General features: G+C 40.4%; 1 protein-coding gene across 1 annotated transcript; it reads left to right on the top strand.

The window, feature by feature from the left end:
* Positions 1-68,923: 68,923 nt before the first annotated feature.
* Positions 68,924-138,250, top strand: HMG20A (high mobility group 20A; the record flags this gene model as incomplete). The annotated part of the gene is made up of 9 exons (XM_080691839.1): positions 68,924-69,006; positions 112,310-112,398; positions 119,184-119,331; positions 121,173-121,385; positions 125,173-125,305; positions 126,244-126,275; positions 135,746-135,821; positions 136,498-136,713; positions 138,114-138,250. The coding sequence occupies exons 2-9, from the start codon at positions 112,310-112,312 to the stop codon at positions 138,248-138,250; spliced, it is 1,044 nt and encodes a 347-aa protein (XP_080547965.1). The 5' UTR covers positions 68,924-69,006.
* Positions 138,251-144,179: the final 5,929 nt, after the last annotated feature.

Raw genomic sequence — 144,179 nt, 5'->3', positions numbered from 1 at the left:
CTTTTTTGTGGTATTGGGGATTAAACTCAGGTTACTACTAAGCTACACCCCCATCCCTTTTTGTTTTGAAACTGGGTCCCGCAGGGCATGGTGGCGCACATTTGTAATCCCAGCATTCAGGAAGCTGACACAGGAGAATCGCGGTTCACAGACAACCTCAGCTACTACTTACTGAGGCCTTTTGCAACTCAGTGAAACCCTGTTTCAAAATAAAGAATAAAAAATAGGGCTGGGGGTTTAGCGCTAAGGTAGAATTCCCCTGGGTTCTATCACCAGTGCCACAAGAAGAAAGAGAGAAAGAAAGAAGGAAAAGAAAGAAAGAAAGAAAGAAAGAAAGAAAGAAAGAAAGAAAGAAAGAAAGAAAGAAAGAAAATAAGAAAGAAAGAAAGAAAGAAAGAAAGAAAGAAAGAAAGAAAGAAAGAAAGAAAGAACCGACCCACTAGATTGCTGAGTCTTGCTACATTGCTGAGGCTGGCCTAGAACCTGCGATCCTCACACAGGCAGGCGGCACGCACCACCATATGCCGGGCTAAAAGGGCAACTCTTTAAGATGTTAACATGGTTCTGAAACTAACAGTTTCATTTTCCCCCAACAGAGAATCAGCGTCTGCATTTTGAAATTGTTATGTATATCAAGTAGCTTGACATGTAAAATATATTTAAAAGATTACTAGTGACAAATGATGTTTATACTATAGGCAGATACAAGAAAAGCAATTTTGCATACTAAAATATGAAAATCTTTAGAAATTAAGCTTAGTAAAATAAAATAATCCCACTGGGCCCACGATTATTTACCTTAAGTGAACATATTCAACAATAAACAACATCCAAGAATACTTATCAGAATATATTTGGCTACCATTTAAATTAAAGCAAGCCTTAGAATACACAAAGAATATCCAAATATTTCTTATATGGCTCTTTGTTTTCCACAGTAATTAACACTGTCGTTGGACAAACTGTACTATGAAAAAAATAAATAGCCCGGATTTCAAAAAACAATAGCCAATGTTCCCAGACGATTACCATTATGATATATTATAAATAGTATATTGATGTTTTAATAACTACAGAATCAAATACTTGAATGTTAGCCAAACTGGTCCCTGTACTAGTGAGATTATGATTCTAAATTAAGGAAATCACTGTTGGGGCAAGGATATATTTAAACTCAAAGTAGCCAGTTAAGTAAATAACCCAATGAATCTTTATAAATTCCTATGCCAATAAAAAAAAACCCTCAAACTTAGCTCTAATGAATTCTAAACATCTGTCCTTATTTCTTTATCACCCATATTTCATATTAGGGGCAGATAATAAAATAAAAAATTTTATAGCATATATAAATAGATGTGACACTGACCATTAGTGAAAAATGCCAACAATAATAAAGTACACTAAGACCATAACCAAATATTGTGTGTGTGTGTGTGTGTGTGTGTGTGTGTGTGTGTGTGTGTTTGGGAGGGTCTGGGGATGAAACTCAGGGCATTTGAACTTCGAACTATACCCCCTGACCTATTTTTTATTCTTTAGTTTGAAACGGGGTCTCACTGAGTTGCGGAGGGCCTCACTAAGTAGCTGAGGCTGTCAGCGAACCGCAATCCTCCAGTCTCAGCCTCCCGAATGCTGGGATTACAAGTGTGCGCCACAATGCCTGGCTCTAAATATTCTTATCTACAAAAAAGAAAAACTACATATGGACTTTGGTAGAATTCTTTTATGTGAACCCTTAAAAATTAAAACATAAGAGCTGGGTGTGGTGGTGCACACTTGTGATCCCAATAACTTGGGAGGCTGAAACAGGAGGATAGCAGGTTTGAGGACAGCCTCAGCAAGTAGTGAGACTCTTATTAGCCTAAGGAGACCCTGTTTCAAAATAAAAATAAAAAGGACAGGGAGTATAGCTCGGAGGCAAAATGCCCCTGGGTTCAATCCTGAGTACCAAAAGAAAACCAAAAAACCCCACTAAAACACTATAATGAATGCAAAAATAAAATAAAATCCATACAAATGATAGATTTTCCTTTTGATATAATTAGAATTTAAAAGTCTGTTTAGGAAAAGGTGTAGTATTTCAAAAGCCAAAGATAAAATGATTAAAAATGTAGGAAGGGATTAACAGTTGGAAGATTTAAGAATTAACTGATAAGTATATTATGGAAGAAGAAAGAAAAAAGAAGTGTGCCTTGGTCACAGCACCTCAAAAAGCAACAGTTCACACAAGTTTGAAGGATGCTTCCACATCACAAGCAACAGCCGCAACTCCACAGCTCCTTGACAACCGCACTCAGCACTCCCCATGGAGAGGACTCTCATGTGATAATGGAAACTTCACTCTCCAGTAACAGGCCAAAAGATCACTCTACAGTACACCACAGAGTTTAATCCACTACGCTGGCCCATTACTTCATATGCATTTTTAATAGCTTTCATGATGTAATCCTCAATTCCTCTTCAATGGAAAAAAAAAAATATATATATATATACTTTATATACTTTATATACTCTTAGTGAAATTCTTTAGTGAAATTCTTTTCATTCACCATTAAAAGGTTCTTTCAATAAGACAATTTTTTAAAAAACAGTACTGGGGGGTTCAACCCCAGGGACATTCTACCTCCTAGCTACACCCCCAGCCCTATTTTTCTTTATTTTGAAACAAGGTCTCACCAAGTTGCAAAGGGCCTAAGTAGCTGAGGCTGGCCGAGAACAACGATCCTTCTGTGCCACCACTCCCAGCACACAAATTTAAAATACAAAATAAGGCAATAGAAGGAAAAAATATTAATATTCTAGGCATAATACTAAAGGCACATCACAAGATATCTATAATGTAGGTACTTTTCCTGATGAGGAAACCGAGACTCTCACAGCTATTCAGTGGCAGCACTGAAACTCAACTTGGTCTCTCCGGTATCCCCAAGCAATTTTCTTTCCACTGAGCCACACCATTATAGAAAAGTAACTAAGAACTTCAGAAAGCATAATATATGCAGATAATTGTTTATGAAGCAAAGAAGTTATTTTCATGTAAACATCAGGAAGCAACAACAAAAACATCCATTTTGAATCACTGGGAAACTAAACTGAAAACTTACATGCCAATTAAGCAAACAAAGAAAAGTCAAACATAGTAAAACATTCATTTACCACACTAGTTACTTAGTAGGTACAGAAAAATACAGAGGTGTAGAAAGCTTTAGACTACAAAAACAATGCATGCATCAGATTTCTTCAGGGTCTACAATGTAAAATGAGCTATTTCTGTTTTCATAAAAAAGAAACAAATCACATTGTTTTCATTAATGGGCTAAAGTACATCCAACAGGCTATGAAATAATTTTGCTGCTTATAGAAGAAGCGCCACTACTAATTTGTAATTTACTTGTAAAGCATGATCTGAAACCGAAATGCAAAGCACAAACAAATTTAAGCAAAATCTGGATCTGTAACACAAGACACCAATGATTCTGGTCTGGAAGGCAAGACTGAAGTTTAAGTGCTGTGCTTTATATAACCATCTCCCGGAAGCCACATAATGATTCCACAAAACTGGAACTTAAGACTTCTCCCTGGCCACTGTGGGCCCCTCAGGCCTCTGAGTCAAGAGGCTAAGGAGGAGTGTGGTGTTGGTGGGGAGACTGCTTCAGATTAACCAAGGGGAAACTGGACTACCACTCCACAGCGAAGGTGAGGAGAAGCACCCTGAGAAGCAGGAGATCCCTTAGGGCACCTCTTACTATTACCGTGTCCTGCTATTACGGTCAATGGAAAACTACAAGAACTCAATCTAGGCAGATGAAAAATGTCTCAGACCCTCCAGGAATGAAGGTGTGGGTCATTCCTCTAGGTAAAGAACCAAGACCCACTGAAGCGCTTGCTTACGGCAAAAGGAATACAGAGTGGGTGGTAGAAGAAGGCAGTTATTAGTACAGCTATGGCTGCAAGGCTCATCAGAGAAATGAGGATTTTCTTTTTTTTTGGGGGGGGGGGGCAGAACAATTTTTTTTATTTTAATTTTTTATTGGTGCATTGTAGTCATATATCTCAACAGGATACAAGATGATAGAGACATACATGCACACACCACTCAGCCCTTACCCAACTCCTGCCCCGTTCCCTCCCCTTCCCTCCTTCTCATGCTTGGCTTAGTGATTGACTTTGACATGTTTGTTAAAGGACATCATGTGCGTTAGAGAATTAAATGAGGATTTCTATGAGTATTTCTTTCTTATTTTAAGAATATACTTCTATGTATGCATATATGTGTATATATTTACATATATTAAACAGCTGCTGGTTCCTCCAGTTTTCTGTGTGCAAGTGGCTTCTTGGGACTACACTGCTTTGACTATAGCTGATCTGATAAATGCACTTTTACCAGATACATATCCTGTGAGTTCTGTTACTCTAGCGATCCCTGTCTAATACAGGCCACAAGTGCAGAATTTTGCCCCTCTCAACTTAAGGCTTCCTCTCAGAAGGGTTTTCACGAGGGAGCCCCTTTAATTACTTCTTTCAGTCTAGTTCACGAGTCAGTGCTGCCTAGCAAAAATTATTCAGGGCTTTCCGGCATAAACAGCACCGATTCTACCTTTTAACATACAGGAAAGGTTTCCACCTGCTCCTTCATCCATCTATTCACCAACTGGTCTTTTTGGTGGGAATTTAGATGGGTAAAATCTGGAAACTTGCATTTATTCTGCTGGTTTGCTCAATACTATTATCTTTATTCTTCTATGTATCATATTGCTTCTTATTACTTTTAATTAACCCATGCTTCTGGGTAATATTTTCTCATTTCCACTGTGACAAATCAAAGGGACTGACCAATTCTCCTACCTCCAATAATCACACTTTGGGAAACAACAGCATAATAACAGATCCCTTCCAGGAAAATCTTCTACTAGGTTAGGCAGGATGATGGTGGGTTCCAAATGGTCGCAGCTAATAGACCCGTGTTCCCATGTGCCTTAATCTTAGAAACCAAAATAGTAAGAACAGTGGCACAAGTACAGCTGCCATGAAAGACTGCAGAGCAAGCGTCAGCTCCTCAGAAAGAAAGTAAGAAAGTCTCCCCAAAGGGCAGATGAACACAACCACAGAGCTTCAGAGGCTGAGAACCGGCCTCTTTCACCTTTGTATTCCATAAAGCATGGTGGGCACAAGGAATCTAATCATTAACAGTGCGCGGAGTTATTAGGCCGTGAAGGTTGACTCTCATATTCTCTCACCAAAATGCACCCTTTATATGAAGTTTTTCTAGGAACAAAGATGGCTTTTCCACCCATGAGTTCCTTCTGAGTGAACATCTGACTGTAACATAATCTGGTTTTATCTTATTCATAAACAAGCTATTTGACACTTTATTAATCTTGTCTATAAAAGCAACTTTTCAGTCCAATTTTATTGTCCAGTTGCTTGCATGAAAAATAGAGCCTGAATTCTTAAGTACTGCTTGAAAGAATATAAATTAGTCATTCTAAAGAAATATGTGGCGATACTTTATGAACTTTACAATGGACAACCAACAACCCACCAATCACAATCTCGATATATACCTCCATAATATAAATGGAGACTATAACTTGTGGCACTGTTAATGGCATATGGAGTTGAATACACTCAAAAGCCAAAAGTAGTAAAGTGTATAAATAAGATGGATACAGAGTATACATAAATAACAGAATGCACATTGGACTATTTTATAGCAGTTAGAAGTATGTTCCCCGTATTACATATAGCAACAAAGATAAATACAGGGCTGGATGGAAAAATAAAAGAATACAATGACATGTAGAGCTGAATTACTTTTTAAATTTGTATAAAATTTTTATAAAAATTTATAATTTTTATAAAATTACTAAAGTATGTATGCAGGAAACACTATATGTTTTCCAAAGGTACACCAATATTCAGATACACAAATTAACTACATTAGACTAGATCCTTATGGGAGCAAGATAAGTGAAGGTAAGAAAATGAATGAGAAGACATAAAATTAGCCATTGAAGAGGAAAATCTATCTAGTAAGAAGCATGATTAATATTCTGCCTGTGCCTCTAAAGTTTGAGAAGAAGACAGGGAAGTAAAAAAAAAAAAAAGTACAAATAAACTGGGCAACATAATATAATCATAAAAGCTGCACTTGAAAAAAATCTGCTCTGGGTATGCTAAGAAGAATTAGTATAGTTTTGAAGAGAGTTCAGAATGACACATCATTTGAGAAAAATCAGTGGGTATTTATTTTAAAATATAAAAAGAGCCAGGTGTGGTGGCACCTGCTTGTAATCCTAGTACTTGGGAGGCTAAGGCAGGGGGAATGCAAGTTCGTAGACAGCCTCAGCTATTTAGTGAGGCCTTCTGCAACTTGGGGAGACCTTGTATCAAAATAAAGAATAGAAAATAGCTCTGGGGGTGTAGCTCAGAGGTAGAGTGCCCCTGGGCTCAATCCTCAGTACTGCAAAAATTAAAAAAAGATAAAAGAATATACGGTGAAGATCATAATGTAACATAAAGTAACATGGGCAAAGGGAGGATGCGATGACTTGTCTGTGATTAACAGGTCTAGAGAACCATCCTGAGATTAATATGAGTATATTATCCTGACATATAAAGATCCTGAACATAAAACACCAAAAAGAAGAGAAAATATAGTCTTAATGGGGGGGGGGGTGGGAAGGGAGCAAGGGAGGGAGGGAGGGGAGAGGGGGAGAGAGAGCGAGAGAGAGAGAGAGAGAGAGAGAGAGAGAGAGAGTGTGAGTGTGTGTGTGTGTGTGTGTGTGTGTGTGTGTGTGTGTGTGTGTTGAAGTGGACTGAATTCAGGGGTGTTCTACCACTGAGCCACATCCCAGCCCTTTTTATTTTTTATTTTGAAACATGGCTTCACTTACTATGCACTGGCCTAGAAATTGTGTGACTCCTGTCTCAGCCTCCCAAGTACTGAAGTTACAGGTGTAACCAGGCTCAACATGGATGAACAATTCTTGAGAATATAAATGACATCTTTAAAACATCCCATCATGTAAAAAATGAACTCTAGAAAACTTAGTAGGAAAAAGTGCCTTTACCTATAGTCCTTTTATTACAGCACAGTTGTAAACATAGTGTCACCAGAAAAAGGAGTAAAGAGACAAAATCTAGAACACATTTCATCCCTGAAGACATACTGGGAGAAATTACTTCAGCATTTAACGCAAAAGAGCTGAACAGGAAGAGCCAGAGCTTAAGAATCAACTCCCTTGGCACATTAGTCTGTTCTCAAATTACAACTGAATATGTTAATGATAATTTACAATATAATAAAATTTTCAGGGTTTGATAGAAAAATAATCTAAATCAGAAGTGCCATTACACAGCTTTCTGTGACCTATAATAAATGATTTTGATAAAAGAGGGATGTTATTATTTTTAAAGTGGGTAAAGCAGTAGAAATTTAGGGGCTTTTTGTTTTGTTGATGTTTTGCTATTGGACTATATGCCAAAGGATATAAAATGAGCAATCATAATCAAATCAGCAGTGACAAGTTGGCATACACAATTAGCACAGAAGACAATGGAAATAGCCTTCTCTAAAGACTGCAATCCTGAGCGGTACAGATTTAATTTAGGCCACAGAAAATTCTGCAAAGATCTGACAGCTCCTGCTTTTCCCAGATCAACCTTTGTGCATTAATCAGCATAAATAATTAAGTTCAACTCTCCTTATATCAAATAAAATCAAGCCACTTTATTCATGCTAAGGGAGGAAACAACAGCTTTACCCCATCTCCAGTTGTACAGACCATCTGACTTAACCTATAAATGGTACAAATGGTTAAAAAAAAAAAAAAGATGTTATTTTTGTTTGCTGGTTTTTATAGTAATGGGGATTGAACCCAGGGCCATTTTGCCTCTCAGCTAGATACCCAGCCCTATTTTATTTTTTTGTTTTCAAACAAGGTTTTGCTAAGTTCTGGAGAGCCTCATTAAGTTGCTGAGGCTGACTGTGAACATGGAAACTTACTGTTTCAACATCCAAAGTATTGGGATGACAGGTGTGTGCCACTGTGCCCAGTTTAAAACTGATGTTTATGATAAAGAAGATATGTAGGTCTGGGAGTGTAGCCCGGAGGTAGAAGGGCTTCCAGGAACCCCAGTACCACAAAACACACACACACACACACACACACACACACACACACACACATCCCACAATAAAATCTTCAGGACAAAATTAAAAGGAGTAGATTCCAAAAAGCCACAGGATTTCTATCTATGCTTATTTATTTTTTATTCTTTATTTTGAAACAGGGTCTCACTGAGTTGTGTAGGGCCTCACTAAGTAGCTGAGGCTGGCCTTGAACTACGATCCTCCTGTCTCAGTCTCCAACTGCTGGGATTACAAGCATGGACAACCATGCCCAGTTCTATCTATGCTTATTTAAGAAACCTAAATATCTATGCTAATATAAAAATAACACCTATACTAAGTCAGGTGCTGAGGTGCATACCTATAATCACAGTACTTGCTAGGTTGAGAAAGCAGGAAAGGCAGGTTCCAAGGTCAGCACATGGTAACTTAGTGAGACTCCATTTCAAAATAAAAATTAAAAAGGGCTGGAAGCATACCTAAGAGGTAGAATGCCCCTAGTCAATCCCCAATACCATACAAAAAATAAATAAGTAAATAAATAAATGACCAAACTACATGAAAAGCACCTATAGTAAATTAATTCCTTAATATTAAATTGCTTTAAATAAATCTTTATGGTAAAAAAAATCCTCTAAATCTAAAAGTAATGCTGAGTTTTAAATTAAGTTGCAGAAATACATGTAATATAGATAATCACCAATTTATGTTTCAATTGACTAGAAACTGGATTTAGAATTTTGATAATTTCCCAGATTAACAGTATGTGGTATGATACTACCTCGTGATGCTGGGCCGTGACAGTGAACCACAGCTGCCAGCCACCAATCTAACCACAAGGGTAAGCAGCCAACAGTCTACAGTGTACTATGTTACCAACATCTTTGGGTTATTGAATCTTCATATCCCATCATGTGTACAAAATGACTATCTGTGTATGAGATATTCAACACTATTATAAAATAGGCTTTATGTCAGATGATTTTGCTCTACTGTAGGCTAACATGTCTTCTGAACTTATTTAAGGTAGGATTGTTTTGGTTTTGGTTTTCTTTTAAGATACTGGAGATCCAACTCAAAGGTGCTTCACTACTGACCTACATCCTGAGCCATTTTCATTTTTTATTTTGAGACAATGTCTCACTAAGTTGCCCAGGCTGACTCAAACTTGCAATACTCCTGCATTAGCCTCCAGAATTGCTGGGATTACAGGCGTGCGCCACTGTGCCCAGCACGATAATTCTTATATTCTGTGTATAAGTCACATATCAGATAAATGATTTGCAAATATATTCTCACATTTTATTTTTATTTGATTTATTTATTTATTTTGTGGTACTGGGGTTCCTGGAAGCCCTTCTACCTCCAGGCTACACTCCCAGACCTATTTTTACATTTTTATTTGGAAACAGGGTCTCCTAAGCCAGCGCGTGCAGCTGGCTTCAAACCTGCGCAGTACTCCTGTCTCTGCCTCCCAAGCGCGGGGATTATAAGTGTGCGCCACCACGCCCGGCTATATTCTCACATTTTATAAGTTGCCTTCCTTTGATGCACAAAGTTTTAAATTTTGTGTGTATTACTAGAGATTGGACCCAGGGTCATTCTACCTCTGAGTTACACCCCGGCTCTGTTTTATTATTTGGAAACAGAGTCTCAATAAGTTGCTGAGGGCTTCACTAAGTTGCTGAAGCTGTCCTCAAACCTATGATTCTTCTATCTCAGTCATGCATTAGGATTACAGTCATGTGCCAACATGCCCAGCTAGATTTGGCCTCCTTGATTAAATGTGTTCATAAGTATTTTTATTTAAAAATTTTCTTAATTTCCTTTTATACACTGTTAATGTATAAAATATAACTGATTTTTGTGTTGATTTTCACTATCAACTTTGGTGAACTTATTAGTTTTAACTTTTTGTGTTATACTTAGGGTTTTCCACATATAAGATCATGTAATCTACAAACAAATAATTTTACTTTATGCTTTCCATTATGGATCCTTTTCTTTATATTTTCCTTTGCTTTAGATTCCATTTTCTTCAGATTTTTCTAATTGCTCTGGCTAGGACTCCCAATACTGTGTTAAACAGAAGTAGCAAGAATCGGTATCTCTGCTTTCTTCCTGATGTTAGAGGAAAAGCTTACAGTTTCTCACATTAAGGATATGGTTAACTGTGGGCTTTTCATAAATGGCCTTTATTATGTTAAAGTAGTTCCCTGTTATGGTTACATATAGAAGAAGAGCTCATGTATTAATTTTCAGAGTTGATATAATCCATCAGTGGACAGATCCATATGATGGATTTACTGAGTGGTAACCTAGGCAGGTGGGGTAGAGCTGGGAGAAGGTGTGGCCCTAAGGACTGTGTTTCTGTCTCTGAATCCCCTTACTTGTTAACTCTCTTGATTCTGACTTCTGTGATATAAGAGCTGAGACTTACTCTCTCCATCTTTCCCCTTCTCACCACCATGCCCTAAACTTCACCAACCCAGCTAGCCTGACATACACTGAACTCTGGAATCTCCAAGAAATGTAAGCAAATAAATCTTCCTTTTTCTAAAGTGTATGGTCAGCTGTTTTGGATTATATTTGTAAGATGTTGACTGGGACAGAAATTGGTACCAGGAATAGGGTCACCCTTTATCTACATATAACCACATGTTTTGTGAATCTTTAGAGCTGGTTTGTGAGAGGAAGTTGGAAGGGCCAGAATGAGGACAGAAAGGCGAATGGCAAGTGTGCTCATGAGATTTGAGAGGATAAAGAATACTCTATAGGAAAGTGGAATAGACGCCACAAGTATTAATTCTGGCAAGGAACTTATCAGCATTTTGTACATATCCTGAAACTTTGTGTAAGGCTGAATTTGAAGATGGACTGATTAAGCTGGTAGGGAAATCTCAGAATAGCAAAGTATCAAACTGCATTATGGATATTGCTATCTGCATTCCGCCAATTGTACAATGAATTTTGGAAGCAGAAAGAAAAGCAGAGAGATTTTGTAGATTCACAGTTTGGCCAGGAAAGTATGTGGAATGCTGGGGCCCAGAGAGAGAGTGTTGTGAAAGAAAGATGCCTGATGGAAGTCAAATGTTTTGCATAGGAACAAAGAAAGGAACATGGTCAGGGTACTTCACGTCCTAATTCAGAGCCATGGAAACAAGAGCCTAGTCGTAGTGTGGCTATGATTGAAAAGGGCCTGGCAGCTGTCAGGAATAACAGAAGACCAGTGGCTGCCAAGACTGAGACAGACCAAGAGGCTGCCAGAATTAAGACAGGCTCAGCGACTGCCAGGATTGAGACAGGCACAGCAGTGACCATGATTGAAGCAGACCCAGTGGCAACTGTGATTGAAAAGAGCCCATCGGTAGTGACTGAAAAGGGTGAGACTACCTTTCCTGTTTTCCTACTGGTCAATTTGAACACTCATGTAATTCTGGCTTTGTTCAAAAAAAGGGGTCATGGAGGCTTCCCCCAGATTTCAAAGGAAGGCCTTGGAAGCCAGGCAACATGCGGCAAGGTCAGAATCCCTGCAAGCAGGCCCAAATGGGTCAATCTGTAAGCTTTGAGGGTGAAGACAAGGTTGCAAGCAAAACTGCAATTTAGGAATAACAGAAACATGGAATGACTGCAAGGGAAGGCTTCAAACTGTGAGCCATGGAGTCACACTGGGAGAGAAAGTATACCGCCAATTGCAACCAATCAGGCCACCAGAGTAGGGCTGCCAATTCCCCACGGAGATGGCATCTCATCACCATGTGCCCTGGATGCCAGAAATGTAGCCGTAGGGTTAAATGCTTGCCCTATGGGGTTTTGATACTACTTTGGACCCATTCCTTCTTTCTTTGGCCTTGTTCCTCCCTTTTGGAATGCAAATGTTTACTCTATGCCATTGTGCATTGGATGTATGTAACTTGACTTTTGGTTTTACAGGGACTAAAAGCCAAGATTTCAGCCTGAACCTTGAAGGAAACTAGACCTTGGGACTTTTGAGAGGTGCTGCAACTGTTGAGACTATGGGAACGCTTGGAAATGGGCTAAATGAACTTTGTATTTTGAAATGAGCGTGAACTCTTCAGGGCCCAGGGGTGGAATGTTATGGTCAGACATAAAATATCCCCTGAAGAGCTCAGGTATAATGTTCAGAGTTGATATAATTGAGTCATGAAGTTATAATTTCATCAGTGGATAAATCCACTGTGATGAATTTACTAGGTGGTAACTTAGGCAGGTGGGGCATGGCTGGAGGTGGTGGGTCCCTGGGTATGTGGCCGTAGGGACTGTGCTTTTGTTTTTAAATTTCCTTGATAGCTCTCTTGCTTCTGGCCTCCAGGATGTGAGAGCAGAGCCTTGCTATCTCCCCTCTCCCCCTTCCCACTGCTTTCCCCCCAGCTCTACTGACCCAGCGGGCCTGACAAAGATTGAATTCTGGAATCTCTAAGAACTGTGAGCAAATAAACCTTCCTCTAAATTATGTAGTCAATTATTTTAGATTACAGCAATGAAAATGTTGAGTAGGACATTCCCTTCTACTACTAGTTAGCTTTATTTTATCATGAAAGAATATTAAATCTTGTCAAGTGCTTTGTCTGTATCACCTGAGATGACTGTGATTTCTGTTCTTCATCAGACAACTTTCTAAGGAATATTCCATTCATTCAAAAAGTTAATACCCTCATTTTGCATAGAGCTTCTTACATTTTATAACAAAATACTTAAAGCAGAATTTAATGGCACCACCTCTTTGAGTTTCATGAAAGACCAGAGGTTCCAAAGAAATGAAGAAAATATCGATTAGAAAGCAACTTACCATGGGAACACATATCTCAACTGGCTCAGATTGGGAATCATGTCAAGTAAAACTTACCAAAAATGATTAAGCCAGACCAATACCAAAGCTCTGAAGGCCAAAATTATATCTTACACAACTATCACTTTCCTCAATAATACTGATAAGTTATTAAATCTACACTTTTGCCATAATAAAGTCATTTCAATATAACTAAAAATGTCACCATTTCAATGTTATCTCTTCTGAAAGAAACATCGCTGCCTTGATTCAGAATTCTTATTGCAACAGCAGGTCATTATTCTGTTCTATTCTTTTGACACACTCTAATACATTTTATAAACCTAGAATTTGTCCCTGTTCTATGTTCCTGGAGAAAAGTGTTTATGAGGAGGCAATTTCATTTTGCTAGGTTGACAGTGACAGTCCCTTGGGGGAGAGGCCAACCAAGCAGGACTGAAGCAGCTGTTAGGAGCCAATTTTCCTACCTGTTAATTGCATTTGTGACTTGACTATACCAGCTCTGACACCCACCTGGTAAGCAGCAGATACACTGAAATAGTCACATTTCAAAAGTTTGAGAATTGCAAGGTGAATTTCCTTTCATCCAAAAGAATTCTTATTAGGGGATAGAACATGAAAGAAAGAGAAGAATGTCAAAAGTACATAAATATTAATTACAAAAACAGTAATAGTACCTTTCTGGTTTATGAATGATTGGGACAATAAAGTTTTATAATTAGCCAGTAGAAAAAGCATTCATTCATTTGGTTGCTCAGGAAACATTTCTTGGAACACCTATTATGGCAAAAACGGTTCCATGTGCTGTGGATGGAGCAGTAAACAAGCCAGACTGTTCCTTGTTCCCACCACAGGGGATGAATGAGAAATAAATATCAATTAGTGATTAGCTGCAAGGAAGAAAAAAGGCCAGTCATATGTAAGGTGGGTTGGGAGAACACTAACTTATAGTGAGTTGTCAAAGAAATCTCGCTGAAGAGGGGACACTGAGGCTGCAATGTAAATGACAAGAAGTATCCAACAAACCACCCGCCTAGCAGGAGACCACTCCTCACACAGGGACAAGCAGAAGAGCCTAAAGCTGGAATGAACTAGGCATATTTGAAGAGCAGAAAAGGCCAGTGCGGCTGCAGTTTGTAAACTGCAGAGTTTAGGAGCAGCAGAAAATAAGACCTCAAAGTGCCACAGCCATTCCAAAGTCATCACTTGGGAAAATAAAAATAAAGCTATTCCTGAGAAATCAGTTTTATACAACTAATGACTATGAGGAAATTTTCAGAAAAAATAAGAAAGCAGAAACAAGAGTAAGACAGGAGGATTGCAGGTTCTAGGCCAGCCTCAGCTACTTAGTGAGGTCCTCTGCAACTCAGTGAGACCCTGTTTCAAAATAAAGAATGGCCGGGCGTGGTGGCGCACACTTGTAATCCCCGCGCTTGGGAGGCGGAGACAGGAGGATCGTGCAGGTTCGAAGCCAGCTGCACTGGCTTAAGAGACCCTGTTTCCAAATAAAAATATAAAAAATAGGTGTCTGGGAGAGTAGCCCGGAGGTAGAAGGGTATCCAGGAACCCCAGTACCACCAAAAAGAAAAAAGAATAAAAAATAGGAATGGGAGTATAGCTCAAAGATAAAATGCCCGTGTTCAAACCACAGTACTAAAAGAAAGAAAGAAAGAAAGAAAGAAAGAAAGAAAGAAAGAAAGAAAGAAAGAAAGAAAGAATAGATGACACCTGGGAAGAGCTTTCTGAATCAGAAAGAATTAGCATAAGAGTCCTCGATGAATCAGTCCTGCCAATCATCCCAGAAGCAAAATATGTGAAGCAAGTTCAATGTCTAGGGCTGGTATGCCTGAACAGGGGTAGCTGAGGCTTATGAAAGAAAACATTAAAGCAGAGCACTCACAAATGGACTCTAGACAGAAGTGAGTGTTTGGGGATGTCTGTCCTGATCCTTGATTGACCTATGTGTTCCAGATAGTCTAGAGATTTTAAAAACTTAATATGAACAACAGATACCATTTTTAAAAATACCTCCTAAAACAAACTTTTAGAAATTATAGAAAAATTTTTCATGTTTAGCATTTTTCCTAAAATTACAAAATAAACTGAATTCTCTTTTTTTTGTTGGCGGGACTGGGGATGGAACCCAGGGGCATTCTACCTCCGAGTAACACCCCAGCCCTATTTTTTATTCTTTATTTGGAAACAGGGTCTCACTGAGTTGCAAAACGTCTCCCTAAGTAGCTGAGGCTGGCTTCGAACCTGTGCGATCCTCCTGTCTCAGCCTTCCAAATGCTGGGATTACAATCGTGCACCACCATACCCGGCTAAACTGAAGTTTTTAAACAGAAAGCAAATAACTAAACAGATCTTGTTTTATTTCTATAGCAAGCAAAAATAGTATTTAGATTTACAAGTATCTATAGTTACATTAAAGAACAAAGAAAACAAAATATACCTATTAAAAAAGAATTATCTCATATCATTTGAATGATAAATTATATCTTTCAGCATAGAAGGATTCCTAAATAAACTAGACATGTTACAACCACAACACTAATAAGAAAGACATCGTGTAATGGTGTTATAATGTTAAAATTTTCAAATTATGATTGCTGCTATAGAACATATGCATTTTCTACCATAGCATTTTGGTAAGGTACTAGCTTCATTATGAGAAAAATCAAAGGGAAAGCAATGGAAATCGAAACTTATTTTAAAAGCTGAAGTATAGGGCAAGGTATCTTCACATAAGCCATATGCTTTAAAAAAAAACACACACACACACACAAAAAAAAACATTGGAACCAATGACCTAAACTGGACCTACTCTAGCACTAATTAGCTGTGCAGCCTTCCTTAAACTTGCTTTTCTTTATCAGTAAAATTAGACTAATACCACCCGTTGTTATAAGGTAGATAGTAATCACTGAATAAAATGAGTAAAGAATATTGGAATCTGGCCTTATTATCTGATAATCACATCACTGGCAAAGGGAATGGAGGTAAGCAGGTTAAAAAAAAAAAAAAGGAAGTTTACTCATTTTAAGTTGTAAGAGCTGAATACAATGCAAATAATTAGTACTTGCCTATAAACAAAAGCTCAGGGAGCTAAGTCACCAGTCTAGAGTCAAAAAGTTGGTATAAAAGGCCTAAACTCTTAACTCCTAAATGGGTTATGCCATTTATAGAGTCCTTCCAAATATAAGATCCAATGATCTTCAGAGTAAAATACTTAACTTGACTCATGAGAAAACCTACAGCAACGTTAGCCAGCCTGACTAGAACCATAACTAAACTCTGAGACCTGGTACTGCGTCTCTTAAAGCAGAAATGAAGGCCTTTCTTACTCATATCTTGCTGATACAAAGAAGTTTAACAAGCATTCTTTCATTCAGTTAATAATTTAGCCATATATAACGATATAAATGTTTTCATGCTATATTTAAGAGAATCAATCAGCTTCTTAACATAAGAATATTCATGGTAAGAGTATATTCAGTTTCAAAGACAAGTTTTTTGACATAGTTCCTAAACTAAAACCTTAATACTGGCTTAGAGTAAGATAGCAAAAATTATCTTTAGTCTATTTGTTTATGGATTATTTCAACAGAATAGCTGGATTACTGAGTTGCTCATCCCCCAACAGTTTTTGTCATTAATAACCCTAATATTCACATACTTAAAAATTACTTAACCAGTGGGGCACATGCCTGTAGTCCCAGTACTTGGAAGGCTGAGATAGGAGGATCACAGGTTTGAGGCCAGCCTCAGCAACCTAGACCCTCAGCAACTTTGAGAGAGCTTGTTTCAAAACTAGGGCTAGGGGTATAGCTAAGAGAGAGAATGCCCCTGATTTGAATCCTCAGTATTACCGTAAAAAAAAAAACTGCTTCTTTAAATTGTCCTTTATTTCTTTCCAATAGAATTTTAACCTAATTCTGAAATTCATCAATCAGCTCGCTTTCATATAATAATTATGTTACAAATACTGCACTATCATGCAACTGAAGGGACAGGAAGGCTAGGAGACTATTAAAAGTACTCAAGTGAGGAGGATACAAACGACCAATACCACCACCTGTAATGATGCTCATTTTTAAGATGTCCTGCCTCTGAATGCTATTAAGAAGACACACATCTAATTAGTTGTGGACAAAGTTCTGGAGGTAGGGAAAAAAGGTACCTGGGTATGGCAACAACCGAGCTTAAAAAAATAGTTATGAATAAATAAGTAAGCAGTGGTCAGAGCAGGGCATAAAGGACCTTCAAAAGACCATGTGAGCCGGGTGCGGTGGCACACGCTGGTAATCCCTGCACATGGGAGGCGGAGACAGGAGGATCGCGCAGGTTCGAAGCCAGCCTCAGCTACTTAGTGAGGCTCTCAGCAACTTAAGGAGACCCTGTTTCAAATATAAAGTAGGTCTGGGAGTGTAGCCCGGAGGTAGAAGGCCCATGAATTCCATCCCTAGCAACACAAAAAATAAAAATTTAAAAAAGACCGTGTGGTGCCAGGCGGGGTGGCACCTGCTGGTAATCCCAGTACATGGGAGGCTGAGATAGGAGAATTTCAGGTTGGAGGACAGACTCAGCAACTTAGTGAGACTCTCAGCAACCTAGAGACAGTTTCAAAATAAAAACTAGGTCTGAAGTGTAATTAGATGTAGAATGTCAGCATGTCAGTAACAGAGACAAACACACACACACACACAGAGATCATGTAGACCACGTGAGAAAGTTTGGAGTTAATCTACATTAAAATGTGAAGCACTGTCCGGTCGCGGTGGCATATGCTCATAATCCCCGCGCTCGGGAGGTTGGAGACAGGAGGATCGCGCAGGTTCAAAGCAGCCTCGCTGGCTTAAGAGACCCTGTTTCTAAATAAAATATATAAAATAGGTCTGGGAGTGTAGCCTGGAGGTAGAAGGGTTCCATCCCCAGTACCACCGAAAAAAAAAGAGAAGCACGGGAAGGTTTTCAGCAGGGGTTGTTAATAGTCTGTGTTTGAGTAATCTAGGCCCATTTAAAGATTATTAAAATTGCTATTACTCTTAGATCAAAGCAAAGCAATAGGATTTGGTCGTCCTATGGCCACATCTCTCCCCAAGTAGGAAACAGTACAAAGGGCCAACTAATAAGAAGTGCCTTACTGGGTCTCACCTCTAGAGGCGGCGGCCCACTCGACAGGAGCCCCAGGAGCCACTGTTCACGTGGCCCTCAGGCAGGTGCATGGCCTAAGAGGAAACAAGGGGCAACTGCTGAGGACAGACAGATGGGGTCTGTACAGAGGGCATGGACATGTGACCACGATTGAAAAATACATTTTTAATTAAAAATTTGTAAAATATACATATCTTAGCCAGGCGTGGTGGTGCGCGCTTGTAATCCCAACATTTTGGAGGCTGAGACAGGAGGATCGCAGTTCATGGACAGCCTCGACTACTTAGTGAGGCCTTTTGCAACTCAGTGAGACCCTGTTTCAAAATAAAGAATAAAAAACAGGGCTGGGGGTATAGCTCGGAGGTAGAATGCCCCTAGGTTCCATCTCGAATACCGCAAAATAAATAAATAAATAAATAAATAAATATGGGGGGTTTGAGAATTACTAATTTCATATCATATTTATGAACTAACTTTTTTGCTTAGAAACCTACAGTTGTTAATGGTTAATAGTACTAACCTAAGTTTAAAATTTTTAGTGTTTACAGATGTGAATTCTTTTCTTTTTTTTTCTTTTGTGGTAATAGGGAGAGAACTGAAGGGCCTTCTAACTCTGTACTACACCCCCAGACCTACTTTACCTTTTATTTGGAAACAGGATCTCATTAAGTTGCTGAAAGCCTCACCAAGTTGCTGAGGCTGGCCGAAAACCTGCCATCCTCCTGTCTCAGCCTCCAAAGTACCGAGATTACAAATATGTACTACCATACTCCGCTCAGCTGTGAATTCTTTAATCAACAAAAATTATTTTTATTGCAGGAAAGTCATAGGGAGGTCAGGATTAATGAATTGGAAAATTTCAAGATATGTCAATACGATGTTGATAATAGCTTGGTTAAAAACAAAATAATAAATCATTTAGTGAAGGTCAATGTATGTACCAAAGGCAGTGATTTGTTACCAAAAATTAAAAAAGAGTGACTATATTGTACTGCTCTTCTCATTAGGGTACACAGATGCATTTCTCTCGCATTAAAGAAACTCAGTGAGCAACACACTACAGCAAGCATCTGCTGGCTAATGACAAAGAAAACCATGGACCCTTGGAGGCCAATTTCCACCCAGCTGAAGCATGGAGGCAGCAAACATAGGCGATGCCTTTCAATGTAGACCACAATAACCAGCAAAAAGAAGCTCATCTGCTTTTCTATTATTCCGTGACAATGACATCCCAAGTATCAGTAACTAAACAAGACACTTAAAAAAGCTAACTTTCAAGTCAAAATATATAAATGTATCTTATTCCCATCCCGCTGTTCTTTGTTAAGTATTGATGAAATGGAGAATGGACTAAAGAAGACAGTTTTGAAAAATCTGAACTGTCAGCCAGGTGTGGTGGCTCATGCTTATAATCCCAGCACTTGGGAGGCTGAGAAAGGAGGATCACAGGTTTGTGGCCGGCCTCATATACTTAGTGAGGCCCTCCACAACTCAGTGAGACCCTGTTTAAAAATAAAAAATAAAAAAATAAGACTGGCCAGGCGTGATGGCACATGCTTGTAATCCCAGCATTCGGAAGCCTGGGACAGGAGGATCGCGATCTGTGGGCAGCCTCAGCTGCTTAATGAGGCCCTTTGCAACTCAGTGAGACCCTGTTTCAAAATAAAGAATAAAAATCAGGATTAGGGGTATAGCTCGGAGGTAGAATGTCCCTGGGTTCCATCCCCAGTACCACCAATAAATAAATAAATAAATAAATAAATAAATAAATAAATAAATAAATAAATAAATAAATAAAAAGACTGGGGGTATAGCTTGGAGGTAGAATGCTCCTGGGTTCAACCCCTAGTTCCAAAAAATAAAAAAAAAAGTAAAGTAAGTTTACAGTTTTAATCTATGAAGGGTTTTAATCTTTGAAGGATTTGTCTTCAAGAATGTCAGATCTGAGATAGGAGGATCATGGTTCATGGACAGCCTCAACTACTTGGTGAGGCCCGTTGCAACTCAGTGAGACCCTATTTCAAAATAAAGAATAAAAAATAGGGCTGGGGATGTAGCTTGAAGGTAGAATGCCCCTGCGTTCCATCCTCAGTACCACACACACACACACACACACACACACACACACACACACAAAATAAAAAAAAAAGAATGTCAGATTATAATGCCAGTATCTTTCTCAAGTGTTTCAGAGAACAGCACTGTGAACTCCAATTTTTAGTATAAAAAACAATGGAACACTGGATATGGTAGCGCACACTTGTAATCCCAGCATTTGGAAGGTTGAAACAGGAGGATTGTAGTCTCAGACAGCCTCAGCTACTTAGTGTGGCCCTTTGCAACTCAGTGAAACTCTGTTTCAAAATAAAGAATAAAAAATAGGGCTGGGGATATAGCTTGGAGGTAGAATGCCCGTGGGTTCCATTCCCAGTTCCACAAAGAAAAATGGAATATTTACTCAGAGATATTTTATTGCTAGAACTAGCTGTATCTCTTTTTATAAAATGCCCCCAAAAGTAAAACTAACCATGCTATACATATAACTTTATAATAAGATTTTGCTTCCTATTAAAACACTCAGAAAAGTGAGTACTGACTTAAATTTGGTATTGACTTAAATTTTTCAGAAACAATTCTTTCTCATAAAATACATCTGAAAAGACAAATGAATTAATATAATATCTCACCTTAGGCTTTTAGACAAACCATGAAGAAATGTCTACAGCTTAAGTTCCAGCTTAGGCAGATACCTGAATTGAAGGGAGAAAAGAAATAAGAAAAGACATAGTCAGTACAACTATTTCTGAGTGGGGAATTTAATTATTTCAGTAAAATACACCTAATTTGGGCATGGTGGTACACATCTATAATCCCGGTACTTGGGAGGCTAAGACAGAAGGATTGCAGGTTCGAGGCTAGCCTCAGCAACTTAGTGAGATCCTGTTTCAAAATAAAAAAAGGCTGGGAGTATAGCACAAAGGTAGTACACCTCTGGATTCAATCCTCAGTAACACGTGTGCGCACGCGCAAACACACACACACACACACACACACACACACACCTTTATTTGATCTTTTATTGCTTATATTTTTGTGTTCAAGTTGTTCTTTAGAAGTCCTTAGAATGTCAAGAACAAAGAAATTCAGCTAGACTTCCAACTGCCTTTGATTAGTTAGTGGTAATGACAATTCTTAAAATAACTTATCAGAACATGTAGTATAACAGGAGAAAAAGAAATTTCTTCACCAGCTTGATTCTCAAAAAAAAAAAAAAAAACCTTTTAAGCCGGGCGTGGTGGCACACGCTTGTAATCCCCACGCTTGGGAGGCGGAGACAGGAGGATCGCGCAGGTTCGAAGCCAGCCGCGCTGGCTTAGGAGACTCTGTTTCAAAATATAAAAAAATAATAGGTCTGGGAGCGTAGCCCGGAGGTAGAAGGCTTCCAGGAACCCCAGTACCACCAAAAAAAAAAAAAAAAAAAAAGCTTGTTTGTTTGTTTGTTTGTTTGTGGTACTAGGGAATGAACCCAAAGGCTTTCTGCCTCTGAGCTACACTCCAGTGCTATATTTATTCCTTATTTTGAAACAAGACCTCACCAAGTTGCAGAGGGCCTCACAAGTTGCTGAGGCTGACTGTGGCCTGTGACCCTCCCGCCTCTGCCTCCCAAGCCCTGGGATGACAAGCGGGCACCACTATGCCCAGCTAAGAGAAGTATTTTCTAAACGTTGCTCTCCTATAATACCACATCACCATAACCACCCATCCTCACAAAAAGTAGAGAATTTAAAAATTTGAAAATGTAAAAGTAAACCAATAACACATGTTTATAAAACCTAAGTAAAAGCAAAAAGTAAAACAAATGTCTAAAAATATAAAATATGTTTCTTGCCGGGCGTGGTGGCACACGCTTGTAATCCCCGCGCTTGGGAGGCAGAGACAGGAGGATCTCGCAGGTTCGAAGCCAGCCGTGTGTGCTGGCTTAGGAGACCCTGTTTCCAAATAAAAATATAAAAATGGGTCTGGGAGTGTAGCCCGGAGGTAGAAGGGCTTCCAGGAACCCCAGTACCACCAAAAATATATATATATATGTTTCTTTCCACTGGCAAAAAAAAAATCAAATTAACATGAGCTATCAATCTTTCATCAATGAAGTTTTTTATGTTTTTATTTTTTGTGGTATCGGTGATTGAACACAGAAGCACTCTACCATCGAGCTACACCCCCAGCCCAGTATTATTTATTTGGAAATACGGTGTCACTAAGTTGATGAGAGTCTCACTACTTGCTCAGGCTGTCCTTGAACCTGTGATCCTCCTGTTTCAGCCAAGTACTGGGATTACAGGCATGCGCCACTATGCTCAACTTAGAGTTGTTTTTAAAATAAGATGTTAGTTCTGAGCATTGTTCTAGTTCTTCTTTTTGCCTAACTCATGGTAAGATGGCACTCTCGCACCTTCTCTCAATTTAGGCATGGCTGCATCACTTGTTTTAGCTACTGAAATGTATGTAAGTGTGAGACATTTCTAGATAGAAACTTCCGTAACCAGCGCACAACTGGAAGACCAATGCTTTGCTGCCACTATCATGTATGTAAGTGATGAGCTCAAACTTCGAGTGAGGCTGACTAACTAACTCCATGACACTGAAGACGTAAGACATCCCTGCTCAGATATGTTGGACATGTAGCATAAGCAAGAAAAAAAACTATTGTATTCAGCCACTGGAATTTGGGGGATTGTTTGTTACCGTAACATAATCTAGGCTGTACTGATAGGTATAAATGGTACTGTAGTGTGATATTGTAACCATGCAATAGAACAGGCATCTTTGTACCCTACTCAAGATAGTGTAAACTGCTAAAATCTTTCTGAAAAGTAATTTCGTGATCTACAAGGGCCTGAGTTCGATTTCTTTGATCCAGTAACTTCCAGCAATCTGTTCTAAATAATAAAAAATTCAATCAGAGATTTCTATCACAGCCTATTTACAATTATAAAGAGCAAGAAACAAACTAAATGGCCAAATAATTAAATTAGTATTAAGCAATCATTAAAATTGTGCATCAAAAATGCTTAATGACTAGCCAGGTGTATTGGCATATGCTTGTAATCCCAGTACTTGGGAGGCTGAGACAGGCCCATCACAGATTGGAGACAAACCTCAGCAATTTAGCAAAACTCCAATAATCTAGTAAAATCTTGTTTCAGAAAATAAAGTAAAATAAAACAAAATAAAAAGGACCGGGAGTGTAGCTTGGAGGCAGAATTGCCCCTGGGTTCAACCCCAGTTCCACAAAAAGGAAAGAAAAAAATGCTTAGTTTCTAATAGAAGGAATTATGTGAAGGGGAAACTGCAAATACATGGTAACTCTGTATTATCTGCTCAATTTTCCAGGTATGCAATTCTAGAATAGGCAAAACTAGTCTACAGTGATAGAGAGCAGATCAGTTATTGTGGGGACCAAAGGTTATATGAAAGAACTGACTGCAAGGAAACTTAAGTTTTTGGAGTGGTGGATATGAAGTATATCTTGATTATGGTGGTTGTCAAAATGATGTATATATTAGTCAAAACATATCAAACTGAGCCAGGTTTGAAGCCTCCCCAGCCTAGGCAACAAAGTGAGACTCTATTTCAAAAAAATTAAAAAGCCGCATCAGACTATACTGCAGAGAAATTTTAACCTACTATTAAGTGTGATTTTAAAAGTAAAGTAAAAATGCCCATCAACTAAGTAACTGAATTGTGCAAAATATATACACTTGCATAGAAAAAGAACAGAAAGGTCTGGGAGTGTAGCTGAGTGGTAGTATGCAGGCCTAACGCGGCCAGGGCCCTGGATTCCATCCCTAGAACAGCGATGGCAGCAGCAGCAGCACCAACAACAAACAGAAATGCAGACAATATTAGTACTTCTTTACTTCTCATAAAACATACAGGCAATTTTAATTTTTCCAAAGGGTCTATACTTTTAAAGTGCTGTAAAAGCTGCTTTTTGTTTGGTTTGGTTTGTTGGTATTTTATTGAGAACTATTGCTCGAATCCCAAGCTAATCTGAGGCTTTAATAATTTACCTATTCAATATTTATTGCATGCCGTCATGTAGAAACAGCATTCTAAATGACAGAGGGATGCCTCTGCACTTGGGTGTGTTCCCCCACGTTTAACTAGATATGACTTTCAAGTGATTTCTATAACCAGTGAATGCGCAAGCATCACCAGTCATCTGCAAACCACGTCTGTGTGTCTATATAATCTTTACACTGCCAACTGACAGGTGTGTTATGACTCTAAAAACTGTTTGTACTGTGATCATTTATTTACCGAATCTTTCTGAAAATAACCTTAAAACTTCTAGTTTAATACTAAATGCACTAGGCCGGGCGTGGTGGCTCACACTTGTAACCCCAGCATTTGGGAGGCTGAGACAGGAGGATGGTGGTTTGCGGACAGCCTCAGCTACACAGTGAAGCATTTTGAAACTCAGGGAGACCTGGTTTCAAAATAAAGAATAAAAAATAGGACTAGGGTATTGCTCAGTGTTAGAATGCCCCTGGGTTCCATCCCCAATACTGCAAAATATATATATATATATTTTAAATGTACTACAATGTGTGAACGTGTGTTTATAAGGATTATATCCATTGAGAAATATTCACTTAAATTTTTATGCATTTGACAAGGCATGGTGACGCAAGGCTGTAATTCCAGCACTTGAGAGTCTGAGACCAGAGGACCGTAGGTTCGGGGCCAGCCTCGGCAATTTAGTGAGGCCCTCTGCAATTTCGTGCGACTTTGTTTCAAAAAATAAATAAAATAGGGCTGGGGGTATAGCCCAGAGGTAGATTACCTCTGGGTTTAAGCCCCACTACCATAAAATAGATAGATAGATAGATAGATAGACAGACAGACAGACAGACAGACAGATGATAGATAGGTTGGAGTGTTTATATACTTAAAAGATTAAATTTTTTTTAAACTTTAAAAATGTCTAAGTATTTAAAACCTAATATAGATAATATTAATGAAATATAGAAAGTGATAAATAGACTTATAATAAGAATATTAAACAAAGAGAGCAGCAAAAAGTATTGAATTAAACAAACAGAAGCCGGGTGTGGTGGCGCACATTTGTATCCCTGCACTTGGGAGGCAGAGACAGGAGGATTGCGCAGGTTCGAAGCCAGCCTTGCTGGCTTAAGAGACCCTGTTTCCAAATAAAAATATATATTAAAAAAAATAGGTCTGGGAGTATAGCCCAGAGATAGAAGGGTTTCCAGAAACCCCAGTATCACCAAAATAAAGAACAAAAAATAGGGCTAGGGGTATAGCTCAGAGGTAGAATGCCCAGGATTTCAAGCCCCAGTACCAGAAACAAAAAAGAAAATAGAAGAAGATGCATTAAAACGAAGTGCGTTGAAGCTAGGCATCGTGTGGTAGCACACACTTGTAATCCCAGCATTCGGGAGGAGGAGACTGGAGGTGTGTGGACAGCCTCAACTACTTAGCATCAAGGCCCTTTGTAACTCAGCGAGACCCTATTTCAAAAATAAAAAGACTAAAAAATAGGGCTGAGGGCATAGCTTGGAAATAGAATGCCCCTGGGTTCCATCCCCATACCACAAAAACAAACAAACAAAACAAAACAAAACAATGTGGGTTAGTGGAGTACAGTTACTAAGGATGAGTAAAATAGTCTCAGACACCAGTTTTCAAGGAACTTAGAAATGGAAGAAAACCTGAAATACAAAATTATAAAGACTGCAGGAAAGAGAATAGAGAATTCTCAATAATTAATAGATTCTTGACCCTGAGGAAAATAACCTTTAAGTAGTCAATAAAAATACAGACAGATAGGGAAACAGCATCACCAAGTCAGTCTTCATTTCCAAATTCTAGATACTTTAAATTCAGTAATAAATAGCCAAATCAAATAAATCAGAAATCAAACTATAGCCTTGAAAGCCAAATCCAGCCCATAGCCTGTTTTTGTTTGGCCCTCAAGCTAAGAATGTTTTTTTACATTTTTAAAAGCATGTAAACAAATAAATAAGAATATGCAATAAAAGCATCCTGCAGTAACAAATCTCCAAATATTTACTATCTGCCCCCTTTACAAAAGAAAGTTTGCCGGCCTGACAAATGGGTGGTTGGACACAAAGGCACAGGCAACAAAAGAATAAACAAACTTCCTAAAAAATAAAAAAATATTGTATATCCAAAGACAATGTAAACAGAGTTAAGTGTTACTGATAGAATGGGATAAAATGTTTCCAAATGCTATATCTGCAGGTATATTAATATTCCAAATAGAAATCCTAAAAATTAGCAACAATAAAAGCAAACCATACTTTTGTTGCCTGTGCCTTTGAAATCATATCCAAGAAATCACTACCAATTTCAATGTTGTGAAGTGTTATGACCCAGTTTTCTTCTAAAAGTTTATAGTCTTAAGATTTACATTTAGGTCTTTTATCTATTTTGAGTTAATATTTGTATATGGTGTTAGGTAAGGGTCCAATTTTATTCTTTTTCATGTAATTATTATTTTTCAAAAATATTTAGTGAAAAGATTATTATTTTCTTCACCAAATTTTCTTGGAAACTGTCAAAAATAACTTGACCATATATGGAAGAATTTATTTCTAGGCTTTTTATTTTACTCCACTAGTTTATATATCTGGCTTTATAGCAGTACTACACCATTTCAATTATTGTAGCTCTATAAGGTTTGAAATCAGAAAACATACATCTTCTAGCTTTGTTTTTTTTTCAAGATCGTTTTGGGTATTTAGAGTTCATATTTCATGTTAGGATAGATTTTTTTCTGAAAAAAAAAAAATAAATGTACGATAGTTTTACCTTACCAAAAAAAAAAATCCTCTGGTAAGAAAGAAAGCAAAAAGAAATACTGAAATGTTCTCTCTAAATGATCAAAAGTTTGATATCAGACAAATTAATCTGTTATGTGAGATTATCACTGTTAATTTTGGATAAATTGCTATAATATTAGATGTCAACCACTAAGCCAAGCATGGGAAGGAGGGATGGGGAGGGAATGGGGTGAGGATTGGGTAAGGGCTAACTGGGCAATGTGTGCCTGTATATCTACACAAGTTTTTATCCCATTATGATGTATGAATACAGTGCATCAATTAAAAATTTTTTAAAAATAGAAAAATTTAAAATTAAAATTAAAAAAGTTTTCTAACTTCTGAACTAAAAAATTCATAAAGAGATGAAAAAATTTTAGTGGTGGCTCTGCTGCAAAGAGTCATAGTGTGCCATGGCATCACAGTATATCAGAACTGGAAGGAAGGTCTAAGACCATTTTTCCTCCCTATCATATTACACAGGAGGTGACTAAGGCCCAGAGGTTCCAGTCTTCCAGGTCTACTGTCTCCTGAATCCTGGGCACTTCACATTCCATCCCACCATGGGCTCCTCCTTCCTCTTTTAGTAGAGTAACTTCACAATAAAAGGGGAAATATGGTAAAGCCAATGCACTCTCCTCCAACTCTCTACTGAGCCATCCTCCACAGAACTAAAGAATTAAACGCAGTGAGCTGCTGATAGTCTTTCTACTGGGCCAGCTCAGCATCAATATCATTTCTGACTTTCCCAGCTTCATCTTCCCTCCATTCCACTTGCATCTTCTCCAAACTAAGCAAATTAACTTATTTAGTATTCCTGAAAACCCACCATATTCTTTTTATCCTAAGGAACTTGGTTTCTAAAGTTTCTCTCCTATGGACAGGCCCTCCCTTCTCCTCCTATCCAAATTCTTACTGTCCTCATGTTTCAACTCAACATCCATGATACTTTCAAGAAATTTATAATTCAAGAGGAAACAAGGTTCAGACACACACGCGTGCACACACACATACACACACACACACACACACACACACACACACACACACACACAGCCTGAAAGTTGTTACAAACAAAATTAATGAAATTCCTAGGAGTAAAAATGTCACCGCTGTGGGAATTGGTTAAGTGGGGCCTTGGGAAAGCCTTTTATGTTAAAGAATGGAAGACAAGGGGACATTCCAGGCAGTGGAAATGGAATGAGCAAGGCTACAAAAGGAACAAATTGTTCTGACAGGGATTCTCAACGCCTTTTTGTTTTCCTAGATTTGGGTCTAATCCCATGATATGATATATAATGCCCGTGTGTGTGTATGTGTGTGTGTGTAGACACACACACGTGCACACACTAGAAATTAAACCCAGGGCCTCCATGAACTCTACCACTGAGTTATTCCTCCAACCTCTGAATAACCTCAATTTCTAAGATCCTTTGCTCTTATGGTATTAATAGGACGTTAACAAAACCAGAAAGTTAATATGCTAATTAGGTAATCAATATTCTAAGGTGATGATCCACTCCTACATAAGTTTTCAGAAAGCTTTTGTAAACATAAAAATACAACACACCTGCAAAAGCCAATATAGATTCTGTGCATTTAACGCTAAATTCTGCCAGGCGTGGTGGCACAAGCTTGTAATCCCAATACCTGGGAGGCTGAGACAGGAGAATCTCAGTTCACAGACTGCCTCTGCTACTTTTTGAGGCCCTTTGCAACTCAGTAAGACCCTGTTTCAAAGTAAAGAATAAAAAATAGGGCTAGGAGAATAGCTTAGATGTAGAATGCTCCTGGGTTCCATCCCTGGTACCGCTAAATATACATACATACATACATACATACATACATACATACAGCCAGGTGTGGTGGTGCATGCTTGTAACCCCAGCATTTGGGAGGCTGAAAAAGGACAAACACAGTTGGTGGACAGCCTCAGCTACTCAGTGAGACCCTGTTTCAAAATAAAGAATAAAAAATATATGGCTGAAGGTGTAGCTCAGAGGTAGAATGCCTCTGGGTTCCACCCCCAGTTCTGGAAGGAAGGAAGGAAGGAAGGAAGGAAGGAAGGAAGGAAGGAAGGAAGAAAAGCTAAATTCTATTTGTTTTGCTTTGTTTGTGATGCTGGGATATACCTGGGGCATTTTACCTCCAAGGTACAACCCCAGACATATTATATTTTTTATTTAGAATCAGGATCTTGCTAAACATTAAACACACTTACAGGACTGAAAGTTTTCAAATACTGATCATTTTGGTTCCTTTTCACTTAATAATTTATCTTTGAAACAACCTATTAACATGTAAATTTATCTTTGAAACAACCTATTAACATGCAAAATAAACCTTTACTGTTGCCTTTAACACTAGACATACATACATATACACACACTCTCTCTTTCTCTCTCTCTCTCTCTCTCTTACAAAAACTGCCCAAGACAGTAATTCTTACAAAATGTAACAAAAAGGTCACATAGTTTGAGTTCTGAAAAATGCCACTCGTTCACCTTTGTATTCTATACAATTACTAGCACAAGTGGTACTTTCAAATCATTCATTGAGCTGAATAGTAATAAAGGAAATGTTTTCTCTACTTTCCACATTTCAAAGGTGTCAGACACCAATTCTAGGAATAAAACCAGAACTAATACCACTATAAATGCTTGACATATTGCAAGGGCCCTCTGAAAGGAGAAGAGATATCCATAGATATGTTCCCTAATTCCACAAGTATAAGAAGATGCATTGTTTCACTGTTGTTGATCTGCTATATTTAGCTGGGTCTGAATTGAATTATTCAAGCATGCACAAATACAACCTTGAAGGGTCCACATACTTGTTCCTCACAGTGTGAAAACAAAAGCTGCTATTCAGATAAAAGATGACAGACAACCAGAATCTGACAGGCCAGTAATTTACTGCATTTTCTGCACATTTGATTTTGTAGGCCTCCATAGCCATTAAGCAAAATTAGTTTCATGATGTCAGCCAAAAAGCCTCATGGGCAACAGTTTTAGGTCATTAAAAAAAACTGCCATCTTCAATCTGTTTGAATTTGTGTTTCCTCATTAGAAGCCTCTCACTGAATAAGAAGGTTTTAATTGCCTTCTTGCTTTATCGATCTTTAGTGTAGCCTCAACTATAACAAATTCCTATACTTCCTCCTTTTCCCTGTCTAAAATAATTTAGAACTAATTGAAGAAATTAAGTATAAGTATCAGTCTAGGAGTTCTCTATCCAAAATGGAGCGATTTCCAAAGTAAAAATGTGATCTAAATATATATTAAACCAACTTTAAAAATGTCAAGAAAACTGTTCTGACTACCATGCAATCTAATGCTGCTATGCTCTTGCAATTGTTATTTTCTCTTCTGCTTGTTTAGACTCTCCTCCTCAAACCTTTCTGGCAAATTTCTACTTGTTATGGAAGTCTTACTTGGTTTTCTACAAGAAGACTCAAGCAATTCATGCCCCATATATCTTTCATACTTCCATTAAGAACTTCACAAACCCCATTAGAAGCTCGAAGAGACAGTTCTACTTCATGCAGGAAATGAGTGAACACCTCTTGGCAGTTACTATTCAGAGGGTACACACCAGCACATCCTGAAGGGCAAGAACTTAAGTACTGAAATAATTTTGTAATGTAACCTGATAAACAGTCACTGCCTCATACTCTACTAGCTCTGAAGTGCCTCCTGATGGCCCAGTCTCCCATCACAACCCTTACTCAGCAACTGAAGAGTAAAGTTTACACAGAGAAAAAAAAAAAGGATGGAGGGATCCTTTAAAACCCTGACTCGATATTGTCTTGACTGCCTGTGTTGTATTCCCTAGCAAATACTCTAAATATCACTCTTGGGTCTTTGTATCCAAAGAATGGGACACTGCCTTCAGTTCTTTGTCAAAATAATTGAAGATGTACCAGCTCTATGAATGGCACAAAGTCAATGTGTATGCTTTCAAAATTATGCAGTCAATAATCATACTGCAATCATAGTGGCAAGAAAAATCCAGGTCCCTAAAAACTGAAGAAGAAAAATGGTCGAGTTTGCCAGATTTGTTTGCCTTTAGCCACTGAAAAAAAAACAAATGCTTAATTTAATAACATGGGTAAAAATCTTCAATGTGATACATTATAGAGATATGCTGCAAGTATTTTTCTTTGTTTTTAAACAAGATTTAAAAATAAAGTTCCATTTGAGTGTGTTCATGCATGACTGTCACCCCAGTACCTGGAAGGCTGAGACAGGAAGATCACAGGTTTGACGTCAGTCTTAGCAACTTAGCAAGACCATGTTTCCAAATAAAAAACAAGACAGTTGAGTGGGTAGCTTAGAGGTAAAATGCCCCTGGGTTCAATTCCCAATACTATAAAAAATAAAATAAAATAAAAAGTTTTTTAAAATACAGTTCCTGCCTGGGCATGGTGGCACATGCCTATAATCCCAGTATTTGGGAGGCTGAGACAAGAGGATCGCAAGCTCTAGGACAGGCTCAGACATTTAGTAAGGCCCTCAGCAACTCATTGAGATCCTGTTTCAAAATAAAAATAGGAATAGGGGTGTAGCTCAGAGGTAGAATGTCCCTGTGTTCAATTCCCAGTACCACAAAATAACTAAATAATAAGTTTTTTTGTTTTGTTTTGTTTTGTTTTGTTTTGTTTGGTGGTACTGGGGATGGAACCCAGGGGCCTTCTACCTCCGGGCTACACTCCCAGACCTATTCTATATTTTATTTAGAAACAAGGTCTCTTAAGCCAGCTGAGGCTGGCTTTGAACCTGCGCGATTTTCCTGTCTCCACCTCCCAAGCGCGGGGATTACAAGCGTGCGCCACCACGCCCGGCTCAAGTTAATAATTTTTTAAAACTAAAATTCCTGTGAAACTAGTCTCTATAACAATGCCACAGTAATCACTGAACTCTTGAGAATGTCTCGGTCAGGAGGACAGGTATCACTACAGACAAACACAAGTGATTAGCCCAAAGAGAGAGGAAAAGGCAATAAGAAGAGTCAGTTAATTATAAATGGCATGTCCAATTACAGATTGTGCTAGGGGCATCAGTTACTTCTAATTAGTTTTACTTGGTATATTAATTATAAATAGAATACCAGGAGAGAATTTTCTAACCACAGGAATTTGACTCAGTATTTAAAATCTGAGTTTAAGTTATTTTTATAGTTTAATAATTAAATGTTCACTAATGAAAGATAATTATTTTGAAAATCATCAATAAAATATATGTCATATTAAAATAGTTAGTACATTACTAAAGGGTTGAGAGAATCGTTTACAAAAAAAAGTCATAATGAAGCAAGTGTTAGCTGAAAAGAGGACAAATATGTATAACAAGAATTTTGAGCCAGGAGTGGTGGCACACATTTGTAATCCCAGCATTTGGGAGGCTAAGACAGAAGGATTGTGGTTCACGGCCAGCCTCAGCTACTTAGTGAGGCCCTCTGCAACTCAGTGAGGCCCTGTTTCAAATTCAAAATAAAGAATAAAAAATCAGAGCCAGGTGTGGTGCCACATGCTTGTAATTCCAGCATTTAGGTGCTGAAACAGGAGGATTTAGGTTCATGGACAGCCTCAGCTACTTAGTGAGACCCTTTGCAACTCAGTGAGACCCTGTTTCAAAATAAAAACTAAAAAATTGGGCTGGGTGTGTAGCTCAGAGGCACAATGCCCCTGGGTTCCATCCCCAGTACCACACACACACACCAAAAAAAAAAAAAAAAGAAATAAAATAAAAATAAATAAATAAAAACACCTTACTGGGCAATAGTAAGCATCGTTCTTATCTTACTGAGGATGATGAATTGATGCTAGAAATAACTTTGCCAAGGTCACCTAGTAAGTGGCAGAGTAAGATTAAAATTTGGAGTTAAAAGTCTCAACTCTGTAGCAGCGTGCTGGCCTCTAAACCATGCTGGCTGACCAGATGGTCTCCACAGAACTAAAGCAAGCCAACTTAGCACCAAAATCTATGGTATTAACATTCTAAGTGGGCAAATTCAGACTGTAATCCACTGTGCATGTGACTGAGTATCTAAGGGAATGACATAACTTAGTAATTACATTTCTGACCCTGATGTGGAAAATCGAGGATATTATTAGTTAGCTTAAAGGCTATCACAAAAGTGTATCTTCAACAAATTCACTCTGCTCTAAATGAAAAAATTACTAAACAGATGCTGAAATGGCAGGATTCAATTAGGGCAAATGACAAAAATAAAAGAATTTTACTAGAACTGAAAAATAATATTCCTCCAATTTTTGTGAATACCTAAAACAAACTAAGCAAAAAAAAAAAAAGCAGTTGGTTAAAAATAATTAGGCATCTTGAACTCTCCAATAAATGAACATAAAAATTAACATGTAAAATCACTACACACCTAACAAAGACATAAAAATTGTTTGATGAACAAATTAATAACTTGAAAAAATGAAGACTAAAGGTAAAAAGGAAGAAATAGGAAGAGAAAACTAAAGAGTTAACCTTTCTCCAAGATCCTTCTCATATAAATACACACAAATTGTGCACCCTAATCTGAAAATCCAAAATCCAAAATGCTCTAAAACCCAAAGCCTTTTGGGCAAATACATGATACCACAAGTGGAAAATTCCAGACCTGATCTCATGTGACAAGCCACATAAGAAGTCATAGTCAAAATGCAGGTGCATTTAAAAAATACTGTATGATATTAGCTTAGTATAAGGTATATATGAAACATAAGTGAATTTTGTGTTTGGATTTGGGTTCCATCCTCAAGATATCGCATTATTTGTATACAAATATTTCAAAATCTGAAAAATCCAAAACTCCATATACTTCTGAACCCAAGCACTTTAGTAAGGGTTCCTCAACCTGTAGTATATGTTCTTGATGTCTTTTCCAAAAAATAAACTATCCTTCTAAATGCACCTTTCCTAGGAAAAATATCTAATTTTCAAATAGTTCTTACAGACATCATTTATCTCCTAAGTAAAGGTCTTAAGATGTAAAATCATCATATCTTCTATTATCCTGAATAGCCTTTTTTTTTGGAGGGGGGCAGTATTGGGGATTGAAATATAGGGCATTCTACCTCTGAGCTATGCCCCCAGCCCTAGTTTTTATTCTTTATTTTGAAACAGGGTCTCACTAAGTTGCAGAGGACCTCACTAAGTAGCTGAGGCTGACCAAGAACCTGCAATCCTATCTCAGCCTCCCAAGTACTAGTGGGATTACAAGTGTGCACCACCACACCTGGCTCCGAACAGCCTCTTTCTAAAGATATTTTCTGTCCTATATCTCAGAGTATATACTGAGGACCAGCTTTTCTGATTCTGCTACTTTTCTGAGTTGAATACTAACCAATCAACATAATAAAATTGTAAGAGTTGTTTATGATATACATGAATCTTCATATAGTAAGGGTATCGTATAGTGCAAATATTTTTTTTAATTTTTTTTCAGGTCTGGGGATGGAACCCAGGGGCATTCAACCTCCGAGCTATACCTCCTGCCCTATTTTTTATTCTTCATTTTGAAACCGGGTCTCACTGAGTTGCAGAGGGCCTCACTAAGTAGCTGAGGCTCTCTGTGAATCACGATCCTCCAGTCTTAGCCTCCTGAATACTGGGATTACAAGTGTGCGCCACCACGCCCAGCTATGCAAATGTATATATATTTTTACTTTAAAAGCATATGCATCCTTCACAAAGATGGAGCCATTTGCAAAGAACTTTTTTATTTTGTTTTGTTTTGTTTTCTTGCAGTGCTGGGTATTAAAGCCAGAGTTTTGAGCATGATAGGTAAGCACACTCCACCACTGAGCTACATCCCCAGCCCCAAGAATCTTATTTAAAGGCCTTGTTACATGAGTTATTTTCTACCATTTTCTTTAATTAAATATTACTTTTAACAAAAACAATTATTTCTACTCTAACTTTGTGAATGCCTCCTCTCACATCTCATGTACTATGTTATCTATTGATTCAAAATTCAGTTTACAGCTGGGCATGATGGCACACGCTTTTAATCCCAACATTTGGGAGGCTAAGTCAGGAAAATAACGGTTTGCAGACAGCCTCAGCTACTTAGTGAGGCCCTTTGCAATTTAGTGAGATTCTGTTTCAAAATAAAGAATAAAAAAATAGGGCTAGAGTATAGCTCGGAGGTTGAATGCCCCAGTTCCATCCCTAACACTGCAAAAAAAAAAAAAAAAAAAAAAAAAAAAAAAAAAATCAGCTTACAGCCCATCTCTTTTACTTGACCTAATAAAATTTATTGAATTTGGACACTTAAAGACCATACATGGTATATTTTTTCCTAGCACATCAGTTCCTATGACACCGAGCAAAATGAGAATAAGGGTCACCTCCTTCCTCCACTACACCAAGCTAGCTTATAATTTAAATATGCTATTATTTTAGACACGAGTTTAAAAAGAAAAATCTGCCCTCCTGCTATATTTCTAAAACTATAAGCTTCTAAGGAATGCACTGATTCTGTTTAGCAATATTACATACAGCCCATAAAAATTAAGCAGTGCGCGCGGCTGGCTTCGAACCTGCGCGATCCTCCTGTCTCTGCCTCCCAAGTGCGGGGATTACAAGCGTGCGCCACCACGCCCGGCTTAGGCAAATAATTTGTAATCCTTATTTCACTTGTGAAGAGGCCATCCACATAACAACTTTATGAAGCAACTCATTTCTTCAACAAACTATTAAAAGACAATCTGCCTTCCTTTGACATATATAGACAATGTACAGCATATGCAAAGGCTAAATGAAATGGTCCGAGAAATTCTTGTTTCTTCTAGAGTAAGGAATTCAATAATTCACCTGCTAGAAATCTTGCTATGTCAAAGTATTATTTACACAATTACAAATCATATTTAATTAAAGTTTGTTATTTGTTACATTTTAAACTTATTAGAAAATAACAAAATCGTTCCCTTTACTGACACTCTAATGCATTTTTAACTTTACTGTGCTGTACACTAAAAGCTTGTAAACAATAACATTTTATGCCTTAGTAGTTTTTGGAATGCCAATGCCATCACATACTTAATTGTTGAAATAAAGAAATCTTTTTTAAAAATCACATTGCCAATTCTCTTGGCCTCAGAATATAGAAAACTCAACTGGAAATAAATCAAGATACATTTGAATTGTTATTAAGGATCTTGAGGACCAAATCTGGGTTATACTATAAAAAGACCCCCAATCTCTGCTACCAAGAAAAATTCTGTTGATTTGTCCGCATATCATTCACCAAAAAAGTAATCAGGCCGGGCGTGGTGGCGCACGCTTGTAATCCCAGCATTCGGGAGGCTGAGACCTGGAGGATCACGGTTCGCGGACAGCCTCAGCTACTTAGTGAGGCCCTCTGCAACTCAGTGAGACCCGGTTTCAAAATAAAGAATAAAAAATAGGGCAGGGGGTGTAGCTCAGAGGTCAAATGCCCCTGGGTTCCATCCCCAGACCCGCAAAAAAAAAAAAAAGTAATCAGTACAACCTTAGCCTAATAGAAACATGTTTGCTGAGATGCACTGTTTAAGTCCAAGGACTTTGCTTTCCCCACCTCACTTTTTCTTGGTCTGCAAGAAACAAATGTAGCTCAGCTGAAAATGTGTTTAGTTTGTTTTAAAGAGTTCTATCTGCTTAAATGGAATTTGTCTAAAAGCCTTGGAGCCCTCTCCAATGAGATTACAAGTTATATTGGCAATGAATTAAGAGTGTTCAGTTAGGTAAAAAGAAAGAAGAAAGAAGGAACCTATAAAAATGCTGAAAATCCAAGATAATACAGATATTCTCTCTAATAAAACATGTACCATGTATCTCAAATAGAAACTCAAAAATTTGGGAGTATCCACAATCTTCCCCTGAGGAGAAAAATTTTCTAGCAGTCCTTCTGAGAAGTCTCTTAATTAGCATTCTCCATGGAACTAAAAGTCATAAGAGAATGTGAGTCACTTCTGAAGAGCTCCCTGAAGAATAAAATGCCAAAAGAGTCAAGTTTTAAGAAGAAATTAACTCCAAAGAAACTAAAAATATGTACATGTCCCAAATTGTATACAATTTAACAAAACCCCAAGCACCCTCCTGCTTAACTGGGAAGAATGGCACTTGTGGGAGGGAAGCTATATTCTGAGTGGACACAGAGGTGAAAGCTGCCCACATTCAACCCAGGTAGATGGAGCTTTACTGGGCGTGTCCTAGGAATGTGTGTCCAGTCACAACTGCACGGTTCATTACAACCCAAGGACCCATCCAGCATTACTCATACCGACAGAGCGCCTCGAGAGGGTTGCTTAGGTCCAGAAACTTCATAATGAGGTGCAATCAGCTTGGAAAGGGGCTAGAAACCCTTGTAAAAGGGCTTCCACTTAGTGCATTCACCCAGGCCACACCAAACTAAAGGCCAATTCACTACAGTGGGACCTATTTTGACCAATCCTATAAAGGTTCATGAACTCATTCTACCCTAATCAAAATACTAGTTTTGTTTGTTTGGTCCAGGGGCTTGGACCCAGGGGCATTCTACCTTCAGGCCACACCACCAGCCCCTCCTACTTTTCCTTTTTTGTTTGTTTTTTGCTGACAGTTTTCCCTAAATTTCTAAGGCTGGCTTCAAACCTGTGATCCTCCTGTCTCACTGCGCTCAGCTCAAAATGCTGCTTTTCAATTCTTGCGGTAAACATCATCTACACCCCCGGCCCTATTCGTTTGTAGTTCTAAAAACCATGCTTTTCTTCCTTAACAATTACTCAGTTTTCCTTACTATGATCTCTTGCCTGTTATATAAAATAACTCAACTTTGTTTTGTCTTGTACTTTTAGCTCCATGGTCTTTGTTTAATTTTTTTTAACATACTAACTTTCAAAACTACTTTCATCCCCTCTAACTCACCAAAAAAGCAAGTAAATAATAGCCTGAGAGCCAGTACTGTTCAACAGCATAGCAGCCCCTGTAATACAGGCTCATAGGTCTGACAGGTCATGCCACTGTGACTGAACATCTGCCAGACAATTAGTATCACCACCACTTCAGCAAAAAGAGCAGCTCTCTAAGCAATCAATATTGGTGCTGACCAGTGTGATCTCGTAAGGTTAAGATACAACCTTAACCTGATTTGTGTGTGTGTGTGTGTGTGATGCTAGAGATTGAACCTAGGGGCATTCTACCACCGATCTATACTCCCAGCCCTACTTCATTTTTTCATTTTGAAACAGGGTCTCCCTTGTTGCTGACAGCCTCACCAAGTTGCTGAGGCTGGTTGGAACCTGTGAGCCTTCTGTTTCAGACTCCCAAATACTAGGATCACAAGTGTGTGCCACCATACCCAGCTGACACAACTGATTTTTGATTTTTAAAATCAAGATTATTAGCCGGGCGTGGTAGCGCACACTTGTAATCCCCATGCTTGGGAGGCAGAGACAGGAGGATCGCGCAGGTTCGAAGCTAGCCGCGCGCGCTGGCTTAGGAGACCCTGTTTCCAAATAAAAATGTAAAAATAGGTCTGGGAGTGTAGCCCGGAGATAGAAGGGCTTCCAGGAACCCCAGTACCACAAAAAAAAAAAAAAAAAAAAAAATCAAGATTATTAGCCGGGCGTGGTGGCACACACTTGTAATCCCCGTGCTTGGGAGGCGAAGACAGGAGGATCGCGCTGGTTCAAAGCCAGCCGCGCGTGCTGGCTTAGGAGACCCTGTTTCCAAATAAAAATGTAAAAATAGGTCTGGGAGTGTAGCCCGGAGGTAGGAGGGCTTCCAGGAACCCCAGTACCACAAAAAAAAAAAAAATCAAGATTATTTTTTCCTTTTCTTTTGTTTTGTTTTTTGTTTTTTTATTTTTGTACTGGGAGTTGAACCCAGGGGCATTCTACCTCTGCGCTACATCCCCAGCCCTTTTTATTTTTTATTTTTATTTTTTACAGTACTGGGGTTTGAACCCAGGGACATTCTATCTCCGAGCTACACCCCCAGCCCTATTTGTATTCTTTATTTCTGAACAGGGTCTCACTAAGTTACAGAGGCCTCAATAAGTAGTCGAGGTTGGCTGTGAACCTGCTATCCTCCTGTTTCAGCCTCCCAAATTCTGGGATTACAAGCGTGCACCACCACACCCAGCTCCCAGCCCTTTTTATTTTGAAAACAGGTACTTGCTAAGTTGTTGAGCCTCAAATCTGTGATCCTCCCAAATATTGGGGTTACAGGTGTAAGCGCCATGCCAGTCATAGGATCCCTTTTTATTCTCCCTGTTTACCATATGCTATTTCTTTGTCAAAGAGATATTGCTGAATAACCATTATTTGCTTCTCAAAGACAGGCATTCCCCTACTATTCCGAATGGTAGATGGATAGGTATGCTGTTAGAATCCTTGGTACACTACTTTTGAGGTAGAAGAAATTTTTAAAAATAGATTGAAAGAAGACATTAAGGAGGAACTAGGAAGTACATTCATCATCTGAGAGTTCACATACTTTTCCAGGCCTGTCTTTCCCTAAGCCATTTTCTCTCCCAGGCATTTCATTCTCCAATTTCTGGGAATCCTGTAAATCTCCTGGTACTGGGGATTAAACCTAGGGATGGTCTGCCCCTGAGTTACACTCTCAGGCCCCTTTTTTTTTCCCTCCAAATTTTGAAATAGGGTCCTGCTAAATTCCCACATGCTGGCCTCAAACCTGCAGTTCTCCTGTCTCAGCCTCCCGGGTACCAGGATTATGGGAGTAAATCACCCCACCCAACTGAAATCTTCCTGAATGAGTTTGATCTTGTCCAACAAAGAGCTGTAAATCTTAAGTGACTGTAAACCCACCTACTTATTGCAAACAACTTCTATACTGTTAACTGGCCTGCCAATAAATAGATTACATAAAGAAAAATACGTTTAAGAGACCTACAATTTAAGGATCCTTCCAATGTTATCTACTGGATCTGACAATGGAAATTATGTCAGCCTAAGAATCTTGACAGTGACCAGATTGATGTCACCATTACATACCTTGCCACGCCCACCTCTCACAAAGTCTCCTTTAGATGAGCCTGAGTGGGTTGTTTTTCTAGTGTAAAATATTTTAAGTTCTTTGTATTTTGTTTTATGTTAGTCCTTTGTCAGAGGGATAGCTGGTAAAGATCTTCTCCCATTCTGTAGGCTTTCTCTTTAGATTCCTGATTATTTCCTTTGATGTGCAGTAACTTTATTTTAATGCCATCCCACTTATTAATCCTTGTTTTTATTTCCTGAGCTTTGAGGGTCTTGTTGAGGGAGTTTCTACCTGTGTCTATATGTGGGAGTAATGGACCTATGCCCACCTCTAGCAGCGTTAGTCTCTGGTCTAACTTCCAGGTCTTTGATCCATCTTGAGTCAACTCCTGTGCAGGGTGAGAGGTAAATTTTTAGTTCCATTTTTCTAGAAATGAATAACCAGTTTTCCCAACACCATTTGTGAAAACAGCTGTCTTCTCCAGCATATGTTTTGACTCCTTTGTCAAAGATCGATTGGCTATAAATGTGTGGATTTGTTTCTTCTATTCCATTAGTCTATGTGCCTGTTTTTGTGCCAATACCATGCTGTTTTAATTACTATAGCTCTGTAGTATAATTTGAAGTCAGGAATTGTGATGCTTCCTGCATGGTTCTTATTGCTGAGAATTACTTTATTCTGGCTGGGTCTTTAGACACTTCACAAAAGAAGAGATACAAATGGCCAACAGATACAGGTGTAAATCAAAACTACACTGATATTCTACCTAACCCCAATCAGAATGACACTCATCAAGTAGTCAAATAATAAATGCTGGTGAGGATGTGGGGAAATAGGAACTCTTCTACAATGTTGGTGGGGAGTGCAAAATAGTTCAGCCACTGTGGAGATCAGTGTGGAGATTCCTTAGAAAACTGAGAATGACCCACCATATGATCCAGCTCTACCACTCCTGGCTATTTTCCAAAGAGGATGAAACCAAGAACTATAGGCGCATACCCATGTTCATAGCAAAATTATGGTTAATATACACAATGGAATTCTACTCAGCAATAAAGAAGAACAAAGTTATGTCATTTTCAAGAAAGTGGAAGGACCTGGAGAACATTATTTTAAGTGAGATTAGTCCATCACAGAAAGTGAAGGGTCTTACGTGTTCTCTAAAATGTGCAAAACTAGGGAGTAATTGGGATATGAGGGACTCCAGATAATGGAGGAGAAACTTAAGTGGAGCCAGAGAGGAGGTCTAAGGGAAGGAAAGGAGAAAGACTGAAATTCATTAATAGAAATACGAGTGACTATGTGTATACATGTGAATATACCATCGTCAATCTCAGTACTCTATTGAGAAGGGAGTGAAACAGGGGGAGGCACCAAGTGTTGTGTGCATGTATATCACTGTCAACATGATTTACATTATGATGTGAGACTATAATGTACCAATAAAAGCATAAATAAATAACTTTTGTTCTCACAAAAAAGAAGAGCCTGGGAACCCCCAAAGCACCTCCTTCTCCCTTCCCCTCCCTCACTCTCTCTCCCTCTCTTCAAGGCCCACCTTCCCCCTTGAATGTGTATTCTTTGCTTTCCTAAATACATCTCTGTACCTCTACTGATATGTGCTAAAATCCTTTTCTGTCATATATACCAACGACCCCATTTGTCCTGAGTTCTCTCCTTCTCCAGTAATTCCTCAAGACCCTCTTACAGTCATATTTCACCAACCTAAGACTGCCTACCTTTAATCACACAATCTTCTGTGAGGAAGTTATTATTTAGATATTTTCAGAGTAAAGGATATTTGCCAAATTGGAAAAGTTTTCTTAAGACAATATAAATAAATTATATAATTTTCTTTATTAGATCAGATTCAATTACCAAGAAACCCCCCCCCTTTCTTTCTATTCACAGAGAAAACCCTGAAGGTCTTTGGAATACCCCTAAACAACAGATGCTTCAGTGAGCTTTGTGGGGGAGGGTTACTGAGGGTTGAACAGAGGGGTGCTCCACCACCAAACTACATCCCAGTCCTTTATTTTTTATTTTGATACAGTCTTGCTAAGTTGCCAAGGATGGCCTCAAACTTGAAATCCCTCTATCTCAGCCATGCAAATACTGAGATTAGAGGTGTGTGCCACTGGCTATTATAGATTTTTAAATAAGAGAAAAACATGATGGAAATCATGCTTATCAGATAATGCTATTTATAACATAACAGGGAACACAGGCCTTGAGAAAAAAGCACCACAGTTAAAACTTAGAACATCAAACTCTACTTTCCCTCATCTTTTTAGGTAGAATAACTATTATTGGAAACACCAAAATCTGATAATCATAATATTCAGAACCCGGGTCAAAACTTTTCTACAAGGGATTCAGATTGGGAGTTGTATGGCATCCTCATGCCATTAGTATGAAAAACAAAAAGAAACTTTGAGCAAAACAATGTCTGAGACCACAGCCAGCTACAGCCTCAAACTGGCTCAACCCCACATACATCACAGTTCTTGAGTTTTGTTTTGTTTTGTTTCTTGTGATACTAGAGATTGAACCCAGGGGTACCTCTGAGCTACATCCCCAGTCCTTCTTTTTTTTTATTTGGAAACAGGGTCTTGCTAAGTTGCCGAGGCTGGCCTTGAACCTCCAACCCTCCTGTCTCGGTATCCTGAGTACTCAGTTTACGGGCATGTGCACCAGCACCCAGCTCACAAAATAGTTTTTATTATTGTATTTATGAGGTTGAGGGATTCTACCGAATCAGTGGCTCTAATATAAACACAGAAGTGTGATCTAAGATGAAATATTCATGTAGGTCTTGCTTTTCTTTTTAAAATGATTTTAGTCAATCTAATCTTTTCTATTTCTAAAGCTCCAAAAATTAATACATGTAAATTCACTATTTTAAAATATTTTCCAAGCCACTTGGTACATCTTAGTTACTTCAGCTCTAAAATTAAAATACCCATTCACAGATATATATTAAGAATTAATCATTGTAAAATATAGATTTCAAATAAAAATACCACTCACTGTGAATCAAAAGGTGAGATTCTACAAAATGATTTATAGCGCTATTAAAAATATATTAGTAAACTTGATACTAATTGTAATTCAATGACATTTTCCTTATTTACTTGAGAGGGGATATGAAATAAATTAGGTAGTCTGAAGATGAGAAACAAAAAAAATACCTAAGTAGATTTGAAATTGAGTACCAACAAACATAAGCCCACAAAGTATTATACTTCTGTCCTTTACCTTCACTCTTCTCCTGCTGCCAGCCACCTTTTTTCTGACACAAAGGAAATAGCAACAATGCCATTTTCCTTCCAAATGCAATCAAGTTTTGGTAAATTTAAGTCCATATGTCAGTTAAAAATAAAATTCGACCCAAAATATGATCTGGCAAATAACTAGGTATTAAGTCCTCCTCTCTTGAATGGTACTGTATCTTACCACAGAGCTACACCACCACTCTTTTTTTTTTTTTTTTTTGGTGGTACTGGGTTCCTGGAAACCTTTCTACCTCCGGGCTACACTCCCAGACCTATTTTATATTTTTATTTAGAAACAGGGTCTCTTAAGCCATCAAGGCTGGCTTCGAACCTGCACGATCCTCCTGTCTCTGCCTCCCAAGTGCTGGGATTAAAAGCGTGTGCAACCACGCCGGGCTCACACCACTCCTAATTTTAACTCTTTATTTGAAAAGGGTCTAAGTTGCAGAGTGCCTCACTCACTAAGTAGCTGATGCTGGCCATAAACCTGCGATCCTCCTTTCTCCGCCTCCTGAGTACTGGAATTACAAGCATGTGCCACCAAGCCTGACTTGCATGACTTTTTTTTATTTTTTGCAGTACTGGGGATGGAAAGCAAGGCATTCTACCTCCAAGCTACACCCCCAGCCCTACTTATTTTTATTCTTTATTTTGAAACAGGACCTAAGTAGCTGAGGCTGTCCAAGAACTGTGATTCTCCTGTCTCCACTTCCCAATGCATAACTCTTTTTTAAGAATACACTGATAGCAAAATTTTGCAATTTTGGAAACTCCTTGTGAAGGTGGCCCTAAATGTCATATTTCAAACCACTGCTTTTATTTTCATATAAACACTATTGTGACTCCTTTAAAAATTAGCATCCAACTTTGCCAGAAGTTTAAACAACCGTTTTCATCAACACGTATGCCCTGTGCCTTCATGGGCCCTCTGCTGGATCCATTCAGAGGCCTCCCAGTATGCCTGAACACAGTTACTTAAACAGGCCTGCCAATCTGGTTACAGAAGTCCCCTCAAATGAAGTTTCACTTTTTGAAGTTTCAGTTGCCTGTGGTCAACTGCAGTCATAAAATATTCAATGGAAATTTCCAGAAATAAATTCAGGAAGTTTTAAATTGTACAGCTCTGAGTAGTGTGATGAGCTCACACGTTCCGCTCCTCCCGCCCTCTGTCCAGGGTGTTCTCACTGTGTCTGCCATCTCCCTGTCATGGGCAATAATCACTGTGGTATTCAGACTGTGGAGTACTGATAGTATACGTGTTCCAGAAGCCTTTCTGTTACCTAATGAGGGCCACAAAATGAGAAGGTAGTAACAATGGCAAACTGGTGTGCCAAAGAAAAGCTGCAATGTGCTTCCTTTAAGGAAAAAAATGAAAGTCTCTACTTACAAAGGGAAAACCAGTATAGACAGGGCTTAACGCTATCCAAGGTCTCAGGCATCCTCTACAGATAATAGAAAGATTATTCCCCAGAGATGGGGGCAGGGGAGAGACTGTTGCAGGTGCCACCTATGGCTGCCTCCAGAGCGGAGCAGTTGTGACAGCGTCTCTCTGGATCTTTACAGAAAAACTTTGCCAACTCCAGAACTTTCACAAAATAAACTGGGTGAAATTCTCTTAACCGTGGTCTTTATAGTCCATCTAGTAAATGAGGGTGATGGTTCTCACAGAATTTCTTAAGAGATTCGTATATGTAATTAACATTGTAATATTTTTACTAACTTGGAACCCATGTATACAATACTTTCCTGAAATACTAAACAAAGCAGAATTGACTCAGCAACCTAGGTGAAGCAAAGATTTTCTAGGGTTCAAATGTAATTCATCTCTAGCCAGCACCACCCTGATTACTATTACACAGCAATTAAATAATGACAGAAGCTTATCTGTGTAGCACTTTTCTACCAAAAGACTTTCAAATGGGAAAAAATGCCTAGAAGTCATCAAAGCAAATGCATGTTAAAGTTTTATAAATAGAAAACAATTGGTATTATATCCTCAATGATACGTTTTTCTCTGCAAAGCCATGTTTTGAATTTTCAAGTATGAAATCCAAAGACTACAGATTAAAATGTAATATACCTAGATATTCAACAAATACCTAGTGAATAAAGGGGGTCATGTGAATAATCAGGTTGTTATCCTCAATGCAATTATTATGTGTTACAATTTTCACTCTACAGAGAATGTAGATGTGGCAAAGGAGACTTGTTTCAAACTCAGCCCAGTCTCTTCCTAAGGATCATGATGGAACTATTTGCATAAAAGGAGATATCATAGAAGGGTCTGACCCCTGGAATAAAATTTAAAAAATGGAAGTACAGACAACGCATATATTCTTCAGACCTTATTCCTTGAAGAAAAAAAAAAATTAGGTAGGTACTATTATTATAACTTGCTTAAGAGCCAGAGGTGGAGTCAGGTCATACAGCTGCAGCATCTATGCTCTTAACTATCTCCTTTTATTGCAGCCATTATCAGAATGAGCATCCCAGATATTCCTAAGAATGTCTCTCAGTAAAACAAAGTGTTTTAAGCCTTCTTCATCAACATTTGAATTTTAGTACATTTTTAGTTTAGAAACAACCCTAGCTCTATTGTTAAAATGTTATTGGTAGCACAAACCTAATAGCACTATGGTTTGAAGTTCAACATATGTTTAGGTCATTTAACTTCAATTAGAAGGGAAACTTTTTTCCAAATCCCAGAATATTTAAGCTAGCTCTGTCTACACCTGTCAGGAGAGAAATTAGGCAAAGAATCAAAATGGCTATAGAACAAATCCCTATCCAAAAAAATAACTCAGATGAGATTTGGGTGGCATCTCAAAATCAGTCTCAGAACTGAAAGAGTCTTTATTTTACAGAGCAGAGCAGGAAGCTGAGAAGTGTAGCTTTGTCCATGTCCCAGGGCTAGGCATCCATCATGTCAGACCAGATGCAAGAGGATCTCGCCATCACACCACTTTAAATTCCTACGGAACCAAAAACTCAGCATCTTGTTAACAGAACAACTCAAGTCAAGAAGACATGCATGTATAGAATGTTGTGCAACAGAAATATACTGGAAATCTGCAGATGGAGAGGGAGCCTCCCCTCAAAGCTCCTCTTTAAAGAATGTATATTCGAAGCCAGGCATAGTGGTTCATTCCTGCAATCCCAGTACTTGGTTGGGAGGCTGATACAGGAGAATCAGTTTCAAGGACAGCTTCAGCAACATACAACAAGACTCTCAGCAATCGGTTTCAAAACAAAAAAAACAAAAAAAAAAAAAAATTGTTTTAAAGAGGCTAGGGGTACAGCTTGGAGGTATAATGCCCTTGGATTCAATCCCAGTAATAACAACAACAACAACAAAAAGCCTCAATCAGAAATGATCTCCTCCATTGCTAGTATATCCTAAAAGAAAACTGCCACTATGACATTATATAACTGATAATCTTTTCTACCAAAAAACCCACCTGCCCCCTTAAATTACATTAATATATTGTAAAACCCCCTTTCCTAAAAAAATCAATATCAATGCACTCTTAAAATGGTAAATTATCACAGCCAGGTGTGGTGGCGCACACTTGTAATCCCAGTACTTGGGAGGTTGAGACAGGAGGATCATAGGTTCAAAGCCAGCCTCAGTAGCTTACTGAGGCTCTCAGCAATGTAGTATGACTGTTTCCAAATAAAATACAAAATAGGTCTGGGGGTATAACCCAGTGGTAGAAGGTCCCTGAGTTCCATACCCAGTACCACACACACACACACACACACACACAAAAAAAAGGTAAATTATCAGATGCCTTACCACTCTCTCAGAGGACTAGATGTTCACTGCCCAGATATACATGCAATTAACTTGCATCTAAAATAATTGTGTAGGGTAGGAATTCTTTCATAGTAGATTACTAATATTTGCTTCAGACATATCTTACCTTTTGCTTAACACAAAACAGATGGATTTCTTATTTAAATTCAAATAGTCACATATGGAAAGTGATTTTACTATCTGTTAACAGCTGATATTTTCAACTCCTCCTATGCCAACCCTGACTAATACATATGATCTCTTCTTTTAGTAGAACTGAGCTATGGCTCCAATAGGGAGCAAATTCTCTAGGGCTACATTTAGCAGAAAGGTTAAGTTTCAGCTAAGACATTTCTCTATGTAATGCCTTTCATTTCAGCTAAATTAAGCAGAAATGAAAGGTATTACATAGAGAAATGTCTTATAAAAATTATTTGGGGAGGCTTATAAAAATCCCCAACCACAAGTAATAATTATCTTTTCCTCCATATAAAAAACAAATTAGCAGCAATGAAGAGAAAGGACCTCGTGATATATTCTAAAGGAAGAACTACCAGACTTGCCAGGTATAAAGATGAGTGAACAAATAAAAATGATCTCAGTATTGTGGAGTCTGGGCTACTATGTGGATGACGACCTCTTTGACAAGCCCAGAAGTTAAAAGAAAGTTGGCGGGTAGGGAAGGGAAGGAAAGGGGAGGGGATGGGAGGGAAGGGAGGGGAGGGGATGCGAGGGAAGGGAGGGAAGGGAAGGAAAGGGAAGGGGCGGGAAGGGGAAGGGAGGCCAGGTCAGTTTTATCCTGTTGAAGGCAATGTTAGCAAATGGGTATATTTCTTATGTATTAAATATATGTAGCTGGATCATGGGTACATTGGAGGTACAGATTTGGGGCCTTTTGTGAAGGTTTCAATGTTTGAAACACTACATTACCACCATGGGCTTCTTGGACAAACATTTATGGCATGCTAAAGTAGCTAATGAAACCCATCCCTGAGCGTTTCCTTAATAGCTGCAGTAGTTACTCAGTGATCATCTCCTTGCCCCTGCTTTAACGCTCCAAATAAAAGATGGAGGTTTCATCTTGGTATCACATTTCTAGAAAGATATAATTTAATACTATGGCAACAAACTCCAAAACGCTTATCTGAATATTCTCTCCCTAGATACTTGCAATTAGCATTCTTTGAACTATATCTACGTTAAGCAACTTAGCACATTAAGTCTTTAACATCTCATCTTGATCATTGTATTCTATTTAATATATAACATTTCTATTTTCACATTTTCTTTCCACTGCTTCTATATATAGTTTCAGTATGCATTCTGAGTTTTCACGTTAAAACTTCATACTACAAAAAAAAATAAATCCTCCATCATACAGTTCTTCTATGAATTTTTCAGCACCAAAGATGTGTATTTCCTGATGTTTTCAATCGTTATATAGTTGATCCACAGCTAACAACTTAACCTTCTTCACACTTTCTATTCTTTTGCCCATTTATTTACTCTTAACCTGATAAATTTTTCTAGGAAGATTTTTTTTTTTTTTTTTTTTTTTGTGGTACTGAGTTGGAACCCAGGGTCACTGTACCGAGCTACACCGCCAGCCCTAATTTTTAGTCTTTTTTTTATTTTTGAAACAAGGTCTCATTGAGTTGCGAAGGGCCTCGCTAAGTAGCTGAGGCTGTTCGCAAGCCGCGATCCTCCGGTCTCAGCCTCCTGAAGGCTGCTGGGCTTACAAGCGTGTGCTACCATGCCCAGCTCTAAGATTTTTTACCCTAAACTGTTTTGTTTTGGGCATGGTCCTGGATATTGAACCCAAGGCCTGCGTATCAATGCATGCTTATCAACCATTCCACCTCTGAGCTATACTAACAGTCCATGATTCAACATCTTAAGGTAAAAAGGAAAAAGCTGTGGGTTAAATCAACTGTTTGCCTAAATAACTGTGTAACATTAGGTAAATTACTTAATATTTCTGAGCATCGGTTCCCTCATTTATAAATGGGCAATAATACCATCCTATTTCACAGGATTGATTTTTAAATTAAAAGAAAAGGATTATAGCAAATATAGGATAACTGGTATATTGTATTTGATAACAAATGATTATACATAATTTTTAAAATATTTTTTGTGATACTTGGGGTTGGGCCAAAGGTGTTCTACCTCTCTGAGCTACACCCCAGTCAGCCCTATTTTACTTTTTATTTTGAAACAGGGTCACACTAAGTTCCTGAGGGCCTAAATTGCTGAGGCTCACCATGATCCCATGATCCTCCTGGTCTTTGCCTCCCAAGTAATGGGATTACAAACATGTGCCGCCACGCTAAGCAATACAACTTTGTCTGTTATTATTAAAGTAATGCACTCATAGATCAGTTCAGAACTTTGCTACCAAAAGCATCAAAGATGCTTCTGAAATTTTGTCCTCATTTCAATAGAGTGTAAGTTACATTTCTTCATTTTTTCACTGGAGGATGCATTAAGGTGAGTGGGTAATAGAAATCTGGCCTACAACATTTGGGGAGAGAGAAGTTGAAATATGAGGCAAGAAAAGCCAAATCTCCAAGTTCACTGTGTTCCAACATTCTTCTATACCCTGGAAGGCGGTAAAATCTTGACCACAATAGGAAGGAAAGTTACTACATATTTCAAGCAGGGAGCTGCTACACTTGATTTAGACTCACAGTCCAAGCAAAAATGAGGGCTAGTGCAGTTTGTATTTCATCACTGATTTTAAACAGAATAACTACCTTGATGATGACACGTATATTAACATTATAATAGTTAAGACGTATTACATGCCAGGCACTATGCTGACTATTTTCTATTTGTTATTAATCCTAACAACAACCCTATCAAGTGGATACCTTTATTCAACTTGACAAACAGAAAAACTGAAGCTTGGCAGAGCTGGGATTCAAACCCAGATAAGAGTGAAAATTTCAAACACAGCAACAAGTTATGTGCTGACAGTAAGAGTGCTAATATTCAGCTGTCAGAGCTATTTGGGTATCTGTGTGGGAAGCATCATACTCACTCAACTGTATAAGCAAAAGCAGGAAGGAGGTAGAAGAAGAAAGGGTCACATCTTATAGTAGCAATTCTAGAATTTTCAAATATTAAAAATCATGACACTACCAAATTGAGCATAGCTTGCTCTGGGGATAATTAGGCCTCTCCAGAGCAAAGGCTTTCCACCAGACACATGGTAAGATACGGAGGCACCAGAAGCTGATGCTATGTGTCATCATAGGCTCAACGTACTTCCAAGGTCACATGGAGGCCCATATGAACTCCCCAGAGCATCAGCTGTACTCAACACCTCCTCACTTTTCTAAAGGAAGTACATTAGAATGGAAATGAGATAAAGAGGTATGGTTTTCCCTGTGTCAACTAGGTAAATACTCGCAGTTATTGAACAATGGTACTATGTACCAGACTTATGCTAAGCCGTTTGCCTATATTAATCAAAATATGACACTACTAAAAAGGTACTATTTCATTTCCATTTAATAGATGACGTAACTTAGAAATGTAACTTAGAAATACAGGAAATGGCATTGCCAAGAGCCCAGAACAAATCTGTTTGCTGATGACTATGACCGTGGCCAGGGGCTGGACATGAAGAATTTGATTCTGGTGCTTCAAAGGCACACGGCTCCCAGTGCCCTCTCGGGGAATTCAGTGCAAACCCACCTTAGGAATCTTCCTGTCACAATTCAGAGCTGCTCTTTCTAGCTTTAATACAACGGGGTATATTGGGCTCTTCAGAGCGTAGGACCCAGAGGGCTAGAAATGAAGACTCTAAGCATGGTGCTTCAAAGACACATAATTCCACTATAAAAGCTGCTTCCATATATACCTTGTAACTCATTTATAATAAGTGTGTTTTACAGATTAAAAGTTTGCAAAAACATTCTCAAACTATAAACTACTATCTCCAAAATAATAACCATATATATGAACAAATTTTTCTTCTTTTCTGAAAAGAAGTTTTGCTATACATAACATTTCCACTCCTAAAAGTTCAATTGGCTGTCAGTTCAGTCACTCGACATTAGTGTTAAACCTTAAGGACACATTCTTCTTGTTCTGTCAAGATTTTCCTGGAAATGATACCCAAGGACCAAGCAAGCACCATGGCAGTGAATCTGTACTGGTCACAATATAACTGTTAAGAGCATTAGAAATATATGACAAAAATAATAATCCTTTTCTTCTGTTTCTTTAAAAACTCAGCCATGTGTAGTGGTGCATGCCTGTAATCCTAGCACTTAGGAGGCAGACACAGGAGGATCTCAAGTTTGAGACCACCCTGGGAAACCTTGTTTCAAAATAAAAAAATAATGAGGCCAGGTGTGGTAGTGCACATTTGTAATCCCAGGACTTGGGAGGCTGAGACAGGAAAATCCAGTTTCGTGGCCAGTCTCAGCTACTAACAGAGGCCCTCCACAACTTAGTGAGCCCCTGTTTCAAAATAAAGAATAAAAAAAAATCAGGCTGGGGGTATAGCTTGGAGGTAGAATACCCCTAGGTTCAATCCCCAGCACTACAAAGAAGAAAGAAAGAAAGAAAGAAAGAAAGAAAGAAAGAAAGAAAGAAAGAAAGAAAGAAAGAAAGAAAGAAAGAAAGAAAGAAAGAAGAGCTGGAAGTGGTGGCCCATGCCTGTAATCCCTGTACTTTGGAGGCTGATAGGAGGACTGCTGGTTCAAGGACAACCTTAGCAACATAGCAAGACTCTCAGCAACCTAATAAAACCCTGTTCCAAAACAAACAAACAAAAAAGGCCTGGGGGTATAGCTCAGAAGTAAAACACCCCTGGGTTCAACCCCCAATACCACAAAAATAAATAAGTGAATGAATGAATGAATGAATGAATGAATGAATAAGGGGGTGTAGCTCAGTGGTAAGATGCCTATTGGTTCAATCCCCAGAAAAATTGTAGCTTACGGCTCAACTAAATTCCCAAATCAGCTATAAACACATCTTTTTCATTTTCACAAGCTGCTATTAATCCGAACTTCATCAATCGGACACTGACATGAAGGAACCAAAACCAAAAATTAGTGCTGAGCATATTTACAATAAAGGTGCCAGTTTTCTTTCCTGGGGACGTTTTGCAGATTTTGGATTGGAATTTTAAAAGCCTAATAATAAACATTATTTAGAACGAGATTATAATAAGTAGTCATCAAGGGCATCTTGTTTTAACAATGTTTTCTAAGGATAAAGCAGACACAAGATACACAAGCAGTAGAATTAAAGAAAAGGGATATGATTTCAATCCTTTCCCCTTAGTCCTGAGCACAGCAAGAGGTAAAGTTAAAATCAGAATAGAAACATGCAGAGGATTTTCAGCAATGCTAACCATCAGGGATAAAAGGAGATCAACTAGAAATCAACAAGGGAAGAGAAGAAACAAGTTCCTTCTTCTCTGCCTTTAAGGCCAATCATTTCATACAATCAATAGATCATTCATTTTTCATGTGGCCAACTGGTCTACACTGTCCCTGTGTCTCTCTCTTTTAGAAACATGTGCTATATTTTCTCATACTAACAGTTTTAGTATTTAGTGTCATGTAGGGAAAAAGAGAAATTAAATTTAGCCTGATTATCTGTCATCAAATACTAAAAAATACTCAAAAGCTTGGGATGAAGGTAGAAGTGGGGAAATAAAATAAAACCAGAAAAACTGTACCAACTATTCTTAGAGTGTGTATCATTTAGTTAATGGTGTCCTAGTACATGGGAAGCATTCAAATCTTCTCATTTACTCCCAGGAAACAATAAAGTAGACTCTCACACAGCACACTCTATTTTGGACGGGAGACTACTGGAGAATGATCCTGGGCATTCTACCTCTGAGCTACAGCTCAGGCTTGTTTTATTTTTATTTTGAAATAGGGTCTCACTATGTTGCTGAAGGCCTCGCTAAGCCACAAACCTGGACTCTCCTATCTCAGCCTCCCAAGTATTATTACAGAGCATACCCCAACATGCTCGGCTAACATACGCTATTTTATATGAGAGTTACTTACTTCACTCAAGATAGATAAAAGCAAGCCAGTTTGTTTAAAAAAAAAAAAAACTAACAAATGGGAAATATCCGAATTTTCAATTGCTACAGATGACTCAGTGAGTGGGTAGTTATAGAAACTCATAGCCGATGCTAGAAAAAGCTAATGTTTTCATGAATATCACTTTGAAATGCTGTTCTGGGTAGACATTACTTGCTCATGGATTGTGATTTTAATTTCACTGTAAGCACTTACGAAGTGCTGCATACTTCGCAAAGAAAAATGATAAAGTTTCTCTCATCATCATGACAATAAAAAACCCATTCTTATCTGAGGCCTTTACTGATTAGTAGAGCCATATTCCAAAAATTAAAACATTACTCTTTCAGTCAGGCATAGCAGTACACGCCAGTAATCCTAGTACTGGGGAAGTTGAGGCAAGAGGATCAAAGGTCCGAGGCCAGCTTCGACAATTTAGTGAGAACCTGTACCAAAAAATAATAATAATATGCTGGGTGTGTAGCTCAGAGGTAGAATGCCCCTGGGTTTAACCCCCAGGACCAAATACACACACACACACACACACACACACACCCCTAACTGCCTATATGATTCTGGCCTTCAATGAACTTGTGTGTCTCTTTCAAATGCTGCTGCTGTTTAAAGTGATAGAGACTGGGTATAGTGAAGGCAGTGGAGTGAATCTCCCTGTACCAACAAAAGGATTTTAACTGTTTAAATAGAGATAGAGACAGCATGGGCAAATAATTACCAGAGTTCTAAATAAAAAGAAACTGTAGAGTAAACACAGTAAGAGCTTTCATTGGTAGCACCCTCAGTTTAGAAAGCTCTTTCGTACTTATTCAGCTTCTGACTTCGATACTTCTATGTCTCTATGCCAGGCATCATATGAAGTGCTGAGGACACAAAGATGAGTAAGATCTCATCAGATCATCAAAACCATATTAAGAAAAAAGGGTGTGATTATCTCCATCTCACAGAACAAAACAAAGCTTAGAGATATTGAGGAATTAATTCACATGACCATAGATTAAATTAAAAGCAATGCTTGTTCGATAATCTATCTTATATATAAAACACTTAAATGTATATTCAGTTTATATCACTAGCCTTAGAAACCTTTATGATCATGACACAAATTTCTTATAAAGCAAAATTCATTTTTAAACGAAGAGAATTTGTGTGGGGAGAGGGGTCCTGAGGATGAAACCCAGAGGTATTCGACCTCCGAACTACACACCCTGCCCAATTTTTTTTCCTTTATTTTGAAACAGTCTCACTGAGTTGCAGAGGGCCTCGCTAAGTAGCTGAGGCTGTGTAGCTGAGGCTGTCCGCGAACCACGATCCTCCAGTCTCAGCCTCCCAAATGCTGGGATTACAAGCGTGTGCCACCACACCCACCTGGAAGAGAATTAATTGCTATTGTTTCTTAAGAGTAATGATTACCATAAATATGTGCGTATAAATAATTTATACAGCATATGGTGCGTGTGTGGGAGGGTGTTATCTGTGTGTTTTTTACTCTATATAAAAGTATTCTCTTCAAGGAAGGATATTTACTGCCCTCAGGTCTTAAACCACAGGATTTACTTGTGAACTCATAATTACTCAAAATTCTTGGATTGCAGAACTGGTCTTATTGACTATTCTGAGAATTACTACAAGTAATATATCCAAAAAGCCTTTAGACAAATTTAACATTTGTATAACATGAAGGTTTATAAATATAAAAATATGTATGTAATTTTATTAGTGCAAAGGTATAAAACCTCATGAGACACAAAAATGAGTACTCAGCATCCACAAGGCAACTTGGCTTTGCTGTTTGCTTCTCACATAACCCTCCAGCGTTTCTGCAAAGTGATATTTTATTGCAGCTTATGATAGAAATTATGTTCTTGGACTACACTAAGGTAGCCACATATGCCTACTGAGCACTTAAAATGCATCTAGTATGAACTGAGATACACCATAATTAGAAAATATACATAACACTGGAAACTTTGCAAAAAATAATATAAAACATCTCAACAAATGTTATGTTGCAATGCTAATATTTTGTTTATATTGGATTAAAAATATCACTAAAATTAATTTTGCCTATTTTTATGTTTTTTAAAATATAGCCACTAGAAAATTTAAATATGTGAACCAGACATGGTGACACAAGCTTGTAATCTCAGCATTTGGAAGGCTGAGAGGAGTATCACCGTTCGCGGACAGCCTCAGCTACTTAGTAAGGCCCTCCGCAACTTAGTGAGACCCTGCTTAAAAATAAAGAATAAAAAACAGGGCAAGGGGTATAGCTCAGAGGTCGAATGCCCCTGGGTTCTATCCCCAGACCCTCACACACAAAAAAAGAAAATGTAAATATGTGGCTTTCATTATTTCTATAGACAACAATGCAGTAAGCTATGCCCTATATCTTTTTTTTTTTTTGGGGGGGGGGTGTTAGTACTGGACATTGAACCCAGGGACATTCTATCTCTGATCTACTGCAGTCTTTTTGGGGTTTTGTTTTTTGGTTGTTGAGTTTTTTTGTTGTTGTTTGTTTTTTGTGGTACTGAGGATGGAACCTAAGGGTCTTCTACCTCCGAGGTACACCCCAGTCTTATTTTTTATTCTTTATTTGGAAACAGGGTCTCACTGAGTTGCAAAGGGCCTAAGTAGCTGAGGCTGTCTGAGAACCACGATCTTCTTGTCTCAGCCTCCCAAATGCTGGGGTTACAAGCATGTGCCACCATGCCCAGATTGGGTTTTTATTTATTTATTTTTTTCACTACATTACTGAGGCTGGCCTCAATCCAGTGATTCTCCTCTCTCAAATCCCAACAACTGGGATTACAGATGTGTACCACTGCACCTGCTGAGATGTTCTTTGAGATTAACAAGGGTCTCTACTAATATATCCCTCTATGATGATTGCCAATTCCCAACATATCAGAAAGAGACCATAGGAAGAATTTATTTAATGATGAGGGAAACCCATAATATGTTCTTAGAAAAAAAAGCAAGTTTTATCAGACTATTAGAAGTAGAGCTACTTTAAACATGCATTTAACTTGTCAAATATAGTTCTGCAATATGAAAAAAAAAGCCAACTGTTTTAAATAAGAGCATCTCCCACAGAGAACTTGAATCTGCGGTTCCCTCCACCACCATAGCTCCGGCACGTCTGTCACAGTGAGACCAGCTGGCTGCACTGATCTCAACTGGCAGATAAGCTGTATCCTTACTTTATTGAGTAGGATATCAATTAGATGTTTTGAAATGTATATACAGAAAAAAAAGGGGGGATGGGGGGGAAGGCGCCAAATTATTAGCAGAAGTTATCTCTGGATGGTAGGACCTATATTTTCCTACAATAAAGTAACTTTTCCTCTCACAAGTTATTAAGTTTTAAAAGATGTGTGGTATAATATGTAATGTTGAATTGTTGAGATCTTCAGCCAAAAAGGACAGGCAAAGTTACAGGGAACTCACTGTGTGCAGCAGGACTCAATTTCCTGGTCAGACAAGTCCATAAAAATCCAGACCACGCAGACCCAACGAGATAAGGGGGAGCATTCACTCATTTGTAAAGTCCTGTAGTTGCCTTTTACAAAAGACAGCAAAATATATCCTCTCCCAGATGACAAGATTTTTTGCCAGACATTTGTAATGCAAAACTGACAAGAGATGTACAAGTTGAATTTATAATAGGATTCAATCTTTATTGGTATATGTTTAATTTTAAAAATGTGAAATAAAATTTAAAAACTTAGAAGTTCAACTCCATAAATTAGAAACTAATGTATCTATAGATTATTTTTATGCTGCTGTGCTGGTGTGTTTCACATATTCACAGATACTATTATTCCAAAAGCTGCATTAATATAGAAAGGAGTACATAAGAAATCATTTAAATTTGCCGTTACACTCTGTAGAAGAAAAAAAGTTATCTCCTCTCTCCTTCTCATCACTGTTAGAATATAAAACTTCTTCATTGACTCTGAAAGCCAATGGCTCTTTTAGCTTCAGGGCCTAGAGTTCAATTAAGATCCAGCAGTGTACTTGAATACTCAGTAATCCTTAGGACTGTGGAAAAAAGTGCTAAATAAGAGGGGAAAATGGAAAGAGCAAAAAGTAGAAACCCATTATTTATAACGCCAACATATCACTATGAGTATACTGGTGAGACTCCTATCTATTGTTTTTCTTATTAACAAAGTGATTTCTTTTCCTTAATAATACTCAACATAACATACATGATTTTCTGGAATGTAAAAAACTTTAACTTCAGAATACAAGTTTCTCAGCATTTTTAGAATAAGTTTAAGTTAATTGAATACTTGTATATCAAACATTTACGTGTGTGTGCATTACAGATATATTTTATGACACACATTCACCTCATAACCATGAAAAGTAGATACAGACATTACCCTCATTTTACAAATGAAGAAACTGAAGCACAGTTAAGAAACTAACTTAAAGTATCACAACTAGTAACAGCTGAACCAGGACTCAAATCCAGGATTCTTTTTCTTTTTCTCTGTTTTCTTCTTTTGGTACTGGGGATTGAACCCAGAGGCATTCTACCCTGGGCTATACTCCCAGCCCTTTTAATTTTTCATGTTGAAACAGGGTCTCACCAAGTTGCTGAGGCTGGTCTTAAATCTTTAATCTCCTTCCTCAGCCTCCAAGTACAGGGATTACAAGTGTGTGCCACCACACTTGGCTCTGAAGCTAGAATTCTTGACTACTCCTTGACAGTAGGCTTATGAGCTACTTGAAAAATAGTAATCAAGTTTTTACAGAGCAGTACTCTGTGACTTGGAATAAAATGAGGATGTTGGCATATAGATTTATTTCATTTCACCCTAACTCTTAGACAACTAAAGTTTTAGTATCTGTTTTCTTAAACAAGCTTAATAAATTTCATGTCTTCCTTTTTAAGAGTCAAATATCTTATACTCAACAAACATTTGAGTAACTACTATGTGCTAGGGATCGTGCTAACAAGACTCAGTGTACAAATATGTGTAAGTTTCTCAGCTGGTGCAGTGGTGCACAGCTACAATCCCAGTTCTTGGGAAGCTGAAACAGAAGTATCACAGGTTTGAAACCAGCCTCAGAAACTTAGCAAGACACTGTTTCAAAATAAAAAAATAAATAAAAAATTAAAAAGGGCTGGAGGTGTGTTTCAGAGGTAGAATGCCCCTGAGTTCAATCCCTAGTTTTAAAAAAAAAAATTAAAAAGCACACAGAACACTCCTGGGTTCAATTCCTATTACTACCACCACCAATAATAATATGTACAGGTCTCTCATAATTAATAAATTCAACATACTGGGACATAAAAATAGGTAACAGCTTTGCCAATCATTCAGTGGTAGAACTGAGAATGGTGTCCTGTGATTACCCCCATCCTTCAAAGTAGATAAACACCTTATCTTCTTACAGTTCTTAAATAACTACTAGATAGGTGCTATTTGCCTGCTTCTTACTATATCACTTCTTATCAGCTGACAATGAATGTCTTCCCATTTTTAGTAAAGAAAAGTAAACTTTAAATGTTTTACTAAAACCTCAGTTTACTAGGCTACATGTTTAAATTACTTTTAAAATTCTATAATTATTATTTTGAGTTTAACTTTAATAACCAAATAACAAATGTGGGTGCTCAAAAGATTGTAATATTCTGTTAAAATTTTTTAATTAAAAAATAAGCACAATCCACCAGGCGTGGTGGTGCACACTTGTATCCCAGTATTTGGGAGGCTGAGACAGGAGGATCCCAGGTTGTGAGACCCTGTTTCAAAAAAAAAAAAAATTAAAAGGGCTAGAGGTATAGCTCAGAGGTAGAACACCCCTGGGTTCAATCTTAATACACACACACACGAAAAGAAAAAAGAAAAGTATTACAAAAACACTCCTAACCAGTTCACTGAGTGGCTTAGTTGGAAGCCAGGGAATACAGGCACAGTCATCAACAAAAGACCTTAGAATGGAAGGGGAGTGAGCGCAGAAGCAACTTCAGCCAGCCTCAGCAACTTAGCAAGGCCCCTCACAACCTGCTGAGACACTAATTCAAAATAAAAAAATCAAACAGGGCTGGGGGTGTAGCTCAGATGTAGAATGTCCCTGGGTTCAACCCCCAGTACGCGCCCCCCCAAAAGCAGAAGCAACCTTCCGTGGACCTTTTGCTGGTTGATATTTACTAGTATGTACAGGAAACCCTGACTCATTTTTTGACTAACACATGCTTACATCAGCGTGTAAATGTAACTAGCACATGTCTGCGCTCACTGTTTCTTAGGTCTATTTCCTCTAACAATTTCACTGGTACTTTATACCATTATCTGTTCTTTCTCTTCAGGATTTCTATTAGTCATCTCAAAACCTCAGCCAGTCTGGAACAGAACTAAGTCTCCCTGAAAACCTGCTGCTCTGTCCTGAACCATCTTAAACACCATCCTTCTAGCTGCTTAAGCCAAAAACCTTTACGTTATCCTTGAACCCTCTCTTTTCATATGCCACTGTAAATCCTATCAGCAAATCTAACTGCAACAAAACATACTTAGTTTTAATAGTTATTTATATGAGGTATCTATATAAGTAAATGTTTATTTTATATACAGAAATCAATACTGAGACATATAAAGATATGTAGAGTCAGAAATAACTATGAATGCATGTCTGTTTTTACATACAGAAATAAACAGATTTCAAGATATAGACTGGGGGGAGGTAGCTAGGGATTGTAGCTGGGGATTGAACCCAGAGAAATTCTACCTTTGAGTTATAACACCATTCCTTTTGTTTTGTTTTTTATATTGAAACAGGGTCCTCACTAAGTAGCAGAGTCTTGCTAAATTGCTGAGGCTGGCCTCACACCTGCGATTTTCCAGTCTCAGCCTTCCAAGTACTAGGATTACAGGTGTGTGCCACCACATCTGGCTTGTGGGCAGATATTTTGTTGTTGTTGCTATTGTTATCTTTGGTTTTCCTGGCTCTGTCCACTGACAAAGCGTAGAAGTATGACACTCCAGTAGTAGTGACCATATCTGGTGTTCAGATCTTGGCTTCAAAATACCATCCTCCATAGGTGGGCATGATGAAGCACATCTATAATCCCAGGACTCGGGAGACTGAGACGGATGATCACGGTTCAAGGTTGGCCTCAGAAACATGGCAAAGTTTCAGCAAAAAAAAAAAGCTGTGGGTGTAGCTTAGAGAAGTAGAATGCCCCTGAGTTCAATCCCCAGTAACACACACACACACACACACACACACACACACACACCCCAGAAGTCAACCTAAAAGAATAATTTAAGCAAAAAAAAAGTATTAAATTACAACCCTAAGTTGGGCGTGGTGGCGCACGCTTGTAATCCCCGTGCTTGGGAGGCGGAGACAGGAGGATTGCACAGGTTCGAAACCAGCCGCGCTGGTGTAAGAGACCCTGTTTCAAAAATATAAAATAGGGCTGGGAGTGTAGCCCAGAGGTAGAAGGGCTTCCAGGAACCCCGTACCACAAAAAATAATAATAATAAATAAATAAATAAATAAATTACAACCCTAAGAATAATTTAAAAAAACCCAAAATATGAAATTATATAAGTGATTAGACAGATAAAGGACAAAATTCCTTACACAAGAGTTCCAAGTAATAAATGTAGAACAAATGAGAGAAATACAAAAAAGTACCTTTAACATACAATAGCAGTAACTACTGCAGAAAAGATCTACTGATGAGTGCTAAAATTAGTGGACAGAAATAGGACACTGACAAACTGCCCAAGTATCTCTCCCAAAATATTGTCAACTATTAGCTTTAATACAAGTCCATGAATTCTTTGATACAACTCCCTCCTGGAAGTTTAATTCTCCTCCCCTTGAGTATGAGCAAGATTTAGTAACTTGCTTCTCTTGGCCACAGAATGGAAAGAAAAAACGGTAACTTTACATAGGTGAAATTAGCAGAAACCACTTTGACACACTTATTCCCAGTTATTTGATATTATATGCCTCCTATGTGATAAAAAGGACACTTTACCTGTGTGATATTCTTCCCCAAAATCCATAATCCCAGTATACTGAGAAAAATCAAAAAACCTAAATTGAGGAACATCTACATAATACCTTGACCAGTACTCAAAAAGTATCAAGGTCAGCAGGACTCCTTGGCATGTGCCTGTAATCCCAGTATTTGGGAGGCTGAGACAAGAGTATCACAGGGTCAGTGGGGAATGGTGGTGCATGCTTTAATCCCAGTATTTAGGAGGCTGAGACAAGAGGATCACAGGTTCAAAGACAGTCTCGGCAACTCATTGAGGCTCTCGGCAACCTAGTGAGACCCTGTTTCTAAATAAAACATAAAAAAAAAAAAACAGATCTGGCAGTATATCTCAGAGGTATAATACCCCTGGGTTCCATCCACAGTAACACACACACACACACACACACACACACACACACACACTTAGAAAATCACAGGTTCAAGTCCAGCGTGCTATAACTTAGCAAGACCCTATTTCAAAATAAAATAGGCTAGGGGTATAGCTCAAAATAGAAAGCCCCTGGGTTCAATCCCCAGTGGCACACACACAAACTATAAAGGTCATAAAAGAAAAGACCAAGCCGGGCATGGTGGTGCAACATCTGTAATCCCAATATACTGCGGAGGTTGAGAAAGGAGAATCAGAGGTTCGTGGCCGGCCTCAGCAACTTCGTAGGCCCTCCGCAACTTAGTGAGAACCTGTTTCAAAACAAAAAGTAAATAGAGCATGGGGCTGGGGGTGTAGCTCAGAGGTAGAATGCCTCTGGGTTCAATCCCCAGTACCAAACAAACAAAAAGACCAAAAAACTGTCGCAGAGAGACAAAGGAGACCTGACAACTAAAATAATAAAGTATCCTGGTTTAGGGAAGGGAATGGAAAAATAGATATTGGTGAGAAAACTGGTAAAACATAAATCAAGTCTGAAGTTTGAAGAATTATACTAATGTTAATTGCTTAGCTTGAGTAAAATATGATGGCACTGTGAGATATTAACATTAGAGGAAACTGGGTGAAGGGCATATGGCAGATGTTCTTGAGAGCAATTCTGCTCCCAAAATGTCTGGAAGTTTTTTTGTTTTTTCGGTACTGGGGATGGAACCCAGGGGCATTCTAGCTCCGAGCTATACCCCTAGCTCTATTTTTTATTTTGAAACAGGGTCTCACTGAGTTGCAAAGGGCCTTGCTAAGTAGCTGAGATTGTCCTCGAACTGTGATCCTCCTGTGTCAGCCTCCCAAATGCTGGGATTACAAGTGTGAGCCACCATGCTCATAATAAAAAACCCATAAATATGAAATTATATAAGTGACTAGACAGATAAAGGACAGAATTCCTTACAGAAGAGTTCCAAGTAATAAATGTAGAACAACTTAGCAAGTAGGGCAACTTAGCAAGACCCTGTCTCAAAATAACAAAAGGGTCAGCGCATGCTTGTAATCCCAGCATTCAGGAGGCGGAGACCCGGAGGCAGAGACTGGAGGATCGTGGGTCATGGACAGCCTCAGCTACTTAGCAAGGCCCTTCGCGACTCAGTGAGACCCTGTTTCAAAAATAAAAAGACAAAAAAAAAAAAAAAAAAATAGGGCCCTCCCTCCCTCTCTTCCCCATTCCCTTGTAAGCTGTTATAAACTCACCTAGCCCTTTTAAGAACCTCTAATTTACCACTTTCTCTTCATTCTCAGCACATGATCACAAATTATAGAAGACATGTCATCAACTCTTTCTTTCCTGCCCATCAGTTTCAAACTTACACTGCCATCCATCTTTGTGTTCTTCCTGTGTGTGTGTGGGGGGGATACTGAGGACTGAAACCAGGGGCATTCCACTTCTGAGCTACACAGCCCCAGCCTTTTGTTCTTGTTAATTTTGAAACAGTACCTTGCTAAGTTGCTGAGGGTCTCACTATATTGCTGAAGCTGGCCTTGAACCTGTAATTCCCCTGTCTAGGCTTCCCCAGTAGTAGGATTACAGGCATGGAAAACCATGCCTGATTACCCTCTTTTCTTATCAAAGAAAAGTTAAGACTTCCTCCTACTCAAGGCCAATTTCCCTACCTATGCCCTAGATCCCATCCCTCCCTACTGCCTCCAAATCACTGTGTCCATCAGTTACTCCCCACCCATCTCCCCCGTCACCAACAATTCCCCCCTCCACTGGTTCTTTCCAGCCCCACGTATGTATGCCCAGAACCCTCCTACTTTAATCCCCCCCATGGTACTAGAGATTGAACCCAGAGGCATTCTACCTGAGCTACACCCCAAACCTTTATTATTTTTTTATCATTTTAAATAGGGTCAGGTGGGCGTGGTGGTGCACCTTGCTTGTAATCCCAGCATTTGGGAGACCTGAGGATTGCAGTTCCCAGACAGCCTCAACTACTTAGCAAAACACTTCACAACTCAGTGAGATCGTTTTAAAAAAAAATAAAAGACTAAAAAATGGGGCTGGGAGTGTAGCTTAGAGGTTGAATGCCCTTAAGTTCCATCCCCAGTACAACCAAAAATAAACAAACAAACAAACAGGGTCTTGCTAATCTGAGCCCATAATATGTGAGGGTTTCTATACTGAAACTATACCTACCATCTGGTTCTTACTTCAGGGCCATTTTAACTGGTCATCTATCGCCCATACGTTCCCCTTAAATAAGACATTGCGATGGATTAGTGACTAATCACCCCATGCTCACACAAAACTGTGGTGTCATACATTTGGTAGTTTTTTATATTCAGTATCAAGCCTCAACTGAGCCTCCCGGCTAGTTGTGTCCCTGCATAAGTTGCTGGATCTCAAACCTGGATCCTCCCGACTCAGCCTCCCTAGTATTGGGACTACAGGCATGCAGCACCACCCTCAGTTTAATTATTTTTTAAAGACAAATTTCTCTAAATCCCCAGTACATCTCTGTCTCTGCCTCTCTCCCTCTCCTTATATACTTCCTTTTGGAGTCCTTTGTTGAAACCACCACATCCTTCTCAATTAGTTACATTTCTAGCTCTTCAACATCCTCACTGGATTACTATGTAGCTAACTGCTCTACTGGAGTTACACTAAGACGTCTTAATCACCAAGTCTCAGGGACTTGATTCAGTCCTTATCTTACTTGTCCTTTCCATGACAAGACACAGCGCTGACCACTCCTGCTCCTTGAAATACTCTTCCTCAGCTTCTGTGACAATCTCTCTGTTTCCTTTTTGCATTTTTGGTCTGTCTGGCACAGATGGCTGGCTTCTCTTCAGCTGCTGGCCCCATCTACCTAGCAGCTCACAACACAAATGTAGAAATCATCCTAAATCCTCAAGCTTTCTCAATTTTGTAACCTGATTATTTATTGCACCCCATTGATAATGCTTCCTAATCTCTCATACATCTACCCCCTTCTCTACATCCTTCATCATTTCTCACCAGGAATGGCTTTCTAACTGGTTTTGTTCCTTTCTAATCCAGCTTTTACTTCCCTGCCAAAATGATAGGCCTAACACAAAAATCTGATTGTATCACCACATGGTTTAAAATTTTTCTTTTTTTTTTTTAACTAAATCCTCACAGCCTTCAGGATGGAGTTAAAATCCTTAAACTTGATTTACAATCACTAATTTGGCTTAATACTTCATTTGCCCCATTCTAAATGTATGCTGTTCACACGTGGTTATTGAATACATGAATATAGCTAGTCTAAGCTGAAGCAAGCTGAAGTGTAAAATGCACACCAGATTCTGAAGATTTAGTATGAAAAGGGGAATGTCAGCTGAGCATAATGGCACGTCCCTGCAATCCCAGTATGTGAGAGAGGCTGATGAGACAGAAGGATGGCAGGTTTGAGGTCAGTGGACAATAACTACACAAGACCCTGTTTCAAAATAAAATAAAAAACAGTGCTGGGGGGATAGCTCGGAGGTAAAACACTCCAAGGGTCAAATCCCCAGTATACACACACATACACTACACACACACACACACACACACACACACACACACACACAGAAGAGGCAAAGAAGAAATGTCAAGTACCTCAATATTACTGCTTCATATTGATTGCATGTTAAAATTATAATATTTGGATGAGATTAAATTACATAAATTAATTTCACATTTTAGCTTTTAAAATATGGTCACTAGAAAATTTTATATTTATGTATGTATGTATGACTTACATTTGTGGTTTGTACTTCAATATGACAGCATTGGCACAAAATGTACTTTCCCTCATTCCAAATCTAATTAATTCATACCTTATTCAAGATTAGCCCAGGTAACCCAGTAAGATTCCAGGACATCCCCACCACAGAATCCCAGTCTGAGTCACACCTACCTCTCCTCTGCTTCCATTCATTGGAACTCATGCAGACAGCTGTCATAATTATTGGTTATCAGCTATCTTATCTTCCCAAACTGTAAGCTCCTTGCAAAAAGAGATACACTCTACAGTATACTCAGGTCCTACCACCATGCCTAGCTCCTAAGAGGCACTCAAACATTTGTCAGATAAATGTGAACTACATATTCCTAGCCTGGAAGTTGCTAGAATTTCTAGTTCTCCAAGGAAAACCAACCAGCAGGGAAGGAGCTGAAATTTGACCCGGGAGCTCTAGTAATGAAAAGATGGCGTGGGGGGCGGGGTAGTCACAGTAAAGAGATAAGCAAATGAAAAGGTAAAGCTCATCACACACACCTGCCTCTTACAGAAAAATAGAGGTGTGCAACCGTGGTAGGGAGCCTTGAACTCGCAGTTGGCATGCCAGGGGCCACAGTTGGGTTCCTGAATTGCTTAAGCAACCCATCCAACAAAAGGGTATGATTTGGCAGGTTTCAACACAAACAGCTAGAGCCCAGCACCTGTTCCACTTAAAACAGCACATCATTACAGTTAAAAACAACAACAAATCTCTCTCATGAAGCAAACGCTAATCTCATGATGCTTCACCATGGAGCAATTTACAAGAGTTATTATATGCAATGTGCCAAAGCATGAATTTATGGCCGATGCTTATTTGGCAAATATGGTTGGCACTGCTAAATGTTGAAAAGCATGTATGCAAATAAGCAAATAAAAGTTTTTAAGCTCTCAGACTCAAATATTTACATTACCATAAATGTACAAAGATAAATGTTTATATGACTACACATATAATACATTTCAGGAACACATTTTTTTTAATGTGATTTCAGGAAACAGTTATGAAGTGGCATTATTTCTTTATGGGCCTCGGGGCAGACTCTTGAAAATGAATTCTGACAGAATGTTAATGGGGTACCAACATTAGAGTGAAAGTTTCTCTTGCACTATCACCGAGCAAAACGAATAGTCACAGTATCATAACAGTTCAAAGCAATCTTATCTTTTCCTTTCACCAAAATACTTCTCTTCCAACCCTGGAAACCAGCCAAACAGAAATGTCAGCCCCTAAATAGGGATTTGGGAGGGGGAGGAATGTACATCAAAAAAGCTTTAAAGAAAATACGTTTACATTTTTCCCACATAATATGGCCATGTTAGTCTCCAAAATAAAGACATGATAAAATAGCTTTCCCTCTTCCCCTCTGACATCTATGGGAAGGGGATGTTTGTTTTTTCACATAGTTTGTGAGTTGGTCATAGTCAAAACTCACTCGCAACGGTATGAATTCTGTTTCCATTGTTAACTGTTAGTCTCTGTGCTGAGGCTGTTAACTCCCATCTTTGAAGCCAGGAAAATGTACCATACTTACCATGAGAGTTTACTAAATGAGCCACCAAAGAGAAGAAATGCCAGGCACTTCAGAAAGTAATTAGGGTAGGCAGTGAATTGAGCCATCTAGAAATGCTCTGAGATTACAGAGGCCATCATGAAGTGAGTATCCAAGATTGCTCATGGAAAGTTTTACCCCTGTGGATAATTCATGTTTTTTCACTTTCACACTGCAGAGAGCAATAGGGTTTTCTGACTGCATACATTCCTGTATCACTTCATTTATCAGGGGGGAAAAAAAAAGACTGAAAAAAAAAAATCAGCAGGTAGGCCCCCAAACGGAATCCTCAAAGCAATCTCAATTCAGGTGAAAAGCTGTTCACGTACATCACTCAATGACCTAAAAATAGTCTTTTATGTAAGTCTCCCAAGTATTTAATTCAACATATCATCTCAACCACATTCAACAGAAGCCACAGAAAAAGATATTAGGTTTTCTATAGTAGGGCCAATAAAGATGAAATCATAGATTTCCTCTAACTCATCACTGTCCCTTCAACACCAGTCCTCCAATAACTCCATTCCACAGCTCTGGTTCTTAAACTTGGATCTTAAAAAACAATGGAATGCAAAAGTAACATTAAAGGCGGGGGCGGGAGGGGGGATCCTCTTTCCTGTTGCTGTCAGCAGTCTTTAGCCAAAGGAGAAAAAAAGAACGAAATCAAGCTCTCTCGGACGGGTGGTGCATACGATGGTGGGAACGGGGCTGGAGGTGAATGCGGTTGGAAACGCAAATCCTCTCGGAAGGAGGAAATAAAAGTTGCAAGGACCGATGAGCCAAAGGGCAGAGAAAAAAGAAAATGACCAATCGAACCACTCAATCCCCCGAGCAGCCCCGCAGCCCACGCGGTAGGGGGCTCCCCAGCCGCACGCAGGCGAGCGGGCAGGAAGCCCGGGCTCGCGCCGCCCGGCGGAGCCTGCCTGCCCGGCCCCCGCGCCGGCGCCCGGCCGGTCCTCCCGCACGTCCCGCCGCGCTCGGGGGTCGGCGCCGCCGGCTCCCAACTTTCCCTCCTCCGGGGGCGCCGCGCCCCGGGCCGCCGCCGAGGGAGGGGCTGGGCCGGGGGCGCGGGTGGGGCGGGAGCCCGCGCGGCAGGACCCCCGGGCGCGCCCGCGCCCCCCAGACCCCGGCCCAGCCGCCGGCGCGCGGAGAAAGGGCCCGAGCGCAGCGGGCAGCCCTGCCCCCGTTACCTGCGGGGCGCACACGCCGCTGCGGCGGCCACCAACGCGCCCGGCCCGTCCCCTTCCTGCTGACCGCGGCCGCCGCCGCCGAGCAACTGACACAGACTAACAACAACTAACTAACTACTCGCCGCCGCCGAGTCCACCGCGCGCTCCCGGCCGCTCGCCGCCCGCCCAGCCCACCAGCCTGCCCGCCCCTCCCAGCCCCGCGCGCCGCCCCGCCGCGCGCCCTCGCCCGCTGCGCTCCCGGAGGCGCGAGCGCGCGCGCGCACGGCCCGCGCTTCCCCCGGCGCGCCTCGAGCCCGGTGGGAGGAGCTTCCTCGAGGCCACGCCTCCCGCGCTCCAGCCTCCTGAAGACCGAGCTGCGGGGCTCCTGATTGGCTGGGGGCGGGGCCGAAGCTAGGGGGCGGGGCTTCCGGACGTCGGGCCCGCGTGCGGGGAAATTTGGGTTCAATTAAACACTAGAGGGAAAAGGCAACGGAGTTTCGGCCCATTTGGTTGTCGGGTTCCCCTTTGTCAGACTGTCGTCTGACACACGTATGTGCTTTCAAGGACCCTAGTATATAGTAATTACCAATTTTAGCCCTACTTTCGGCGGACCTTTGCAACAGAAAAGAAAACTACACCTCCCAGGACCCTCAGCGAATTCAGTCTCACCTTACGTAATCACGTAGTCTTTCGCCGCATTGGAACAAAATAATCCCTTCGTTTTTCTGAAGGTATTGGAAACAATATTTCACTTTTCTCCTAACCGGAACAAATTAAATGTTGCCGCCATAAGAGGAGTCACCTATCGGGAGGTGGTTAAGCTATTAGATAAAGAAAAACAAAGGACATCAAAAAAAAAGTGCTGCGGAGGAATTTGTGTCAAGCTGTGAGGCGACGGTGAGCGAAGAGCGAAGGCGATTGAGAGGGGCTGAGGGAATTGTCCTCTGTGCGAGGCGCTTTCGTTAGGCCCCAGGCCCCTGCCCAACCCTGTCATCAGCAGGTCAGTAAGCAAGGCGAGCTAGGGGGGCCGCAGTCGAGATGCCCTTCCCCCTAGAACATCACCCCTCTTTTGATGTTATTGGTCTTGGTTTGAAGCCGACTGAATGGGGGCGCCTTACTTCCGGTTGGGGGGAGGGGGTGCCATCCTAGGGGAGGGGGTAAGAGAACTCACTTCCTGTGAGGGTAGGACGGTGGTTTGGGGGTGTTCAACCCACTTCCCGTGTTGGTGAGGGCTTGAAAAGGTGGTGCCTGGAGCCCTTCGTAGAGATGCTGTCTTAGAGCTTTGAGGTTGTGTTTTAGGTCAAAAGTTAGGCTCGTTGTGCTAATCACCAGTCCCCATTTAGAATTTACGCGTTTTGTTTCTATGTGTACGATGGCAAATTCCCTCCCCAACAAGATTTTCTTCCAAGAATCAGAAACCCATTGTTAAAATTTCTCTACCTGTGTTTAGTTTTTGTCAGAAGCTCTATGTGAAGTGTCAATAAGCACTGAACAGTTTTAATTCCTTGGCTTCTCTTGTAACACAACCCTTGGTAGATGTGTACTGAAGGAAATCGATCTTTCTGGAGCTTCCTTTGTGAAACCTCAACAATTTTAGTCATTAAGGATATGTATCAGATGAACCTAGAGTTTTAATGTCTTTTGAGAATTTTTTAAATGCACATATATTGTTGTGTGGCTCAAGTTTCTTTGGTTGAGTAAGGTATGGTATAGTGTTCTCTGCCTTGACATGCCACAGGAACTCTTAAGGAGTTTATTAGAGGTTTATTAGAGGACTGAATATTTCACATAAATTATGGGGCATTTTCATCTTAGCAGAGGGAAAGTAGCATAGTAAAGTACTAAAACTTGATGGGTTTTTTTTTTGTGGGGGGGGGGTCTGGGGATGGAACCCAGAGGCATTTGACCTCCGAGCTACACCTTCTGCCCAATTTTTTATTTTTTTATTTTGAAACAAGGTCTCACTGGATTGCGAAGAGCCTCACTAAGTAGCTGAGGCTGTCCGCGAACTGCGATCCTCTGGTCTCAGCCTCCCAAATGCTGGGATTACAGCAAGCGTTTGCCACCACGCCCAGCTTGATGTTATTTTGATGTAATTGGTATCTTGCATTCTTACACCTGTTGATTTGGGGCTACAGGTGCCTGAGAATTACTTCTTTCACTTTAAAAATTCTTCTGTGTAGTTTACATGTAGCAATTGTATAAATTGTATTTTAGAATGCAACTTATAATTTAATTAAATTTGACACTGATTTAAAAGTGATTTTCGTTCCTTGTGATTTTAAAGCATGGCACAGTGATCATGATCTCAGTTCACATCTTAAGGAAGAGAAAAAAATGGCTCACAAAGGACAAAAGAATTTTCACTTTTCCTATATTCTCTATTTTTTTATAAGAAACGATATGTGAAATGACCATTAGCACTCATTCCTTGGTATCTCTTATTTTTCAAATAAAACAAGTCTTGGGTGTATGTGTATTCAAGGAATCCATCTTTTGGAGCTTACTTTGTGAAATCAACAGTTTTAGTAAATTTAGGAAAATCTAGAACTGAAATGTCTTCCAAGAATTTTTTAAATAGTAAGGCCTGTGTATTTTTTCCTTTGGGTTGTTAATGTCGCCTCAGAATTTGAAATTATTTTAATTCTAGTTCTTTTAAAAAAGCTATTTGATGTTGGGTTTATTAGAAAATGCTTTAACAACAGTAAACATTTTACATTGAAACAAAATGTAAAAACTAAAATATGTCAAACTCTATAGACATTTTTTTAAAAATCAGTTTGGTAGGCTGGGGATGTTGCTCAGTAGTAGACCGCTTGCCTAGCATGGAAGACCATGAGTTTATCCCCAGTACTAAAAATTAAAAACAAAGCACAAACAGCATAAAACCATAAAGTGAGTTATCTTTTGAAAGACCACAAAGTTGGTGCAGTAGTTGACTGAAAAAGCAATACAAAATAATGTCTAATATCTCTGTTACCAATAGGATTATGAACATGTAGACTGCCCCAAGTAGGTATTAATTAATTGACTAAAAATTGTTCACTATCTTCTATATTAATTTATTATAGAAGAGAATGTGGTCTAGTCACCCTGAAAAAATAATAGTATTAGAAACTGTTGAGGTATAGAAAAAATTATAGCGCTAAATCTATTTCTATTTAATAGAACTAATCTACTTTTTTGTAAGAAACTATACGGAAAGTGGCAATAAGCACTCATTCCTTGGTTTCTCTTACCAAGACTTGGGTGTGTGTGTAAAATAAAAAGATTAAAGACTATAGAAGAGAAAATGATGTTACATATTGACTGAGGCACAGGAGAATTGCCTTATAGAAATGTCTTTGGAAAGCAAAGAAATGTGTTAAATTGGTCCTTATGATATTCTGTGAAAGAAGAGCAGTATAATAGAAATAAAACAAATTGCTGCAGCTGAAAGACTTGAGAAGCTTAAACTACTGTCTGTTAAGCAGAAAGCAATATATAAAGTACCTATCTGGAAGGTGTTCTGTGGTAAGTGACAGTTATTCATTGGTTTCATCAAAGAAGAAATATTAGAAAAGCTGGTGAAAATACAAAAAGCATAGAGAATCTGGTTTTATTCTTTTTTTAAGGGTGTCTGTGAAGAGGCTGCTGGCTTCCAAAAGGAGCCCCCCCCAATGCCCTTTGTTGACTCTTTTGCATAATTCAATAGAAACATAGTATCAAAATTAGAAAATAGACTTTTTGTGGGTACTCTGTTACTCCTTTGAGTTAATAAATTTGAGATTTTCATTCCATGACTTGCCATCTATAATAAAGAAATTGGCTGGACGTGGTGGCTCAGGCAGTACATGAAGGCTGAGACAGGAGGATTGCAATTTGGAGGATAATGTCAGCAACTTGGCGAGACTTTCCACAACCTGGCAAGCGCCTGTTTCAAAATTAAAAAATAAAATAAAAAGGACTTGGAGGGGAAGGAGTCGTATCTCAGAGGTAGAATGCCCCTGGGTTCAGTCTCCAGTATCAAAAAAATAAAAAGGTAATTAATGATTTTTTAAGAGCACTTGGATTAGATAACCATTTTCTTCTCCAAAAGCAGTCATTGGATACACTGTTCACAGTATCCACTGTTTTGCAGTATTAAAACAGTAGGCTAAAATTCTAGATTCCATCTCACTGAAATTTGATTTTCCACAGAGACGCTATACATAATGCAAAACTGTCTTCATTCTTTTGACTACCTTACTTTGTAAAATCATGCTGATGTTTTACAACTTTACTGCTTTCTTGTTTGTTGTTTTGGTGGTGATTGTATTTTGTTTGTTTTTGCAATGAAGGATTTAATTGGGGGATCTTAACGGTTTAAAAGGTTTTGTACTCTTGCTGTCTTTATTTCAGAGAGAGAATTCCACTTACATGACTTGTCATTATTCAACAAAAATCAAGTACCTACTATCAAATACTGTAAATACAGACAGATACCCATATTCTCTTGAAGTTTACTTCTTACAAGTAAAACTGTTTTTTGGGTTTTTGGGGTTTTTGTTTGTTTGTTTTTTGCTTATTGTTCTTAAAACGAGACCTATATTGTAATCAGTGTTCAAACCAGATCGAGATTCTGCCCCAAATTTGGTCTCTCTTGGTCATAATCTCTAAACCTTTTACTTTTAAACCTAGTTTCATTTGAATGTTACATTTTCTTTGATGTTCCAATAGAAACATAGCACTGAAATGAGAAGATATTTTTGTAAGTATACTGTTACTTGTTTAAATTAATGAATTTGAGATTTTTCATTCCACGACTTGCCATCTGTAATAAGTTATTATTTTCTTTAGAATGCTTGGATTAGCTAACCATTTTCTTCTCCAGAAGTAGTCATTGGATACATTATTCATAGCAGTTTGAAGTATAAAAGCAGTAGGTTAAAATTCTAGATTTCATCTCACTGAAATTTGATTATCTATAGCCTAGTTTTTCTCCAGACCTTACAAGTCCCTGTGTGAAGGATTCAGCCCATTGCATGATGCATGCCTCATGATTCTGGCTTCCTTGTATGTATAAACAAGGGAGAGTAAACAAGGTGGGATAAGAGGGGACTGGGCAGGTCTAGATTCTAGACTGGTCTTTACATTTTACTAGTTTGGATCTTAAACAATTTGCTTAACCTCCCTGAACTTCAGTTTCTCTAAATCTAAATAAGGTTGTTTGGTGAAACAAAGATATCATGTGTAAATTACTTGGAACAGTCTGAGGCTAGCGCTTGATAAATGCTGTTCTTTTATCCCTAGTCTTACTGTGGCTATCCCAACTACTGTGATCTGTCCACGTGTCTGTTTGGATTTGGATTTGGTTGGGGGTTGACATGTTGCTTTGTTTTTATTGGAGGTACTGGGGACTGAACCCAGAGCCTCAAGCATGCTAGGTAAGTGCTATACCACTGAGCTATATCCCCAGTAACCCCCCTCCCCTCCATTTTAAACCTTACATATTTCCAAAAATATGAAATGCATTTTAGGCTTCTTGAAATTCTGCCTTTTCCCCCTGTCCGCATACTCACATAATTGTGAAGATTTTTCTTTCTTTCCTGTGGAAAAGAGAAATCACTAACTTCCATGATTAGTTTAGGAAATATATGTAATAGAAAAGTTTCAAGAAAATTTTAAGAAATTACTAAAGTTATTTGAATTGTTACAGGGAGCTCTTCAAATCATTTTCCTAAATCTATTTAAATACTAATCCCTTTAAACTATGATCCTACTCAAGACCCTTCACACTGTGACTATATCTTTCCTTGCCCTTCTGCACATTCCAAACTGGACAATCTCTGAAAAAATTTCTACACCCAGCCTTTCTACCTTTGCTCCTGTCGCCATCTGCCCAAGGTAACTTCTTTTCCAAGGAATGCCCATCATGAAAAACGCCACCTTTGCTGGGCGTGGTGGGGCATGCTGGTATTCCCTGCTTGGGAGGCAGAGACAGGAGGATCCCGCAGGTTCAAAGCCAGCTGCCCTGGCTTAAGAGACCCTGTTTCCTAATAAAAATATATATGTATATAATAGATCTGGGAGTTTAGCCCGGAGGTAGAAGGGCTTCCAGGAACCCCAGTAACACACACACACACACACACACACACACACACACACAACGCCACCGTGAGACCCTTCAAGTTTCACCTTGAAATATTTTCTGATGTCTGTCCTCACCTCCACCCTCCCACATCATTCTGTTCATTGACCCTCAAGAGCATCTTATGCCCTTCTTACTGCATTTAATATCCACTATTTTTGTTGTTGATGTTATATAGAGTTTATATTTTTCTAGAAGAGGCTAAATACTGTATCTTGTTCTTCTCTGGGTCTGCTGCCATACCTGGCACAATTCCATTCACAGCACGAAGGATATTCAGTAAATATTTGTGGAGCCAGGTGCAGTGCTGTACACCTGAAATCCCAGTACTCAGGAGGCTGAGATAGGAGGATCACAGGTTTGAGGCCAGTCTTATCAATTCAGCAAGACCCTGTTTCGAACTTATAAATAAAATGGGCCAGGAGAGGGAGGGATGCCTGATCCCTGTTTCCAAATAAAAATATAAAAATAGGTCTGGGAGTGTAGCCCGGAGGTAGAAGGGTTTCTAGGAACCCCAGTAACACACACACACACACACACACACACACACACACACACACCAAAAAAATGCATTTGTGGAATTGAACTAGTAGTTTGGATATGAAAAAAACTATTAAGTTGGACCACTACTTATGCTCAGGATCAAGCATACTGGCCAGCATGTAGTAGATACTCAAATATCTGTAGAATGAAATAGTGAATGAGTCATCATCCTCTCTTTTCTGAACATTCTAAGGTGTTAGTGTGTCTATACACATATATTAAATATCTAACATATGCTCAGAACTATGATAGCTGATCCCTGTCCTCAGTTTAATTGGAAAAAGTAAATTGTAACTAACATGGTCCATTCTAAAGACTCCAGGCATATTGGCAGGTTGAGATGGGAGGTCAGTACAGAGTTATTGTTGTGAGAAATCCTACTTGCTCTCAGCTCAGAAACCAAATAGATTTTGATATTAAGTATTTGGATCCTTATATTTTCACTCTTAGTTATATGTGCAAGAGAATTGAAGATGTTCACAGCATAAAGTTGTTTGTAGATATTTGTAGCAGCATTGTTCCTTTTAAGCAAAAAAGTTGGATGTCCATCAACTAATGAATGAACAAAAATGCTATAGAGATATACGGTATAATATTCAGAATTTTAAAAAGTGATAACATGAATGAACCTGGAAAACACTACTACAGTGAAAGCAACCAGACACAATGAGTCACCTGCTATATGACCCCATATATATAAGATGTCTGCAATATGCAGATCTGTAGAGATAGGAAGTGTATTCGTGGATAGGCACAGGGAATGGCTGCTAGGGGATCTGGAGTTTATTTTGGAAGTGATGAAAATGTTCTGGAATTACATAGTGGTGGTGTTTGCACAACTTTGTATACCATTATACTAAAACCACTGAACTGTGCACAAATGATAAATTTTTCTAGAAAGAGACAGACAGACAGACTCAGACTTAGACTTAAATGGAAAATTTTGAGCCAGACATGGAGATGGTCGCCTGTACTTGGGAGGCTGAGGTAGGAGGATCCCAGTTCGAGGCCAGCCTCAGCAGCTTAGTGAGGCCCTCTGCAACTCAGTGATGTACCAGTATTGGGAACGGACTAGAAAGATTTGGGAAAGCTCTGATTATTAATATATTTCAAAAGAAAATAATTGGTATATTTCAAAATAGTTGTGTCAAAATGGCAGCAGACATGGGTAAAGAAAGGATTTCTGCCTAAAACAGGCAGCTATTCCAATGTAAATTAACCTAGCTCAAAGTAATTAACCAGTCAATAGGAGAGGAGAACTAGGCCTTTCTCTCTCTGAAGACAGATCTTAAGAGAGGAGAAGTAGGCCTTTCTCTAAAGACAGATCTACTTGATGATCTCGGGAGGATGGAGCAGGGTTTGACCTTGCCCTTCAAGAAAGAAGACACCTTGCCATACCTTGCTGGGGGAGGTACCTTACAGGGACGTTCACTATGTCAGAGTCACGCAAACAAGATGGAGGTTATGGGTATAAAAAGTCCGGTCCACGTGCAATCCCTTTGGTGTATTCATTTCGAGTCACCCCCTCATGCCATTTTGGCATGGGGCTGTATTTCTATCTCCTATATTTCTATCTTTTAATAAACTTCTTTAAATCTTGAGCAATGGTCCAAGCTATGCATATTTATTCTTAGCTTAGGACAAGAACGCACGGCAATTTTCTGTTTCTGGGGTCGTTTGGGGTTTTTGTTATGGGTTGGGGTTAAGTATGTCTGGGGCCCTAGCAGGGGTTCCCGGGGAACAGTTTCCTCAAACCATATTCTCCCAATCCATAACAAGTGAGACCCTGTTTTAAAATTTAAAAAAAAATGGGGTTAGGGGTGTAGCTTGGAGGTAGAATGCCCCTAGGCTCAATCCCTAGGACCACAAAAATAAATAAATAAATAAATAAATAAATAAATAAAGCCAGGCATGGTGTGTAATTTCATCATTCGGGAGACTGAGGAGGAGGATCACGGTTTACAAAACACCCTCAGCTACTTAGTGAGGCCCTTTGCAACTAATTGAGACCCTGTTCCAAAATAAAGAATAAAAATAGGGCTGGGGGTGTAGCTTGGAGGAAGAATGCCCCTGGGTTCCATCCCCAGTACCACAAAAACTAAGTAAACAAATAAATAAGAATTTCTGATGGAGCTGGAGAAGAGAGCAAGATATGTGAGCGCATGGACGTTATCATTTCTCAGCCTCTAGAGGAAAATAGAAGAGGCCAGCTTAGAGGTATGTTCAGGACAGGTGAGGGTAGATGTGAAGATCGCTTCTGGCTGTCTTTTGTCTACCTGAGGCAGACAGGGAGCTAAATGGCTGGGCTGCAGAGATGTTGGAAGCTTCCAGTTGCTTCTTTGTTCTCTCCTCCTCCTTTCTTTCCACGAGATCTCATTATGTTGCCCAAACTGGCTGTGACTCATGATCTTCCTGCCTCAGCCTCCAGAGTAGCTGGGATTACCCAGCCTAGATATTCTCTTAAGTCAAGGATGTAGTACATAGGCTGTTCGCTTTCTTTCTTTTCTGTGTGTGTGTGTGTGTGTGTGTGTGTGTGTGTGTGTGTGTGTGTGTGTGTTACTGGGGGTGGAACCCAGAGGCTTTTCTACCTCCAGGCTATACTCCCCAGACCTATTTTTATACTTTATTTGGGAACAGGGTCTCACTAAGTTGCTGAGAGCCTCACTTAGTAACTGAGGCTGACTTCAAACCTGTGTGATCCTCCTGTCTCAGCCTCCCAAGCACTGGGATTACAAGCCTGCGCCACCATGCCCAGCTAAGGCTGTTCGCTTTCTATGTGAAGGTCAAGTTAGCAATCAACATGAAGTTTCTACAGAAGATGGGAGAACAAAAACTATATAAAGATAGTAGAATTTTACTCTAAAGCTATTCCCGGATTATTGAAATACATATTATTGGAAAGGAACCAAGATCGGTGATTTGAAAAAGCCATTACAAATAAAAGAATTCACTTAAATATTTAAGTACTTTATATGTGTATGACACTATTAAAACAATAACTTTTCCTTGTTTGGATTATCTTCTCAGGATAAAATATTAGTAGGATTATTTGTGGGGGGGGTTGATTTTTTGTTTGTTTGTTTGTTTGTTTGTTTTACTGGGGATTGAACCCAGGATCTTCTACTTCCAGGCTAACACTCCCAGCCCTACTTTATTTATTTGGAAATAAGGTCTCTAAGTTACTGAGAGCCTCACTGAATTGCGGAGGCTGGCTTTACCCCTTCCATCCACCTGTCTCAGCCTCTCAAATACTGGGATTACGAGCATGCACCACCACATTCAGCGTAGGATTATTAGTTCTAAGTGTATGGGTATGTTTTATTTCTCAGTTTAAAAGCTATATTTCCCTAAAAGGTTGTACTGATTTTTTATGATACTAGCAAGATACAAATATGTTTTTAATCATAATTTTACCAGCAACACTTTTTGGCTAATGAAATAGGCATAAATTTATAACTTTGGTTTCTGCCTTTAATATGTACTTCTATATCATAGAACTGGCATCTGTTGAAACATTAATAAATTCAGAGTTTTTATATATTCTCTCATCTATAGTGCTGTGTATATATGTATTGTGTATGTTACTGGGGCATTACCCAGAGGCATTCTACCTCCTAACCCTATTTTATTTTTTATTTGGAAACTGTCTCACTGAATTGCTGAAAGAGCCTCTAAGTTGCTGTGGCTGACCTTGAACCTGTAATCACCCTGTCTCAGCCTCCCAAGTACTGAGATTACAGGCATGCACCACGCCTTATTAAACTGTGTGGATTTCCTGGGCATGGTGGCAAACCGGGCTTGGGAGGCAGAGAGAGAAGGATTGCGGAGGTTCAAAGCCAGCCTCAGATGGCTTGAGACTCTTGTTTCCAAATAAAAATATATATTGATAAGTAAAATAAAAAATTAATGCGAGTAAAATAAAAATAATGTGAGTACGGCGGAGTGTGAAAAACACGAGAGAGGTCCGGTACACATGGCATGTAAAGTTTTAATGGCACGGCTATCCCGGGGATCAGGGCAAGGCACCATGGGGCCCGTGTGCCTGTCCGAAGCTTGAGGACGCGGGCTCTCCTTTTCAAGGTATGCATCTCGCGAGATGAGGGTTTACTCGCAGGGTTTAATCGCGGAACGCCCAATTCTTGTGGGGGTTTCAGCCCCTCCCTTGACCTGCAGAGGTCATGTGACACAAAGTCACATGAGTGCAGGACCCAACTTATCATATATATATTTATTTATATATATAAAAATATATATATATATTGTGTGTGTGTGTGTGTGTGTGTGTGTGTGTGTGTGTGTCTGGGAGTGTAGCCCAGAGGTAGAAACCCCTAGGTTCCATCCTCAGTACCACACACACACAAAAAAAACCTGTATAGATTTCTGCCAGGCAAGGTGGCACACATGTAAACCCAGTACTTGGGAGACTGCTACAGGAGGATTACAGGTTCAAGGCCAGCCTCAGCAACTTAGCAAAAACCAGTTTCAAAATAAAAAGGGCTGCTGGGGATGTAGCTTGAAGGTAGAATCACCCTGGGTTTAATCTCTAGTACTAAAAAAATGGAGAGGGGAGGTATAGATCCCTGAAGGCCCTAAAAATCAAACCAGCCTCTAATTTCAGTCAGCTCAATGATGTTCTCCTTTATTTTCTAAACAGTTTTCTATTTTTTTTTTTGCTTTTTTTTTTTTTAAATTCTGGTAATGGAGATTGAATCCTGTGATATTCTACCTCTGAGCTATACTCCAGCCCTTTTTTATTTATTTACTCGTTTATTTAAATTTATTGTATTTTATTTATTTATTTATTTATTTTGCAGATCTGGGTCTGGAACCCAGGAGCATTTGACCTCTGAGCTATACCCCCTGCTCTATTTTTTATTCTTTATTTTGAAATAGGGTCTCACTGAGTTGCAAAGGGCCTCACTAAGTAGCTGAGGACGTCCGTGAACCACGATCCTCCTGTCTCAGCCTCCCGAATGCTGGGATTACAAGCAGGCTCCACCACGCCCAGCTCCCTGCCCTATTTTTTTTATTCTTTATTTTGAAACCCTGTTTCACTGAGTTGCAAAGGGCCTAAGTAGCTGAGGCTGTCTTCGAACCGCGATCCTCTGGTCTCAGCCTCCTGAATGCTGGGATTACAAGTGTGTGCCACACACTGGCTCCAGCCCTTTTTAAAAATATATATTTTTTATTTTGAAAAAACAGTCTTGCTGAGTTGCTGAGGTTGGTCTTGAACCCATAATCTTCCTGTTTCAGCCTCCCAAGTAATGAAATTACAGCATCCAATACCACACCTGGCTTCTCCTAATTTTCTAAATGACATTTACATTCAAACTACACTTAGCCATAATTCCCCTTTAACTAACATTTTTAAATATTATACTAGGTTCTTCTGTGTTATCTTAATTATAAAAATTTGGTATATTGCATATGAGAGAACTGAAACTTAGAGAAGTTAAGTCACTTGCCCAAAGTCACTTTACCGGTAAGTGATAGAGGAAGGATTTCATTCCGATTCAAGCCAGTGATTACTTTTGTACCTCATGATGCCTCAGTATCACCTCTAAAGAAATTTCTTCTGTGGTACTGGGGATTGAACTCGGGTGCATCTACCTCTGAGCTACATCCCCAGCCCTATTTTTTAATTTTTATTTTTTTTATTTTGAAACAGGGTATTATTAAGCTGCAGAGGCCTCTCACTAAGCAGCTGAGGCTGGCTGCAAACCTGTGATCCTCCTGTCTCAGCCCCCCAAGTACTGACATTACAAGCATGCGCCACCACGCCTGGCTAGCTCTAAAATTTTATGGAGATAATGGAAACTGAGGAAAGAATCCGACATGTAACTTAGACAAGCAGCTATTGGCTTACCTATGTATGTAAATGAGCAGTTAACAGAGGTGTTTGTGGTTTTTTACTGGGGAGGCTCTAGTGCACAGAGAAGATGATCTTGGTAGAGGGCTGTAGTATAAGCCCACATTTTCAAGGCTCTCTCCACTGCTCCCTGGTGTCCAGGTGTACGGCCCCCAGGTCTGTGATGGGGGAGGAGGGAGGAAAGCAGTGGTAGAGGAGCAGCTGCTCTTGGTGGACAAGGGGAGGGTTCTCTGTGGTCAAAGCAGATAAAAGCTTGGTCCTAAGAGTGCTGCAGAGGAAGCTTTTAAAGTAGTAACTTCAAATCTAATAGATAGCAAGATTCAAAATGGAACATCCATAACAAGATATTCATAAGATACAGTCATGAACCCCATAATGGTACTTGAGCCAACTAAGGACTGTGTATACAGTGGTATATACCATATAGCAGAGGAGGCCAGCAGGTACACATCATGATGTTTGTATAGCAATATACACAAAAATGTGCCTAATAACACATTTCTCAGAATGGATGCTGTCATTAAGCAGTACTTGACTATATTTTTAGCAAGCTAAGTTTTCAAAGCCTGGAATGTGATAGCAAGCGAAGGAAGATTTCATTCATGTTTATTCAAGTAGCGTGTACTTCAAGAACAAATTCAGTATCAGGAATAAGAAACAAAAGATTTTATGTTCTAATTCTGGCTTTGGTCAGACAAAATAGGATCTCACTTTTTAGACAAGGCACTCATATCCCAGGAGTATATACCAAATAAGTGACAGAATGGGCACTAGAACATGGGCCTTCCACTTCCATACATTTTACCATATTGACTGAACTAAATGAAGACAATTACTTCTATAATTATTTTGTAATTTGTATGTAAATTTTATAATTTAATGTGTTATTCTTTAAAATGATATTTCTCAGTGAATCATAAAACAATAAATAAAGGTCTATACTCAAGTAAGGAAAATAGTTAGAGGAACAAAATATTTATAGCACTGGCATCTATGCTATATAAAAAAAGAAACTTTCTAAATACCAAACACTAGCTGAGCATGATGACACACACTTGTAATCCCCGCATTTGGGAGGCTGGGACAGGAGGGTCGTAGTTGTAGTTCGTGGACAGCCTCAGCTATTTAGTGAGACCCTTTGGAACTCAGTGAGACACTGTTTCAAAATAAAGAAAAAAAATAGGGCTGGTGGTGTAGCTGGAAGGTAGAATGCCCCTGGGTTCCATCCCCAGTCCCACAAAAAATAAACAAATAAATAAATAAATATCAAACACTGAAATAATGCTCAAGCAAGTTATTACCCATCTGTTTAGAGGACTATTTGTTTTTCACAATACCTTTCTTTCAGATGTATTGAAGCTGTTATAACAATGTTTTTCAAACCAGGCGTGGTGGCGCACCCTTGTAATCCCAGTGCTTGGGAGGCTGGGACAGGAGGATCGCACAGGTTCGAAGCCAGCCTCAGCTATTTAATGAGGCTCTCAACAACTTAGTGAGACCCCATTTCCAAATAAAATATAAAATAGGTCTGGGAGTATAGCCCGGAGGTAGAAAGTTCCTGGATTCCACCCCCAGGATCTCACACACACACACACACACACACACACACACACACACACAGAATGTTATGTTTTTCAAAAATGAAAAGGAGAGCCAGGTGTGATCCCAGTACTTAAGAGGAGGATCATAGGTTGTAGCCAGCCTCAGCAATTTAGTGAGACCTTCTGCAACTCAGTGAGATTCTTTTCCCATATAAAAAATGAAATGGTGCTGGGGGTATAACTCAGAGGTAGAATCCCCAGTACCTCCCCAAAATAAAAAGGAGAACAATAAAGGAAAACAAAATACAAAAGTTAATGTAATTAGTATATATTTCTGAAGCATTATTTGCTCTATGATAACATTACATTTATTGAGTGCTTACTGATGTCAGGAACAATATTAAAAAATATTATAGAAACTGTATTGAGTAGTTATTAGGAAATAGTACTCTAATTACTACTATGTGATCTTGAAAAAGGAAATTGGGGTAGTAACTATTTCTACATTAAATTTTTAAATCTATTTAAAGTTCCTGGCACATGGTAAGTCCTCATTAAGTATTTTTGTTATTGGACATCTTACTCATTTAAACTCATTTAATCTATACATCCTCCTAAGAAACTTATTAGATAATCTTATTTCTTCACATAAAGGTTTAAATATCTATATTAAATAACGTGTCAGATTTAGAGCGTTTTTAGCGAGGCACACTTGTAATCCTGCCATTTCGGAGGCTGAGACAGAATGAATGCGGTTCGCGGGCAGCCTCAGCTACTTAGTAAGGCCCTTTGCAATGCAGTGAGATCCTGTTTCAAAATAAAGAATAAAAAATAGGGATGGGAGTGTAGCTTGGAAGTAGAATGTCTCTGGGTTCCAACCCTCAGCACCGCAAAGGAAAAGAAAAAATTAGAGGGTTTTTGTTAGTAGCAGAGAAGTTACCAGTCTCTTAAAGACAGGTAGACAAAAATTGGGGTTTAGGGATTCCCAAATATCAGAGACTTAGAAAGCAAGATCTTGGGGAGAAAGAAAAGCACCAAGAAATAATTTTTCTAAGTGGTGCACGCCTATAATCTCAGCTTCTGGGGAAGCTGAGACAAGAGGGTCACGAGTTCCAGGACATTCTGAGCAACGTAGTGAGACCCTTTCTCAAAATAAAATTTCTTGAGACAGTGGAACACTTCTGGGTTCAATCCCTAGTACTGCAAAAGAAAAACCATGTTCCTAAATGTATTCCTCCTCAAGGTATTTGTTTCACAGTATCCATAACTGTGAAACAATGTCTTGCTTTGAGCCAGTAGTCTTGAAACAGTTACACAGCAATACAAAACTATTAGAGACATGGAAGAAATGATTAAAAAAAAAATCTAGCATACACATAATTAGAAGAGAGGAAATTAGGAGAAGCACACATTTGTACAGAGTAATAATGAAAATATAATATCTCAACTGTATAAATCACTTAAAGCTATTCTTAGTGGAAAGTGTGCCACTTTAAATGTATATGATAGAAAAGAAAAAGATTAAAAATCAGTGACCTAAATATATCAAGGTAGGAAAAGAACAGCAAATAAAACCCCAAGTAAGTATGAGAAAAGAAAGAATAAAAAGTAAAAATAATAAAACAACAAGTATACAGTGTGTGTGTGTGTGTGTGTGTGTGTGTGTGTGTGTGTGTATACATATTTTTTTTTTTTTTTTTGCGGGTCTGGGGATGGAATCCAGGGGCATTCGACCTCCGAGCTACACCCCTTGCCCTATTTTTTTATTCTTTATCTTGAAACCGGGTCTCACTGAGTTGCAGAGGGCCTCACACTAAGTAGCTGAGGCTGTCCGCGAACCGTGATCCTCCAGTCTCAGCCTCCCGAATGCTGGGATTATAAGTGTGTGCCACCACGCCTGGCTAGTATAAAATATTTTTAAATTGGTTCTTTGAAAATATTTATAAAATGTGTAGACTTCTAGTAATACCAATGAATTTAAAAAGAGAGGACATAAATCACTAATACTAGTAATGAAAAGGGGACATTTTGTTTATAGAGTCTATAATTTTTTTTTTCTCTACTGGGGATGGAACCCAGGGGGCATTCTACCTCCAAGCTACACATCCAGCCCCATTTTTATTCTTTATTTTGAAACAGGGTCTCACTGAGTTGTAAAGGGCCTCACTAAATAGCTGAGGCTGGCCACGAACCACGATCCTCCTGTCTCAGCCTCCCAAATGCTGGGATTACAAGTGTGTGCCACCACACCCAGCTTAGTAGAGTCTATAAATATTAAAAAAGGGGAAGATAGCAATCTGATGCAGACAGACTTGAAATTTTAGATGAAATAGACAAATTGCTAAACACAGCTCTCTAAAATAAGCGCATGAAGAAATAGAATATCAGAACACTGTTTTTATCTGTTAAATAAATTAATCTATTATTTAAAAATTTTATCTACAAGGAAACTCAGACCTGGATGACTTCACATTCCTTACAAATGTTAAAAAAAAAAAAAAAAAAGCAGCCAGGTATGGTGGCACATGCTTAAAATCCCAGTACTTGGGAGTCTGAGACAGGAAGATCACAGGTTCTCAGCTAGTCTCAGCTACTTGGTGAGGCCCTCCACAGGGCTGGGGGTGTAGCTCAGAAGTAGAATGCCCCCTGGGTTCAATCCCCAGTACTATTTTATAAAAAAAGAAGGAAAGAAACTCAAATCTTACTCAAACTTTTCTATTAAATATAACTTGTTGTATAAGATCAGTAAAGCTTTAAAACAAAACCCATGATGATGTTTTGAGAAAAGACATTTATAAGCTAGTCTCTTTTTTAACCTAAATGTATTTATTACTTGGGAATGTCAGACTCCAAAAGAGCCTGAGGGAAATTATTAGATAATTAGTGAATTTAGCAAGATTATTTGATGCAAAAGTCAGTATACAAAATCAATTGTATACCTACATGTAAGCAACAACAACAACAAAAAAGATGCAATCCTTGTACATTTGCTCATTCCTATAGTCCCACCTATTTGGGAGGCTAAAGCAGGAGCATCATTTGAGCTGACAAATTTGAGATCAGTGTGGGCAATATAGGGCGACCCTATGTTAACAAAAAAAGAAAGAAAATTTATAAAACAACGCCCCCCCTTTTTTTTTTTAACAATCTCACCATATTGTCCAGGCTGACCTGGAACTTGCGATGCTTCTCCCTTGGCTTTACTTGGCGAGTCACTGGGATTATGAGTCATTGCCACTATGCCTGGCAATTAGTACCATTTGTAATAAAATGTTTTAAAGTCAAACTTAGGTCTGGAGATGCAGCTGAAGGTGATATAGATGTATGTGTGCACATTGTGGAAAGCCATCAAATTATATACTTACTCCCCTCCTCTTTGGATTAGAGGTTGAATCCAGAGGCATTCAACCCCTAAGTTACACCTCCAGCCCTATTTTTTTGTTTTGTTTTTTGTTTTCAAACAGTCTCATTAAGTTCTAAGGGACCTCACTAAGTTGCTGAGGCTGGTCTTAAACCTGTGATCATACCGTCTCAGCTTCCCAAGTACTAGGATTACATGCCTAAATTTGGGGTAATTTTTTTTTATATTTAAGTATGCTTGTAATCCCAGTACCTGGGAGGCTGAGACAGAAGGATTACAGGTTCAAGGGCAGCCTCAGTAATTTAGCAAGACCCTTAGCAATTTAGTGAGATTCTGCTTTAAAATTAAAAAAGGACTGAGAATATAGCTCAATGATAGTGACTATGGGTTCAACCCCTAGTACCAAAAAAACAAAAACAAAACTCCTACTCCATAGATAGCTTTAAAAACTGTCCTTTTTATGTATGTACAAACCAAATAGATGATATGCTTCTACCTCCACCACTTTTTTTTTTTTTTTTTTTTTTTTTTTTGGTGGTACTGGGGTTCCTGGAAGCCCTTCTACCTCCGGGCTACACTCCCAGGCCTATATTTTTATATATTTTTATTTGGAAACAAGGGTCTCTTAAGCCAGCATGGCTGACTTTGAACCTGCTCGATCCTCCTGTCTCCACCTCCCAAGCGTAGGGATTACAAGCGTGTGCCACCACGCCCGGCTTTACCTCCACCACTTCTACAGAAAGGTTTTGTCTAGATCACATCAGCATCTTTTACAAGTTTATTAAATCTCTCAGGAACATTTGGGTATACCTTCCCCTCTCCCCAAATATTCTTTGACACCATGCACTCCTGGTTCTTTGCTTTCTTTTCTTTCTGTTTTTTTTTTTTTAACTCAGAGCATCTTACCTCCAAACTATACCCCCTTGCTTTTTTGTTTCTTTATTTTGAAATAGGACCTTACTTGTTGAGGGTCTCTTAAATTGCTAAGGCTCCTCCTTTCTCATCCTCCCAAGTCCTGGGATTACAGGTCTGCACCACTGCACCCAGCTTCTTCCCTCTCCTTAACTCCGCCATCTCTCCTCAGGTTATTCTTTACATTTATTTAAAGTACTTCTTGCCATAATTGCTGAAAACTCCTAAATCCCTGTCTACATCCAGATTTCTCTTCTGCGCTCCTGTCGACAGCTCCTAACTCAATATGTTGTGTTAAAGTCATTATAAAATGAACATATTTAGTCTTAAACTCATATTTCCTTCCCTAATTCTAGCACCTCAGGCTATTCATTTCTGAATTAGAAATCTTGGGATCAAGCCCTGTGCTAAAATGCACCTCTAACCCCGGGTTTGGTGGCACACGCTTGTAATCCGCACACTTGGGAGGTGGAGACAGGAGGATCACGCAGTCGCTGGCTTAAGAGACCCTATTTCCAAATAAAAATATAAAAGTAGGTCTGGGAGTGTAGCCTGGAGGTAGAAGGGTTTCCAGGAACCCCAGTACCACCAAAATAAATAAATAAATAAATAAATAAATAAATAAATAAATAAAATAAAATGCACCTCTACCAGCAGAGGTGGGAGGATCACTTAAACCCAGGGGTTCCAGTTCAGTCTGGGAAATAGTGAGACCTCATCTCAAAAAAAAAAAAAAAAAAAAAAGAGAGAGAAAGAAAGATGTCTTGGGCTCATTCCTGAGACCTCTGCCTCTCTCACACACATGCTCAGCCTTTGTCCAGACCACAGCAAAATTCTATCAAGTCTGCCTCCAAAATATCTTGAATCCATCCCTTTTGCTGCATCTTCACAGCCCCTCCAAGCCACCATCATGCTGTGGTAGATTATTATAGTCCTTTCCCAACTGGTCTTTCTAGATCCATTCTTATCCATTCGCGTACATTCATTCTTTACACAGAAGTCAGAATGATGCTTTATGGTTGCGGCTAGGGGGAGGGGTACACTGGGGATTGAACCCAGAGGCATTCTACTTCTGTGCTACACCTCCAGCCCCTGGGTTTAATCCCCTAGTACCACAAAAAAGTATAAAGATCATATTATGCCCCTAATTTTATGTATTTATTTATTTATTTATTTGGTGGTACTGGGGTTCCTGGAAAACCTTGTACCTCTGGGCTACACTCCCAGACCAATTTTTTATTTTTGGAAACAGGGTCTCTTAAGCCAGCACAGCTGGCTTCAAACCTGCAAGATCCTCCTGTCTCCGCCTCCCAAGCACTGGGATTACAAGCATGCGCCACCACGCCCGGCCTGTTATGCCCCTAATTAAAATTTTTTCTTAAAATTCTCCCAATTTAGCCAGGTATGGTAGCACACACCTTTAATCCCAGTACTTGGGACCTGAGATGGGAGGATCACAAGTTCGAGGACATCCTCAACAAGTAGTAAGACTCTATCAAACTAGCAAGACTCTTTCAAAATTTAAAAAAAAAAAAAAAAAAACTGGGACTGTAGCTCGAAAATAGAATGTCTCTGGGTTCACACACACACACACACACACACACACAATCCCCAAAGTATAAGAGGAAGAGCCACATGTTTAACATGGCCCCAGATCTGCAGGGCTCGGTTCCTGACCCTTCTTAGGGAGACTTAGAAAGGGGTAGATACTTGTATTGGTGCATCGTAATTATATGTCACAGTGAGGTTCAAAGTGATACAGATACACCTGCACATAGCACTTGGTGTGCCTCGGATCCCAGCCCACTCCTCCCTGTCCACAGAGTGGGACTTGCAGTCCTCCTTCGTATGTGGACATAGCGTTATTTGAACGGTTTCCTTCATCAGCTTTCCTTTACCCTCTCCCTGCCTGCCTTCCCAAAGCCCTTCACTTATTTCACTGGTCTCCATGTTTATCTAAAGTCCCTTTTGTTGTGGTGGTGATGGTGGTGGTGATGGTAGTGCTACTACTGCTAGGGATTGAACCCAGGAGCATGCTACCTCCAAGCTAAGCTCCCAACCCTATTTAAAATTTTTATTTAGAAACTAGGTCTCCCTAAGTTGCTGAGGCTGGCTTTGAAACTGCATTCCTCCTGTCTCAGCCTCCCAAGTACTGAGATCCACAGGCATGCACCACCATTCCCAGCTTCATGTCCCTTTTATTTCCAATTTTCTCACTAACTTCTATTATGAAAGAAAATATAACACCCTTGGCTTTCTGTAACTAGCTAATCTCATTTGGCATAATATTCTTTAGATCCATCCATTTTTCTGCAAATGACATAATTTTGTTCTTTATGGCTCAGTAAAATTCCATATGTATATACCTCTTCTCATTTTTCTCCAGCCTCCTTCCTTCAGAGCACCAAATTCCTTGTCACTTGAGGGCTTGATAAGCTTATCCCTCTGCATGGAATGGACCAACGGAACCTTCAGCTCTCAGTTTACATATTACTCCAGGAAGGCTCCCTGTCTAAATGGTATTTCCCACCGTTATACCATAGCTTTCTCGTTTTTCCTTCATAGCATTTTTTCAGTACCGGGGATGGGACCTGGGGCCTTGCATAATCTACACAAGGGTTTTACCTCTGAACTACATCCCCAGCCCTCTTTATTGTTTGAGACCGGTCTCACTAAGTTGCCCAGGCTGGCCTTGAACTTGCAGTCCTCCTGCGTTGGCCTTCTGAGTAGCTGAGTAGTTGGGATTATACGTATGCACCACTGTGCCCTACCATTGTAAACTTTTTTTTTTCTTTTTTTGGTGGTACTGAGGATTAAATGCAAGGGTGCCCGGTGTCTACCTCTGAGCTATTCCTGCCCTCATTCCCAACTGATCTTTTTTTTTTAACTTGGAATAGAGTCTCACTAAGTTGCTGAGAGTGACTTCAAACTGCTGTCCTCCTGTCTCAGCCTCCCAACAGGGATTAAGGCATGCGCTACCATTCCCAGCTCCACAATTTTAAATTTTGTTTATTGGTATATTTGCTTAACGTCTTTCACCTCAAGCTGTCATTTTCATGAGGGCAGACTATGTGTTCACTGTTGTGTTGCCAGTGACCTAATGACATAGCTGGCACAGATAAGAAAGTACATAATGAACAAGAAGACATATCCTGCCACTTTAGTGAGCTGTAGCTCGGGAACCACTTCAGAGGTGTGCCCCTACCCTCAGAGCACAGAGGGATGGCTTCATTCTTCTGGTTTAGTCTCTTTCAGAAATGCTCCGAGAAAGGCACTAAGTAATCATTGTCATGCCTAGAGACAGTTTTTGGTGATTAGCGAATTTTATCATTGTTCAGCTGAAGTAGGGGTGTGGGCAGATTTTCTTTAAACCCCAAGAGTAGTAAATGTGCCCACATTTTTTAGATTGAGGCTCCTGAAGACCAGAGGCCAGGAGTTCTCAGGGGCAGTGTTGGCAATTAATTTGTCTTCCTTTTTAGAATCCAGTGTTTTTCAAAAACATTAGGGCCCTCCAAAGGAAAGGTGGTCTAATTGAATTTGCTTGCTACTGAGATTGGCAGTATTGTTTGTGTAAGAATTATTAGCTGTTATAGTAATAAATATGCCATAATGCTACCATTAGTAAGTATACGACATGTCTTTTCATCAAAATTAGGCCCAAAATGTCTACAGTCCACAATACTAATGTCTTCATATATGTTTCATAAGATACAAAGTTCTTTTACAATTTGGGATTACAAGATATTCTGCATTTTTTGAATACCTTGTGTTTGCTTTCTTCATCTTAGATGTAGTTTTTGATTAAATTATTGTCTTCCAAGCTAGTTGTAGTAAAATGAGATGTTTAATTGTAAGTATGGTAGAAAATTATAAGTTCAACAATTTGAAACAGCTTTCAGCCTCCTAGCATTTATTTCTCAAAACCCATGGGGAAAAATGCTGATTTACGCAATTTTAGACCAGGTAAATTTCATTTCAAGAAGAAATGTTCTAGAGATTTATTGTGTTTCTTAATGTGTAGTAAATGAGGTATCCTTGTTTACTCCTAAAGTCTAGATGCTATCCTTAAGAACTTCTTATAAACTGAAAAAACATGATTATGCGTGCTGCAGGCTCAGAGCCTCGGTGGGGAACAGGTAGCATAAGAAGAGTGACAATTTCGAGTGCGTAGAAAAGGCCACATTTCTAACTTTAGTATTATTTACTCTACCTTTAGAAAATTGTTATTCTCTGTGAGTGAAAATGTTTTTTAAATTCATCTATTTGTTGATATTGCGGATTTACCAGAGATTCATAACTATTCTTGGGTAAATAAAACTGGGAGCTCATAAGAGTTTATAAGTATGTGCTGCTGGGTATGACTAAATAAGTTTCTGAATTTTATAATTCTCCAGTTGCTGCTGCAAGCTCTTTCCTTGGGTTTTTAAAATGTAGATCACTAGCTGGGCACAGTGGCACACACCTGGAATCCCAGTACTTGGAAGGCTGAAACAGGAGGATCGCAGGTTCACAGCCAGCCGCGGCCATCTTTTGAGGACCTCCACAACTTACTAAGACCCTGTTTCCAAATAAAAAATTAAAAAGGGCTGGGGGTGTAGCTCAGAGGTAGAATGCCTCTGGGCTCAATCCCAGTACCAGTAAATTAATTAATTTTAAAATGTAGATCACTGACTACAGAACTGCTGAAAGAACCTGAGGAATATGGAAGTTATTCCTGTAGCACTGCAGTATTATACAGACATGTACATTGGGTTGTAGATGGGGTAAGAGGGTACAGAGAACTCAGCTATATTTTAAAAGTCTTCTTGCTGGGCCCATGGCACACCCCTCTGATCCCAGCAACTTGGGAGAGTAAGACAGGAAGATTGCAAGTTAAAAGCCAGCCTGGGCAACTTACCAAGCCCCTGTCTCAAAATAAAAAATAAAAAGGGCAGGTATATAACCCAGTGTTAAAGTACCCCTGGGTTCAGACTCCAGGGCTGCAATAAATAAATAAATAATGAAAACAAACTTAATATAGAAGTTTCTGTATCTATTTCTAAAAAGGGCAGCTCTATATTACCAGAAATACAGTGTCAGCTGGTAGCCACTTATTTCTTAGGAAAATGAACTATGTGCATAATTTTAATTGTCAAATTTCTTCTCTCTGGCATTTAATTAAAAGCTTTCTCTAGCAGTCCATAATACTGAGGCTAGTGTATAGATTCACTTACTGTACAAGGAAAGACTGAGATCAACTTTATCTTTGTCAGCCTTTACTTATTATGTGTCTTACTTGTTTTAGCAATTTTGTTCAATAGCTCCATCATCGGCAATGAATAGGTAAATTTTGCAGTATTTCTATGCCTATAACCAAATTGGTAGAGTTATATTTCTTTCTGTAAAGAGTTGTTCGTGTGTGTGTGTGTGTGTGGTACTGGGGATGGAACCCAGGGACTTTCTACCTCTGAGCTACGCCCTCCAGCCCTATTTTTTAATTCTTTATTTTGAAACAGGGTGTCACTAAATTGCAAAGAGCCTAACTAGGTAGTAGCTGAGGCTGACCTCGAACTGCTATTCTCCTGTCTCAGCCTCCCAAATGCTGGGATTACAGGCGTGTGCCACCATGCCCAGATCCTCTGTAAAGAGTTTTTAATGGCTCGACAAGGTGACACATGCCTATAATTCCAGTACTTGGAAAACTAAGACAATGACCACAGATTCAAGGCCAGCACTGGCAACTTAGCGAGCCCGTGGATCCAAAGGAAAAATAAATAAAAGGTTGGCACCATGGGCTCAATTCCCAGTACCACACACAAACACATAAAGAGTTTTTGTTTACTTAGGTAAATGAAACTTTATCACAAAAGGAATTGAACCTTAATTGGGGGGATAACTGGGGGCTGAACATGGGGGTATTCTACATCTGAGCTGCAACCCCAGCCCTTTTGATTGTTTAATTCTAAAACAGGGTCTTGCTAAATTGCTGAAACTGGCGTTGGACCTGTGATCCTCCTACCTCAGCCTCCCAAGTACTGGGATTACAGGAGTGTGTCACTGCGCCCTGTAACTGTGTTTTATTGTAGCTTGATGTCTGTCGTGTCATGTAATAAAATAAGGCTGGTGCATAGGATTAGAACTGACCTCTGTTTACATCCTGCCATAGAGGGCGGCCTTATAGATGAATGTAACTACTCCAAGAAAATTGGGGTGGGGACAAATTGGTGTGACTGCATCCTTATTATTAAAAAACAAACTGTCTGGCCGGTGGTAAAGTGGCAGTCATTTTATATATCAAGGATAACATGCTGTTAATTAACAGCTGGTCATTATCCAGTAGGATGCTTGAGTTCAAAGATGTGAAATTTAGAAGGTTATATTCCAAATACAGCAAGTGGACATAAGTCGGTAGTATATCATTTTATGAACATTTTTTAGAAAGCAATTAAATATACCCTAATGATTATGAGAGCTGTTTTCTTCCTACATACTTAAATTGTAAAGTGTTTTTTCAAACTATGTTCTCTGAGAGACAAGGAAGGTTTGTGTTGAACCTGGTATATGCAACCCTTGGCTGAGTTTCATGTTTATTGTTTGGTACTCAATAAATATTCATAATAAAGATAAAAATGTAGCTGCAGCTACAAAAAAAACTCTACTATACCTTATAATAGTCTTTTCTATACTATCTTTGTCTTTCAAGCAAATCACATCACCCAGAATTTATAACCCACTTTACTCCAGTAGCGCTGACATGTTTGAGGAGTAAGTGGAAGGAAGACTGAAGCGTGGCGCGCGCCCTGGGACCGCGCTGGCTTTCACGGCTTTCTTACCTTACTTGGTAATGCTCGTGTGCTACAGTGAGTGGCACATTCGCTCTCCAGAGGGCTTGGAACTGTTGGCAACAGAAATGCCTTGCGGGAAAGAAGAGATACTGTAATTAAGAGGGTTATGAGAGAGGCCACAGATAACTCTATCTGCAGCCGGCGTGGGGGCGCACACTTGGAATCCCAGCATTTGGGAGGCTGAGACTGGAGGATCACGGTTCACGGCCAGCCTCAGCTACTACTAAGTGAGGCCCTTTATAACTCAGTGAGACCCTGTTTCAAAATAAAGAATAAAAAATAGGGCTGGGGGTGTAGCTCGGAGGTAGAATGCCCCTGGCCTCAATCACAAGCACCAGAAAAGTAATTATATTAATAATAATAACTCTATCTGATAACCTGATAATTTGAACATGAAACAGATATTTAACTATGATTTTGTTGCTGTTGTTGTTTTGTGTGTGTTATATGGGATTCTACCTTCAAGCTATCCCCCAACCCTTTTGTTTGTTTGTTTGTTGTTTCTGTGGTACTGGGGATAGAACCCAGGGACCTTCTATATCCAAGCTACAACCCCAGCTCAATTTTTTTTTTTTTTTAAATAGGGTCTCACTAAATTGCTGAGGCTGGTTTGGAACCTCCCGTCTTAGCCTCCCAAGTACTAGGATTTCAAGTGTGGGTCACCATGCTCGGGGGAAAGTAATGTTTCTAGTTTGAAAATTTAGAGTAGAACTCTATCATAAGTAGTTATGTAAATTGAACTTTAAATCTTATGATACTTATTTATTACATCTGTTTTTTTTCTTTGTTTGTGTGGGGGGTAGAGGGGTAATTGGAATTGAACCCAAAGGCATTCTACCTCCAAGCTATACTCTCAGCTCAATTTTATTTTGAAACAGGGTCTCACTAGGTTGATGAGAATCTCAGTACTTACTGAGGTTGTCCTCAAAACTGTGATCCTCCTGTCTCAGCCTTCTAAGATCTGAGATTATAGGTGTGCACCACTACACTGGATATATCTTTAAACTTAGTATCTGTGTTATTTCCTGAATTTAAGCTATTTGATATATTTTACTGTTCTTCTGTTAAAGAAAATGGAGGTCAAGACTGCATTTTATTTTTATATTCATAGCGGTTTTATTGGCAAGTCAGCTGCATCTTACTTCACAAAGAGGTGAAGTTATAAAATGTTTCATTTGAAGGCCGGGTGTGTGGCGCACGCGCTCACTTGTAACCCCAGCATTCCGGAGGTTGAGACAGGAGGATCATGGTTCGTGGACAACCTCAGCTACTTAGTGAGGCCCTTTGTAACTCAGTGAGACCCTGTTTCAAAATACAGAATAAAAAATAGGGCTGGGGGTGTAGCTCAGAGGTAGAATGCCCCTGGGTTCAATCCCCATTACCGCAAAAAAAAAAAAAAAAAAAAAAAAAAAAAAAAAAAAAAAAAAAAAAAAGTTTTATTTGAGGATACAAAAGATGTAATTGCAATATAAGAAGATTTTAGTTTGGGGAGGGTTTGTTTTGTTTTGTGGTACTGGGGTGGAACCCAGGGGCATTCTACCTCCAAGCTACACCCCAGCCCTATTTTTAGTCTTTTTTTTTTTTTTTGAAACAGAGTCTCACTGAGTTGCAAAGGGCCTTACTAAGTAGTTGAGGCTGTCCATGAACCACGATCCTCCAGTCTTCACCTTCCTAACGCTGGGATTACAAGCATACACCACCACACCCAGCCTAGATTTAGTTGTTTTTAAAATACTGCTTTACACTTCTCCTGCTCTATTTCATTTAAACATGTCAAGATTCCTTTTCCTGATCCCAAAATCAGTTTTAAGTATACTCACTATTATGAGACCAAGTTTGATCATTTGTTTGAATGATAAATAATATCAATAAGTAAAGCCAGGCGTGGTGGCGCACGCTTGTAATCCCAGCATTTGGGAGGCGAGATAGGAGGATGGTGGTTCACGGCCAGCCTCAGCTACTTAGTGAGGCCCTCTGCAACTCAGTGAGACCCTGTTTCAAAATAAAGAATAAAAAATAGGGCTGTGGGTGTAGCTCGGAGGTAGAATGCCCCTGGGTTCCATCTCCAGTGCCACACAATAAAAATAATAATATCAATAAGTAAAATGTTCAAAGTGCAAACATTCAAGGAAAGTATAACATTTTTTCTTTTAAAATAGAAGTTTAAAGCTGAGCGTGGTGATGCACACTTGTAATCCCAGCTTTCGGGAGGCTGAGACAGGAGGCTGGTGGTTCATGGGCAACCTCAGCTACTTAGTGAAGCCCTTTGCAACTCAGGGAGACCCTGTTTCAAAATAAAGAATAAAAACTAGGGCTGTGGGTGTAGCCCAGAGGTAGAATGTGCTTGGGTTCTATCCTCAGTACTGCAAAAAAAATTGCATGAAGTTCGGTGAGTAGCCTGTGTAATGATTTTGAACAAAAAATAGTGTGTGTGCTGGGTGCAGTGGCACACACCTGTAACCCCAGTACTTGGGATCTAAGACAGAAGAATTGCAGGTTTGAGGCCAGTGCAGGGTAAATTATTTAGAAACTGTTTTTTAAAAAAAAAAGCCAGATGTGGTGGTCCATGCTTTTAATCCCAGAATTTGGGAAGCTGAAGCAGGAGGAGTGTGGTTTCTCAGCAAGCTTCAGCTACTTAGTGAGGCCCTCTGCAACTTAGTGAGACTGTTTCAAGCTAAAGAATAAAAAATAGGAGGTGTAGCTCAGAGGTAGAATGCCCCTGGGTTCAATCCCCAGTCCCACAAATAACAAGAAAATAAAAGGGCTGGGGTGTAGCTCAAAGGTAGAATGCCCTGGATTGAATCCCAAGTACTACCAAAAAAAATTCTAATAATAACAACAACAACATGTATAATTGCATTTACATTTTAGAAAGTGCTCTTTCTAGATGGCAATTGTGTGGAATCACTGAAAACAGGAAGGGCAGGTAGAAGGCTGGTAACTGGGTTTCAAAGGGTCTTAACTGTGGCAGTAATAACAAGAACATAGCCGAGGAGGCAAACCCAACTCGTCTTGGTAAGGGATTGATTTAGATGGGAACGGTGAGGAAGTGTGGCAAAGGACCCTCGGGTGTATGGCCTGAGTGACAGGATGGAGTCCCCTCAGTTGACCTGGAAGACGTGGAAATAGAACCCATTTTGAGGAAAGAGTATGGATTCTGATTGGTTGGTTTGTCTTTACGTGTTAAGTGTGAATTGACTGTGGCACATCAAGGGAGGATAATCCTCTGAGCATTTTGAACTATGGCCAGAACTTAAAAGATGTGGGTTTAGATGTTGTCACTAAGTGGTCACTGAACATGGGAACTAAGAGAGCAAGGGCCCAGGGAGGGCCGGAGGATAGGGAAAAGCAGGAGGGGAAACACAGGAAGGTGGGAGGGAGGGGTTGAAGAAGAGCCACCTACAGCTTCAGATGCCGGGTAGAAACCAGACACAGTGAAGATATAAAAGTGTCCATTGAGCCAAGCGTGGTGGCACGCGCTTGAAATCCTAGCTTTTGGGGGGCTGAGACGGGAGGATCATGGTTCGAGGTCAGCCTCAACTACTTAGTGAGGCCCTTTGCAACTCAATGAGACTCTGTTTCAAAGTAAAAAATAGGGCTGGGGGTGTAGCTTGAAGGTAGAATGCCCCTGGGTTCCATCCCCAGTACTGTTAAAAAAAAAAAAAACACAAAAAAACAAGTGTCCATTGAAATTAGTGCTTTCAGGCAGGTGTGTTTGGGAGGCTGAGACAGGAGGATCCCAGTTTGCAGCCAGCCTCAGCTACGTAGGCCCTCTGCAACTTAGTGAGACCCTGTTTTAAGATAAAGAAAAAATCAGGTCGGGTGTGGTGGCGTACACTTGTAATCCCAGCGCTTGGGAGGCTGAGACAGAAGGATTGCACAGGTTTGAAGCCAGCCTCAGCTACCTAGGCTCTCAGCAACTTAGTGAGACCCTGTTTCCAAATACTCTGGGAGTATAGCCTGGAGGTAGAAAAGTCCCTAGGTTCCACCCCCAGTACCACAAAAAAATAAAGAAAAAATTAGGCTGGGGTGTAGCTCAGAGGTAAAATGCCTGAGTTCAATCCCCAGCACCACACACATACACACACACATTACACTTTAGAGGTTACTAGTATCTGAACAGTCAATAGAGAGAGAAACCAGAGTAATGTGAGTTTCAGACTGAGTGAGCAGCAGCAGTGACAGTCTTTCAAGTAGCTTGGTTATAAGGAAAAAGTAGAGGAGCAATTGCTGGAAAGAGGGTAGAAATTAATGGAGGGTTTTATTGTGAGCTTTGTTTTTATTCTTTTTGAGAGCCAGGATATGTTTCAATCTGAAAGAGAAAGGAATAGTCATTGTTACAAGAAGTTAAAAGCAAGAGAACCAAAGTCCTCGAAGAAGCCAGAAGGGATCCTGAGCATGGTGACGGCAGTACCAAGTGAGGATTCTTGATACTGGAGAGTAAGTGGTGTCAGATGAATAAAGCTCTGAGCAGAGCTTGATGTCATTTGCTAAGTGACACATTGAGGTTTCTGCTTGGAGGTCAGTGCATCACTGAGCAGTGTGCAGCATGGGCCGTCAGTTTACTGGTACTGAGGAGACTCCGGCCGAGTTCCCGGTTCGGTCTGGTGTGTAACCTTCCTGTCCTCGGGCAGTCCGTTGGTCCGTATTTGTATGCCGGCTCCATAGGACAGCAGCTTCTTGGCATCCTTCCTCCTGGGGAGCATAGCCATTCAGGAATTTCTCTCACTTTAGACTAAAGCATTTCCAAAAGCAAATGTTCATCTCATTCTTAGTATACATTCTGCCTTAAAACTTCCCCGAGTTAAAAATGAATACATTTTCCATTCAGAACCAAGATTTACTTCATATAATGCATGTTGCCCATAATCTTGAGTTGACTCTGACTCAGTTATTGCTCTAGTCTGGGCAATAAAGGACAACAGTAAGAATATGATGATGTAGCATTGAAAGGTCTATCATAAGTATGAAATGACGGTGTGAACAGACCATGAGGATTTAGTTTTTTAAACAGAAGGCCAAAGTACTCCTTGAACACACAGCATCTTGAGTGTGAAAATCTCATTCTGCTTTTACATTTTACTCCTAAACTTTGACTCAGAAGAGACTTGCAGATGCCTTAAAAAAGACACAATTCCACAAATTCTTTAGTTGGTAGTGTGAAGTTAGGAAATGCTTTTCTCTGCTCGTGAAGCTCGTCATGACTCATTGCTGTAGCGTCGCCAGTGCTTTCCATTGCTCATCCTTCTTCCCAGTGTCTAGGTCGAAGTAACCACTGCTGACTTAGGTCATGTAAGAGATCCTCTTCTCACCTTCCTAGTCTAAGCCTTTGATGATACGAAGCATTCTTCAAATCTAAGTGAGCCAGGTCTGCTTCATGAGGAACACAGCTATTCTAATGTTTCTCTCTCTTCTGTTAAGCATACAGATGTGGCCAGCTATATACTGCAACTATTGAGATTCATTTAAAATTCCTCTTTGGGATAAAAATCTACAAGCTATTAGTCTACTCATATTGAAGCATAATTTTAGAGCACTTTGGTTGAAAAATAAAGATCAGCAGAACTTTTTTTGGACAGTCTCTTATTGTTTGTGTTGTATGGTCATTTATCCTGTTGACTTGTAGGAGTTCTGTATATATATTCTGAATATGACTCTTTACTGGACATACATATTGCACATATAACTTCTTATTTTGTGGCTTGCCTATTCATTCTTCATACATGCCATTTGATAAACAGCCATTCTTAATTTTAGTGAATTTCTATTTATCGTGTGTGTGTGTGTGTGTGTGTGTGTGTGTGTGTGTGTTGCTAGTGATTCAACTCAGAGACTTCCCCCCCCCATATATATGTATGTGCTCTGATATATGAAACAAGGTCCTACTAGCTTGCTAAGTGTATCACTTAAGTTGCCAAGACTGGTCTTGAGCCATCCTCTTGTCTCAGCCTCCGATTACAAAGATTATAGGTGTGTGCCACCATACCTAGCAGTTTTCAGGTTTTGTTAAAAGTTCATGTCCTTACCGATCCCAGTGGCACACACCTGCAATTGCAGTACCTAGGAGGCTGAGGCAGGAGGATCACAGGTTCAAGGACTGCCATAGCAATTTAGCAAGACCCTATTTCAAAATATAAAGGACTGCTAGCTAGGCATGGTAGCACAATCATGTAATCCCAGTACTTGGGAAGCTAAGATAGGAGGATTGCAGGTTCAAGACTAGCCTCAGCAACTTAGTGAGGCCCTGTTTCAAAATAAAAAATGGTCTTGGAGGTAGTATCAAAAAATATATATGTATGTGTGTGGCACACCCATATGGCTGGGGGTATAGCTAAGAGGTAGAATGCCCTTGGATTCAATCTCTAGTACCAAAAAAATAAAAAACCCATACACACAAAAAAATCATATCCCAAATAAGCATGGTAGTGCACACTTATAATCCCAGTGCTTTGGAGGCTGTGACTAGAGGATCACAGGTTCAAGGCCAGCCTCAACAACTTAGTAAGACTGAGCCACTTAGCAAGACCTTGCTTCAAAATATAAAGGAGCCAGACATGGTATAATCCCAGAACTTGGAAAACTAAGACACAAAGATCAAAGGTTTGTCTAACTAGCAGTCCTTTAGCAGTCCTCAGCAACACAAGGCACTTCACAACTTAGACCCTATTTCAAAATCAAAACAATAAAATAGAAATGGAGGTATACCTCAGAGTAGAATGCCCTTAGTTTTAATATAGCATTTGGAATGTAGCTTGGAGACAGAATAACCCTAGGTTTAATCACCAGTACAAAAAAGTATATATATATGTGTATATATATATGATTTATATGATCCCTCTTTTTTTTTTTTTTTTTTTTTGGTGGTGGTACTGGGGTTCTTGGAAACCCTTCTATCTCCGGGCTACACTCCCAGACTATTTTTATATTTTTATTTGGAAACAGGGTCTCTTAAGCTAGCACAGCTGGCTTCAAACCTGCGCGATCCTCCTGTCTCCGCCTCCCAAGCTCGGGGATTACAAGCGTGCGCCACCACGCCCGGCTTGATTCCTCTTGATTAATATAAATTCCTCTCTTCTGATGAACCCTCTGAGAATCACCAGGAAGAAAGTAAAACTATACATATCTTCACCAAATAAGAACCTCAGCTTTTTATTCATCATATAACTACAGCAAAGTTAGTTCTTTTTTCCAAATATAAAGTTGAATGTCATTGAAAATGTCCCTTCAGCCGGGCGTGGTGGCGCACGCTTGTAATCCCCACGCTTGGGAGGCAGAGACAGGAGGATCGCGCAGGTTCGAAGCCAGCTGCGCGCACTGGCTTAAGAGACCCTGTTTCCAAATAAAAATGTAAAAATAAGTCTGGGAGTGTAGCCCAGAGGTAGCAGGGCTTCCAGGAACCCCAGTACCACCAAAAAAAAAAAAAAAAAAGTCCCTTCAAAGCCGGGCGTGATGGCGCACTCTTGTAATCCCAGCATTTGGGAGGCTGAGACAGGAGGATCCAGGTTCGCGGCCAGCCTCAGCTACTTAGTGAGGCTCTTTGTAAGTCAGTGAGACCCTGCTTCAAAATAAAGAGTATAAAAGGGAGGGTCTGGGAGTGTCGCTCGCAGGTAGAATGCCCCTGAGATCCATCTCCAGTACAGCAAAGAAAAAAAAAAGAGAAAGAAACCCTCTCTTCATTTATCATATGACTTCTAGGGGAAATGTGTTTACACTTTGAGGCACACCCATCTTTTTACTGCTCCATGGCACTCCAGTGGCCCAGGAAATGGGGAAAGTGCTGGACGCTAAGGAGTAATGCTGAATTTTATTGGATTACTTAACTCCCGATTCTGGTGCTGGTCCAAGTTATTGCACTTGAGCATTCATCTCCTTGTTTTTTTACTAATAATAAACGCAGGGCCTAGCTAGCCTGTGTAGTGAGGGCGACCTGGAAGTAACCCGCGCCTCAAACAGCCAAACAGACGGACTGTGGCCTCCAAAGACAACACCCTGCTTATAAAATAACAGATTTTGCTTCTGCAGAAGAAAGTGTTTTACTTTCCCTGTGTTGTAGCAGTGCCTTACCAAAAGCTGATAACAACAAAAGACCGTTTGTTTCTAGATGCCTTGGTTTTGTGGAGGTTTCTGTATTGTACATTTGTTTTTCCTCCTAGCACACTTTGTGTCCTCATGGTAAATCAGGTATCCATCAAAGTTCCATTGAGGGGGAAAGGGCAATGTACAGTGATTCGAGTGTGTAGAAAGAAATCTGAGTGGTGCACAGTGTCCATTTTTGCAACTGGGGATTGAACCCAGGGGTGCTCTACCTATAGGCTACATCCCCAGCTCTTTTTAGGTTTTATGGGGGTGTGTTTGGGGGGTGGAGGGTTCTGGGGATGAAACCCAGGGGTATTCTACCTCCAAGCTACACCCTCAGCCCTATTTTTTATTCTTTATTTTGAAACAACTCACTGAGTTTCAAAGGGCCTCACAAAACAGCTGATGCTGTCCACAAACCATGATCCTCCGATCTCAGCCTCCTAAATGCTGGGATAACAAGTGTGCGCCACCATGCCCGGCTTTTAGTTTTTATTTTGAGAGAGAATCTCACTAAAATCACCCAGGCCGGCCTCAAACTTGCAATCCTCCTATCTCAGCCTCCAGAGTGGCTGGGATTACAGCAGTGTACCACTGCCCACGGCTTGTAGGTTTTTGGGGGGATTTTTGTTGGTGGTGGTGGTGGTAGTTTTGTTTTTTTTTTTAATACCCCCAGACCTATTTTATATTTTATTTAGAAACAGGGTCTCACTAAGTTGCTGAGGGCCTCACTAAGTAGCTGAGGCTGGCTTTGAATCTGTGCGATCCTCCTGTCTCAGCCTCCCAAGTGCGGGGATTACAAGCGTGCGCCACCACACCTGACTCTTGCTGTTTCTTTTGACAATCTAATACATTTGTGATTCTTAAGAAAATATCTGATTCAAAAGTTTGCAAAACCTTTACATCAAGAAATATATACAAAGGTAGAAGACTTATGTTTGTTTCTATCCTCTTTTCCCCCTTCTTGTCTTTTTGAGAAAAGCATCTCCAGACTAAGGAGGATAGCAGAAAAAGCTACACACCTATCAACACCAAGCATGACCTTGATCTCACGGTGAAGGTCACAGCAGTATATGATCTGTGAGCATTTGCATTAGATGGAGGCTGGGTATTTGTTTTGGTTTGTTTTTGTTTGGTTTTGTTTTTGGGTTTTTGTTTTGTTTTGTTTTGTTTTTGGCACTGGAGATAGATTGAACCCAGAGACATTCTACCTCTGAACTAGCTCCCTATCCCTATTTTATTTCTTTTTTTTTTTTTTTTCCAGTCTGGGGATAGAACCCAGGAGCGTTCGACCTCCAGGCTACTCCTGCCCTATTTTTTGTTCTTTATTTTGAGACAGGGTCTCACTAAGTTGCGGAGGGCCTCACCGAGTAGCTGAGGCTGTCCACGAACCATGATCCTCAAGTCTCAGCCTCCCAAATGCTGGGATTACAAACGTGCGCCACCACACCCGGCTCCTATTTTATTTCTTATTTTGAAACAAGGTCTTGCTAAGATGCTGAGAGTTTTGCTAAATTGCTAAAGACTAGCCCCGAACTTCCCATCCTCCTGTTTCAATCTCCCAAGTGCTGGGATTACAAGCCTGTACCACCAAGCCCAGCTTTTTTTCTTTCTTTCTTTCTTTTTTTTCTTTTTTTCTTTTCCATTTTTTTTTCTTCTTCTGTGTTACTGGGAGTTGAACCCAGGAGCCTTCTACCTCTAAGCTATACCCTCATCCCTGTTTTTTATTTTTTTATTTTGAAACAAAATCTCACCAAACTTCTGAGTCTGGCCACAAACCTGTGAACCTCCTGTCTCAGCCTCCCAAGTTCTGGGATTACAAGCATGTGCCACCACACCTGGCTTTTATTACTTTTATAACCAAAAGAATCACTACATTTAGTTTTTTAAAAATGTGAATAATATATTTCAGTACAGCCTACCTTTTATCAATAATCAGGTTACAAGACTACAGTTAAAAGCACATGAAGGCCATTTTTGATAGATTTATTCTAATTTTATGGTCCAACCTTCAGAATGTGCCTGTGCGCACTTCTCAGTCCTCCACTACACTGCTCTTACCTTTCAGCTGGATCATTGTGGTAGCTTCCCACTCCTTCCTTCCTTCCTTCCCATTTCCCTCCCCACCTAACTTCTATCTCAAAACAGCAAGCAGAGTGAGCCTGTAACACATTAGATCCCTGGGTCTTCTCTACTCACAGCTTTCTAGGTCTTCCTGTCTCGGGTAAAACCTAAAAGGCGCTGGTGGTCTCCTGCACCAGTTAGCCTGAGACCAGCCTCACTTGCTGCCTCCTTCACCACATGGAGCGCAGTCCCTTGCGGTAGTTGTTTGCCCTGCTTGGACCACTCTGTCCCCACGGCCATGCGCAGTTCACGCTTTAGCTCTTGCCCCAAAAGCTGTCCTCTGCTGTATAAGATTTCAAACACGCCCTTCCCTTCCCCGCGCTTTTCCTGGCTGCTCCCTGCTCATCGCTGTCCATCATTGTCCATCTCACGTAGTTGCTTTTGTCTACCTCAGTGCACTATGACCTCCACAAAGGCAGGGGTTTTTGCCTCTTTTAATCACAGCTGTATCCTGAGTGCACAGAAAACACCGAGAGTGATAGATCCCCCAGTAAGTAGTTGTTGAATTAATGCATCAGTTCCTCTGCAATTTAGGAGGCTATCCTACCAACATTTAAAAATAAAAAAGCAGTAATAGCTATAGTTACAGGATCCTGAGCTATAAATTCTAGGAATAAAGGGCCATATTTTCTGCACACCCCACGCATCCCCCATCTGTACACAAACACCTCCTTATGCCCATCTCTTGAAGCCTCAGGAGCCTTATACACTAATTGCCTCCCCATATCCCGACCCTCCCCACAAAAAGTAAATACTCCCAGATGACCTCTCCTCATCTCTTCCCTCTTATCTCCATATAAAACCCCACAGTGAAAGCCGTAGCTGAGTTTCACCTAACCGAACCACAGTTAGCTGCCTGATGGGATTAGCCAGTGTTCCCATCCCCGCTGTAAAGCGTGTTGATTACTGCCCACAGCCCCCAGCGTCCCCCGCTGAGCGTCCGCGGCTGGAGACTGCCCCAGTGAGCCTCGTGCTTTCGCGTCCTCCTGCCACACTGTGCATACTTAAGTCAGTTGTATTTATTCCCAAACCTGCTTATACCCAGTTTATGTTAAAATAGAGTATATCATTATAAAATATTAAATATCTAATCGTGTGCTTTTTTTTTTTAGAACAAACCGTATTCTTTCAGAGCAGCTTTAGGCTCAGAGAAAGAAATAAGGGAAATTTCAGAGTTCCCATACACCCACTGTCTCCACACACGCACAACCTACCCAGTTCCCAGTGTCCTGCGCTAGAGTGGTACATTTGTTAAAATCCGTGAGCCACCTTGACACGCTGCCTTCATAGTTTACATTAGGGTTTTTATGTTGTTCATTCTATGGGTTTTAACAAATGTATAGTGACATGTATCCTCCATTGTATAAAACTATAGAAGAATTTCACTGCCCTAAAAATCCTGTGTGCTCCACCTGTTTGCCCCCCCTCCATATTCCAAACCCTGACAACCACTAGTCATTTTACTGTTTCCCTACATTTCAGGGATCAGACAAGCAGATTCATACAATATGTAGTCTTTTTAATTTGGCTTTTTAACTTACTGGAAAGCACCTAAGTTTCCTCATGTCTTTTCACAGCCTGATTACTTTTTTTTTTTTTTTTTTTTTTTTTTTTGTAGTAGTAGTAGTATTGTGGATTGAACCCAGGGGCATTCTACCTCCAATCTACACCCCTACCTCTGTTCTTTATACTTTATTTTGAAACAGGGTCTCACTGAGTAGCTGAGGCTGGCTGCAAACTCACTATTCTCCTGTCTCTGCCTCCCAAGTACTGAGATTGACAAACGCCACCAAACCGTGCCACCAAGCCATGCACACTTGTAATCCCAGTACTTGGAAGGCTGAGAATAGAGGATCTCGGGTTCGTGGCCAGCCTCAGATACTTAGTGAGGCCCTTTGCAACTTAGTGAGACCTTATTTCAAAATAAAAAGTAAAACTCATACTTGTAATCCCAGTACTTGGGAAGCTGAGAAAGGAGGATTGCAGGTTTGAAGTCAGCCTTAGCAACTTAGTGAAGCTCTCTGCAACTTAGTGAGACCTGTTTCCAAATAAGAAATAAAATCAGGCTGGAGGTATAACTTGAAGGGAGACTCCCTCTGGGTTCAGTCCCCAGTACCAAAAAAAAAAAGAGAGAGAAAATCAAGCTGGAGGAATAACTTGGAGGTAGAATGCCCCTGAGTTCTATCTCCAGTACTACAAAAAAAAAAGTAAATAAATAAATAAACCCAGAACCAACAAAACAGACAAATGTCTTTTACAACAAATTCTGGGACAACCTGATATCCATATGCAAAGGAATGAATATGGACCTCTACCTCACATCATATACAAAAATTTATTCAAAATAGATCAAAGACATAAATGTAAGAGATGGAAGTATAAGACTCTTAGAAGAATGCATAGGAGTAAGCATTCACACCTTGGGTAAAATAATGGTTTCTTACATATGATATCTAAAGCACAAGCAACCACAGAGGGAAGAATTAATTGTGCTTCAAAATTTTTAAGTTTTGGTGCTTCATAGAGCACTATCAAGAAAATAAAATGACAACCCAGAAAATGGGACAAAATATTTACAAATAATATATCTGAGAAGGGTATAGTATCAGAATATAAAAGAATTCTTACAAGTCAACACTAATGCAGTTAGCTTGATTTAAAAATGGGCAAAGGATTTGGTTTTTATTTTATTTTTGGTTTTTATTTTACTTTATAATTTGGAAACAGGGTCTCTTAAGCCAGCGAGGCTGGCTTCGAACCAGCGCAATCCTCCTGTCTCCGCCTCCCAAGCGCGGGGATTACAAGTGTGCGCCACCACGCCTGGCTTGGGCAAAGAATTTGAATGGACAGTTCTCAAGAAAAATATACTATACAAATGGCCGCTCTGTGTTTGAAAAGGTCCTCAGCATCACTACTTGTTAGGGAAATGCAACCCAAAACCACAGTGAAATGCTGCTTCACTTCTGTCAGGATGGCTGTAGTAGGAAGGTGAACAGGTGTGCTAAGGAGACGGAGGATTCGAATCCTGATACATCTGTGAGAATGTGAAATGATGCAGGTGCTTTGGAAAGTCATTTGGCTGTCCCTCCAGATGTTAAACATGGAGTTGCGATGTGTTCCCGCAGTTCTGCTCCTAGATGTATGCCCTTGGGAAATGAAAACGTATCAACATAAAAACTATACATGAATATTCACATGCAGCAGCATTCTCAATAGCCAAGAAATAGAAATAATGTAAGCCTATCAACTGGTGAATGGTATTCAGCCGTAGGAAGGAGTGAAGTACTGATACACGCCTCTGAGAACTGGGAGCCAAGTGAAAGTAGCCAGACACAGAGAGCAATATGGTATGATTCCATCAACTGGGTGAATTCATAAAGTCAGAAAGTAGAGGACAGTTGTGCAGGACCAGGTAGGGGAGAAAAGGGATTGACTGCTCATGGGTATCAGGTTTCTTTTGGGGGTGACAAAAATGTTCTAAAATTGTGGTGTTGGTTGCACAACCTTGTGAATATACTAAAAGCAACCCAACTATATACTTTGATGTGTGTGTGTGGGGAGGGGGTACTAGGGATTGAACCCAGGGGCATTTTATCTCCAAGCTACACTCCCAGCCTTATTTTTTATTTGGAAACAGGGTCTTGCTAAGTTGATGCCAGCCTCACTGAGTTGCTGAAGCTGCTAAACCTCCTGTCTCAGCCTCCCAAGTACTGGGATTACAAGCATGTGCCACTGCACCTGGCCAAACAATACATTTTAAAGCAAAAAATTACCTGGTCATTATGATCAATGAATTGTAGTTTTCCCTTGTTATCCTAGGGGATTGCTTCCAGGACTCTCCCATAGATACCAAAGTCTAGAGATGTTCCAGTTCCTTATATTAAGTGATGTTGTATATTCTGTAACCTACACATATCCCATATACTATAAATCATCTCTGGATTACCTTCATAGCTATACAATGTAAATGATGTGTACATAGTTGTTATACTCTTGATTAGAGAATAATGACCCAAAGAAGTCTGTACATGTTCAGTAGAGACAACTTTTCCAAATATTTTTATCTGCAGTTGTTTGAATCTGCAGACACACACATACACATGTGTATATAGTAAACAATTTAGAATGCCACTTGTGTAATTTCAATAGGAGTGTGAAGATTAGCCCGAGTTGTTAGCTTTGGGTGAGTTAGGTGTGAGCTGGTTGTAAAATGTTGACAGAGATGACGTGGCATCCTAAGAACAAGCAGAAAGTCGACTGAGACCTTGAGGGCCTAGCTGTAGTTAGATACCATGAATTTGTAATAGCACCTTTTATTTTATTTTATGTTTTTTTTTCTCCATCTTGAGCCAAAATTTAGAGTCAAATCTACATCTCTTTTATAGAAAGATGGCACAGCAAGGGAATTAGGAGTGTTGGCAAGCCAGGTGTGTGGCTGTACACCTGTAATCCCTGCTACTCAGGAGCCTGAGGAGGGGGCAAGTTCCTGGCCAACGGAGGCAGCTTAGCAAGGCACTGCTCAAAATGAAGAGTGAAGCCGGGCGTGGGGGCGCACGCTTGTAATCCCCATGCTTGGGAGGCTGAGACAGGAGGATCATGCAGGTTGGAAGCCAGCCTCAGCTACTTACTGAGGCTCTCAGCAACTTAGTGAGACCCTGTTTCCAAATAAAGTATAAAATAGGTCTGGGAGTATAGCCTGGAGGTAGAAAGCCCTGGGTTCCACCCCCAGTACCACCAAAAAAAAAAAAAAAGAAGAAGAAGAAGAAGGAGAAGGAGAAGGAAAATGGCCAAAACCCAGTGACCTAGTACCCAGGGTTCAATCCCCTCAGCACCACCACACACACACACACCAAAAAAAAATGCTGACAAAAGAACATTTGAAATGTGGCCATGAAACCCTAGCTGGACAGGGAAGGGAAAAGTAAAGGGTCAGTGAGAAAATTTGTGGTTAAAGGTCAGTTGTAATAGGAGAAATTCAGATAGCTAGAATGATAGAAGTGGTCAGAGGTTTTTGAATTTTTTATATAACCACGTGGCCTGATTTTTAAAGGAACTGGTATTATGCATCAGTTGTAGAATTGTAGTGTGGAAAAGAGCAGAACCCACCTCTCAGCTTGACTGCATCTCCATGAGAGGGCCTCTCGAAGCGGATTAGCGTGTGCAGTAAGGGAACTTGAAAAGAGCCAGCCCCAGAAAACAGAAGTTCAAATTATGCTTCCAGCACCATCTAACACATTTGGAATAAGTCTCATTGGTGAGATCATCATCCCTCTTGTTTTGTTTTGTTTTTAATACTAAGAATTGAACCCAGGAAAATTCTACCTCTGAGCCACATCCCAGCCCTATATTATTATTTATTTTGAAGCAAGGTCTCACTAAGTGGCAGAGGGCCTCGCTAAGTTAATAAGGCTGGTTTCAAACCTGTGATCCTCCTGTCCTCAGCCTCCCAAGTACTGGAATTACAGATGTATGCCACTATATACAGCACTCTTCATCTCTTTTGTTAGGAAAGGTTACTAGAACAATCTCCACTCAATTTTCTCTGTTCTGGCCCTATATTGACCAATGTTCTGATTATAATATGGCTTCTCAGGGGAAAGTGTTTATTGGTCAATAAGTGTGCTTAATATAATTCTCATTATAATTATGATAATCATTAAAATACCTTAAATTATCTCTCTGTGATATTAGACTCTTTTTAGAATAGGGTGTGATGGCACACACTAGTAATCCCAATATTTGGGCGCTGAGACAAGAGGATCACAGGTTCAAGGACAGCCTCAGCAAGTAGTAAGGCTCTCATTGACCTAGAGAGACTCTGTTTCCAAATACAAATAAAATAGGGCTAGGCATGTAGCTCAGAGGTAGAATGCCCCTGGGTTTAATCCTCAGAGCCCCCCCCCCCAAAAAAAAGACTTTTTTTTCAGTGAGTGGTTAGTGTTATGGGCAATATTTGGATTTCCAAAGCTGAGGTCCAGACCCTAGTTCAAAGTAAGTCCCAAAGTAATACCATTTTTGAAGCTTCAAGGTAGAAGCCTTCACTGGGTAAGGCCCCTCTGCAAGGAAAACATCTGCATGCTAGACTTAGTTATATAAACTGTGGTAAAGAAGGAAATGCATATTGCTTTGCCTTGGTACAAATTTCTCTCCTTTCTCCTTCCAAAGCAGCATTCGTTGCATTGCTTAAATGTTTAGCATAAGATTTCAAAGTTCAGTGTGACCTCTGTACCAGGACTTATCAGGCACAGATGCTGCACTTGAAAAGCTTTTGGCATTCAGTGGCTGAGTAGCCACGACTGGGTTTGAATCACCTCCTCACGGACCAAATGAAAGCACATTTTTGCAGGGTTCCAGCCATATTCTTGGGAATCATTTTGTTTTCCAACTTACTAGACTACTTTTAGAGGCCTTTGGGTTTCACTGGACTTTCCTTCATTTCCTTCTTTTGTTGATCTTGGCCCCTTCACCTCCCACCCACTTTATTACTCATTTCTTAGGGGCCTGACTACTCAGTAACATTGAGAAAATATCTGAAGCCATATGGGTTGAGTAAAACAAACTTGAGAAGGGATAAAGAGAAGAAATATGTGTTCTCTGAACTTCCTTTGTTTATATGATCTGTTTATATGTTGTTAAGGTTGTGTTATCCAGCTGCCTCCCCACATTTCAAAAAGGACTAAAGATATCTGGGGAATATTCTTAACAGGGTCATGTTGGAATAGTGAGTAAAAAGACATTTCATTTGTCCCCACCAGATAATATGTCTCCTTTTGAAGTTGGGAACAGTGCCAAGAGCTTCAAATGCTAAATTTTTAGGTTCTTAAAAAGCCAGTGGATTCAGGGGACACTTAGAAAGAAATCAGCCAACTAGGTCCTTGTGAAGTTTCTGGGTATTATATACCTGGCTGTTTGAATGCTTCCTCAGTAAAGCTAGACTATATGATATCTAACTGACAGCTTTCTTTTAGTAAAATGAACAATGGCATTGGCTTAAGGTAATATCAACAGCTCTGAAAGTCCAGACTCTCATCGATCGTATAATGTGAATTAACACCTGAATCAGGATCAGTCTAGAAAACATGTTGCATTTGTTAGAATTCTAGAAATTCTGTGGTATTTGTTAGAGCCATTCCACTGGTAAACACTGTCCTGAAGGAATTGAAATGGTTTGCAAGCATCTCTACACATGGAATATATTCCTTACTCTCTGACTGAATGGGGAGTTCCTCTCTGCCTTTCAGGTTCTACCTGCTGTAATGGATAAGAGCTATACAGAGATGCTTTTTTGTCATATTAAGCAATTTGGAACTTGGCCTGCTAAATAATAATTTTAGAAGTGAAAATAGTAATATGAAAACATCTGGCCAAATGTGGCGCACATCTATAATCCCAGTACTTGGGAGGCTAAGACAAGAGGATCGCAAGTTGGAAGCCAGCCTCAGCAATTCAGCCAGCCCCTGTTTCAAAATAAATAAGCCAGGCATGGTGGCACATATCTTATAATCCCAGTATTTGGGAGGCTGAGACAGGAGGATTGCAGATCAGAAGCTAGTCTCAGCAATTTAGCAGTACTCTTTCAAAAAAGGGGGGAGGATGTAGCTTGGAGGTAGAATGCCCCTGGATTCAATCCCCAGTATCACAAAAACAAAAATAGAAATGAAATCGGGCTGAGGGTATAGCTCAGAGGAAGAGCCCCTGCTGGGTTCAGTAGGAAGAAAGGGAAGCAGGCAGGCATCAGTGTTAGCCTTTGGGAAGGAGTCCCCCCAGTGGACAGTGGGCTGGTGTCCTGCCTTTGCTTCCTGTTTCCCAGTGAGGTGGGTCCCAGCTTGACTCTGCCTGCTGCACTTTCCTGATCTCCACACCATAGCACCTGAAAGAACTTCTGAGTGCCTCCTAAATGAACTCTCATAATTTGCTCCTCAATTCTCCCTGTTGGTGGAGGCCGTTTTGTTGAGTGCTTGCAGTTCCATTTAAGTAGCTAATGCTTGGGGGTCACTGCTCAATGTCTTGCTGGAATATCACTTCCATAATGAATGGGAGGCTGCTGCTTTAGCTGTATGAGGTGAAGCCCTTCATGGTAAGCCTTGAAAGGAAAAAAATCTTGCTTTTGTAGTGATATGCTAAATAAAATTACTCTCTTTGTCACTTTGTCCTTTTCTCCTTTAGTTCTGATAACCCCAAGTTCATGTGATTTATCTGTTTTCTTCAATTAAGCTGAGCTGTTTCCTGTACCCAGGTGCACAGTCTTTCTGCTGTTGGTGATGGCGGTGGAGTGCAGCATACTTGTGACCTGGAAGTGTGGTTTCTTAGACTCAGACCCACATTAATGTGCCTTCCCCCCTCCGTTTCTTTTGCATTATTTCCTTTTGGAGGACTCAGTTTATCATCATTTAATCTAAGCATGATTCATGTGGGACCGAGAACTGGTAATACCGTAACGACAATACTTTTCTTGTTATAATAATACTCAAAGCACTTACTATTTTAGCCTTTCTCTAGTTATGAAGCACTTTGAGTTTAGCCCTCTCAATAACCCTGTAGGTTAAGTCAGCAATTTTATCTGTGTCTAAAATGGTGAAATTGTAGCTCATGAGGTTAAATACCTCACTCAGAGTTGCAGCGCTTTTCAGTTATTCTGTTTAACAATTTCTGCAGGAAATGAAGAGTGCTTTTGAAGATATTCAGGATGAATAAAAAGGAATTTTCCAAACTATGTCCCAGTTGTTAAAATTTAACTTGATTTTAGTCTGGCCGGTGGATAAGAGCAAAGTGAAAATTCTTTAACCATAGAGTTTAAATTGATGTGTTCAAGGCAGGAAAATAAATATTTAGGTCAGTTTCTATTCTGCTGCTGATGTGATAAGGAAGGCTGGCTCTTAAATTAGTGGAACTTGAACTAGAAGTAATTAAGCCATTCATTTTTTTTCTTCTCCCTTTCTTTCAGGAAGATGGAAAGCTTGATGACTAGTTCCGCCCTGCCCCCCATTTTTGCAGACGAAGATGGCTCCAAGGAGAGTAATGATCTGGCTACAACTGGGTAAGCAGCTGCTTTGGGACATTGGGCCTCGGCATAGCCTTCAAAACAAAGCTTCTGACAAAGTACGAGATGCTAAAGAGGCAGTTTTATAAAGTAAGAATAGAAGATGCATTTGTTGTGCTTTTGCAAGAAACCGATGGCCTTGCAAACCTCTTTGTAATCCACTTTCAGCTGTCTTTTACAGTGCTCTGCTTCCTTTGAACTGGTACAAAAACATGAGGATCCTGACACCCCTAAGGAAATTTCATAGTTACTACTAAGATATTACCTCCCACAGAGTTAGTGCTAAGAAACAAAAGCATCTTCTGCTCAAATTGCCACAGTTGTTAAAATAGGTTTCTCCCAGAGGTCGGATTTTTCTTTTTCCTCTGCAACTGGGTGAACCCAGGGCCACCCACATGTGGGCATGTGCTCCAGCTCTGAGCACCGCCCAGCTCTAGTATGTTCTAGAATCCAAGATGTCTGCCAACTTTACCACCTTCTGTACCTTCTGTTTCCCCTCCCCCATCTCCTTCTGTGCGGTCCTTGACAAATAAAATAAAGGGATATAGAAAAGAGCTCATAGGAGTAATCTACCTCTTGCTTTGAATAATCTCTGTTCCACTTGAATTTTATCTTTTCTCAATATTTAGATGTTGCTTGCAAAGAGGAAGTATAGTCACTAATAGATTAAAGGGCTAGCCCATCCTTAAGATGAATTATTTTAATATTCTTTTGAACGCTTTAAAAAATAGGTTACACACTGTAATTGTTTTCTTCCTTCACATTTATTTCTCACCTCATTAATATCTGCCTTTTAACCTCACTACTCAGATGAAACTGTTCACCAAGCCTTTCTTCTTTTTCTTTTCCTCCTTCTTTTATTGTAGTGTGTGTGTGTGTGTGTGTGTGTGTGTGTGTGTGTGTGTGTGTGTGTGTGTGTGGTGTGCTGGAGATGGAACCTGGGAGCATTCAGCATTCTTCCACTGAGCTACATCCTCAGCCCAGTGTTATTTTGAAACAAATTCTTACTAGTTGCTGAGGGCCTTGCTAAATTGCTGAGGCTAGCCTCAAACCTGCAGTCCTCTGCCTCAAGTCTCCCGAGTACTGGGATTATAGGTGCGTACCATCATACCTGGCTCTCTTGAGACTTTTCTGAAGGCTGTCTAGTTACCAAATCCTGTTCACTTAGTAAAGATTTTCAGACTGACCATGTGCCAGACAGCAATCCAGGAATTAGATCTAAAGCCATGTTCAAAACAGATAATCCCAGCTAGCCTCAAAGTTTAGAGTTCAAATTCTACTAGGGAAGTCAACACTAAACAGGATAAATAAAATGCATAGTACGATGATAAGAACTATAGATTAAGAAATAAAGTAGTGCCAGGTATGGTAGCGCATGCTATTGTAATCCCAGCATTTGGGAGGCTAAGACAGGAAGATCATGGTTCACAGACAGCCTTGGCTACTTAGTGAGGCCCTTTGCAACTCAGTGAGACACAGTTTCAAAATAAAGAATAAAAAATAGGGCTGGGGGTGTAGCTCAAAGATAGAATGCCCCTGGGTTCAATCCCCAGTACCACAACAAAAAAAAATTGTTTTTAAATAAGATGGTAAAGAAAGATTGGGAGAAGTTGGGCAGTTCAGTTTTAGACAGTGGCCCCAAACACATTTAATCAGCAAGTGACTTTTTTAATAACCAGAAGAAAGTAACGTAACTAAGCACACTTCGCTAGGGAAGACTTTCCTAGGCAGAGGAGCAGAGTGCCAGCGCCCCGAGCTAGGATATTTCTCCCTGTCGGAAAGCCAGTGTGAGGGGACCAGCGTATACCGGAGGGCACACTAGGAAGCTACATGGGGCGTATGGATTACATGGAGACCTTATTGAAGTGCAAATTCTGATTTAGAAAATACTTGAGTTAGGAAAACCAGGAAATGGTGGTACATGCCTGTAATCTCAGTTCTTGGGAGACCAACATAGGAGGATCAAAAGTTCAAGGTAGCACATGGCAACTTAGCAAGACCCTGTTTCAAAATAAAAAATAAAAAGGGCTGGGGATGCAGCTTAGTGGTGGAGCAGCCCTGGGTTCAATTCCCAGTACCACACACAAACAGAGAGAGAGAGAGAGGGAGGGAGGGAGAGAGGGAGAGAGAAGAGAGAGGGAGAGAGAGGGAGAGAGAGGGGAGAATCATTAAGTATAAATAATTCTTTCCAGGAATTTGAAAGGAGAAAAATAAGGAACTTAACTAGAAGTAGGTTGGAGAGTGTTTTTGTTTTGCTTTGCTTTTAAGATAAGACTAAGACTAAGAATAGCACATTTGTCTGCCAATCGGGCTATTTCTGTATCAAGGAAAGAATTGGTGATTCCTAAGAGGGCAGAATTATGAAAATCTTGTCCTTGAGTAGGCAAGAGGATGCGGGATGGGAATACGAACAAAAGGGGCTGGCTTTAGGTAGAAACATGGACCATTCATGGTAACAAAGATATTGGACACCTTTCCACTCCCTTTGATTTGATTCCTGACAACCTCAGTTGGAGATTCGTGGGATTGGTGCTCTTTCCCAAACATATTTTACTAAAAGCAGAATGTATGCAAGTTAGCAACTTAAAAGTTGGTGGCACAATTGAAATGAAAATGACAGTGAAACAGTTTCCTAAGCCATCCAAAATGATTGAAGTGTTTGCAAAATAATGCTGCCAAGATCAGATTGGATCACTGGTGGCACTTCATTTCAGAGAACATGATTGGCATGGAATTCATAGCTTCTTTTACATATTCTTTTTTTTTTAAGGCCCTCAAAAATTTAGGAATTTCCTGCCTAAAGTCTTATAGTGTGTGTCCTAGAAAGGGTCAGAATAACTTTCATTTTCAATGTTCTGCATCTGCTTTTGTTCTTTTTGTTTGTTTGTTTTGTTTGTTTTGCGGTACTGGTAATTGAACCCCAGGACATTCTACCTCTGAGCTACACCCCCAGAGTATTTTTAGTCTTTATTTTGAAACATTAAGTTGCAGAGGGCCTCACTAAGTAGCTGAGGCTGGCCACAAACCTGCGCTCTTCCTGTCTCAGCCTCCCAAATACTGGGATTACAAGCATGCGCCACCACACCTGGCACAGCATCTACTCTCCGGATCCTCTTCAAAGTCTTCCTGCTTTGCCCCCTGCAGTGATGTTCTCCTAATTTCCCTAGTGCCCTCTGCAGTCCCCTTTCCCAGGTTTTCTAACACTTGCTCCTAAAATTATACTATTCCAATGATGTTTTCTTCTGACTTTTCTTCTGTCTTCCTGGAGAATATCTAGCATTTTAACCTTTGAGCTACACCCCCAGCCCTATTTTATTTTTTATTTGTAAACAGAGTCTCACTTAATTGCCGAAGGCCTCACTAAGTAGCTGAGGCTGGCTGCAAACCTGCGATCCTCCTGTCTCTTACAGGTGTGCGCCACCACGCCCGGCTCCTCCTGTCCTCTTTTGAGTTCTGTCTTTCATGGCATGTTTCTAGTTGTCTGTGGGACATCTCCACTTAACTATGCTATAAACATTTCAGACTTACCATTTCCTCATCTCTATCTTTCTATCTATCTCTCACATACCCCCGCCCCAGCACACATACCCTACTCTATTTTTGTTTGATAAGTACATAATCACCAATTGGGAACTTCAGAATTGCTCCCCACCCCACCCCCAGTACTGGAGATTCAACCCAGAAATGTTCTTCCTTTGAGCTATATCATATATATATATATATATAATTTTTTTTTTTTTTTTGCAGGTCTGGGGATGGAACCCAGGGGCAATCTACCTCTGAGCTACACCCTCTGCCCTATTTTTTTATTCTTTATTTTGAAACCGGGTCTCTGAGTTGCAGAGGGCCTCACTAAGTAGCTGAGGCTGTCCGCGAACTGTGATCCTCCAGTCTCAGCCTCCTGAATGCTGGGATTACAAGCGTGCGCCACCACACCTGGCTTTATATTTTTATATTTTGAAACAGAGTTTCTCTAAGTTGCTCTTGCTGACCTTCAATCCTCCTGTCTTAGTCTCCCAAGTACCAGGATTATAGATATGCACCATCATGCCCGGCTTCAGAATTCCCTTTGACTTACTTTTCCCTCACTACTTAAATTCAGTTTATCATTGAATTAACTCCGTTGTGCCCCTTGTGTATCTCAGCTTTCTTTCCTGCTCTCCATCCCCCCATCTCTAGCTCTTACTTAGCTCTTCACACCTTCCTAACACATCTCCCACCTCCCTTTCTTCTGTTAGATCCTGTTCTTTCTGCCTGGAACGATGCTGTTTACTTGATGAATACCTATTCATCTTTCAAGACCTCATCTGTGAAATCTTCCTTAACATCCTCTCCACATATATAAAATTCATAACCCCGCTATTGTTCCTCTATGACGTTTTCCCAAACCTCTACTTTAGTACTTCCAGTGTATGTAATTATTGAGTATAACCCCATGGAAGATGCATTCTTTCAGAAAAATAACTGAATTTTACCCTGTTGTTCATCTTCCTGACCCTCTTACCTCCCCAATTCTCATCCTCAAAAAACATTAACTCCCATGAGCTGTGGTGACACACATCTGTAATCCCAGCTATTCAAGAGGCTACCGCAGGAAGATCACAAGTTCAAGTTTGAGCAACTAAGTGAGGCCATGTCTCAAAATAAAAAGTAAAAGCCAGGCATGGTGGCACACCCTTATAATCTCACTTGAGAGACTGAGACTGGAGGATCACAGGTTCAAGGACAGACTCTTTCAACAGTGAGTAGTGTCGGCAACAGTGAGTAGTGTGAGTAGTGAGACCCTGTTTCTAAATGAAAATGGTAAAAAATAAAATAAAATAGGGCTGAAATTGTAGCTCAAAGGTAGAATGCCACTGAGTTCGATCCCCAGTGCCACACACACACACACACACACACACACACACACACACACACAGAAGTAAAAAGGGTCTGGGGCTGAGTGTGATTTTGGCCCACGCCTAAAATCCCAATACTTGGAAGTCTAAGACAAAGAAGATGGTAGGTTTAAGGACAGACTCAGCAACTTAGCAAGGCCCTCAGAAATTTAGCAAGATCCTGTTTCAAACTAAAAAATAAAATAGAAAACCAGGCATGGTGGCACACTCTTTTAATCCCAGTATTTGGGAGGCTGAGACATAGATTCATGGCCAGCATTGGCAATTTAATGAGGCCTTCCACAACTTGGTGAAACCCTGTTTCAAAATAAAGAATAAAAAAGAGCTGAGGGTATAGCTCAGAGGTAGAATGTACCTGGGCTCAATCTCCAGTACCTCCCCCCATACACACACACACACACACACACACACACACACACACAAACAAAAAAACAAAATAAGATAGGGCTGAGTTGTAGTTCAAAGGTAGAATGCCTCTGGGTTCAATTCCCAATACAGAGAGAGAGAGAGAGAGAGAGAGAGAGAGAGAGAGAGAGAGTAAAATGTCTGGAGATTTAGCTCAGTGGTAAAGCGCCCTTGGGTTCAATGCCAGTAGTGGGGGAACAAAAAATTCCCTAGCGCATGTGTTGCCTTTTCTTCCACATGTGATGGAATGAGTCAGTCTAAGACTGTGCCGTCCTCTGCACCCTCTTTGTCCACTTCTCAGAAGGATGGAACCTGGTTTGCTGGCTCATCTGGAATAAATTAGTGGCAGCAGTGAAGTACATGTACCAATTTATTAACATTTATACTAGCCGGGCGTGGTGGCGCACGCTTGTAATCCCCGCGCTTGGGAGGCAGAGACAGGAGGATCACGCAGGTTCGAAGCCAGCCGCGCGCGTTGGCTTAGGAGACCCTGTTTCCAAATAAAAATGTAAAAGTAGGTCTGGGAGTGTAGCCCGGAGGTAGAAGGGCTTCCAGGAACCCCAGTACCACCAAAAAAAAAAAAAAAAAAAACATTTATACTTGAGGCTGGGGCTGTAGCTTAGTGCTAGAGTGCTTACCTGGCACTTATGAGATCTTGGGATTAATCCTCAGCAAAGCTAGGGGAAAAAATTTGATACTTGAATTTATTGAACTTGATCATATTTTTCTTGAATGATCTAGTTATCAAGCAACCACTATAATCCAAAAAGAAAGCACCTGTGTTATATGCCACAAGAGTTGTTTTTTGTGCCTTTTAAGAACTTCTCTAAAAAAAGCCGGCCATGATGGCACATACTTGTAATCCCAGTGCTTGGGAGGCTGAGACAAGAGGATTGCACAGGTTGGAAGCCAGCCTCGGCTACTGAGTGAGGCTCTCAGCAACTTTATGAGACCCTGTTTCCAAATAAAGCATAAAATAGGTCTAGGAGTATAGCCTGGAGATAGAAAAGCCCCTGGGCTCCACCCTCAGTACCACAAAAGGGGGGGAAAAAAAAAAGAACTTCTATTTTGTGAGAAGGAACAGACTGCCTCTACAGCTCCCATTCCTGTTCTTCTTGTCCCTTCACCTGGGAGCTACATGAGAGGTCGCATGAAGGGCAGGCTCCATTGCATCCTCAGAGCTAAAGGTGAAGTCTACACTGAGAGGAGCAGCTGTTGGGGGAGACAGAGATCGCAGTTGTTTTGGTAGATATCTTCTTCATGGACCCTCCTGATTCAATTATACCCTGAAACTTTTTTTTTAATACACTGTGTAACTTCTGTAGAGACATTGTCTACATTTATACAGATTGTAGTGGGGGAGTTCATTCAAGTACTGGCATGTGCTTTGCTGGCAGGGAAATTTGTCTTGAGCATTTGTAAATAAGAAGTTCAGGATGCTGTTGACGCTGAACTTTTGCACTTCTGCCTGCTATTCAGGTTAGCACACCCAGAAGTTCCATACGGCAGTGGAGCCACATCATCCGCCACCAACCCAGAATTCATGGAGGACCTCTCCCAAGGCCAGCTGCTTCAGAATGAGTCTTCAAATGCTGCAGATGGCGGTGAGCAGAGGCATGAAGAGGAGGTAAGCGGGAGTCTCCCGGCACTGCACGGAAGCCGCCTCAAAGGAGGTGTTGATGGAGGCGTTCATCATCTGGCTCTTGGACTTAGACCTGCAAAAGTTTTCTTTCGTATTTTTGTTTTACATAAAACTACGGTAATGGTTTTAATGGCAGTTTTTTTTCCCAGCCTAAGAAATTAGTTACTTCAAATGCTCAACAGTTATTGAATGAGTGACTGGTTTAATTAAATAAGTAATTACTGAGAAGTCCATATGCCTTCTTAGGACCCCACTCTGCTCACCAAGTGTGGGCTGTCATTTCCAAGTTAGACTTTCAGTATGCCATACTGATTACATTGTGATTGAGGGCTGGGGAGGGGAGGAACGTGTTTTGTTTTGCAGACAGAGTGGTATTGCCCATCCAACTCCTGGACTCAAGCTGTCCTCCTACTATTTTTTTTAATCTATCCTGTTGACATTCTCAAAGATTATAATAAATAATCTTTGAGATTACTATTTTTAAGATCTTAAGCATCCTAAAATTGTGTGTGTATTAAACCCAAGGCCTTGGACAGAGTAAGTACATACTCTAAAAACTCAGCAGTCCCCCCCCCAGCCCTCTAAGTAGCTTTCATGTTACTAGATTTATTAAAAACTAACAAAAACTAATGCTAAACACCATTTTCCAAATTGTGATTTATTATACCATTTTGTATATATTTGGAGGAATATTATACTACAGCAATACTAAGATATTTTTGTCCCTTTTGGTTTATCTCCCTCTTCTCTGAAATAAGTCATATATCTACAGAACATGATTAAATGATGGACTCTATATTTGTTAATTTATGAAGCAAAGATATATGATGTACCTTAAATCTCATTTAAAAGACCAAGAAAAAAGACGGTGGTAAAACACCAGTGGTACTGCAGCTCTTTCTTTTTTAAGCTTTTTAAACTTGCTTTAATCTTTGATTTAACTAATAACTCAATATATAAAGACCTCAGACTTTATAAAATATATATCTTAAAGGAATAATCATCAAGCCAAAGAACTAGTCTTCATTTTGGATATATTATACTTATTAAAAAATTTTTTGAAACCTAGATATCGATCTGTATGCTCTTTGCTACAGAAAATAAACTGATTCTGAGTAGTATCAATGAGAGATACCCTCATGAATTATTTTTGATCTCCTTGCTACCACCGGTCTCTTTCCCTAGTGCATGTGATAACATATCATTCTGATCTGCTGTGAAGTTGTCCACTTCTCTGGCACAGAGCTGTGTGCACTGCTGCATTTCTCATCTAGAATTCCCTTATAGCCAGGCTCAGGGATGCACTTCTGTAATCCCAACCACACGGGAGGCTGAGGTGGGAGGATTGCAGGCTCCAGGCCAGCCCGGGTAATTTAGCAAGACCCTATGTATCAAATAAAAACTGGCTGAGATGCAGCTCAGTGAGAAAGCACCCCTGAGTTCAGACTTCAGTACTGAAGAGAAAAAAAAGAAAAAGAATATTCCATTGCCCAAAATCAGAATCTGTTAAATGCATATGAAGACCAAATCTTCCATGATTATGGCACTTCTTATTCTCACCTGTTGGGATTACCACAAAAATAGCCCATTACTGCAGTGTTTGTAGTGTGGTGTGGTGCCTAACCGAGTCTGTAAGTGAACTATCTGGAACCCTGCTTACTCAGCACTGTAGCCATCGGCCTTCTGACACATCTGGAGAGCTTTGAATCTCCAGTTCACAGGAGAATGCAGCTCTGGTCCTGCTTTGTTTGTTGTTGTTGTTGGGGGGGTGGTATTTGGGGGATTGTTGTGTGGTTTTTAGTTTATTGTTTTGATTTGTTTTATAGCAAAGAAGTAAAAGAGGAGGTTGGTCTAAAGGAAGAAAGAGGAAGAAACCTCTTCGAGACAGCAATGCACCTAAATCCCCTCTTACTGGGTATGTTCGCTTCATGAACGAGCGTCGAGAACAGCTTCGAGCCAAGAGACCAGAAGTCCCGTTTCCCGAAATCACAAGGATGTTAGGCAATGAATGGAGTAAGCTGCCTCCTGAGGAAAAACAAGTAATTATTGTTGTTATTATTATTATTTTAACTGGGGATTGAACTCAGGGGCATTCTACCTCTGAGCTACACCCCCAGGCCCATATTTTATTCTTTATTTAAAATAGGGTCTCACTAAGTGTAGGGGGTCTCACAAGTATCTGAGGCTGTCTACAAACTTGCCTCAGCCTCCCAAGTACTGGATTACAAGTGTGTACCACCAGGCCTGGAACTTGTTCTTATTCCTGATCCTGTGCTTGCTTTGTCAGAAAAGCAGAAAGGAGCTGGGCCTGATGTCCCACACCTTTAATCCGATACTTGGGAGGCTGAGACAGGAGGATTGCAGATTCAAGACTAGCCTCGGCAACTCAAGCACTCAACAACCTATCGAAACTCTGTTTCAAAAACAAAAATAAAAAGGGTTGGGGGTACAGCTCAGAGGCGAACCCCAGAAAGGACAGATAGTTGATTCTTCAATTTTGTCACAGCACACAGAAGACCAGAATAGGAGGGTCCTTTATAGTTCTTTTTTCTGGCACAGTGATTGTTTTTATTTTGTACTTAAAATTGAGCCTGGAGCAGTGATTTTTAAACTATACTAGAGCAGCTGGGCGCACATTTGTAATCCCAGTACTTGGGAGGCTGAGATGGGGGGTCATGGATTTGTGGCCAGCTGGAGGCCTTCTGCAACTTAACAAGAACGTTTACAAATTAAAAATAAAATCAGTCTGGGAGTGTGGCTCAGAGGTAGAAGAATGCCCTTGGATTTAATCCCTAGTACCAAAAAGGAAAATAAAAAAGCTATACCAGGTTTTGCTACAGGGTCAGGGTTAGAAGCAGGAGGGACTCTAGAACTCTCCTCAAACAAAGCAGTTCCACAAAAGACTATTTGAAAAGTGGTTCAGTTGAACATGGTGGCACATGCCTGTAATCAGTATTGGGGAGGGTGAAACAGAAGCATCTCAGGTTCAAAGACAGCCTCAGCAACTAGACCTTGTTTCAAAATAAAAAATAAAAAGAACTGGAGTTGTAGCTTAGAATTAGAATGCCCCTGGGTTAAATCCCCAGTGTAAAAGAGAGAGGGAGAGAAGAAGGAAGGTGGCTCAATATTAAAAAATATATCAACATAACCAATCCCAGTAAGTTAAAAACGAAAAATTATGACTTAAATGAAAAAATAATTGGATAAAATTCTGAAGTTCACAAAAATTTTATTTCAGAAAAAGATTGTACTACTTTAGAGTTCTGAAAAACTTTAACAAACTCTGGAAAAATAAAGCAAGAACTGCTTGAATTCTCTTGTCCTCTAAGACAGAAATTAACACTGTTGCCAAACTGAAATGAATCTATTTGTTAGAGGGATTGGAGGGAAATTTAGGACAAGGTAGCCATGAGCTGGGTAAAAGGCCACTAAAACAGAGTAATGATAGTGATTGTGGAATTGGCTTTCAGTTAAAAACTCCCACCCTTCCCAGTATCTGAAAGATATATTTTTCTTTTATGTCTTAAATTCTTTATGACTTACGCTCTTTAAAATGGATTCCAGACCATCTAAAACCAAATTGAAAATACTCTCGTGGGAATTAATTGAATTCAAAATTTTCAAGGAGATCAGATAAGTCACAACTTGAAGCTCTGTGTTTGTGGTAGCAATCTAATAGAAAGCAGTTTATATCATTCATCGTTTTGGTTTTACAAAACAGTGGGATGATGGGCTGAACATGCTAGGTTTTTCTTTTCTTTTGTCTTTATTCAAAATTAATGCATGTTCATTGTTTAAACTTTTTCAGGCAATGCAGAAGTGTTTAAACAAAATGCAAACATAATAATAGTTACCTCTAGGCATAACCTACTAGTTGTGTAGGACAAAGGTTTTATGTTTGGTTTTGTTTTATTTACTTTTTTATTTGAAAATAATTTTAAGTACAGAAGTTTCAAACATTAAAAACAGTACAAATAACATCCAGATACCCTTTATGCGGCTTCATCTTTTGTTAACACAGGTTATCCTGTTTCTCCATCTGCATTTGCCTTCATGTTTGCACACGCCCACACACACTTTTTTTTTTCTTGTGGTACTGTGGATGGAACCCAGGGGCATTCTACCTCTGGGCTACAACCTCCAGTCCTATTTTTTATTCTTTATTTTGAAACAGGGTCTCACTGAGTTGCAGAGGGCCTCACTAAGTAGCCAAAACTGGCCACAAACCTGTGATCCTCTTGTCTTGACCTCCCAAGTACTGGGATTACAAACGTGCACCACCACGCCTGGCCTCCTTTTTTTTTATTTATTTATTTTTTTTATTTATTTTATTTCGGTACTGGGGATGGAACCCAGGGGCATTCTACCTCTGAGCTACACCCCCAGCCTGAGTTTTCATTCTTTATTTTGAAACAGGGTCTCCTGAATCACAAAGGGCCTCACTAAGTAGCTGAGGCTGTCGAATTGCAATCTTCCTATCTCGGACTCCCAAATGCTGGGATTACAAGCGTGTGTCACCACGCCCGGCTTCCTTTTTTAATTTTAACAGAACATTTCTCATTTTGCATTTGTCTGACATTTCCTCATGATTAGATTGGGGTTATGGATTCTTGGTCAGAACATGCCCTTCCTGGCATATCACATATACAAGCACACATGACTTTTTTTTTTTTTTTTTTTTTTGCAGTACTAGAGTTGGAACCCAGGGGATTCTACCTCCGATCTACACCCCTATATTTTAGTTTTTGTATTTTTTTGAAACAGGGTCTCACTGAGTTGCGAAGGGCCTCGCTAAGTAGCTGAGGCTGTCCGTGAACCGTGATCTTCCTGTCTCAGCCTCCCAAATGCTGGGATTACAAGCGTGCGCCACCACGCCTGGCACGACAATATTTTTTACATAATTTCTGACCCTGCTTTGTTCATTTAGAAGCAATATCTTTATCCTTTCTTATACTTAATTTGATGAATGAAAATAACAAGGCATTAAACAAAATAATTTTAGTCAATCAATGAACTTTGTTTAAATAATTAATAGCCTAAAACATTCAAAGCATATAGAATAGGCTCTCTCAAAGTAGTCCATTTTTAGGCACAGTGAGTGAGGTCATTCTTTTTATGTTCTTTGTGTCTCTCTGGCTTTATTTCTCCACTCCTCTGGCTCTTAAAAAGGCCCACTGATGTATGAGATCATTCCCTTAAAATGGGTTAGAGATGATAGAGAAACAAAGTAATACTCCTTTCCTTCCCCTGGGAAGACTAAGTGCTCCTGGGTGGCTGTTCAGACCTTCTGAGGACTCACATGGCCATGTGGGCTTCTATCTGTAGAGTTAGAGGAATAGCTGTCACTGCCTTCATGAATTTTTTATGAGCATGATCTCAGTAAGTTGTCTTCATTAAACTAGAAAAGACAATAAATAATCTCGAAAGTGAGAATCACTCATTTCTTTTTCTAATTATTTTATTCTATTTACATGGCTGCTTTTCTAATTCTCCCTCAGAGTATATTCCTGTATGCTTTTCTTTCCCCACATTCTAACTTACCTGTTTTTGCTGGGCATGGTGGCGCACCCTTGTAATCCCTGAGCTTGGGAGGCGGAGACAGGAGGAGGATGGTGCTGGTTCGAAGCCAGCCTCGCTGGCTTAAGACCCTGTTTCCAAATAAAATATAAAATAGGTCTGGGAGTGTAGCCCGGAGGTAGAAGGGTTCCATCCCCAGTACCACCAAAAAACAAAAACTAATTTACCTGTTTTCTTCAAACAGCTAGTTGATATTTTGCCCAAATAAGCTCTCAGTTTCTTGAGTATAATTCCACATTTCTTTCTCAGCGCTACCTTGATGAAGCAGACAGAGATAAGGAGCGTTACATGAAGGAACTGGAGCAGTATCAGAAGACGGAGGCCTACAAGGTCTTTAGTAGGAAAACCCAGGACCGTCAGAAAGGCAAATCTCACAGGCAAGGTACCAGAACCGAACCAAGTGTATTTGTAGTTTGTTGTGCGTGATGGAATGTCATAGAGCCACCTGTTAGAGTGACAAATAGAAAAGATGTGTTTTTATCATTTCTGTGTTGCTCTGTACTCACTAACAAGCATCTTCTTAGACTGATTGAAATCACTTTGCTCTCAATTGGAACTTTCTCTTGGGTTTCCATATTCAGAATCAACAATTTGGCTTGTGCACCAAGACCACTATTAGCTGCCTGCCCTTCTTTCCTAATTCCCAGTTTCGGCATTTTCCAGTCTCTAGACAAGTCTGTCTACTTACATGGCTGATGGGCTCCAGTGCTTCTGAGCCTCCATGTGCTGTCTCTTCTGGCCTCCAGTGAGCTTCTTCATTTATGCGTTCATGCATGCATGCATTCAAACTATTGTGCACCCTCTATCAAATATAAGGCTCCTTTCTAGCCGTTAAGGATGCAAAAGTGAGCTTGACAGACAAATCTCAGGCTTCGTGGGCTTTTTATTCTGTTAAAATTGTTCATCACACCCTCATAAGTATTGCTTCAAGTTCCCCTTCTTCAGGAAACACTGCCAAGGGAGCACCGCCCACAACTAATCTGTCGTGCCTGAGCCTTGCATCTTTGGCTTGGGCTTCGGGCCTGCTAACACCATAATGTTGTACAAACAGCCTTTGGTATGTGTTTCCTGCCTACCCTCCCACCCTGTTCTCCAAGGTAAGAACTGTGTCTGCTGTTCTCTCGTGCCTCGCTCCATACTCTGTAGTGTGGGGTTCCCTTTAACTTTTGTTGGCTGGCCAATTAAGTCTGTGAGGGAAAATATCATACACTTTGAGAGACTATGGATACCAGCAGCTTCTGTAGTTATATTGATAATACTTAGGTTTTATTATTATCTTCTTTTTGAATTTAATGTTTTTTTACTCTTTCATATTTTTAGATGCAGCCCGACAGACCACTCATGATCATGAGGTAATTAGCCTTTTGCCTACATGTCACATATTATATTTATAATGCATTGCTATTTGAACACTGTTGGATTTTTTTAATGAATGGTAATGTTTTCTATTCCATAATTTGGATTGGGCGCGTTGCTTTAGTTCAGGAGTTCTTAACATATGGCAGACACTTATGTTGTGAGTCTCTTTGAACTACACCCCCTAACCCCAGACTGCTCCTGTGGGCTAAGAATTTCACTGGCTTTAAGTGCCAAAGATGGCTGGAATTTTAAGTGAGACATAGAAATGAGAGCCAGATGAAGGCTAGGGATTCACCATAGTTCATCATCAACAAATACTACAGCCTCACTCTCAGAAGGATGTTAGAGAATCCAGCACTTGGTTAAAGTGAACTATTCAGCTGTTGTACCAGAGGAACGCAAATGGCAGGGCCTGGGCCCCTGGGCCTCCTTTCCTGTTCACTCATCTCACTGGCCGGTGAGCCTTGACTTCTTAGGAAAGGCTTCTTCCCTTTCCATCAATAGAGTTGAGGCCTGTGGTCCTCTGTGAGTGCTGGCTACACGGCAGTTATATGCTTTAGATAGGTGTGGTTGTAAAAATAAGATCTGTAGTCATTTCTTGCTTTAAAGTGGTCAGTGACTCCTCGTAGCTTACCACGTCACATGAGCTTAGCACTCAGGCTCTTCCATAATTACGCCCTACTATCTCCTAAAGCCTTCACTCCAGACACCTTGAAAGCCTGCACTGCGCACTGCGCTCCGGGCCGTGCTCCCATCGTTCCCTCCACAATGCCGGCCCCACCTCACGTGTCTTCACCGCTCCATCTTCCCACTTCTGCTTCTCACAATTCTAGTCATCTTTCAAACCCCGTGTCAGTTCCATTTTCTCCTTCAAACTTTTCTTGTTTCACGTACTCACATTTTCATTTTCTTATATACTCTTTTATAGGTATCTTATTTTTTTACTAAGTAAAGATAATCACTTCTTCAAATTAATAATATCTTTATCGTTTTTGTTTTGTTTTTGTTTTGTGGTGGTAAGGATTAAGCCCAGGGGCATTCTACCTCCAAGAGCTGGGGTATAATATACCTGGGGTATATATTATATAAACATTATGTACTCCAGCTCTGCTATATTTTTCATTTGGAAACAGGGTCTTGCTAAGTTGCTGAGAGCCCCACTAAGTTCACAAGGCTGCTTTCAAACCTGTGATCCCTGTCTGAGCTTCACCCCAGCCTGTTTTTGGTTTTTTGGTTTTGGGAGGGGGGGGGTACTAGGGATTGAACCCAGGGGCATTCTACTTCTGAACTACACCTCCAGCCCTATTTTTTTATTTTTTATTTTGAAACAGGGTCTCACTGAGTTGCAGAGGGCCTCCCTAAAGTAGTAGCTGAGGCTGTCCAGGAACCGCGATCCTCCTATCTCAGCCTCCCAAAAATGCTGATTATAAGCATGCGCCACCATACCCAGCTTCCCAGCCTGATTTTTTATTCTTTATTTTGAAACAGGGTCTCACTAAGTTGCGAGACACTGGCAGTAAAACTGCAATCCTCCTGCCTCAGCCTCCCAAGTACTGGGATTACAAGCGTGCGCCACCACGCCAGTGCCAGCTAATTTCTTTATCTTAAGGTTGTCATTCTCACACCTGATATGATGTTGGCAGCTTTCAAAACAGAGAAAAGATTTAGATTCATAAGTCAAATAGATGTATTGCCATTCATGAATTATAAAGTGGAAAGCATGGTAAATATTAGCATTTTACTCTTCATTTAAATTCTATTCAAATGTGATTGTGTATGCTTTTTTTTTTTTTTTTAATGGGTCTGGGGATGGAACCCAGGGGCATTTGACTGCCGAGCTACACCCCCTGCCCTATTTTTTATTCTTTATTTTGAAACAGGGTCTCACTAAGTTGCAGAGGGCCTCACTAATTAGCTGAGGCTGTCCGTGAACCATAATCCTCCGGTCTCAGCCTCCCCGAATGCTGGGATTACAAGCGTGCGCCACCACTCCCAGTCTTTATGCCCTTATTATAATGAAGTGTTATAAATTTTTTTTTTAACTTCAGAAGCTTTGTGCATATGTGGTTTTTTTTTTTTTTTTTTTTTTGGTGGGTTTGTTTTTTTGTTTGTTTGTTTAGTTTTTGTGTTTTGCAATACTGAAGATTGAACCCAGGGGCATATTACCCCTGAGCTACATTCCCAGCCTGATTTTACACTAAGCTGCAGAGGGCTTCACTAAGTAACTATGGCTGGTTACGATCCCAGATCCTCTTATCTCAGCCTCCCAAGTACTAGAATTGCAAGGGCATGCCACTACACCTGGCTGTATATGTATTTTAAGTGATAATTGGCCTGGCATAGTGGTAAATGCCTGTAATCCCTGTACTTGGAAGGCTGAGACAGGAGGATCACAAGTTTGAGACCAGCCTCAGCAATTTAGCAAAACTTCCAGCAACCTAGCAAGAGCTTGTTTCAAAACAAAATATTAAAAGAGGCGAGGATGTAGTGTGAAGGTTGAATGCCCTGGGTTCAATCTTCAGTACCACACACACCAAAAAAAAAATTTTTTTTTAATAGTATTGCAGGCTTCCCATATTATCTGCCACTTGTGTGGTTAGTACTTATTTCTTCTTCTGTCTGTATGCCTTCCTCACGGCAGGCTCCGATGTTAGCCGATGGCCCCGGCATCGGCCTAATCCCTTGGCAGGCTCCGATCCAGGCCTCGGAGGCCTCAGTAGCAGCCTTGCCTCACGGAAGGCTCCGATGCCGGACAGTGGCCCCGGCACCAGCCTAACCCCTCAGCAGGCTCTGATCCCAGCCTCGCTGGCCCCAGCACCGGCCTAACCCCTCGGCAGGCTCTGATCCCAGCCTCGGAGGTCTCAATAACAGCCTTGCCTCACAGAAGGCTCCGATGCCGGCCATTGGCCCCGGCACCGGCCTAACCCCCTGGCAGGCTCCGATTCCGGCCTCGGAGGCCCCAGCACCAGCCTTGCCTCATGGCAGGCTCCAATCTCAGCTTTGCTGTGTCCGTTGCTGGCCTCACACCTCGGCAGGCTCTAATCCGAGCACCCTCTTCGCCCAACTATTTGTCCCACGTTCTCGAGGGTGCGTGGTGGTGGTAGCATTCTGCCTCTGGGGTCATTACTTCAAAGGTTCCAGGTGTAATGTATCAGATCTCTGCCTCCCCTAGTACTGGCCACTGCCATTGCCACTGCCTCCACCATTTCAAATCTTTCCCAAGCTCTTTTTCCACTCTGAATGTTGTCCAATCTTCCTAAGCATGCACGACGGTAGAATTTAACCTTTGGTGTAATTTCTCCAAAAAAAAAATAAATAAATAAAGTTGGTAGGCTCCGATTTCTGCTTCTCCTGAATACAATTCTCCACCGCCAACACAGAGACCGCTTTCAGCACCGCCTTTCTCCTTGCTCTCCGCTAAAGTCTCTCTCCTTACAGGTGATGTCCAAGATTCTTAACAATGTAGAGAAGAAGCAGTCCTCCTTAGCGGGGAATTTTTCCAATAATTCCAGTTCATTTGGATAAGTTTTGTCTGCATCTCCAGTATCCTGGCATCTACCACCTCCTTGACCCCTCTCCGATATTTTCCTTTTTTCTTTTTCTTTTCCTTTTTTACAGGGTCCTTCCGGGTGGAGAGGGGTTCGCCTAGGGGTGCCCCGCCAGCACCTGCCCACCCGCCCAGGATCGGGGGCCCAGGGGCCTGGACCACAGGGTCCTTCCGGGTGGAGAGGGGGGTCGCCTAGGGGCACCCCGCCAGCGCCTGCCCACCCGCCCAGGGTCGGGGGCCTAGGGTCCCGGACCACGGGGTCCTTCCAGGTGGAGAGGGGGGTCACCTAAGGGCGCCCCGCCAGCACCTGCCCACCCGCCCAGAGTCAGGGGCCCAGGGGCCCGGACCACGGGGTCCCTACATTTCACATTTTCTAATCAATCACCAAGTCATTTCATCAGCATGGATTTTCCTGGCCAAACAAATGGTGGCATTTTCGTCCTCAGTAGTGATTATAATAGTCAGAGATGTGGTAAACCTAATCATCCAGAGAAGCTGCTGCTGACTTGAGAAGTAAAGGCTTTTATTAAAATACATTGGTATAATAGGAATTTCTATAATTTTTATGGTATATGAAAAGATAGGAGTCTCTGATTTTTCTTATTTGAGTAGTAGACACTTGTTAAACCAAAGTAAAAAGAAAACACCGAGCTGGTATCTCCCAGTACGCTCCTATAACCCCAGTGATTTGGGAGGCTGAGGCAGGGGAATCACAAGTTCAAGGCCAGCCTGGGCAATTTATCATGACTCTGTCTCAAGATAAACTAAAAATAAAGGGTTGGGGATGTAGCTCAGTGGTAGTATAGCTCAGTGGTAGAGCACTTGACTAATATGTGCAGAGCCCTGGGTTAATTTCCAGAACTATCAAAAAAGAAAGAAAAAAAAAGAAGGGTCTCTTAGGTTATTGACCCAATTAGTGTTCTTTGCTTTTCAGTGTTACTTTTCATTGAATAATACAGTGCCTAAATTAGGTAATTTCAGGATGATTGCAGTATAAAAGAACTAATTTAAAAGTTTTTTGGGGTTTTTTTTTTGTTGTTTTTTGTTTTTTTGCGGGTCTGGGGATGGAACCCAGGGGCATTCGACCTCCGAGCTACACCCCTGCCCTATTTTTTTATTCTTTATTTTGAAACCAGGTCTCACTGAGTTGCAGAGGGCCTCACTAAGTAGCTGAGGCTGTCTGCGAACCGCGGTTCTTTGGTCTCAGCCTCCCGAATGCTGGGATTACAAGCGTGCACCACCACACCTGGCTTAAAATTATTTTTAAACACTGTTACACGATGTTATATATATATATAGCTTTTGTTTTGTTTGTAGTTCTGAGGATTGAACCCAGGGACATCCTACTATTCATCTATATCTCCAAGCCTTTTGTTTTTTGTGTGTTTTTTTTTTTTTTTTTTTTTTTTTTGCGTGCGTGTGTGTGTGTGTGCATGCGTGGTACTGGGAATAGAACCCAGGGGCATTCTACCTCCGAACGGCACCCCCAGCCCTATTTTTTATTTTATTTTATTTATTTATTTATTTATTTTTGCAGTACTGGGGATGGAACCCAGGGGTGTTCTACCTCTGAGCTACATCCCCAGCCCTATCTTTTATTCTTTATTTTGAAACAGCATCTCAGTGAGTTGCAGAGGGCCTCACTAAGTAGTAACTGAGGCTTTCCTCAAACCGTGATCCTCCCATCTCAACCTCCTAAATGCTGGGATTACAAGTGTGTGCCACCACGCCCGGCTTCCCCAGGCCTTTTTATTTTTTATTTTGACACCGTGCCTTGCTAAGTTGCTGACACTGGCCTCCAATTTGTGGTCCTCCTTCCTCAAAATCTCTAGTAGCTGGGATTATAGGCATGCACCACCACGCCAGACTCATAGAACTTCTTTTGTGTGTATGTGATACTGAGGATTGGACCAGGGCCTCACGCGTGCTAGGCAAGGACCATCCTACAAAGCTGCCTCTCCAGCCCTCTTTGGAGACAGCACCTCACTAAGTTGCCCGGGCTGGCCTCAGACTTTGGATCTCCGGCCTCAGCCTCCTGAGTAGCTGGGATTGCAGGTGCACACCACCATACCCAGTTTTTACGTTTAACTTCTTAGTATAACAAGAGTTCAGAAAAATAAGAAAGCACTAAGGGTGAAAGCACCCACAAAAGGGCCCTGGGAAGGAAGAAGAGAGCCAGGCTTACAAGGGATCCAGGTGGAGGGCTGGGAGGAGTGTTTGCACACAGTTATGAGCAAGTAAGTTGAAGAGTAGGTATCTTGCAAAGTGCCTAAAACAGCACGGAGGTGAAGTGTCTCCCTTACAAAGAGTAAAAAGAGAAATGTGACAGTATAGTCCTTGCTTATCTTAGAATTAGACCTCAGCTCCTCTCAGCTAACGGGTGCATTTTGCCAGCAACTCCCTAAGATAGGAAGGAATCCACGCAGAGTCACTTATTGAACTAAGAAGCAGAGGTGTCGCTGACCCACAGTCTACCACTCTTGGCGGCTTAGTGCCTTCCTGAATAGAACAAACAGCATTGAAAGTGGAAATGGGTGTGCTGGCTTCAGATGTTAGCAAAATTTTTGCTAGCTAAGACAAATATTTGGTTTGTCTATAATAAAGAAACCTATTTCTGCTTCTTCCCTCCCCTCCCCAGTTACTAGGGATTGAACAGAGAGCCTGCTCTACCACTGAGCTACATCCCCAACCCTTTTTATTTTCTCTTGAAACAGCAACTGGCCTGGAACTTGTGATCCTCCTGCCTCAGCCTCCTGAGTGGCTGAGGTCACAGGTGTGCACCATCTGGCCAACCTGTTGCATTTCTAAGTGGAAGTTGGATCCTTAGGACGTTTTTACCTAGGCAGGTGCTGGAGAGTGCCTGTGAGAGCTAAAGAAAGGCTGGCCTGAGAGCCATTCTGCATAGCGTGGGCACTTCAGCCTGGTACACAACATTAAGAGCATTCCCCAAAGCAAAAAGGCCCTTGAGAAGCATATCACACTCTCTGAAATTCTGGCTCTGAGCCTAGATCACAGCAAAATAGGTTCAGTTCAGAGGGGCCTCTGCGCTCATATCCTCCACTCGGTACATAGAATGAAAAAGCAAAGTGAAGATACGCTTGCTTCTGTCAAATCAAAAGCCAGCCCACTAGGCCCAGAAGTCAGCTAGCGTTACTCTGGAGAACGTGTCTACATCTCATGCGAGGACTAAGATAGAAACAATAATTTTGTTTCTCCTTTAATTTATGAGAAATGACAAAATGACACTCAGCCTGAACAAATTAGACCCTTTCAATGAGGAGGTAATCAAATCCTTATGATTTTAATCCCTTGAGCGATCCTTGGAGCTGCTTAAGTATATCCAAGCCCCCAGGAGGATGCTCTCCATGCCGAGTAATGTGCTCAGTAATGGAAGAGTGCTGATGGTTTTTATTGCCACTCTTCCGTTAAGTAGAATTTCTCTGTTGCTTTCAGAGACGGAACAGTTTCATTTAATTGCTTTAATGTTTCTTATTTTGCACTCTTAAGAATCTGTACCAAGGGGCAGTATGTTAATGCACCTATGCGGTGCTGTCCTCTGCCTTTAACTCATTAGCTTGGTTCGGACTGCTCAGGCACAGAAGAGAGCAGAATTACCATGCGAGAAGGGTGGAGACCTTCAAGAGGGCTCTTTGTACGGTGGTAATGGGAGCTAAGCGCCCACACTTAAGCCTCTGGCTGGCAGACACTGAGAGCTGTGGCGGGTGACTGACCTCGTACGCCTGTGCAGTTAGGAGAAGGGCACTCATGGCCTCATGTCGGTATCCTACGTTGCGCACGTTGGGATTGTGTACCATGAGGTTCTGGTTTCCTGCAGCACCCCAGAGTCAAAGTGTATGGTAAGTCAGCATAATGGAGAGAAAGCCCCTGGGCAGTGTGTCTAGGATCCCTCTGCAACCAGCCATTTTCACTCACATACTGGTTCTCGTTGAACTCCATTAGGAGCTGGCGTGAAGTGGAGCTTTGCATGTTGAAACTTGGGGCTTTTCATGATAATTCTTTTTGTTTACCTTTTTTTTGTTGTTGTTTTTAAATTATTCTGGGAAACTTCTTTCATGAAAAAGAAATAGCATAGACAGAAACTAAGTGTTCTGAAATGTTCCTCAGGTTTTTCAGATTTCTGTCTTAAATCTTTGTGTGTGTGTGTGTGAGAGAGAGAGAGACAGAGACCAGAAATTGAACCCAGGGGCATTTACCTCTGAGCGCCACACCTAGCCCTATTTTTTTTTTTTTTTTTGTAACAGGGTCTCACGAGGCTGATGAGGGTCTCACTACTTGAGGCTGGCCTCGAACGTGAGATCCTCCTATCTTATCCTCCCAAGTCCTGGGATTACAGGCTCTCTATATCTTAAATCTTGATCAACTGCCATTGACAGGTAGTACATACAGCTCAGCCCCTCCCTAAGCAGATATCAGTTGAAGCCTGGCTGTCGGGATTCCTTCGTAGACTGTTAACTGCTTAGCTTTTCTGCTGGACACTAATAAAAAAATTACTGATAGCCTGTAATCTCAGTACTTGGTAGGCTGAGATTGGAGGGTGGCAAGTTCAAGACCAACCTCCGCAATTTAGTGAGACCTTGAGCATCTTAGCGAGACCCTGTTTTAAAATAAAAAGACTGGAGGTGTAGGCTGGTGGTAGAATGCCCCTGTGATCAATCTCTAGTACCACAAAATAATTTAATTAATTAAAAAATAAAGCTACCAGCCGGGCGTGGTGGCACACGCTTGTAATCCCCGCGGTTGGGAGGTGGAGAAAGGATTAAGAGACCCTGTTTCCAAATTTAAAAAAAATATATATATGGTCTGGGAGTGTAGCCCGGAGGTAGAAGGGTTTCCAGGAACCCCAATACCACCAAAAAATAAAAAATAAATAAATAAAGCTACCAGTAACAAAAATAGAAAAGATATGTTCTATATGTAGCACTCAGCATATTTTTATAGGAACAGTTTCTGGATGTTTGGTTTACTACTTTTCATGTTCTAAAGGAGTCTTCAGGTTTAAACAGAAGTTTCTTGAGTGCTCCTTCCCTGCTGTTCTCTTTACCATCTCATGTTGTATAAGACTCTGAATGGTAGGCCAGAAGACTTATAATTTGTATTCATTGTATTTTCAACTTCAAACGTATTGTAGAAATATCAGCCAAAGCATCTTGAAATAAGGATCGCTGTTGAATATATTTCATAGTGGTTTTGTGAGACTTCTGTCTTAATAGTTTATGGGTGAAGTAATTTTAGGCTTTGTTAGTTTTCTATCTCACATAATCCTTAACTCTCTCATTTGTGGAGCCTAGCTATTTCTGACTTCTTGGCTTTGTTTGTTTGGTCTTTGTCTCAAGTAGGTCTACAAGAGCCTCAAAGGTAGACTACCACCTCAAAAAAAAAACAAACAGAAATACGAATGGCTTCCAGAATCTCAGTGGTATTTCTCATGGCAGGCAGATCTCTGCTTAAAATTCTTACTGTCCACTCAGCAAATTTGGATTGCATATTCCTGTCCCAGAGAGCATTTCACTTGCATAACCACCAGACATGACGGAAAAGCACTCTTTCTCCATCTTGCCTCAGCCACTTTCATAACTGATTACTGTTGACTATTCAAAGCACAAAGCTAAGAATGGCTTCCAGAATCTCAAATATTAGAGAAATATGTGTAGGTGTGCTTTCAGATTTCTCACTGCACAGTCGTTGTACACCTGGGAGAGCTGAATGCTTAACCTGCTTGAGCTCTCTGAAAGTTCAGTTCCAACAAAAATGTGAGTATGTTCCCCTCTCAGGGTCTCCTGGGCTGATTCCCGTCCACCCTGCTCTTTCCTTAAGGAAGACGTGATCATTGTGCCTCGGGCACTGTTCTTTAATTTAGCTTCTGTTTAAGAATTAACTTTTGTTCTTGGTTCACAGAAAGAAACAGAGGTAAAGGAACGGTCTGTTTTTGACATCCCTATATTTACAGAGGAATTCCTGAACCACAGCAAAGGTGATTACTGCAGTATTTTTTGTGTTCTTCAGTCTTTGACGGGATTGAGTTCTTGGTTGCTTAAATCAGTGGTAGAGATAGCCCTCCTTAGGACTGGTCTGGAAGAAAAACTGCTTCTTTCACTTTGTGGTAAAGATACTACTCAAAGACCAGAAAAGAAACATAGACCAGTGTTATGAAAGCTTCTTTTGTCTTTAGATCAAAAAAAAAAAAGGCAAATCAGTAATGCATTTGCATTACTGATTTGATGGAACCCTCTGTTCAAATTAATGCTTACTTGAGAGTCTGAAATATAAAGTAATTCAGAGCTACTCTCATTGCAGCCCAGATGGGTACCCATACCTGTGCTTGACCAATCTCCCATGATCCCCCTTGCAAAGCCCCTCAGCTTTCTCACTGCACAATTTTAAAAAGCAAAATCTAACGAAAAATTACTGGGAATTGCCACTGTTTGTTGCAATCTTATGTATAGAATGTACAGCTTTAAGAATTAAAATAGCTCTGGGGAGCCAGGCGTTTCATTGCTGAAATTGCTATCTGGAGTGCCGTAATGAGAATAGGGAGATGAGGTGGGGTAGCTAATAGAGACAGCTAAGCAGAACTTCCTAATAAGAGCCACTGGGACTCCTCAGAGACTCCTCGTGCCGCATGTTCTGGGGGGGTTGTGTGTCCTCAGCTCGGGAGGCAGAGCTCCGCCAGCTTCGGAAATCCAACATGGAGTTTGAGGAGCGGAACGCAGCGCTGCAAAAGCATGTGGAGAGCATGCGCACTGCCGTGGAGAAGCTGGAGGGGGACGTGATCCAGGAGCGGAGCCGCAACACAGTCCTACAGCAGCACCTGGAGACCCTGCGGCAGGTGCTGACCAGCAGCTTCGCCGGCATGCCTCTGCCTGGTAACGTCCTGCCTGCACCTTCAGTGGGGGGCGGGGTGCTGTTTGTGTTGGTACTGGTGTGGGGAGGCTGAAATCTCCCCCAAGAGGAAAATCAATAAAATAAGGCTTTTTCCCCCCTCAAGATTTTCTATGGGTCATGTAATAGAATGTTAGTACTAGCTAAAATCATCCAAAGTTTTAGGCTCTCTGATCATTTAAAATTTTCATCCATCCAGCTGGGTGTGGTGGCTCACTCTTGTAATCCCTGTAGTTGGGAGGCCGAGACAGGAAGATCACGCATGTTCAAAGCCAGCCTCAGCTACTTAGTGAGACCCTGTTTCCAAATAAAATATAAAATAGGTCTGCGAGTGTAGCCCAGAGATAGAAGGCCCCTAGGTTTCCCTAGTACCAAAAAAATTTTTTTCATCCACTTCTACTTATCTATTCATTTATTTTAGCTTTCATTTGATGTGTTGTAATTATGCATCATACTACGGGATACAGGGATAGGCGCACACATGCACACAGCTCTTGGAGCGCTCCCTCCAGCCTACTCCCCTCCCTCCTCCCCATACATGTCTTTGAGATTGGAATTGGTAATTTTACATATGAACGCAGCATTCTTTCAGCTGTCACGTTTCTTATGTCTCCATCCCCCTCCTGCCTCCCCAAGCCCTCCATCACTCCACTGGAGTCTCTGCTCTCTGACCCCATCTTACCTTCGCTTCCCGGTTTATCTCTAGCTTTAGTATGACCTCTTTCCTTTCTCCTAACTCCACTGGCTCTCCAGAGCAAGGGAAGCAGTAACAGATGGTGAGAAGAGCACTTTCTCTTATACGGATTGCTCGCCTTGTATTTGTTTTTGTTATAATGGGAAGTTATAATGGGAAGGAAGGGCAAATGCTAATATTTCTTACATACTCTTTGTGGTCTTTTGTTTTGTTTTTTGGTGCTGGGGATTGAACCCCGGAGCATTCTACCTCTGAGCTGCACTCTCAGCCCTATATATTTTTTATTTTGAAACGGTCTCACTAAGTTATGGAGAGCATCCCTAAGTAGCTGAGTTTGGCAGTAAGCCTGTGATCCTCCTGTCTCAGCTTCCCAAGTACTGGGATTACAAGTGTGCACCACCACACCAGGCTCTTATATACTCTTTCATTTTGAAGATAATCACAACAGAAAGCTGGCAGAGTTTCTAACCTTTTATTACATACAGCTACTCATATATATTGTATTATATAGCCCATCTGTTTATGTAGAGTATGCGGATTGATTTTATAAAAGTCTCTCCTATAAAATCAAAATCTGGGGAACAGACCTCATTAGAGTCACAATTTCTTTTGCTGTGGATTCCCTTAAATATTTTGTAGTTTATACGAATAGGAAATATTTTCTTACTCTGTCTTCTTATCTCCTTTCAGGAAGTGGAGAGACACCGACAGTGGATACCATTGACTCATACATGAACAGACTCCACAGTATTATTTTAGCTAATCCCCAAGACAATGAAAACTTCATAGCGACAGTCCGAGAAGTTGTGAACAGGCTTGACCGTTAGGGACTGGTGAGTGCCCACCGACAGGATTCTCACAGGCCAGCACATCTCACAAAGAAGCTGTCGGCTGATCACATCAGTACTGCTAAGCCTACGGCGTTACACTGAGTGAATAAACTGAAGGCTTGAGTTAGATTTCTGTTGCATGCTTGTTCATAGTCTTTCTTAATAATACTAGAAAACAGAATCAAAACAGTTTTTTCTCATGCCTGCTTCAGAATGGCGTAATGGTAAGAATATGATTTTTGGTATTGAGCCTCCATTCTGGCTTTATTGCTATTATGCAGGTGTTAGTTTCCCAAAGGATTTTGAAGACTGGGTGAAAAACTAAGAAGAAATCACCCCCAAAGCATCTCTCAGAACAAAATAAATATCACTCACTTGCTACTCTTTCTTTTCCCTGGAAATTTTAATGATAATTTATAAGTAGTCTGTGAGACATTATATATATATGCCTACATAAGTAAAGAAATGTTCTCATTTACCACTTGATAACAGAATGACGGCAGAATGTTGTGTTCGTGTGGACTAACTGTACAGTAAAACAGCCAGTGCCTTGGTTTGAAAAGATTAAAAATGAACTCTGAAGAAGCAACAAAGAGAGAGAAAATCTGCTTTTTTAAAAAATATTTAAGCCAGGTGTGGTGGTCATGCCTGTAATCCCACTACTTGGGAGGCTGAGACAGGAGGATCACAGGTTTGCGGCCAGCCTCAGCTACTTAGTGAGGCCCTGTTTCAAAATAAAGAATAAAAATCGGGCTGGGGTTGTAACTCGAAGGTAGAATGCCCCTGGGTTCAATCCTCAATTCCACAAAAAAATTCAATAAATGATTTTTTAAAATTCAATAAATGATTCATAATATGTGTAATATCCTTTTGGAAGGAACAGAAAAAGTATATTTCCAAGAAGACTCTGCCCCTGCAGACTTTTTGGTGCTATTGGTCAGTCATCAGATACCATTTCTTCAATGGAATTGGTGTTTGTTCACTCAGATTCCTCATGACAGGGTGCCCTTTAAGCATGCAGTCCCCCAAATTGGCATTTCTATGGAATATTAAGTTGTTCCATACCTGCAGACATAGAAACTGGGAAATCTTAGGACTGGACCATACAGTGAGGCGGCATGTGTTAAAACAGGAGTCAAGAGCAACATGGTCCGTAGGAGCATCATGGGTTTGGATCTTTATTTGTCCTACAGGTGGAGACACTCTCATGTACACTATTTATATTCTAGCTGAGTTCAGACTTTGAGAAACATGTATAACCCATGATTCTTTATCTGATGAGGCAGCATCTGCTAGCAGAAACAAAGGCAGAAGTCTTTATTCTTCTCAGCCCTGTTCTTGGGTGATCACCGTACAAGACAATCCCTTATCCTTTAGCGTCAGCCATGCTCAAATGGGGAAAGGATTACCGTCCTTCTAGTGAGCAGCCAGATGGAACGGACTGCACTTGAGAGATGGCGGGACTCCCTGCAGAATCCAGAGTGGCATCGCTGCTGCTGCTCATGAAGGGAACAGCTTGTAAGCCTAGGCCTGGGAGTTTCAGGAGCTCATCATCCTCCTCATTTTCACACAGTGTTTTCAATTAGCACTCTTGTAGGCTTGAAAAGAGAGAGCTGGGAGAAGCAGCATGGAAGACTGTGAAGGAAATCAGTAATTGATAACATGGTGTCTCCTCACCCAGGTGTACAGCAGTGAACACAAGCACAGAGCCAAAGGTGGTTTTCCATTTTGAGCATTTTGCCAGTAAGACTCTCTTAAAGCTCTACCCATCTAAAGGATATAGTCAATATTTTCTAGTCTCTGAAGGCTCTTTGAAAAACCTAGATTATTACCATTGTCTTTTATTTTAATGTACACATTTTATTTATTTATTTATTTATTTATCTATTTATTTATTGTTGCACAATTGGGGATTGAACCCAGAGCCTCGCACATGCTGGGCAAGCATTCTAGCGCTGAGCTACATCGCCCCCAGTTTTTTAAATGTTGAGATAGGGTCTCACTTAGTCCCCCAGGCTGAGCTCCAACTTGCTGTCCTCCTGCCTCAGCCTCGCAAGTAGCTGGGATTAGAAGTGACATGCACCACCACACCCAATGACATACAAATATTTTGCCCTTGAAAAAAAAACCTGAAAGTATGAATTCCTGCATTACCACAGATACTTACAATTTAGCCATGCAAACATAACTAAGAATGGATAGTTCCCCACCCCCTCCAAACTGTCAAATGAAACAATTATAAAGACTGTGATTAATACTAGCTTGGCCTCATTATACAAATATGTACAGACAGCTAGGCCTGATGTCCCCAGTACTTGTGGTGCAATTAATTACTTTGACATGAGCTTGGCAAAGGTTCCATTCCACTGTCGGGAACCCGTGAGTAAAGGGAAGCTAATGATTTACAAGTTTCAGGGAATGTTTGAGAGCTGGAAGGGACCTTTAGAAATCCAACATTTTTTATATGAAGAAACTGAATCCCAAAGAGGTCAGATGTCCTGCCTGGAGATATCTGAGTTGGTGAGTACAGAAGCCAGGACTAGAACACACATCTCGAGAGTCTCATTCATGGGGCGTCTTAAGTATTTCTATAAGAAGGGACAGTTAGGATAGAGCAAAAGAACTAAAAATAAATCCTGGCAATAGAGCATGAAGTAGAAAAAAATTAAAATCTGGAAATTATGATGTTACAAAATTTTGGCCAGCCTATTTAAAAGTTATTTCCTAGCCGGGTGTGGTAGCACACACTTATAATCCCAGTACTTGGAAGGCTGAGACAGGATGATCGCAGGTTCACAACCAGCCTCAGCTACTTAGTGAGACCCTCCTCAACTTAGTGAGACCTTGTTTCAGAATAAAGGATAAATAAAAGGCTGGGGATATAGCTTGGAGGTAGAATGCCCCAGCTGTCACCTTTCTTGTGGCTAAATAGAACCTACATACAGTGGAACTTAGAGGCAGCCATGGTGTGATTTTGAGAGATGACCATTTTATATAAACTATTAAAATCCATGTGTTGCCTGATTTCAGTGAACCAAATGATAAATATTTGGCTGTTTGAGGATTAAATTTTTTTCATATATGATTACACTTGTATTAATACAGGAAAATGTATTGATCATATGCACACAAAACGTTCCTACATATGCAGAACTCCTTAGGTTTATACTCGAAGGAAATTGGTTTTGATTGGCCGCACATTCTTTGGACTAAAGTGGGATGCTAATTTACCCTCATCAGATTTGTTCCTGATAGTTGGTTTTCTGTGTTCAGCTGCTGATTTCCTCCCTCCCATTGTTGCTGAAATGGAGCAGGGCCATGTTTCTCATTCTGATGTTATCTGGAACATCTCAGGGAGGTTGCCTGCTTGCAGCTTTATGAGCTCTTTAGTTTGCATACACCCTACTCCTCGCCTTCACCCTGATGAATAGTAGAGCACTCTTAAATCCATAGCCCTAACCCCTTCCGATCAGTACTTACCTTTCTGGTGTCTTCCCTCCCACCCCCAATTCTGCAGGTCTTAGAGCGTGAAATGTTCTGTGTTTTTACTTGCGCAGAATAAGAAGCCATGCATGGAAATTTGAACTGAGTTTGTGCAGAGAAAGACTACAGATCCCTTTGAAAGAACTGACAGCCAGTGAAATGCCTTCACCCCAGGAAGCCATGTGGGGGAGCAGCAAAGGCCTGTGTGTGTGAACTTCTGTGGCACCATCTCGTGTGAAGCTTTGAGAGTGCACCGCCAGTCTCCCGGTCTTCGGTTTCCTATCATTTCCATTTCTGCTCAAGTGCATCTGCATATGTTCCGCTGACGAGGTGACCTCGAAAATGACACCTTCTGCAGCAGGAAGGAGAACTTCATTGTTGCCATTCCGATTGGACCCTTTTATCAGTGGAGAGTCAGTCTTCTTACCTAGCTGTCACTTTTTTGTAATGCCTTTGGGTGTGATTTTTGCTTCCTCCCTGCAAGTTATACAGCTCCGTTTTCTGACCTCTGAGCTCCGTGGCCCAGCAGGGCTCTGAAGGAGAGCTTCTCTCCTTGCATGAGTCCGATCTTCTCCCATCATTGCCCTGCTGTGACTCCAAAGAAAGAAGCTTCTTGTTGACGGCCCTGTGGAGGAGGCTGTGTCTCTCCTGGCTTTGCAGTTGCAGCCCTGCAGGATAATGCACTGCACCTCCGCCGCTGCCGCCTGCTGTTCTCTGAGCATTGCCCCTGCACAGACGCTCAGCCCCGGCCGCAGCAAGGCTCCCCCATCCCCATCTGCTTGCATCCCCATCTCTTGCGGTGCATTTTTGCTGAGGAAAAGGTCGTTGGTAAACAGGGAGAGAGGGAAGCAGTAGTTCTCATGTGGTGTTGAAAAAAGCCCAGAGTTTATCCTAAATGAAAACTGTATTCTTTAGGAGTTCAAATTCGTGCATTTAGCTAGGTGGAAATGGCATTGGGATAGGCTCTAGAGCTGACAAGGGAAGAGGAGCTATGCTGTCCTTCCCTCCCTGCTGACACCATGAACTGCTGGATCTGTGTGAAAACACAGGCTTTCCTTCCTTCCCTCCCCTGAGGAAGGGAGTTTGGGGTTTTAACAGCAGAAGTAAAGAGGGTTCCAATTCCATCCTCAGGGTCCTTTTTGTTTCCTTTCTGCGCTTGAGCACAAGGCTGAAGGTGGCAGCTGACATCTTTGGAACCAAAGCGGAGCATGCTGAGCCAATGTCCAGGCATCTCGCCACTGAAGGCAGGCGGAGGGAAATGTGGCCCCTCACAGTACGCCGAAGGGACGGCGTGCAAGCCAGGACCCTGCCATGTAGCCGCCCTGTCCTGTGTCCTCGTCTGTATCCTTAGTCCAAAGGAAGATAACACCCGTAACAAAATTCTCTTAATGTCTTATGTGAACACATCAAATTCCCATGAACTGAAGCCCATCTACCACAACTTGGCAATTTTTTAGAATAAGGCCCTTTGTCGTCTTTTGCTCTAAAACCAGCCAGCTCTCCTGCCTCACTGTACTTTCCAGTATTGTCCCTGCTCTCATCTGCTGTTTTTGCCACTTCTCTTAGACTCCTTGCCTGCTACACACAAGCTAGAACTCACTGTCTGTGGCAGAAGGACATCCAAACTGGTTCGGGAAGTTTGTGTCTGCCAGGCGCTCGCTGTCCTTCCTTCCTTCTTGATATTGCTCTTTCTCCTTCGTGGGCAGTTTTGTGCAGCTCTAGCACCACTGCTTTTGTAACCTGCAAAGACTAAGCTGGTCTCGTGGTCCCGTCCGTCTGACTCTAGCTGGGACACCTCACTGTGTGCAGACGCATGTGCGTGTTTAGGAACGCACAAGCTTGCAAGAGAGCCGCTCTACGGAGTCGTTACAGAAGCAGCAGCTTGCATTCACAATGCTGGCCCGCCCAGCAGCACCACACCAAACCTGGGGGCAGCTGGGGCTCAGCGGCCATCCCCTGAGGGCCTGTGGGGGCTGTGCTGCCTCCCTGCCCTCTGTCAGGAGGTGCTAGTGAGGCTCCTGCATAAGCCGCTGCCTATTCAGAGTCTTGGGTTTCCTCCTTTCTTTTTAGTAGAACACAAGGAGCAGCTGAGGAAAGGGAGACAAGGTGGTTTTATTTCTGACAAATTTTAGAAGAAATACTGTGTACATGTGTTTGGAACTGTTGAAATGCCAAGTTTTCTGTACAAATGGTTTTGTAATTAAACTTTTAGATTTTCTTTGTTTTTTTTAAGAAGTTGATATGCTTGCTTGACATTTGTCTCATTAAAACTTTTCTATGTTGAATCCACCTGATCCATTTTTATTTGCATTGTAATGAAAAAAAAAGTCCTTCCTCTGCTTTTTCCTCCTAAAGACTTTGTCAGCTCTGCATTCATCATCGAGTCTGTTAGGCTTTGAAAACAGTAACACATTCATTTTACTAATTGCTTATTCAAAATGCA

Source organism: Muscardinus avellanarius (genome assembly GCF_963383645.1).
Source record: "Muscardinus avellanarius genome assembly, chromosome: 3".
NCBI lineage: Eukaryota > Metazoa > Chordata > Mammalia > Rodentia > Gliridae > Muscardinus > Muscardinus avellanarius.
Note: the sequence above shows the minus strand (reverse complement) of the source record. Positions and strands in the feature narration are given on the sequence as shown.